The sequence below is a fragment of the Caretta caretta genome, chromosome 1 (assembly GCF_965140235.1).
Source record: "Caretta caretta isolate rCarCar2 chromosome 1, rCarCar1.hap1, whole genome shotgun sequence".
NCBI classification, from domain to species: Eukaryota; Metazoa; Chordata; order Testudines; family Cheloniidae; genus Caretta; species Caretta caretta.
Window position 1 is genome coordinate 205,996,411 of NC_134206.1, and position 144,179 is coordinate 206,140,589.

The following is a 144,179-nucleotide window of genomic DNA, read 5'->3' on the forward strand; positions in this document are numbered from 1 at the left end:
GAAGTCTTTGCATTGGTTTCAATGGCCTTTGGGGTGGGCCCTAAAACATGAGTGTAACGTCTCAAAACTTCTGGAGGCAGGCAAGTATTATTAATCTCATTTTCTGAGGCACAAAGGTACAATGACTTGCCTGGGACTCTGAATTTGCTGCTAAGTACATACATGATTAATAAATGACAGTTCACTTGTTGACTAATATAAACCCTCTCACTAAATTAATGTGAAGTGTGCTACACCTTATAGCTAAACATCAGATAAAGAGCCTGTAGGAGAAACTTTTCAATTTAAAGAACAAAGAAACAAAAACTGATTTGGTTGTACATAAATTAAGGATTGATTTATTTTAACCGAATCCAAAGAGTTCTTCTGACTATTCTCCCTTTCCCTTCCCTCCCTCCATGTTTGTGTAGCTGTTATGCTTTATTCACAGATAATTGGAAATAGAATGTAAACTCACTCAACGACTCCAACTGAAACTCAGAAGAAATCAGTGACTAATGAGTGTTTATTTAAAGAAGTCTTGCTTTTCTGTCATGACGATGGGTGGCAGGTGCACACTGCCCGAAGTCAGCAAAAGAGGATGGAAATCTCTTCTGGATTCAATCAAAAACACCTTTGAACTTGGAGAAGGTTTGAAATCCAGAAACTTAATTCCCCAGCTGCTCCCTATGTCTGTATTGGGCTGAACCAAACACCCAGATGTGAATACCATAGATTTCAAGGGAGTTCAAAATCTGGATGTTGATCTGAATTTTGCCGCTTGGGTCCACCTCTAAATAATAGGAATATACTTTCCTTTATCTATCTGTCTGTGTAGACTTTTATACCATATTAATCACCGATTAGCTATCTCTGTCCTTCTGCTAGGATTTATGATTTAACTTTGTAAGGGAGTTGGCATACTGTTAATAAAATATGCTGTCCAAAATAAAGTTGCATTGTACAGTATTGTGTTTTTTGTCTCATCACTTCCAGGCTGTTTTCCATGCACAAGGAACAAACATTAAAAGCCATGGCTACACTTGCGTTTCCCACAAAATCTCCCACTATTTTACTTTCCATGATGCAGCAAGCACTAGTGTAGACTGCTGATAGTTTTACCACTGTGTTCTCTAATCCTGCTCAGAGCAGGTCTAGATGACTTGTTGGCAAAAAAAAAAATCCATCCCTTATCTATACTAGTGCTCCCACCACCCACCATTGCTTGTACTGATAGAACAATGAAACAATGGCAGAATTCCTCTCAAAGTATACTATGTCTAATGTCAACAAGGCTTAAAAGTCTGAATGCGCTTTTATTTTTGATCGGGAAAAAAATAACAAAACAGAAAAGAACAGGAGAAAAGTCTCCTACAGAGAGCACGGTGTGTGTGTCTCTGCTAGAACATTCTGCATGAACTCTGCCTCCCAAAATAGCAGTTGCACTGCAGGCAGCAGATGCCTTGAAATCTAATAGGGCAGTACATATAAATAAATAACACAACTCAGTCAGTTTCCTGTGATCTTTGTATTCAGTAGGGCAAACATGTAAAATAAATCTGAGACCATCTTAAATGGGAAAGTCCTTGTCTAGGCAATCAATCTATCACTAAAGGGACACTGTCAAATCCTGTTCGGATTTACTAATGACATCATGGATTATTAAAACCAACATTTTTTAGGGAGCTAGGTGCTGGTTCTCTTCTCACTTACTCACTTTGCACCAGTGTAACTTCATGGGTCAGATCCTCAATCCCTGCTTTATGCTGCTTAGGCTGTATACCTCCAACTACTGGTGCCCTTCCTGTAGGAAGAGTTCTGCCTGTTGGAGGGGACCTGACCAGAGTATGTTGTGCTCTGGCAATTCCTGACCAGTGAAATGGGATTATTTTTGCTGTTCTTCTCTAAACACCCTCCAATTTGTCAATATCTTTCTGACAATGCGGTGCCCAGTACTGACTGCAGTATTTCAGCTATGTTCACACCAGAGCCATACACAGAAGGACTATTATTTCCACACTCTGCTGAGGCTGTATATGTATATTGTTTTGCTACTCTGATGAAATCAGTTAACTCATGGTCGCTGGCTCCAAGTTTCCCTACTATTTTTACATTCTCACCCAGTTCTTCCCCATGGGAAAGCAGGGGATCCAGGATGAATCTCTGATTAAAATCGCTACTCTCCAGATCATAAAATGGTCTGTGAGGAAACAAGCAGGTTAACCTCTGCCAATAAACTGAGCTCCTCTTCTACAATCACTACTAGGTCAGGGGAGTAACCCAGCCACAGTGAACTCTGTGGCATCTCTTCACCTTCTGCTTTCCTGGGTATGCCTTCATCCCTACAATCCTTTGTACTCTCAACACAATTCACTCCAATAACTGCAGTCATTAAAGGCGTCTGAGATACACTCTCAGACTTATGCAGACTCCTCTTTTCTCTATGCCTCCGGTGTCAAGGCCAATGAACCAGTCATAAATGCCAAATCCTCTTAGAATATCATGCACTGAAGTCAGACCCAGTGGCAAATCTATGACATAGTCAGTAGCAAGGCATATTAATATTGTTGAAGCCTGGAGGTGCACTCATACCATCAAAACTCAATGGAACTGTTGTCATCCTATGGCTGTTCAGTGGCCTATATGAAATTAGTTAGCAGTCTTACTCTAGCTCCTAATAGATATTTAGTATTTCCACATCACAAAAAAGCCACCATCCACTAGTGCTACTTGACACCTGGGTTGGCGTCTCCATTAGTGGCTGGATGGGTGATGAAGAATGAATGATCTTGTGACTTGGTCAGGGGGACCCTGCAGAGCCAGGGTCAGGGACACTGGTGGTGGTGGGAGCAGGAGAAGGAAGCTCATGTTGCTGCTGCTTGAGTTGTATATTTTGGGGGAATAAAGAGAGAACTTTATTCTCTGGGGCTGTCAATCTGATCCCTTTCACTAAAATCACTCAAGGTGCAAACAGAGGCTCCCTCCAGTGGTTCAGATAGGTGGATGTATGCCTGTCGATATTACTGTCTAAAGGGATGGTAACCCAGCACTTGCTTACAATCCTAGAGGTTGCAGGTTTGATTCTCACTTGTTCTTACATGGGAAGGCTGCAAAACTGGTACCTGATCCGTAGGATTAGGGAAGTCAAAGGCAGTCAGACGTGATACTAGCAACACCCCTCCCTTGTGTTGGCTATGTAAGCCTCATGAGTCATCTATGATTCCACAGACTTTGATGTTCCTATCTATTTTGTATTTATGTTATGTATGTCCACTACTGAATTAAGGCCCAGGCCATCACCCCTTTCTCTTTAATTCCTTCCCCACCCTCAGCTGCGTAGTTAGTTGTTTTAGACAACTGTGCTGTGCTGAAAGGACTAGACAAATTTTATATAGGACCTCTGCTCCCCCTTGTGGATAAGAACAGAACTTCTGGAATTCTTTGTTCCAAAATATCCCAGATTTATACATCTGGAGAAAAAACAAATACAGTTCTTCCCCCTTCACAAAAGTGATTTACACATCTCATTCTATTCAGTTGTGTAATTCTTTTTTTGGCAACCAAACTTACACTTCATGGGTCTGTGTTATTCAGAGGACACATGCCTCAGGGAAACATTCAAAAACTGATTCTTTCATCTAAACCACATCATACTGGCACATGCTGTTTTTTCCCCTTTTATTTCCTTTTCCATCAATGCAAATGCCAACATCTATGACCGTGAATATCTCTTTTATAATCATACTTATCCTCCTGGCCAATACACTCAGTTATGCTGATTTCTGCAACATCACTATTGTTAACCTGGGAATGATTTTAATAGTCACGAACACTTGACAGTGACTATTAAATGAATTGTATCGGACACGCTTGTAAACAAAGATGAGCCTGAGCTTCAAAGCTCAGATTTGGTTTTGTATTTGACTTTCCCAAAGTTCAGTGATGTTCAGACCTGGGGTTTTGGTTTGGTCCAATATAGAGGTGCAGGCCTAAATCCAGATCTTAACTTCTCCAAAATTCTGGAGAGACCAATTGTAGAAATGGGGCCAGGTAGAAATTCTGACCCAGACTGAATTGCCACTACTTTAGAGTGGTTTGCAAATTGTCCGCAATCCCAATTGAATGTGAAGGTCTCTTGAAGTTGTGTTTTGTACAGAAGGTCATTTCTCCAGCCCATTGCGCTAAACATGTCATCCCTATACCCATCCACATTTTGAATCTCTCTGTTGGCTCCCACTTCTTCACTACATCAAATACAAGCTTTCTGCCCTTACCTTTAAGGCCCTTCACAACCCACTTTATCCTCTCTTGCCCTTTGCTCCATTGATGATGTCAGCAATGGGTGTTTGTTCTCCTGCACATTTCCTTCTGTGTTTCCTCTTGTGCTCTCCCTGAACTAGTTATAAAACCACTACCCTGTTCTTATTCAAATTCTTTCCAACCCACTGCTGCCCTGATGCTTATGGAAAACTACCAGGTGATATCAACTAGGCAGAGGGCCAGTAGGGACTTCTTATATTCATCTCATTTACTTATTTATGTTGTAACATTGATCATAAATAATAAAATCAATTGAGTCAAAACAATCTAACAGTGCATACAAGTAGTCTATGTACCCATGTGTTTCATGTCACTGTTTTCCTTGTCCTCTGGTGTCCCTAGCCTCTGTTTACCAGAAGCTGGGCATGGGTGACAGGGGATGGATCACCTGATGATTTACCTGTTCAGTTCATTCCCTCTGGGGCACCTGGCATTGGCCACTGTCGGAAGACAGGATACTGGGTTAGATGGACCTTTGGTCTGACCCAGTATGGCTGTTCTTATGTTCTCTCTCCCACATTCCTCTTGTTGATTCATGTCTTAAATTTGCTTGTAAACTCTTCAGGGCAAGAGTTCTGTTTGTAGAACATTCTACACTTTTGGACCTTGATCCTCCGAACACTCCAGTAATAATAATGATAATTACTGTAATCATAAATAATACCTTGGGTGGTTGAAACATACCCTTGAGGACATAGGAGTGTCCATGATTTCCAGAGCACAGCCAGTTGCTTTCTATGAGGTGCATGAGAAAAGTTTTTGAACTTTTCTTTCATTACATAAAAACTGAGATTGCTGAGATCCAAAAAGGAGTGAAGCTTCCTGTTTTCTTGGGTATCAGGAATCACCTGAAAATCTCTTCCCTCTTTTTCCAGTGGTGCAGGATCAATTGGCTTTCTTTGCCAGGAGGGATTGGATTTTGTGTAGTCTCTTCCTGATACTGTAAAATGAGAGCCTTCTCCTGAAGATGATTTTGTAGTCCCTCTATATAATGCTGTTAGCCCTTTTTATCTGAGATAACCATGGGTCCTTGGGGATTACAGGCTCATAGACTTCCTCCGACAGGGAGATCCTCCAAGATGTACATGGATTAGATAGAGAAATGCTCTACTGCAAGCTGTGTACAGCTTCTGAACCCTGCTTCTGAAGAAGTCCCTGTGTCTCTGTTCCTCAGCTGGGGGCACCATATGATAAGAGTGTCCAATGGAGTAGAATCTTCCACCACTAGGCTGTTGTGGGGAGGTTGAGAGGATTAGCCATTGGTAGCCTTAGGATATGTCCGCAGACCACAGTCAGAGTATCATCTGGGTATGTCTCAATCAGTTCCTCAGGCACTGGTGCATCTCAGTCCCTCCTGTTCTCTGCCTATGACACACAATAGTTAAGACCCCTGAGGGCTGCACTATTTTGGTTTAATTCCAGTTGTTGGGTTTAGTGTGCAGATGGCTGAGTGGAGTAATGGCCTGTGATAGACAGGAGGGGTGTCTGAAGAAGCTAGTCCTGCTTAGGTTAGCATCAGGGGATGGTAAGCCTTTAGGTGAGACCAACATGCATTTTAGGACTGTCTGCTGATCTTCAAAGATATGGAACTCTTTAATGTATTTTATTATGAGAAAAAGTATCTGTGGGTAAGAACTTGCTTTGCTAAGCCTGTATTCCTTGCTTACCTGCCACGCTGTCACTGAAAGTGTTAATTGAGGAACTAGAGCTCCCACAGCCAACTGGACTCTGGGGAAATGTATCTAAGCCACTGGGGGGGAGGGGGGCCACAGGAAGGCTGGGACACTGGTTCCATGGTCTAATGGTGAGTCTACACAGCAGCAAGACACCCATGGCTGGCCCTTGCCAGTCAACTCAGGCTTGCGGGGGCTCGGGCTGCGGGGCTGTTTCATTGCTGTGTAAACTTCCGTGTCATCCACAGGTATCTAGTTGTTGTGTAGACGTATCCTAAATTGGATTGACTACGTAGTTACACTGCCCAAGAGGGGTGTCAGACATGAGTCTGCACCTGGGTGTGTGCCCAAGAGACCCAGAGCTAGGAACAGTGACTTCCCAGTCACTATCCAGATCTGGAAGGCTGGCTTAGAAACATGTGAGTCCAGGATTTGGGTCCATTTACAAGACTGGTGTTAGTCCAGAAACGAGGGCTGGGCCAGGCTGTAACATCATTCAAATTCCAGCCAGAAATTTATCTTCTTAGATCCTCATTTAAAATTGAAAAGCACCTCCAAAGGAATGGTTTGTTTCACTGTCTGCAAAAAATGCAAATGGTACATTAGAGAAACAAAAAGGCCTTAGTGGATTGTTTGGAAAACAGTAATTAGCCATATGCTAGGCTTCCTTAGCATTGTGGGGTAAGCCTGCTGCAATGCAGATGATTAGTCTGGTTAGAAAACTTTCATGTACAGTAAGAGAAAGCCAGCAAAGGAAAGTACCATGACAGGTATCTTTACCACCTCACTGATGACATTCCAGACTGCTGATGTCATGCTGCTGCGGAACATGTACTACAAGGAAGCCAAAAGAACTCCAGCACTGTTTTTCTCCTAAGAGAGGGACCTCAGAGCTATTTAGAATAGATATTGTAAACTGGGAACCAAAATTCTGATGGGTTGGAATGGTCTCCCAGCTTTAATAAGGTGGTTTAACCTATTTTCTTAGAGAGGTGAACTTGGAAAATGCATCTGGCAAGTTAGATCCATATGTGCATATCTAGTAATTTATGGGACTGAGGTCTGAGCTTACAGCCTTTCCTCATGGGAGTTATGCTAGTGAGTTCAATGGATTGCTCACATGAATAAGGGCTACAGTTGGGTGTTCATATGGGAATTTATGGTTAGCTGCCAGCACTGTACATTTTTCTTCTGGGACAATTTTCCTAATAAGCCAGAAATGAGGGTCTATTGGTCTTTCTGTTGGTAAAGGGTTTTGTGTGCAGGCTAATTAATTTTTGCCAGTTTGTGGTAGCATGGCGAGCTGGTATTATTCCTCAGTGGCTGCCTCCTTACAGTCCTGAGGCGAAGCTTTCAGTTAAAAAAAAAAAAGTCTCTAGCCATTATGGTTGTGAAGATAAGTTTCAAAATATGAACCAGATGTAATCGTAAGTGTAAACTGTTGCCAGTTAACTCAGTGGGGGGTTCACTAAGAAATGTAATAGTGGCATTTTAAAAGTTAATATTTTAACTATTCCATTGCTGATCAAAGCATGCAAGAAACAAGAGGGGGGCAATCATATTATGGTCTGCCCAACCTCTCTATTTCTTTTTGCTCATAGTGGAAATGTCATGAGCAGTAGGAATTGGAAGTAGCAGTAGATATCCATACTTCTGCATGCTGCTGAAGTGCTCTCCACAACCACTCCTTTAGACTGGAGTGCAAGACCTCACACAGGTCTATTGGAAGGGACCGGAGTCACTCCAGATTTAGGGGTGAGGCAGTGAGTTTAGGATTTGGGTAACGGTGAGAGCATGGGTTAGTGGGTCCCTCACCCTATTCTGACTAGCCTACTCTAAGAAGGCTCCTTACCCCCACTTCTCACTATACAAATGCACTCTGGTCAGAACCCCCTGATTATTGTAACAGCCAAAAAAAAAAAACAGGAAAAGCCTGATTTTAGTGGAAGTAAGGTTTTTCTGCTTTTCCAGTCTTCACCTAAATTAATAGGGTTTTTTTCTCTCAAAAATTCATTAGGTTTTGACCAGAGTGCACAGGGGGAGAGAGGGAGGCAAAAGGCCTGGCCATAACGGGGTGAGGGCCTGGTTACATGTCCACCTTGGCTACATAAGCTGCCAAGTGGAAGCTGCTGTTGCTACCACAGGAAAAAAGTCTCATGGAATAACAAACGCTAAAACTTTGGTATCCTCATGTTCTTGGGAGTTTTCTTGTGAAGATCAAGGGAAAATATACTGTAATAAATTCACGGTCTCTGACCATTTGTGGTTTCCTTGATGCAGCACACTAGGCAGAGAACGTCCTCAACTTTGGGGCAACGCTGAGGATACAACTCAGGTCCTCCTGCTACAAAAGTTGGATCTGTCTCACTGTTTGAGCTAAGTAAATACTTAAACCCAGTGCCTGCAGCGCAGGCCCTGAGACGGGCTCGTAATTCTGTTGCCAGAGCAGTGGGATAGGCAAACACGAGCCCGGTCGTTACGGTATCCCAACACGCTGCTTTGGGGCTGATAGTTCTCTGTGGTCTTCAGACAAAGCTGATGTTTTTTCCTGGAAGCCTAGGTGCAGAACTAGTCCAGCACGTTCAGAGTAACTCCTTCATGGACGACCCCTCCCCCGGAAGGCAGCCTCTGAAGCTGGGTGCTAGGCTGCACTTTGCATGCACAGCACGGCACCCCCAGTAGCCAGCCCGCTCGCCGCGACGCCCAAGAGGCCAGGGGACCTGGCCCTCACTCCCCTCCTGAGCGCTCGCGCCGGCTCGAACTCTGCCACTCACCCTGCCCCGCCCACTTCTACTCTCGCCCCGCCCTTGTACCCCTCGAGCCCCGCCCCTTCCTTATCAACGGCCGCAAAGGTGCCCGCCCACTTCCTGGAGCCCAATAAGGGTCCGAGAAGGGCCGCACTGCGCATGCGCCGTCTCGTCGAGTTCCTCTATTGCAGCGGCACTGCTATGGGTACCCGCATGGCCCCACAGTATGCCAACATTTTTATGGCTGATTTAGAACAACGCTTCCTCAGCTCTCGTCCCCTAAAGCCCCTACTCTACTTGCGCTATATTGATGACATCTTCATCATCTGGACCCATGGAAAAGAAGCCCTTGAGGAATTCCACCACGATTTCAACAATTTCCATCCCACCACCAACCTCAGCCTGGTCCAGTCCACACAAGAGATCCACTTCCTGGACACTACAGTGCTAATTAACAATGGCCACATAAACACCACCCTATACCGGAAACCTACTGACCGCTATTCCTACCTGCATGCCTCCAGCTTTCACCCTGACCACACCACACGATCCATCGTCTACAGCCAAGCTCTGCGATACAACCGCATTTGCTCCAACCCCTCAGACAGAGACAAACACCTACAAGATCTCTGTCAAGCTTTCTTACAACTACAATACCCACCTGCAGAAGTAAAGAAACAGATTGATAGAGCCAGAAGAGTTCCCAGAAGTTACCTACTACAGGACAGGCCTAACAAAGAAAATAACAGAACGCCACTAGCGGTCACCTTCAGCCCCCAACTAAAACCCCTCCAACGCATTATTAAGGATCTACAACCTATCCTAAAGGATGACCCAACACTCTCACAAGTCTTGGGAGACAGGCCAGTCCTTGCCTACAGACAGCCCCGCAACCTGAAGCAAATACTCACCAACAACCACATACCACACAACAGAACCACTAACCCAGGAACTTATCCTTGCAACAAAGCCCGTTGCCAACTGTGCCCACATATCTATTCAGGGGACACCATCACAGGGCCTAATAACATCAGCCACACTATCAGAGGCTCGTTCACCTGCACATCCACCAATGTGATATATGCCATCATGTGCCAGCAATGCCCCTCTGCCATGTCCATTGGTCAAACTGGACAGTCTCTACGTAAAAGAATAAATGGACACAAATCAGATGTCAAGAATTATAACATTCATAAACCAGTCGGAGAACACTTCAATCTCTCTGGTCACGCAATCACAGACATGAAGGTCGCTATCTTAAAACAAAAAAACTTCAAATCCAGACTCCAGCGAGAAACTGCTGAATTGGAATTCATTTGCAAATTGGATACTATTAATTTAGGCTTAAATAGAGACTGGGAGTGGCTAAGTCATTATGCAAGGTAGCCTGTTTCTTCTTGTTTTTTCCTACCCCCCCCCCTCTCCAGATGTTCTGGTTTAACTTGGATTTAAACTTGGAGAGTGGTCAGTTTAGATGAGCTATTACCAGCAGGAGAGTGAGTTTGTGTGTGTATGGGGGTGGGGGGGATGTGAGAAAACCTTGATCTATGCAGGAAATAGCCCGACTTGATTATGCAAAGAGTTGTCACTTTGGATGGGCTAGCACCAGCAGGAGAGTGAATTTGTGTGGGGGGTGGAGGGTGAGAAAACCTGGATTTGTGCTGGAAATGGCCCACCTGTTGATCACTTTAGATAAGCTATTACCAGCAGGACAGTGGGGTGGGAGGAGGTATTGTTTCATATTCTCTGTGTGTATATAAAGTCTGCTGCAGTTTCCACGGTAAACATCTGATGAAGTGAGCTGTAGCTCACGAAAGCTCATGCTCAAATAAATTGGTTAGTCTCTAAGGTGCCACAAGTACTCCTTTTCTTTTTGCGAATACAGACTAACAGGCTGTTCCTCTGAAATCTATTGCATGTTGCCCGTGTTCCTTTCCCGCTAAGTTGCGCATGCGTCCACGGTTTCTCTCGCTCTCTTCTCCCACCCCGGGAGGACGCGCATGCGCATCGTGTCTCCCGGCAGCGAGCCGTCGTGTCAGTTGCTTTAACAGAGCCGCTGGCTGCTTCCCGCCCGGCCGGGGATGCGCTGCCTGCGGCCTTGGCGCAGGGGCTGGCCGGGCCCCCGGTGCTACTGCTGGGCGTGCGAGGGGGCGGGCCCGGCCCGGCATGGAGGTGGAGGAGGCCTTCGCGCTGGTGGGGCAGATGGGGCCCTACCAGGTGTATCTGTGCGCGCTGCTGGCCGTGCTGCTGCAGGTGGGGCCCGGCCCGGCGCCTCGTGCGGGGGTCTGGGGGGGGGGGCCTGTGGGGAGGGGCGGGTGTGGGGCCCTGGGGGGGTGTGAGGAGGTGTTTGGGGGCGCTGTGCCCGGGGGCGCGGGTAAGGAGGTCTGTGGGGGGGGTGTCCTGTCCTGGGGGGGCGAGTGAGGGGGCCTGTCCTGGTGGTGCCCTGTGCCTGGGAGGGGCGGGGGAGGGACCCGTGCATTGAGGTGCGTGTTTTTATGCTTGCACATTTCTTGTAATTCAGTGGAATTTGAAGACTCAACTCTTCCATCTTTTTTTCCCTCCCCTTAAAACGGACAAGAATTGTATAGCAAAACTCACTTCACTATGATGGTTAGAATTTTGCATACTCCAAATTGATGATTTCTTCCTTCGCTGTAGCCTGGCTGCATTGCACAGATGGAATATTCTGCATTACTAGTCATGCTTTTGAGTCTAACTTCAATACACAATGATTTCACCTTTGTCTCTGTGTGGGTGTGGACAACTCAGGTAGAGTTATGTGGGAATTGCACAGCTCTGTGTGTGTGTGTGTGTATATAGTGTGGCCCAGTGACAGTGGTTATAGAAATTATAATCTGACTTTTGAATGTTTAAAATTCTTTGCCACATAAATGTATGTCTTTATATCTATATTTTATGTCTTTTACAGTATTTCTTTAAAAAAATCTTTAAAATAGTTATCTTTAAATTCAGACCTTAAAGCATGATGTACCTGTAGATAGGAAAAGCTGGACTCCAGTTTCTTGAAGCACCTGCTTCTTTCTCTACTGATTTAAAAGATATTGAACCTTTAAGCTATCTTTGGTTGCAGGACTGACTGGATGTGGGTCAGTAATCCCCCCAGGTAGAGCAGGAGTCTGGATCAAATTTGCATTGGGATGGAGGGATAGTAGGGGAATTATAATTTCTGTGATATTTTAATTTTTTTAAGGCAGTTAGTGGAAAGGTACTAGTCCTGACTCAGAGGGAATAATGAGCGAAGTGCAAGGGAGTGGGTGAAAGGTACTTGATATATGCAGTTTATTTTATGGTTGAAGAGAGTTTGTTAAAATATATCTAATATACATACACACACACATACACACTATGGGGGTTATGACTGTTTTCATTAACCCTCTTCTCTCTCTCACACCTGCACATTTTCAGAATATAAATTCCTTCAAGTCACAAGCTACTGCATGAGATAATTTTGGTATAAAGCTTCATCTTTTCCCTTCTTCACAGCCATTCCAAATCTTTTATACAACCAAATGAATCAAGCTTCTATTTTGTTAAAATCAGCTCATAAGGTCAGCCTTAAATGCTAGAAGTTATTGATGCTTTTCAGGGCAAGGAAGGTGGAGCATGCTTTGCTGCTGTTCAACACCTTCATTTTCCAAATCTCAAATACCTTTAGTCTTAAATCTACAATGTTACCTTGTCTCCTGCCTCTGGGTGATCTATTCTGTGAAAGATGGTTCAGCACCATAATGCTCACATTGCCAAGAGGAATAATTGGGTACCTTTCACAATCCCCTGCCATTGAGTCCTACTGCAGCAATGCCATTTTTTTTCATTTTGCTAAATTCATCTCTTTCTCCAAGGTGCAGATTTAATCTTTTTGTACTAGAAAGGTCAAAGTTTCGTTACTTATTGTGTTTGACAGTACGTGTTTCACCTATTATTTGCTGACAACAATGAGGCTGCTTGTGAATTGTTGATAAGGCAATTCAAGTGGCAGCAAAGCAGTGTTGAAAGTGTTCTTGTTTTCTTTCTTTTTAAAGACAGTTGGACTGGATCTCTTGGCAACAATAATAGTCAAATGTATGAGACTATATCATTCAAATCTAATGTAAATTCATCAATACTTCATTATAAGGGCTGATTACTGTGTTTTTAATTAATGAAATGCAGCTACAGTAAAAAGCGGTAATGGCTGGAATGGTAGGGGTCATGGATGTAAAAGCATCCAGGATGAAACACTTCATAGAAATAATTTTAGGTTTTGGGGGTATTGTATGGGTCATTTGTTGCATCATTACAACTTTCTGAGCTTCCTTTGCATTGCAGAGGAGCTGCACAAATGGGGGGCTAATGGGTAGGGCACCTCTCAAGGCTGTGGTTCAAGGCTTTCCTATGACTAGGACCAGGGGTTTATCATATGTAAAGGGCAGGGGCTGAGGGAGGAAAAGGGGCACAGAGAATGTTTATCAGTTTGATTTGTTTGGGTGGCAGGTACTGCCTGGAAATAGATTGATGCCCAAGACACATGCTTTTTGAGATTAACTAGGAGTGGACCTGAGGCTTCTGTGAGAAGGAGTTCCATGTGTTGCAGTTTGTCTGGCTGTATTAGCTATATCGGCAAGTCTCCTAGCATAGATGCAGCTTATAACAGCAAAAGAGTTCTTTTGCCAATATAGTATACACCAAACAAAAAAAAAAAGTCAGCAAAAGGACTTTTTTTTGCTGATATAACTCAAGGTACAACTACACTACAAAGTTAAGTCGACATCCAGCTGCCACAGTAATTAAGTCGGTCGTGAATGTCCTCACCATGCTCTTGTTGGTGGAGTGTCCTCACTAGCAACGCTTGCATTGATGCACAGAGCAGTTGTACCATGGCTATCTATCCCATGGTGCAAGTAGCTGCAGGGGGCTTGGGCAAGGGTTTGCAATGCCTCATGGGACAAAAACATTGTCGCAGTGGGGAATGGGAACATGGCTTTGGCCTCCCATGATGCAGTGTCCTCCCTCCCTCCCCTGATATCAACAGCAAACAACTTTCTTGCACCTTCTTTCGAAAGCCTGGCTTAACTGTGCATATGCCATAGCTCGAGAAGCATGGACCCTGCTCAGCTGTGCACTCTTGTTGTGAGCATTACAAACGCCTCGCTCCTTATCCTGCGTTATTTCCAGAGCCAAGACAGGAGCCGCTGTGTGTAACATTGTGATGTCATTCAAGCAGCACTGCTGCAAGCCATAGAACGAAACAGTTCCCAGTTGCTGCTGGAGTGTCACGCAGCAGCTGAACATGGTGGAGTGCCGTTTCTGGTATGGAGAAATAAGCATTGACAGGTGGGATAGGACAAGAAATAATGGGCTTAAATTGCAGCAAGGGAGGTTTAGGTTGGACATTAGGAAAAACTTCCTAACTGTCAGGATGGTTAAGCATTGGAATAAATTGCTTAGGGAGATTGTGGAATCTCTGTCATTGGAGATTTTTAAGAGAAGGTTAGACAAACACCTGTCAAGGATGGTCTGGATAATGCTTAGTCCTGCCATGAGTGCAGGGGACTGGACTAGATGACCTCTCAAGGTCTCTTCTAGTCCTATTCTATGATTCCTGTGTAGTTCAGGCTGGAGTGCATTTGGGGCATTGAGTTGCCATGATCAGCTGGTCTGGCGAGCTCTCCAGGCTGATCACACAGGAAATGGGAATTCAAAACTTCCCGGGGCTTTAACAGGGGAGGAACTGTTTCCTGTGTACCTGGCTGCTCTACAGCAGAGTAGAAAATGATCTCCAGAGTGGTCACAGTGGAGTATTGAGGGTCACCTCCTGGAAGCCAATTCAATCAACTTACACAATGCTGCTTCTACACTGCCTCTCTGTTGACCCATCAACATCTAATTAAGTGCTATGCCTCTCATGGAGGTGGAGTAATTAAATTGACATTACAGGCAAGTTAGGTCATCAGAAATGACCTGGTAGTATAGATGCATACATTATTAGGTGGCTTCTGTCGACCTAAGTTTGTACTGTAGACCTGGCCTAAGTCTACACTAGGGCTTATGAGTGGGGAGGAAGAGGGGGGAAATGAAACTCTACCCAACATAGCTATGTGAGCAAAAGTTTAAATGTAGACCAGGCCTAAGAAAATACCTGACTTCATGTAGGTGGTTTTTGCTCCAAACTGGAAACTGACCAATAAGACCATGAAATCTGCTTCCACCCAGGAAAGGGACCACACAGTGCTTGAAAAATTTACCAGGTGCCATGCCAGCATGGAAGTTAGAGGCTTCCTGGGCCATCTAGGAGCAATACTCTGAGAAACTTTCTCCTTCATCCCCCAGGTACCAAGAATGAGGATGAGTAGACAGAGGGTGCTGCTGCTGCACCCTGTGGTGAGCACCCCAATTCTAATAATTGGTTTAAAAAAACAAACCAAAAACCACAACTTTAAAGGTGACCAAGAGAGGACTTGTTAAAACAACCCAAAAATATTGTGCTTGCTTCTTTTTGACTACTATATGATAAAGAATGTGTAATTTTTTTTCTAGAATGTGTTTTGTGTGTGAGTGTTCACTTTTACATCAGTAGTATTAGAAATGCCAACTCTGGTCTTTCTTTGTTTTATTGGAGGATATCCAGGTTGTCTTGGAGTTTTTTTTATGATGAGAACAGACACCTTGGTATCGGGAGCAGAGGTGATGAGATATTTTTGTTAGATATTGACTTAACACATTAATATTTTGGAAATTAACTTCAAAACTTTAACAGATTAGTTTTAAACAGTCTGACTAAAAATCTATTCCCCTCTGTAACGCTGCCTGAAGTGGCTCAAGAGCGACAATATCAACCTCAGGACTGACTGTTAGGAACCAGGGCACAAACCCAACATTGGTTGTGAATTCTATAGTTAGATTTTACCAACCAGTTATCAAGTGTAAATTCCTCAGATTCTATAACAGTCTTAGCATGGAGTCAGAGAGGCCCCTTGCATATTCTAATCTATGTTGCCACCCAGGTGAGCTTACCTTTTGGATTGGTCCCTTATACCAAAAATCACAGCAATATTGAGGTTACTCCCAGTCTTAAAGGACCTGTCACTCTACCTCGGGTCAGTTGCACTTAGTTCTCACACCAAAGACAATGCTTGTAGTCAGTCCTATAATAAATTATATAAAGATTTATTATGAAGGAAATGCACCTGGGAGTTATTTACAAGGTTTAAGCAGGTACATGTAGATAAGATTGTAATTTATTTGTGTAGGTTTCAAAAGGTAATAAAAGCTTCTATAATCAGCAAACTCTGTATCTCTTTTAGGGCTATCCCTAAGCAGCTGGGTATCTCTTGCTTATGCCTAGAAACACTCCCTCTCTCCTCCCCCCCGTGCCCCCCCCCCACTGGTTCAAATAGAATAGAGATACCTAATCCCTTTTATACAGGGTTTTAATCACCCTGCTGCCATGTGCTCTGAGCTGCAAACTCAGCTGATAGGAGGAATCCACTTGCATGACTCATCTTCACAGGCAGGGAAGGTGGATGGAGACAGCAGAACAACAAATGTCTTTTGTCCTCTTTAAGATCCCACAATAGTCCATCTGATGTCAATGGACCTTTCCTGTTGGGAAGGACATAATGTCTTCTATTGAAGATCAGCCTTTCACACTAATTAATGTCTTTCCTGTCTGGTGACTTACAGTCACAGAGGCCCACAATGCAATGGCTCAAATATTACCTTACAATATGGGATTCAGGTGTTATAAATGAAACTATTGCATACAGCAACGCCCAAGCAGTCAATAAAGCCTAAATACTGAACATTCTTTTAATTCTAATGCCTATTTTAACAATTCTAACACACAAGTGAGCCAGACTGATTCCAACTGTGCATTTGTCAGGGTTCAGTTGAGACATGGGTACTTGGGCATGAGCTGGCACCTGGTCTCCCAGGGTCACACCCTCTCAGTTGGTCAGCTTGCACTTTCTTCACTCTTATGGTGATGTAATTTCACAGGTTTGCTAGTCATCAGAGTTTTCTGGGCAAGACAGGATCTGAATTTTGATTGTTTTTTGTGTTAAGCACATTAGAAAAACTACATCTTTGAAGCCTACCGCATCCATCATAAAGAAGAAAAAAGGGCATATGGCTATTTTTCCCTTTTGATGGTCACCTATTAATATAAATCAGTGCTTTGTCTGTGTGGAAACAATACCATCATTGTGTGGAGCAAATTCAAATGTTATAGGACTATAAGGCAGAGTGTAAACTAAATGGCATGATTTTGACTTATTTTATTGAATAGAATGAATACCAAATTGAAAATAAAAGGCCTGGTTCTCTACTACCTTGCAGAATTATTTACCCATTGCAAAATTAATGTAAAACATTAGTGTTCTGATTGTGTAACATCACATCCCCCCAAATTGTGATAAAATATAAATTTGGCTTTTATTTGCCTTCTGGATTTTTTACCTGTGATGTTGATCTAGGTCATATTTTCAAGCTTTTCTCTACAACTATGAGGGCCAGGATCTGTTTTTAAATGAAAGGTGAGATTCTCACTTAATTTCAGAAGCTAAGGCTTTGAGAAAACACTAAATGTCTCCAGGCTTATGACAAAATTGAGTTGGCAACATTGCTGTTGGCAAAAAAGCTCTGAGGAGCTTTGGGTTAAAACAGTCTTATAACAGTGAGTCCAATAAGCTGTAATGCAGAAATATGTTCTATATTTAATAGCAGCAAGATATGTCCCGAATATTTCATGTACTTTTTTAATTTAAAGGACCAAGTGACCATTTTTAAAAATAGGCTTTTAAAAATTGTTCTTCTCTGTGTATGCTGTTATCTGTAGAAAACTTGCAGCTGAAATCTTTCCATACCAAAATATCTATCTCTTCCCATTGGACACTTGTATCTGTCTATTTTTGGATTGAGTGCTCTGTGGAGTAGATTTCTTTTAAAGGAAAAATGAGTATTGTGCTTCCATTCCCCAAACCAAATGTGTCAAAATATTTTACTAATTTAAGGGTGCTGCCTGTTAACTTGGTAATAAATGTATTTTGGGCTTATAAGAACCCTTGAATCCTCAAGTGTTGTTTAGACCAGGATAGCATTATTTGATGTTTTGTTTAAATAAGATCACACAATCCAGCAGACCTAGGAGATATATCTGGTAATGCCACAAACAACTTTATAAAATCTTCCCTTATTTTTTCTGATTTCCAGTTGGGGGATTTCCATTTTTACAGAAAGTCTTAGAACAGTAGTTTTCAACCTGGAGTCTGGACACCTTGAATTTGTAGACTGGTGTTCTGTGGATCTTCTTTGTTAATGGGGAAACAACTCGCTATTGTACACACTACAGCTTACGTCGGTATAAGTTATGTCGTTCAGGGGTGTGAATAGCCACCCCCCTGTGCGACGTAAGTTACACCAACCTAAGCACCGGTGTGGACAGTGCTGTGTCAGCAGGAGAGCTTCTCTCACTGACATAGCTACCACCACTCGGGGGCTGGATTAATTAAGTTGATGGGAGATCTCTGTCCTGTTGGCTTGGAGCATCTGCACTAGCAGCACTACACTGGTGCAGCTGCCCCACTGTAAGCTCTGTAGTGTAGCCATAGCCTCAGTCTTCAAGCAGCAATGTTCCCTGCTGTAGGCCAGACTAGGGTGCTTTGGATTTTCAGTGGGCTTTTTGACTAAATAAAAAGCGTCTGTCTGATCCCTGACTCGTCTTTGTCAGGTTGTATGACGGATTTTTGTTACCAATCTGCCTGAGGCATCAGGTGATCAGGCTGAGGCCGCAGGATCTTTAGGGGAGGAGATGAAGGAGCAAACCAAGCATCTAAGTTTTAAAGCTTTATTGATAAAATAATAGTGGAGAGTGCTGGGAGGAGGGGGGTTCCCCACATCACCGAGGAAGGAAGAAAGCGTTAGTGCCCCAAGCCCTAACCCACTTTCATACTCACACCTGCACTACCCGAGGCTGGCCAAGCCTAGGTGTAATGTAAGAAGAAGGGGGGGGTGGGGTGGACGGGAGTTCTTGTCCCGTGCTTGGGTCATCAAGGGTCCACTGTTGATCTCCAGGTCGCTTCGGCTCTTAAAAGGGTTTTTAAGTTCTGGGTTCTTTTGGGGGCGTTTCGTTCAACGACCTCTGTTTCTGGTGCTTTTTGTACCAGTCCAAACCAACTTTCTGTGGCTGCCTCAGCTTTCCCAAAACACTCCGGCTCCAGGGACATGAAACTCCGCTTCGCCCCCACCCGTCGTCTCACCTGTTTGCAATCTCTGCAGCCCTGATTCAGTTTACTTTTTCTTTTCTCGTGGCTGGCTGGGGCTGAGTGAGATCTTGTCGAGTGCCTGACCTTGGGTTGGGGCCAGTGTCGTATTGTCGAATTGAGCTAGCTAGCTGTAGTGTCGACTTAACCCGTGCTCTGCTCTCTTCTTCCTTCCCCCTCTGGCCTCTCGCAACCTGCAAAGAAATCTTCCACCCCACACTCACACCTTTGACCCTTCCCAAAATGTTTGCAAAGCTTGCAACAGCATTAGCAATATACAATGCTAATCTGCCTCTCCCAGGGGACCCCTTGAAAGAGGGGGCCATTGGGGTGTGACAGTTGCGTGTGTGTGTATTAATATAAATAAATCAATTGATCAGGTTTGTAGAAGACACCAGTGTTGGGAATGTAGCAAACAGGAGGACACAATCAAACTGCAATGAGATCTGGAGAGATTTGATTGGTGATGGGGGTGTCTGCTGTAGGCAATAGGGGGATATGTGGTTCAAATAGTAAAATGTCCCCCCAAAGGGGACAAAGTGAACAGTACAGACATAAAATCACGAGATGGAAAAGAATGTAATCTAGTTCCATTAAAATGCATTTTCATCTTGTTTTCTTGATACTCTTCTAAATACTCTTTTATGTATCCAAGCCCTGTATTTCCTGTAGTTGTCACTGGGTTCTTAAGGTTGGTGGGAAAGGAGGTATCCACAAAGAGGGTTTCTCAATAAGTGATCCACGCTCTAAAAGCATGTGAACCACTCGTCTGGAATCATGATACTGGAATATATGATGTTAGATATTGGGGACCAGTCAAAGCATCTTGAAGTCATAAGAGAATCTAAAAAGACAGGAAGGGCATTTTAAAACTGACTTGAAATCTCTGTGGATGAAATGCTAACCCAACACCAAAAAAGCAACATCTTTGATTGTTGTCTGTTTTGTTTCAGCTCTATGCAGCTACTGAAGCAATCCTCATTGCGCTAGTAGGGGCGACACCTCCCTACCACTGGGACTTTGAAGAGCTCTCAGCTAATCAAAGCCATAGCAACCAGTCAACTAATGAAGAGAGAGCCTTTGGGGAATGGCTTCTGACAGCCAATGGGAGTGAAGTTCATAAGCATGTACACTTCAGCAGCAGCTTCACATCAATAGCTTCCGAGGTATTAAATAATGAAATGGGTTTCTCAGCCCAGTGTGAGATTAATACATCTCATGGGGGCAAAGTGGGAGGAGTAGAGGAGCTGGTTGTACAATTTTCTTGTCTTGGTTTCCAAACCAATGAGTGTTTTGATTATCAAAGAAGTAGGTGCTTTAGTCCAACTGGAGAACAAGTTGTCTGTTCAAATGTATGCGTGGAAACAACAAACCAGCCTTGTTCTGCTGTATAGACCGTGCTCATTTGGGTCTCCTCCAAAACTTTAATAAGTTTCCCGTATGGGAGTTGTACATTACACTGTTGCATGTTTCTAGAAGTGGATTGGAACTGAGAAAAAGGATCAGTGGCATTAGTGTTCAAAGTTCTGCATGGTGGCTGTGTTCTTCCTCTGTAATTTTTGTCATTCTCATGGTGGGGCTTAATTCATAAATAGTGCTATGCTTAAATATATCCCAGGCTGCTCTGTAGCTCCTCCATAGCAGAAGCTGTTTAAGGTATTCCAGGGTGAGGTTTAGGGTTTATAGGTATGGACTGGTTTCAGAGTAACAGCCGTGTTAGTCTGTATTCGCAAAAAGAAAAGGAGTACTTGTGGCACCTTAGAGACTAACCAATTTATTTGAGCATGAGCTTTCATGAGCTACAGCTCACTTCATCAGATGCATACCAGAAACGGTATGCATCTGATGAAGTGAGCTGTAGCTCACGAAAGCTCATGCTCAAATAAATTGGTTAGTCTCTAAGGTGCCACAAGTACTCCTTTTCTTTTTAGGTATGGACTATAAGTTTTTGCAAGTATCCCTCACATGGTGCCTACGTAATTCCCCATATAAACTACTCCGGTCTGTACTGAGGTGGGGATTTGGACAGTGCATGAGATGCTGTGGAGCTAGGCCTTAGATCAGGGGTTGGCAACCTTTTGAGAAGTGGTATGCCAAGTCTTCATTAATTTAAGGTTTGGCTTGCCAGTAATACATTTTACGTTTACGGGGGCCAGTGGACGGATTCTGTCTGCCAGCCCCTGCCAGGCGGGGTCCCGGCCGCTGGCCCCGCTGCCTGCCTGGGGTTCCGATCATCCAGGCAGGCAGCGGGCTGAGTGGGGCTGGCGGCCGGGATCCCGAATGGCAGCAGAGTGCCCCCAAAAATCAGCTCGCATGCCGCAGGTTGCCGACCCCTGCCTTAGATACACATTAACACTAAATTAGCATATGTAGTTGCCCATTTTGAGCACATTTACTTGTAAATGTAAGACCTGAATTTAGACCTGTGCAGTTTAGCCAACTGTTAGTGGTTATAAATGTATGGTCAATGTCCAGAGGTATTAATTTAGCTTGGACATGAGTTTTAAAAAAACTCAAACTTCAGTGGTTGAGTAAGGCTATGTTTTAGTCATGGGTATTTTCAGTAAAAGTCATGGACAGGTCACGAGCCATGAATTTTTGTTTACTGCCCGTGACCTGTCCATGACTTTTACTGAAAATACCCATGACTAAATCTTGAGTGCTCTGTGGGAGGTGCCATGCGTACTTTGGGAGGTGGTGGCCTGGGACCCCTGTTGGTGCTGGATAGGGAGTTTGGCAGGACTGGCAGACTCCCTACATGGCTCTGCCTGGGACCCTGGAAGCAGCAATATGTCCCTTGGCTCCTAGACAGAGGTGCAACCAGGGGTCTCCATGCACTGCCTTCGCCCCAAGCACCAGCTCCACAGTTCCCATTGGCCAGGAACTATGGCTAATGGGAGCTGCGGGAACGGCACCTGCATGTAGAGGCAGTCCACAGCGCCGCCTTGCCACCCCTCAGCCTAGAAGCCGAAGGAGGGACATGTTGCCGCTTCTGGGGAGCCCTCCAAGGTAAGCACTGCCCTGAACCCTCACCCCCCTCTCGCACCCCAGCCCTGAGCCCCCTCCTGCACCCAAATTCCTGCTGCCGCTGGGGGGGGGGGGGGGCGGGGGGCGGCGCAGTGGCCCGAGACTGCCCCAGCGGCGGCTGGTGCAGCTGGCTCAGGGGCTGCCCGAGCTGCTCAGGTGACCCCCAAGCCAGCTGCATCGGCTGCTGCAAAATCACGGAATCTGTGACTTTCCGCGACAGTCTCTCAGCCTTAGTTACGAGCATGTTAATAAAAACTGCCAGTTTTAATACACTCCCGACTAACTGTGTTCAGAGATACTTTCTGTGCTGCTCCATCCTGTATTATAGAGCAAAAAGAATGAAGAGTAAAACAGAATATAATGTTCTTAACTCTAAATTTAAAATGTGATTGTGTATAATAACTTTAGTGCATAACTTAAGACAATTTAAATTGGCTATAACATTTTAAAATCTTCTGTAGACACTTCTGTATTCATCCTCTTGAACTCTTCCCCCTTGTTTTTAACCTTAAGTACGTTTGTGTATGTGTCATCAACCAATGTCTTAGGACTTAAATTCTCCATAGAGTTTTTCACATGGCTTCATTCTGTAGATAGGAGATGTAAGCAAAGAACAATTAAAAAATAATTAAGGAAGTACTTACACAAAAAGTTTGTATCTGAACCCTCATATTTTGGAAAAGTTCAGAATTGGATCTGCAGCACGGATTCATCTTTTTAAAAATTCTGCATCCTACTAAGATAAATGTAAACTACAGCATGTTTCGGATCTGCTAGGGGTATAGTGCATATTTGGAGGAAGATCACCTCACACTAAACTGGGAGGAGAGGTAGATACGCTGGAGGGTAGGGTAGATACAGAGGGCCCTAGACAAATTGGAGGATTGGGCCAAAAGAAGTCTGATGAGGTTCATCAAGGACAAGTGCAGAGTCCTGCACTTAAGACGGAAGAATTCCATGCACCGCTACAGACTAGGGACCGAGTGGCTAGGCAGCAGTTCTGCAGAAAAGGACCTTGGGGTTACAGTGGACGAGAAGCTGGATATGAGTCAACAGTGTTCCCTTGTTGCCAAGAAGGCCAGTGGCATTTTGGGATGTATATGTAGGGGCATTTCCTGCAGATCGAGGGATGTGATCGTTCCCCTCTATTCGACATTGGTGAGGCGTCATCTGGAGTAGTGTGTCCAGTTTTGGGCCCCACACTACAAGAAGGATGTGGAAAAATTGGAAAGAGTCCAGCGGAGGGCAACAAAAATGATTAGGGGACTGGAACACATGACTTATGAGGAGAGGCTGAGGGAACTGGGATTGTTTAGTCTGTGGAAGAGAAGAATGAGGGGGGATTTGATAGCTGCTTTCAACTACCTGAAAGGGGGTTCCAAAGAGGATGGATCTAGACTGTTCTCAATGGTAGCTGATGACAGAACAAGGAGTAATGGTCTCAAGTTGCAGTGGGGGAGGTTTAGGTTGGATATTAGGAAAAGCTTTTTCACTAGGAGGGTGGTGAAACACTGGAATGCATTACCTAGGGAGGTGGTGGAATCTCCTTCCTTAGAAGTTTTTAAGGTCAGGCTTGACAAAGCCCTGGCTGGGATGATTTAATTGGGGATTGGTCCTGCTTTGAGCAGGGGGTTGGACTAGATGACCTCCTGAGGTTCCTTCCAACCCTGATATTCTATGGTTCTATGTGGTATTCTAAAGGTTTTAGCCTAGATTTTTCAAAAGTGATGCAATTTTTGGGTGCCCAACTTGCAACATCTTAAAGGAGCCTGATTTATAGAGATGCTGAACAACCACACTGTAAAAAGCCTCCTTCTTTAGGCATGTCATAATGAGCACTGAAAAATCACCTCTTCTCAAAATCTAGACCCTTGTAGACAAGTTCTGAATGATCATGTTTCTCATGAGATATTGGACACCATGCCATACTAGAAATTGGAGCTTTAAACTACTGGAATGGGGAGATTCTCAGACTTCAGTGTGGGATGCAGTACTTGTCCTGTTGCATGGAAGGTTCTGCTGTAGTAGGCTTTAAAGTTATGAGGTTTTAAAGGTATTAGTTATAACTTTCCTTTTTAAGTTCTGTTCAGTTGCACTTCTAATAACTGTGGTACCTGGCTTTACAGGTGGAAAGTATAGTTCTATTAAAATACTGTCAAATGTACAAAAACTGCCTAAAAAAATTTCTGTAAAATATGTTTTAATTCATGATGGAGTGGTCTAAAGACATGATCTGCATTTATTTGGGATGATCTGCACACTGTTGTAAACGTTAATGTGGCCGTCACAAATTCATGCTAGAAAAAAATCGACTAACTCACAGACCAAGTATTTCATGAATTGATGTGATGTAATGGGCCTTATACAGGGGAAAGAAGTACTATGTCTTGACTACATTAAAATGAAGTTCTTCTAACCGTTTGGGTGAATTTAGAGAGCAAATTTGTTGTAACTGAATTATTCCCTGAGCTGTGACTGATTCAGAAAGCATCTAGTTTTACTCAGACACATGATTATTGGGCTTAATTAACATTTATATCAAGAATTACAATATGATTCTTGTGATATTAGAGGAAAAAAACTGCTTAGATAATTGAAATGAGTGTGTATATGTTATCAGAGTCCTGTTCTCTAGATGTTTCCACATACAGTGGGAAAAAACATTTGAAAAATGCATGGCAATAATTAACTTTAGAAGCTAATTTTCTCAAGCATCTGGATTCCTTATGGCCATGTTACTAACTATAACAGCATGCACATATCGCCCATTAAGCGATAATTCAGAATGACACATACAGTAAGACTAATCAAGTTATTTTCATGGTGTTCCTGAAATATTCTGTAGGCTTTGATTACATGCTTTTGCTGCTTCTGATGAGGCTGTTCATTACTGGGCTTCAAACCAGTTTTTTGAGCTCTGCTAGAAAAACTATATGTAACAGTGTTTGGAACATCTGGGTAGTAGAGGACAGAAGGGAATTCAGAAGGTCAGTGCACAGATGTTTCAAGAGTGGGGAAAATGACACAACCATACAGCCAACACGTCAGGGAAAGGATCTGTATGTTGTTTTTGGGAAGTGAACACAGCAGCAATAAACAGGGAAAGATAAACAAGATGGTTGTAGTGGAGAGAACACAAGAGAAGATAGTATCATTGAACAGTATGGAACACTTATTAGGTTCATTCTGGAATTCCTTTGTGTCGGATGTTATTGCCTTGTAGAGGCTGCAGTATATAGACCTGCTACAAAAAAGAAACTGGATCTGATTTCAATTCCAAGAACAAACCCAGCCCTATAAGAGACTTGGATGTTATCAAGTAGAAATGTTCATAATAACAAAATGGATTGTAAAGTTGACCGAGGTAACTTTTTTTTATTTTCATGAAGGGTTCAGGAATTAGGGGACATATGAGGTGAATATGTGCAGAACAATTTCTTGCTAAAGATAGGTTTCAGAGGAACAGCCGTGTTAGTCTGTATTCGCAAAAAGAAAAGGAGTACTTGTGGCACCTTAGAGACTAACCAATTTATTTGAGCATGAGCTTTCGTAGGTGAGCTGTAGCTCACGAAAGCTCATGCTCAAATAAATTGGTTAGTCTCTAAGGTGCCACAAGTACTCCTTTTCTTTTTGCTAAAGATAATAAAACTTCTCATCTTCACTTTCAAGGCTTTGTACAACTCTCCCCCAGTGTTTCCCTTCTTAGCCATCAGTGTCAGCCTTGAGGCCACATGTGTTTCCTTCTCCCAGTCCTTCATTAATGCCTCTTTCCATGCTGCATCCTGTTCTTGGAATAAACACCTAATGTCACCTAATGCTCTGGGTCTCCACCTTCTCATTCAAATCCTTTCTAGAGTCTCACTTCTTGTATTGCTAACCCCAAGAACTCAATCGTGAGTTAGCCTACCCCAAAATCATGAGATTTTTGTTTGTTACATGGTTTGAGTGTTTAGGGTGCACTTGGGTCATGTTTGGCAGGGGAAGTGGGGAGGCGTATGGACCTTGACTATACCTTGATCAAGAAATTTGAACCTTCACAAAAAATAATTGACTATGCCTGCCTAGATTAACAGCTCTGGAGACTCATGTTATCCACAGTACAGGTACAATAGAGACAGTGCTTGGGAAAGGTTCTGTGCCCCCCCTGTCCACCCTCCACTACCTGCTCTTCTAAAAAAAAAAAAAAATTAAAATGCCAGTGCTTACAAAGGCAGAAAACTAGAAGCCAACCAAATGGATCTCACTTACAAGGTAGGTCATGATGAGGAGAGCTAGGGTCATCTTTGGACCCAAATTGTGACTCTTAACTCTGTGTATGTTGCCTAGATATAATGGTCATGTACATACAGGTACGTAAATGAAAGGTACATAGACAAAAAACAACAAAGCCAACAAAAAATAATGTTCCCTTGGGGAACCTAACCTTCTTTTCAGATGTGGAAGGCATTACAGTTTTGGAGGAGGGGAGGAATTGTACAATGGGCCAAAGTCTTTAGGGGGTTTGGGGTGGGGGGTGATATTTTGGTGACTGAAGTGGAGGTTGAGCTGGAGTTTTCTTTTTAAAAGATTTTTCCTGCCCAAGCTGTTCACTTCTTGGACTTTGACTAAAACTTTTTTTCTTCTCCCTAGTGGTTTTTAATTGGGAACACATCGTACAAAGTCAGTGCTGCCAGTTCGTTTTTCTTCAGTGGTGTCTTTGTTGGAGTGATCTCTTTTGGCCAGCTCTCAGATCGCTTTGGGAGGAAAAAAGTCTATCTCACAGGTAACCCACTGCAGCCCTAACAAAATGACTGGAGAGAAATGTCATTGTCTTGTTAGTGGCTTCATGTCTGTCTCAGAAGACACAGTAGCAGTTATCCAAGTTTTGTGGAAAGCCAAGGCGTAGAGATGAATTTTGCATCTTCCACTACACACAAGGAGCCCAAGTTAGGGACAAATAATCCATATTTGTGTGCTCAGTTCAGCACTTAAAAGCCTGAAGTGTTTAAGCAACCAGTTGTGAAGTTTGGACCCCCAACACATGTGCTTAAACTTAAAAGTTGGGCCCACATTGTTTGCCATGATGCTCATGATCCCTGAATGTTCCACAAAATGAAACTAAAATTTCAGAGTATCCGAGATTAATTATTCATTAACCTCTCACTTAATTGTCAAGACTCCTAAAAGTTCCAGATGAGTTTGTCATCACTTCTCAAATCATGCATGCATTGCTAGATATTTGTGAACTTAGCAGAATTTTAAAACCCATGGACATCATGTACCATTTTCATACCATAAATTTGTTCGGGGGATTTCATGTACAGGACATATTAAAGTTTAACACTTTAAAAAAAAAAATGACATATTTTTAAGTCTTATATTAACTCCGTGCTGGTAAAAGGTGTCTGACCCCGAACACTGAAACCCTCTAGTCACAGAACAGATACAGGGACGATTACAGCAATGCAAACTTCCTCCAAACTGTTTTCTGACAACAAGGAGGAGTTATGACCTGGAGAGAGAACTTCTAGGGTTGAGAAGAAAAATCTGTTTATGGCCTGTTCAGTCCTGGGCTTCTCTATTGAAACTACTAACAAGATATCTTGGTTACTGTCAAATGTGATGGTGGCTTTTCTGAAGAGGAAAAACAGCTCTCTATGAACTGGTGTTGGGTACTAGTGCAGTAAATCCTGTAAAAAGAAAAGGAGTACTTGTGGCAACTTAGAGACTAACAAATTTATGCATGCATCCGATGAAGTGAGCTGTAGCTCAAAAAAGCTTATGCTCTAATAAATTTGTTAGTCTCTAAGGTGCCACAAGTACTCCTTTTCTCTTTATGGATACAGACTAACAGGGCTGCTACTCTGAAACCAGTAAATCCTGTGAAGATCACCACCTTTCTAAGGCAATCTCATTTAAGAGATTGCCCCAGGGTGCTTACTACAATTCTGCCCCATTATCTACATTAAGCAACAGACTTTTGTAGCTCTTGAATATGATTTGATTAGAACAGGTTTCACTGAATGTCAAGTAATGCTCATGCTAAATGCTGTCTTTCTCATTCAGGTATTTTTCTGAAATTAAATCTTACGCTTTGTCTTCCAGGTTTTGCCCTTGACATCCTGTTTGCCATTGCAAATGGATTCTCCCCCTCATATGAGTTCTTTGCAGTCTCTCGCTTCTTGGTGGGGGTGATGAATGGAGGGATGTCTCTGGTGGCCTTTGTTCTACTGAATGAATGTGTGGGCACTGCCTATTGGGCATTGGCAGGTACAGCTTTAGCTGCAACACTTTTATAGAAAACTATTCAGCTCTAGAGATCTCAGTTTAAGTACTTGTGCCAAGAAATGCCAAATTTAATGTTGCAGACTCTGTTCCCTTGTGCATATGCATGATCATACAGTCTCTGAGCCTTGCCACATTTAATGTACACCTTAGATGAACACAGTAAATGACTTCGGGCCACTTCAGATTTCTGCACCACTAAGACTGGACACTGGCAAATGCACATTAGTTGAGTTACTCTCCTCTGCATGCTACACAGCTGAACAAGCCACGCATGTATGCATGATATTGCATTCCTTCACTTAGAACTTTGGACACAGGAAGGCACTTCTCAAGGGGAGCTGTTTGGCTGCCAAATTTCAATTCCTTCCTCCCTCATGCAGTTTTGATGTAGCAGGACTCAAAAAAAGCCCACAATTTTTTTATCAAACAAACCATTTTTCTCCCCCCCCCCCCTTTTTTTTCTGTATTCTCCTTATACTCAAAAGTGGCTGGACCACTTTTGTTTAAACTGCCCCCCCCCCCCAAAATCACCCTGTGATAAATCAACCTAAAAACTTAAAATAGAAGAGAGACAAGGTGGATGAGGCAATATCTTTTCTTTGACCAACATCTGTTGGTGGACGAGACAAGTTTTTGAGCTTTTCAGAGGTCTTCAGGTCTGGAAAAGGTAACAGAAGTTGGTCCTACAAAAGATATTAACTCACCCATTCACCTTGTCTCTCTCAGATCCGGGGTCCAACGTGGCTGCAACAACACTGCAAAGAACATATAATGGAAATATTTAGACACCTTTAACTGTAGTCATTGCTAGCATGCAAGCTGTCATGCAGTACAGTGCCTGCAAATTACACTTCTCCAGAGTCTGGAACTTGACACATTTACTCTTTGCCTAATTCCAGGCAAGTGCTTGGCTAAGGGATCAATGACAGTTTTAAAGCTTAATATCTCATGAACCATGAAGGTTATAAACTAACATTTTATGTTGGAAATGTCATCTTTCCAATAATTAGTAGTATTTATTTTCAAGTGTGGGAGGTTGCAACAAGCCATGTGGGGATTATAAGATCTAATTATTTATGTTTTGAAATTGATGGGTGAAAAGTTCTGTAGGAAGGCCAAATGATTATTTATGTAGCATTTTTCTTTTGTCCTGTTCTTTTCCTGCTTGTTGTTGTTTTTAACAGTTCTTCCCTGTTAAGGATCTCTTTTCCGTGATTTTGAGTCAAGTAGCCTTTTTGTCCATACTTCCTGCCTTCCTGGTAAAGTGCTAGTCTCTCTGATCGCACATAATGGGGATGAGCAATGTAGTGAAATGGTTTGTAACATTTCTTTTTTTTCCTATATGTTTCCAATGTGTTAGGATCGATTGGTGGCCTGTTCTTTGCAGTGGGAATTGCCCAGTATGCTATGTTAGGGTACTTCATTCGCTCCTGGAGGACTCTGGCAGTTGTGGTTAACCTGGAGGGAACAGTAGTCTTTCTCCTCTCTCTGTAAGTTATTGTTTTTAAAACTGTTTCATTGGCCTTCATCAAAAGAGTAGGAATTGAGAAAGTAGGTCAAAGAGTTCTCCAAGGATCAAATGGAGCACTAAGGTGAAGATAGTGGTACTTCTATGTGATGTATGAGAGAAATCCCGTGCCTACATATCTGCAGATTTAAGTGGCCTAGATATGCCATATTTTTATTACTCTCTAGTATGATGTTTAAGAGCCACTTACTCTGCACTTGTCATATACCTGAATGTGCTGGATTTACACATTTACTACAAGATGCTGCATATATGTAACTATATGGTCACATGCTATTTCTCAGTTTCAAGGGTAGTATTATAATGTATGCACACAAGGGACAGCATTGAGGTTGTGCATACACTCTTAAAGGTATGCAAAAGGGAAAAATTTAGTTTGGTGCCATCTTCTTTTATAACATAATGGGTAAAGAGACCTAAAAGGTTTTTATCAAAAGCACTGTTTTTTCCTGTTGGTTTGTCTTTCATGTTTTGGATCTTGTGACTAGCTGTTCATTTGTCATAGCCTTCCAGCCAAGACATCACGAGCAAAAATTTAGCATTTGTAAGAGTGGGATTTCTAGTTGCTGTTTAACTTCAGTGACATTTTAAATAAAAGAAACCTTTATTAGAGATGCAACACATTCACACCTTCAGTTGAGGTGTTTAAAATATAAATCCCAATGAGAACTTTGCTCTTCCCTTAGTGAAGAGTCTGACTTGACATTCCTGATATTTTTAGGTTAAAAATCTTTAGTTAAAAACACCCTAACCTTTCAGCTTGTCTTTCTGAAGCAAAATAAATAAAAATAAAAAAATATAAATGCTTTCCTCTCAGGACTTCAAAGCTCTGCTCAAAAGTACCTCTCTACAGTAAGTGCAATTTCTGTACCAAATCTCAGTCCTCCAGCTGTTTGACCCTAGAGCTGTTCAAAAAAGGTTGCAAGGATGTTCTGTGTTAGATAGGAGAAAATGTTCCTTTCCTAACTTTTTATGCAAAGGTGGCTGGATCACTTTAAATATGTGTTTAAAAAAATCAACTTTGGGTAGAGACTACAACCTGGAAAGGTGAAAGCTTCAGGAAGTTATAAGCTACTGAAAACAAGAGGCACAGGAGGATTTTTGTAGGCAGCAATCTCAGCTGTACGAATCAGATTCTGCCAATAGGGAGTGATAGAGCTGTTTTGCAGTGACTGTTCTGATGCCTGCAGGAGAGAATTTTCAACTGTGTTGGGGAGAAGATGTGAGACAGCTAAACTAGTTTAGTTTTTCATAACCAGCAGCTGCCTGTGTACTGTAACTGCTTAATCCACACATCCTTAATTCTGTATTTCTCTAATGCAGACTCCTAACATTTGAGTCAAATTTTAAAATACAGAGCAAAGTTGTTGCATGTTAGATACTCAGAAAATTGGTAAATAAAGATGCTCTTATTCGCCCCACTTTTTATTAAAGTGTAGTTTACCTGCAACTACAGATGAATTCTAAAACTGAGGTGAAATGTTGTTTGAAAAAACATGCTGTGACATTGAAATGTCCTTCAGCTTTATTCCAAACAGGCAAATCCAATCCTCTATAAGAGTAGGGCCCTAAAGCCTCAATGAAATCTCTGTTTCAGATTCATTCCTGAATCCCCCCGCTGGTTATACTCACAAGGTCGGCTGAGAGAAGCAGAAAATGCCCTCTATCTCATTGCAAAGAGGAACTGCAAGCAGAAATGTACTTTTTCACTAAAGCTCCCAGCTGACAGGAGTCACAGAGAGACCAGCAGTTTCTTGGACCTGTTCCGATACAAGATCCTTTTGGGGCGCACTTTGATCATGATGTTCATCTGGTATTTGCAATTCTTTTTAAGTTCAGCTCTTTTTAAAGTATTTGAAAAACGTGTTGAGAGACAGCTCGTCATGCTTTTTGCCTCTTTATTACTATGGGCATTGTGCATGGAACAGAATCTTTGTTTGAGTTCCTTAACTCTTGGTGCTTATTCTTCACCTGATGTCATTTTAATAATCTAGGCCTGAGGTACTTCATCTTGACACTTTTATGATGCTTTTCATCCAAGAATCTCAAAAGTAGTTGAGAACCCTCTTTCCCTACAGCCCTCCAAAATTGCTGAGATTGGTCATGTCCTAGTTCTTTGGCCCAGGGTTGTGGGGTTTTTAGTCTGATTCTTTTTTAGTGCCCAAATTATTTGGTCCCTTTGGATAGTAAGCCAGTTTTATTCTAGTATTCAAGATACTGCCCTGTTCGGAGAGCTGCTTTAAAAAATAAATATCTAGCACTTCATAAAAGGATCGTAAAACTCTTTACAAAAGCCCTGGTCCTGCAAAGATGTACACACTTAAGGTTAAACATATGTGTACATTCTTTGCAGGATCTGCTCAAAGTTGGGTTAAGATCACATTTTCAAATGGAAAAGCTGAGGGGTTACATGACGTAATGGCATTTTCAGGAATAAAATCCAGGTCTCCAATTCTCAGTCCCCTGTACAAACCACTAGCTAATACTTTGTTTATTTTAAAAATAGAAAATCTTCCTTTTGTAATACTGCCATGACAGCAACCAGTTGTTGTCTGTCTGTCTCTCTGTCTTAGTGGTTTATACCGCTGCCCATCACCAGGGTATCAGAGTACCTTCCATGTAAAAGTGGACTTCATGGAGTCTTTGGCACTACCCCCTTTTCAGGGTAGTAATTCTGATTGGAGTAGGGTTTTGTTTTTGACTTCTTAAATTTCATTAACCTTTTTTAGGTTGACTTTTCTTAGAGTAGATTTTTATTGGTTGGGGTTTCTTGGGGTTGGGGTTTCTAACTTCAGGTGAGGAATAATCAGCAAAAGGAGACATTATCTTTATATTTAAGATGTTTTAATGCAAATATCCTGGGATAAACAGGGTAAGAAAAGTAAAGTAAGTTATTAAACAGGTTTTTGAAACTTTCCATATAATAATAGTGTCATCTGCTCTCTTAAAGATCTGGGCAGCCACTAACAAATGTATTTTGTAAGGCCAATTTGTTTTGTAAGCAGAAAAGAAACTGATTTATGAATGTGATGATGTCTAGACAGACAGGTGATTGGTACTTTAGAAATTCAGGTAGAACGGTTTCAAATATTATCAAATAGTATGTGCTTAAACATGCATAGTCTGATACAATAGATTCCTAGAATAAATTATTTCCCTTGCTTGTGTGGATTCCACCCCAGTAATGATAGGTGCACTTGCTGGTAGCTTTTAATGTTCCTGCAATCCAGTAGTGTCTTGAGTTCACTGTTGGCGAAATGATTCTCCTTTCGCTTGGCAAACACACTGCAGTGCACAGCTGGCCACAGTGAGGATGGCATTGGCATCCAGAGAGTTCTGAAGCAGCCCCATCATGACTTCTACCAGCCAAATGAACAGTCCACTGTTATCCTACAGCTACTGAGTGGCGGGGGTACCCCGGAGCACACTAGAGTTCCTGCCCACTGCAGGCGGTGGGGGGTTCCGGAGCTCCGAGCGGGCCCCCACAGCTGCCTAACCGCTGCGGGCGGTGTGGGGACTCCACAGCTGAGCTCCCCATTTTGTCATGGATATTTTTAGTAAAAGTCACAGACGGCTCCTGTGAATTTTTGCCCGTGACCTGTCCGTGACTTTTACTAAAAATATCCGTGACAAAATCTTGGCCTTAACTATAAGTGATGCAGCCTTGGGCAAACTATTGTAAACTTTAATGACCAGGTTTACCTCTGGATTGTCCCTGGTAGGCAAAGAAGGTGGTTACATTCATATTTACTTTCACTTTAGTGATAAAGTGAAGAGGTTTGTAATCAAGCATGCTTATGCTATCAGGTTAGTAATATTATCTAACCTGTGCTGAAAAAAGTTAATGAGAGGAGTTGAAACCAAATAGCATGTTATAAGGACACTTGATCGTAGAGTGGAATAATGAGAAATGCAACTGTTTGATCAAAAATGCAATCGGTAATACAGCTCAGCTATACGTACCATGGAAGATTTATACAGTGGTTCCAGCTTGCTGGAGAACAGCTCTTGAAGTGACTTTGTTGTATAATGGACTGCTAGAACTATTTTAAAGATTATCAAAGAATATGGAGGGACTTTGTGTACACTATAGGAACTTTAAAGTGGATGTTTCAGGAGCTAGCAGAGTGTTGATGGTGAAACCGCAACTTGAGCAAGCATAACTGCAAAGTTGGCCAAGGGATGCACCGCAGAGGGGCCCAGGGAAAACTACTTGTGGAAGTAAGTTGCTGACTGGAGCAAACAAGCTGGTGTTCAGCGTATGTCCCAAGATGGCTGTACCAACATCTATATCCTAACTTATCTTACACAAGCTGAGCTGATGAAATGTGTTGCATAAAGAGAGGAAAATTCCAGCCCCAGTTGCAAGAGCTGAAAGGTGATGCCTTGTTCCCTGACTGGATGGTGGAGCAAAAACAACTTTTTGTGGTTGGACATTTTGAATCTTCAACAAACATACGGGTCAGCATCTGATTGGTCCATGCCAACATCTCCAAAAAGAGCAACCAAGTTGGACCACCCAGCAGAAATGGGACAAAACAGCCTGTCACCTTCCAGAAAACTGAAGACACCTGGAGGGGAAAAGACAGAGGTCCTGGACTGGTCACCTGGGAGTCCTCTTGATGACATCAAGTTCCTATGTGGGATAGACATTTTTAACTGTCTTTCTGTTTTCCAGCAATTCAGGTTGCCTGCTAATGCATCTGGAAAAGACTGTTCATGTCATCGTTCACTTCACTTGTTTGCAGCGTCAACTCCTACTGTGAACAGTAACTGAGCTGATGTTCTGAGCAAGTTCTAGTGATAAGTAACACACAGACTTTCTCTTGAGTGGTGACCAAAGTGAGTTAATTGACTACTTCCTGAAACTGAGAACCGAAGTAGTAGAAATTGTACATGCTTGTGCACGTACTTGAAAAATTCAGTGTGTCCTCCTTTTGTGAAAGGTTCCAATAAAGATTGTTCAGTTTCAAAGTCTTATACTTGGTTTTTCTTTCTCTTCTTCTCTCCCTCCCTCTCCCCCCCCCCCCCCCCGCGCAGGTTTGTGTGCAGCTTGGTATACTATGGTCTGACTCTCAATGCAGGTGACTTAGGTGGAAGTATTTATGCCAACTTGGCTCTCTCTGGGCTGATAGAGATACCTGCCTACCCAATCTGTATCTACTTGATTAACCAAAAATGGTAAGTATTAAATAGAATGAAGCTCAATATCTAATTTTTTTTCAGAGGTAATTTTCCTGGACACCAGTTTGCTCTTAGCTTATTCTCAGTTTAGTCATGTTATAGGAAGTATTAACAGTCCCAACCTACTCTGGCCTCCTGGGGGAATGAATTATGTAAAAAAATTAATAAATTTTCATGAAAGAGAGCAATCTTTCCTAACCACTCCAAAGCAGTAAATAATACTCTAGTTCTGGCACACAGATTAAACTGAAGCTCTCAAGGAGAATTCTGTAGTGTCTAGCTGCTCTGACTCTCTACTAATACACAAGATGGCATTCTTCAGACTTCTGATCTTGTGACACCACAGTGAAGAATCCCATAATGCTTTCTATGCTATTCCAAGATTAATTCTTTTGGAACTAGAGTGCTGTCTTGGGGGCAGCTCCCATCTTGGTGTATGTGCATTGTGCCTCATAGGGCTGACCAATAGGGTTGCCAGTTTTGGTTGGCTATATTCCTGGAGGTTAGATCACATGACATAATCTTTTTAATTAAAGATTAATCTTTAATTTCTGGAGACTCCAGGACAGTCCTGGAGGATTGGCAACCTTACTGAACACTGGGCCATCTAGCCTATGTTTGATGTGCAATACTCCATTCTTTCTCTCTTTCAGTAGAGCTCATCTCAGAACTTTATTAATAGGTGGCTTTTCTCCCTTTTCCTTCTGTGTTTGAGGAATAGCTCCTCCTGCATGCGCCCATTCTCTGCCCCCTCTTCTCTTTCAACCCCCCTCACGCATGCGCGTACACACACACACACAATGGGAGACAAATTAAAGAGATAGGAATAGTCAGCCAGTCTGTCTGGAGATTTCTTAGTGATTTACAATCTGCACTACGTAGTGCATCCTTGACAGGCTCATGCACTGACCATACTATGAGAGGACCAGAGATTTCTCTTTGAAAATTTAAAGAGTGAGAAAGTAAAGACTCTGCAGGAGATTTTCAGTAATTTATGCCATGTGAGTAGAGTGGTGTTGGGTGACTTTAGATTGCTCAGTGCATTGAAGTCCTTGGATGAAAAATGGAATAGAAAAGTTAAGTATTATCCTTTTTGGGGACCCTGTTAGGTTCGGCCGAAAACGGACATTGGCAGCGTTCCTGTTCCTGGGAGGACTGGCCTGTCTTATTGTCATGTTTCTTCCAGAAAAGAAAGGTAAATGCCTTTTTAGGATTTTATAGTAGTATTGTGCATGTATATAACCCCCTCCAACTCAGGATCTAAGGATTTCACAAACATTAGGTTCATAACATTGACATGATGTAGGTAATTATCTCCATTGTACATCTGGGGAAACTGAGGCATAGTAAAGGGGAAATTGGTTTTCTGAAGGCTTTGTGATGTGTTGGGGAAAGAGTTTGGACTGGAACCCATTTCCAGGCCACCAGTCCTATGCTGTTAATCACCATACCAACATATTGCTGCCTCTGCTTTATACTAGGAATTGGGGAAATGTACCTTACGCCAGGGGTGGGCAAACTTTTTGGCCCGAGGGCCACATCTGGGTATAGAAATTGTATGGCGGGCCATGAATGCTCACGAAATTGGGGTTGGGGTGCAGGAGGGGGTGAGAACTCCAGCTGGGGTTGCGGGCTCTGGGGTGGGGCCAGAAATGAGGAGTTCAGGGTGCAGGAAGGGGCTCCAGGCTGGGGCGGGGGGGGGTAGGGTGCAGGAGGGGTGAGGGCTCCAGCTGGAGGTGTGGGCTCTAGGCTAGGGATGAGGGGTTTGGGGTGCAGGAGGGCCCTCTGGGCTCAGACCGAGGGGTTCAGAGTGCAGGAGGGGGCTCGTATGCAGACTTGGGGTGAGGTTTACCTCAAGTGGCTCCCGGAAGCAATTGCATGTCCCCCTTCCAGCTCCTACGCAGAGGTGCGGCCCTGCTGCTCTGCTGCATGCTTCCCTGTCCACAGGCGCCGCCCCTGCAGCTCCCATTGGCCGTGGTTCCCAGCCAACGGGAGCTGCGGGGGCGGCGCTTGGGACGGGGGTAGTGTGTGGAGTGGAGCCCCTTGGCTGCCCCAAACATAGGAGCCAGAGGGGGGACATGCTGCTGCTTCAAGGAGCTGCATGAGGTAAGCGCTACCCCAAGCCTGTTCCCCGGCTGGAGTGCAGTTATTTTTTGTACATAATTCTACATTTGTAAGTTACACTTTCACAATAAAGAGATTGCAATACAGTACTTGTATGAAGTGAATTGAAAAATGCTGTTTCTTTTGTTTATCCTTTTTATAGTGCAAATATTTGTAATAAAACTAATATAAAGTGAGCACTGTACATTTTGTGTTGTGTTGTAATATAAATCAATATATTTGAAAATGTAGAAAAACATCCAAAAATATTTAATAGATTTCAATTGGTATTCTATTGTTTAACAGTGGGATTAATCGTGATTAATTTTTGCAATCACGATTAATTTTTTTGAGTTAATCGCATGAGTTAACTGCAATTAATTGACAGCCCTAATTTTTAATTTATTTCAGGAAGCCATATAAAGGTCCAATGCTAGATTGTTTTTCAACTATTGTACACAGATATAGAAACAGAAAATATTAGCAAGAGAAAAGACTTCTCCTTCCTTTCAAAGCTAGGCACATAAAATTAATGATACTTCATACTTGTATTACATAGCATTAGTCAAAGGCTTTAGACTGTTGAACCTAGCAGGATTTTTAAAAGGATTAAACATTTATATGGATGAATATCTATTGTTACACTAGACAGTGGTGAATGTAATTTGTTTTAAAGGGATAGAACTCAAATTTCAGAGAATATGTCAATCACTGACTGCCTGGGTTGAAATAGAAACTGGGTCTTTTGTCATTATCCTTTATATAGGATTTTAACACTTTCCTCTAAAGCATCTGGTACTGGCCAATGTCAAACAGGATACTGGGCTAGGTGGGCCACTGATCTGATCCTATATGGCAGTTCTTATCTTTTTTTCTAATGAGGCAATTTTAGATCACCCATCACATAGGAACCAAAGCCCCACTGAAAGTCACCTAGATACTAAGTCACTTAAGAACTTTTGAAAAAATTTTCTGTTGTCCTTTCCACCAGCTTACTAATAGTACAAATTTTACTCAACATTTATTGCTTTTGCCAACGGTACTCTCAGAAAATGTTTAGAAATTGTCATAAAAATGTTCAAACCAGTCGTCTTCTTCTTTTACTTCTAATGCCTATTATAACAATTTAAAAACAGAATTTAAGTACGAAAGTGAACTTCACTGTTTTTATAATTTGGTCAATGAGAAAAAATGACTTTGCTTTTTCTGGCTCTCATGCTTTGGTGCTGGGAGCTGTAGTAATTTAAACAAACTATATCTACTGGATTTCTTAATTTAATAGAAACACCTGGACTGACATTAGATGTTAAATTATTCTCCCTCCTCCTCCTCCCCCCTCCCCACCAAAAAATTGTAGGCCAGATTTGAAAGTCTCTTTTTTTCAATGTAAAACTTAATTCTAAAATACATTTCACAGGGTGTTCAAAGGAAGATGTTCTTTCTCTTTGTACAATCTGACAGTATAGCTAAAGAAAATGGGTGCATTTTCCCTCCTCATCTTACAAAATCAGATAGGTGACTTTTTTGCCACTGTTGTCTGAAGGATGGATCTTTTGAATTCTTCTGAGCTTTGAGAGCCCTATTGAAGCCACATATAATTGTATGCACCTCCAACAGATATTGTCAGCATAACAAACTCTTCAGCAGATTCCCTTTCATTTCGTTTGTTACTGAAGTGATTACTAAAGGACATTTCTGTATGCTATGGATCCTTACAAGGGTCACACTTTCTTTATCAGCCACAGGAGTGTTTGCAGTTGTGAACAGCCGTTCTTTGTCTTTACTGGGGAAACTGACAATCAGTGCAGCATTTAACATTGTTTATATCTACACGTCAGAGCTTTATCCTACAGTGATCAGGTAATCTGAATTCACTTTGTGGTGGTGGTTTCTTTTGCCCATCTCCCTAATCCTTATTACTTCCACTTTTATTTTTGTCCTGTTAACGGCACCTTCTCATAGAGACTTTCCCTTAATTAAAGGAAAACTTGTGTGATTAGTCATAGGGCCTTATAGCAGTATCACCCGAAATCTGCCAGGTGCTGGGTAAATATAAGACAACTCCATTAAGTATTTATGCTAGTGTAGCCAGTGATGTTGGGGCTTATACCTTCAGGAGGCTGCAATTGTTTAGTGCAACTTGATCATTCACAAACACTTGAGCAGCTCTGACATTTGATCCAGTAGGGAGTAGTGGAGCCACATACTCATTGTAGGAGAGTGGACAGATGAATGTAGCGTATAGATGCACTTTGTACTGGCGGTTCCCCCAGGTACAGCCATTAGTAGCCAGCCAGCCACTGTAGCTCATACAGTGCACCTGTAGTGTAGACACACAAATCTGATATGTGGTGTGATTTTTGGATTAGTGCCATTTATCCCCAATTTCAAGAAAGGTTAATGTGCGCTAGTCCAAATCACAGTTCACAGTGGTTTTGTCTCTGCTGTGGCAGCTACACTAATGCCTGAAATTCTGTTTGTGAACAGGGTCTCTGTTCTTCAGCACTGTGTACAATTCCATTACTGAAATGCTTTGAGCAGCATTCCAATACCTCCCTTGCCAACAAACTTTGTCATAGGCATAGTACCATGACCAAGAATTTTCTTATTGCAGACATCTTTTAAAAAATTCCTTAATTCCTCTCCTGCAAATACCATTGATTAATGTCTGTATTTTTCTTTAGGAACGTTGGAATGGGTTCCTGCTCCATGTTTTCCCGGGTTGGTGGGATTATTGCTCCCTTCATCCCTTCATTGGTTTGTCTGCACTTACATTTTTATTTCTTTATATCTTGCTTAGCTCTGATGTATCAGATGTTTGCAGGGATGGGGGAAATAGGATAAACTGTGTATGATTCAAGATCTGTAAAATATAATCAACATGGAGGACATGTCAATATAGTATCATGATTCTCCATACATGGTGAAGGACAGCAGGATGTAGCCCGTATGTAGGCAAAACTCCCACCACTTGTTTCAGTCTGTGTTTTATCCATGTAATGATTTCATGAACTGGCCTATACGCTGCAACAGCCTGACCACTTTCAAATGCTCAGATACTATGGTGGTGAGCCTCTCCTAAAACCCTGAATAGGCAAAGTTAAAACCCAAGCTGGCTTGTAGGATTTGCCATATCAGATGAGATTGTTGTACTCTCTTTAGTAGTTCTTATCCCCACTCTGTCTGTGGCTAATGCTAGAGATGAATCCCTTCATATAAATTGCCTCAGCAAACATGTAGTTCTGGAAATGGATAGGGGAAAGGGAAGGAATGATGTGATCAGTTTATTCCTTGAAATGTGAGGTTTGCGGTTTAACCTTAATATCGTAATGGAGAAGAGAGAGGCAGCCTCAACTGGCTTCACTCTCACAAGATGCATGCAAATTAAAATTCGTAGCTAAGTGTCATATTTCTAGATGTGGATATTTGTGTAGAGACCTGAGATACTTAAAATCCCTGAGCCTGAATCTTGCAGTAGGCCCTGAACAGAATGAGAAATCAGGGTGATGGGGAATTACATATATTATGTATGGTATAGTGACCTGAGGTATTTGTATAAAAATAAATGGTCAGATTTTCTTCTGGCAGAAAGGAACTGGAAACTGCCAACTCTGACCAGGTGACAATTCCCTCTGTGGGGTGGAGCTTTCTTGCTTCTGCATCCCCTCCCACCTGACTCGGGCAAAGGGGTCTGTCCGGAAGGCAGGGTTGAGGGTATTCTGACTATCTGGCCTTTGGGAGTTCATTGCTAGATGGTGTAGACTATACAGCCCCCAGTGTACTCCAGGATAGGCTCAGGCCAGTGTAGATCTGCCTGAGGAAGTGTCCTAAGCTCCCTGACATGGGTGGTGGTGGTGATCGGGTGAGTATATGGGGAGCACTCCATTCTCCTGTGTCCGGAAAGAACTTGGCATTGTGGAGAATCTGAGCAAACGATCTTAAACAAATCATCAATTTGAGACTTCATCAAACTTAACATATGTCAGCTTTGCGTAAATATGGGAACAAATAAATGTTGAATTGGGGAGAAAAACTGTTTGTTTTGGGAGTTCCCCCGAGCACATTTGTAAATAAGGTTTGTCTTTTTGGTGGGGGAGAAAGTTGAGATTGTATATATTGGTGATAAAACATTGTGCCTTTATGCCTGGTCATAGTCTAATATTGTGTTAACTTCTCCTATCTTGATTTAGAATTTTTTCACAAATGAAAGTGAGACTTAAAACTTAACTGATTTTTTTTTTTTTTAACAGTTGCATCTAAAGGTTCAAATTTTCAAAATGAACTTGCCTGGCTTCTCAATTTGCCTGAAACTGTACATTCAAGTTTCTGGAGTTCCATTTTAGGCAACTCACACTTTTTCTCCCCCAAATTTGATTTGGCATTTGACATCTACTCAATTTGTGTGCACAAATCAGCGTTTGTGGAAAAATTTCATAGCCAAGAACTTGAATGCATGAATTTAGCAAGGTAACCTATTTCCCTTTGTTCTCCCCCCACCCCACCCCCCGACATTCTTGTTAAACCCTGGATTTGTGCTAGAAGTGGCCCACCTTGATTATCATACACATTGTAAGGAGAGTGATCACTTTAGATAAGCTATTACCAGCAGGAGAGTGGGATGGGGGGAGAGAGAACCTTTTGTGGTGGTAAACACCAATTTTTTCATGGTTTGTGTGTATAAAAAGATCTTCTGTACTTTCCACAGTATGCATCCGATGAAGTGAGCTGTAGCTCACGAAAGCTTATGCTCAAATAAATTGGTTAGTCTCTAAGGTGTCACAAGTACTCCTTTTCTTTTTGCGAATACAGACTAACACGACTGTTACTCTGAAACATGAATTTAGCAGGCACTTATTTAAAATTCGTTCCAAAACCTGTGGATCCAGAGGTTCCAAGCATTTTTGAAATCCTCTGTTCCGATCTTTATGTATCATGAAGGCTACATTTTAGTCACAGGTATTTTTAGTGAAAGTCATGGACAGGTCCCAGGCAGTAAACAAACATTCATAGCCCGTGACCTGTCCATGACTTTACTATATACCCCTAACTAAAACTTGGGGGTGGGGGGATGCTTGGGACCCTGCTGGTGCTGGGGGGAGCGTTGCTGGTGCTCGGGGGGAGTGGGGGAGGATTGGCAGGAGTCGCAGGCTCCCTGCCGGGCTCCACATGTCCTCACAGTTGTGGCCGGGGGGGCTCCAATTGCTGCTCCCACCCCAGGTGCTGGCTCTGCAGGCGCAGCTCCCACTGGCCAGGAACCGCAGCCAATGGGAGCTGTGGGGGTGGGGCCTGCGGGCATGGCCAACGCGTGGCGCCTCCTATCCCCTCTTCTGCCTATGCCAGTGAGAGCCAGGGAGCCTCCCTCTCGTGCGCCCCCGCCCCCAGTAAGCGCACCCTCCTGCCCTGAGCCCCCTCCTACACACCCAAACTGCTGCTGCTGGCCTAGGGGCTGAATCCGTGACTTCCATGACCTCCGTGACAGACATGCAGCCTTACGTATCATACCTGTGATGGGTTCCCCACGGGGTGCCACCTGGAACTGGGGTGTCACTGAGCCCACTTGACCCACCAGCCTGGGTTCCCTTTACACAGTACTACTGTAACCAGCCTGTCAAGCCCTCTTCCAGGCTTCAGTCTGCACCTTCACCAGCACACATACAGGTAGGGACACAGCCATCTTCAGAAACATACAGATGCTGTGATCAGTTCTGCAGGGGAAGGTTTCAGTTAGGGAATTTCCCAATTACTCAACTGCACACACCCCCCTCTGGAGGGTAAAGCCAAAATTATACTGTCTTGCGCTGCGCTGAGAACTGTACAGCCTAAGCTCATGAAATTCGCCCCCTCCCTCAATGTGGAGAGGAATATACACAACTTTCTGCCCCCAGTTATGACTCCCACACACTGGTTTTAGACCAAGCAAATATAAGTTTATTAACTACAAAAGAGATTTTTTTTAAGTGATTATAAGCCCTCGGATCGCTACCCCTTCCTACTTCTCCACGTGGGCACCAATGATACTGCCAAGAATAACCTTGAGCAGCTCACTGCAGACTATGTGGCTCTGGGAAGAAGGATAAAGGCGTTTGAGGTGCAAGTGGTGTTCTCGTCCATCCTCCCTGTGGAAGGAAAAGGCCCAGGTAGAGACCATTTGAATCATGGAAGTCAATGAATGGCTGTGCAGGTGGTGTCGCAGAGAAGGCTCTGGATTCTTTGACCATGGGATGGTGCTCCAAGAAGGAGGAGTGCTAGGCAGGGATGGGCTCCACCTAACGAAGAGAGGGAAGAGCATCTTTGCAAGCAGGCTGGCTAACCTAGTGAGGAGGGCTTTAATCTAGGCTCACCGGGGGAAGGAGACCTGAGGTAAGTGGGATACTGGGAGGAAGCACGAGCAGGAGAGCGCAAGAGGGGAGGGCTTCTGCCTCATACTGAGAAAGCGGGATGATCAGCGAGTTATCTTAAGTGCCTATACACAAATGCAAGAAGCCTGGGAAACAAGCAGGGAGAACTGGAAGTCCTAGCACAGTCAAGGAATTATGATGCAATTGAATAACAGAGACTTGGTGGGATAACTCACATGACTGGAGTACTGTCATGGATGGGTATAAACTGTTCAGGAAGGACAGGCAGGGCAGAAACGGTCGGGGAGTTGAATTGTATGTAAGAGAACAGTATGACTGCTCAGAGCTCCAGTATGAAACTGCAGAAAAACCTGAGAGTCTCTGGATTAAGTTTAGAAGCCTGAGCAACAAGGGTGACGTCGTGGTGGGAGTCTGCTATAGACCACCGGACCAGGCGGATGAGGTGGATGAGGCTTTCTTCCGGCAACTAACAGAAGTTACTAGATCGCAGGCCCTGGTTCTCATGGGAGACTTCAATCACCCTGATATCTCCTGGGAGAGCAATACAGTGGTGCACAGACAATCCAAGAAGTTTTTGGAAAGTGTAGGTGACAATTTCCTGGTGCAAGTGCTGGAGGAACCAACTGGGGCAGAGCTCTTCTTGACCTGCTGCTCACAAACAGGGAAGAATTAGTAGGGGAAGCAAAAGTGAATGGGAACCTGGGAGGCAGTGACCATGAGATGATCGAGTTCAGGATCCTGACACAAGAAAGAAAGGAGAGCAGCAGAATACGGACCCTGGACTTCAGAAAAACAGACTTTGATTCCCTCAGGGAACTGATCGGCAGGATCCCCTGGGAGAATAACATGAGGGGGAAAGGAGTTCAGGAGAGCTGGTGGTATTTTAAAGAATCCTTATAGAGGTTACAGGGACAAACCGTCCCGATGTGTAGAAAGAATAGTAAATATGGCAGGTGACCAGCTTGGCTTAACAGTGAAATCCTTGCTGATCTTAAACACAGAAAAGAAGCTTACAAGATTGGACAAATGACCAGGAAAAAGTATAAAAATATTGCTCAGGCATGTAGGAGTGAAATCAGGAAGGCCAAATCACACCTGTAGTTGCAGCTAGCAAGAGATGTTAAGAGTAACAAGAAGGGTTTCTTCAGGTATGTTAGCAACAAGAAGAAAGTCAAGGAAAGTGTGGGCCCCTTACTAAATGAGGGAGGTAACCTAGTGACAGAGAATGTGGAAAAAGCTAATGTACTCAATGCTTTTTTTGCCTCTGTCTTCACGAACAAGGTCAGCTCCCAGACTACTGCACTGGGCAGCACAGCATGGGGAGGAGGTGACCAGCCCTCTGTGGAGAAAGAAGTGGTTCAAGCCTATTTAGAAAAGCTGGATGAGCACAATCATTTTCCTGGAATTTAACTAACCAATCCTAACATATTGTAACATGATTATTTAACTAATTATATCCCACCACCTTAATTAGTTTACACCCAGCAAAATTAATTATACAGCAGACAGAAACAATCGCAGAACCAGACAGAGATTATACAGACAAACAGTGGGGAAATGGGGACTACAGTGATAGAACAAACACAGAAATGAGGATTTCACATCCCAGCTATTGATAAGTGAGTTCTTGCCAGACAGGAAGCTATCAAACTAAGTTTCCTTTTACATTTTCTAGGCACTTCCCTTTCGCTGGAGGCATAGGCATTATCAGGACAGGATTGTATTCCTAACAGCCCAATAGCACCTTATTTCAATGTGACTAGTTTGGAATGTGAGGAGGTGACCGGTCGCTTCCCAGCTTATGGCTGCGTCTGTGCTTAGCCAAAGGCCTTAGCCTAAGAACAGGGCCTCAGACTGTCGCAGTAAGAGAAGGACCTTACACTGGCAGACAGTGATTTTGATTCTTTTATACCTCTATAACTAGCCAAGGGATAAGATTACACCTAAATTCTTAGAGTATAGGCCTTTACAGACAGGCCTGAATATCTATATCCTAACAAAGGCTAATGGCATTTTGGGCTACGTAAGTTGGGGCATTGCCAGCAGATCGAGGGACGTGATCATTCCCCTCTATTCGACATTGGTGAGGCCTCATCTGGAGTACTGTGTCCAGTTTTGGGCCCCACATTACAAGAAGGATGTGGAAAAATTGGAAAGCGTCCAGCGGAGGGCAACAAAAATGATTAGGGGACTAGAACACATGACTTATGAGGAGAGGCTGGGGGAACTGGGATTGTTTCTTCTGCAGAAGAGAAGAATGAGGGGGGATTTGACAGCTGCTTTTAACTACGTGAAAGGGGGTTCCAAAGAGGATGGATCTAGACTGTTCTCAAAGGTAGCTGATAACAGAACAAGGAGTAATGGTCTCAAGTTGCAGTGTGGAGGTTTAGGTTGGATATTAAGAAAAACTTTTTCACAAGGAGAATGGTGAAGCACTGGAATACGTTACCTAGGGAGGTGGTGGAATCTCCTTCCTTAGAAGTTTTTAAGGTCAGGCTTGACAAAGCCCTGGCTGGGATGATTTAGTTGGGGATTGGCCCTGCTTTGAGCAGGGGGTTGGACTAAATGACCTCCTGAGGTCCCTTCCAACCCTGATATTCTATGATTTGAGATAGCAAACAGATCAAAACAGATTACCTAGCAAATAAACAAAAACGCAATCTAAGCATAATATACTAAAGAGATTGGATATGAGTAGCAAATTCTCACCCTAATTGTTGATTCAGGCAGTTTGTAGAGATTAAGGGGCCAGCTGCCCTTGCTTGCAGCTTAAAACCCCCAGATATTGCTTTCACAGGCTAGAAATCCCTCTAGCCTGGGTCCAACCCTTCTCCCCCAGTCCAGTCCTTGTTTCTCAGGTGTTTCCAAGCGTCTCCTTTGGGTGGGGAGTCAGCGAAGAACCCTGATGTCACTCTTCTGCCTTAAATAGCTTTGTCTCCAAGCTTGGTTCCCGTGCCTGTTCAGTGGAAATACACTGGTATTCCAAGATGGAGTCCAGTACAGGTGACTTGGTCACATGTCTGTAGGGTCACAGCAGCAATGACTCAGTCTGTTTGTAGCATCCTCAGGAAGGCTCCCTGGTGGGAGATTAACTTTTTCTAAGACCTGTTCTCCGTAATGGCCCTTTCCAGCCAGCCATCTAGACTGTGTGCATTCTGCCTAATGGGCGTTCCCCAGGTGTAAACACATTTGTAATAGATGCATAAACAATATTCCTAACTTCAGATACCAAAATGATACATGCATATAAGTAGTATAATTATATTCAGTAAATCATAGCCTTTTCAATATCTCACATGATCAATCTTGCATAAAATACGTTATAGTTATGCCATAATTATCTCATAATATCTCTATGAAGAACGTGGTGTAATGTGACAATACCTACCTCACAGGGTGGCTGAAAATTAAGTGCTTGAATATGTAAAATGCGATATGTTTGCCCCCCTTTCCTTAACTATCTCTGCTCTTAATTTCCAGAAATCCGTGCAGTGGTCTCTGCCATACATCGTGTTTGGAGTGACTGGCGTGTTGTCGGGGCTCCTGAGTTTGTTGTTGCCAGAAACACTGAACAGCCCTTTGCTAGAGACAATATCAGACCTGCAGGTGTGCTCATACTGGAGACTGGGGGACGAAGCTATGTCATTGCAAGCACTAGGCGGCTCACGGGTACATCACTTTTCTTAATACTTCTCCACCATTGTAGTGCATCGATTACAGCTGTCAACTTTAGGAGTGCCGAACTAGATGGTGCTTAGTCTGTGGATGACAGGCTCCAAGGGGACACTGGGGATAGTTTAGTGATCTTACCATCATATCTGCAATATTCTCTGCAAGTGCAGGCTCAGATCCTAGCTAGGTCAACTCATCCCTCTCATGCTTGGTGAAAAAGTTACAACTTTCCATTTAGGATAAAGGACCCTAACACAGAGATCTCTGCCTCTGTCACCTCTAGTCTGCTGGGTCCTATAAGGCTGGTCCGTAAGACCTTTCAAAAACCTTATCTGGCACAAGATGCAGCAGCTGGTTTATGAGGGAGGGCTGTGCCTGTATTCTATAATCTGTGCAGGCTTCCACTTTTTGTTTTTGGGTGCAATTTAAGATGTTGGTTCTAACATACAAAGCCTTAAATTGGTTAGAACCTGGTTAACTCTGATGTCTACCTCACACCTGACCGTAGTAGCTGAGATTAGTTGAGATGCATGATCTAACAGCTCCCAGGCTTAATAATGAGGAGACTTGGAGGCAAGGTATTTTCAGTGAGGTTTACTTGACTGCTGAGTTTGCTTCCCTTTGTTCATTCATCAGGTTTTGTTGACCTTCCAGTCATGTCTTGGTGTGAGAGTTCTTTCATCTATTTTTTTCTCCTGGGGAGGGAGAAATAAATGAGTGGAAAGAGTGATTAAGTTTGGGGAGGGATCTTAGGTTTCTTAACACTGGTCCAAAACGTATAAGTATTGTAGGGTTTATAAAGATTATAGATTGACTTGGAGCACTAGAAGGTACATCTTGTCACATTAAACGAAATGAAAAAATACTCAGTCTTTAGGAACACGCTTCCCCAGATATACATCTGATTTGAATCCAGATAAAACAAAAGGAGTCAGATTCATGTCTGCAGAGACACTGTCTACTTCAGTGAAGTTACACCCAAGATGGCCTCTGACACATTATACATTTTTTAAGACAATCACAGGTAAAACATATGGAAAATGAAAAGCTGTTAAACATTAACCCTGTCTGATAAAGGTGATAGAAAAGTCTGGTGGAGCTGCCATTAGGATTACTTAATACATTGTTCTGCTGGATACCCACTGATGCCTAGTGTACATTTAAGTTTTGCCAACATACTATGTCATAGACTCGATTAGCGGAGTGATTTTTTTTCCTGACATAGCTGTGTTAGCAAATGCCCTAGCGTTATACCATCAGTGTAGTGTTATACCCCAGTTATACCATCAAAGCCATTTTGCTGGAATAGCTTTTTTTTCGCCCTCCTGGTATAGATGCAGTTTAAACCAACTCTTTTGCTGGTAAAAACTGCATCTATACAAGGAGGATTTGCTGGTACAACTGCACTGGCAAACCCCTTAATTATCGACAAGGACTGGGTATAGCCACTTTACATGATTCATAAGAGCTGAAATATTTGGATAATCTCCCACTGTGCTCAAAGATTTGCAGAGAAAATCTGACCGTGTCCAATGTTGTTAGTCTGGGTTGGGCAAAGTAAGAAGACTTGTCTGATTCTATGCCAGGGGTTGGCAACCTTTCAGAAGTGGTGTGCCAAGTCTTCATTTATTCACTGTAATTTAAGGTTTCGTGTGCCAGTAATACATTTTAACGTTTTTAGAAGGGGTCTCTCTCTCTGTCTATATTATATAACTAAACTACAGTTGTACGTAAATTAAATCAGGTTTTTAAAATGTTTAAGCTTCATTTAAAATTAAATTTAAAATGCAGATCTTATCAGTTTAGTGTGATCCTTGCCCTTGCTTTTCCTTGCTGAGTTTTCCAATGTCCCCAGGCAGGCAGTGGGCTGAGCGGGCCGGTGGCTGAGATCCCGGCTGGCAAGGGGCTGGCAGCCGGAACCCCGGGCTGGCAGCCGAGTGCCACTGAAAATCAGCTCGCGTGCTGCCTTCGGTATGCATGCCATAGGTTGCTGGCCCCTGTTCTATGACAATACATGTGTTAATGTTTTCCCCTCTTCTCTGGGAGCAGTTGCTTTGTGGGCTTTTAGGTCTGTAAGTTACATACACTGAGTGCGATAATTCTCCATGTCAAGGAAGACCCATAAATCACTGATACACTGCTACCTCGATATAACACGTTCCTCGGGAGTTAAAAAATCGTACCGCGGTATAGGTGAAACCGCGTTATATCGAAGCCACACACGTGACGTGCTGATCCACCAGAGCGAGCAGCCACACCCCCTGGAGCACTCGTTTACCGCGTTATATCAGAATTCGCTTTATATCGGACCATGTTATATCAAGGTAGCAGTGTATTATAAAACTGTAATGCACAGGTTGGTTGCTGCCTTCCATCCCAGAGGGCTGTGTTTCAGGGGTGCTTCGTTTATAGGGGGGAGGGATAGCTCAGTGGTTTGAGCATTGGCCTGCTAAACCCAGGGTTGTGAGTTCAATCCTTGAGGGGGCCATTTAGAGATCTGGGGCAAAAACTGGGGATTGGTCCTGCTTTGAGCAGGGGGTTGGACTAGATGACCTCCTGAGGTCCCTTCCAACCCTGATATTCTATGATTGGGTTCTAAAGCACTTCAGAATCTGTGAAAGACAGATATTGCAAGCTGAACAGGATTGGGCTGGGTCAATACTTGGATGAGACATTCAGGGAAATCAAAAGGATATTTTAGGAAATGGTATTTGTGATTTTTGTCATAAACAAGGGAAATGCAGCCTAGATGGAGTTATTATAAGATGGTTGCATAACTGGTTGAAAAACCGTTCCCAGGGAATAGTTATCAGTGGTTCACAGTCAAACTTGAAGGGCATAATGAGTGGGGTCCCACAGGTATCAGTTCTGGTTCCAGTTCTGTTCAATATCTTTATCAATTATTTAGATAATGGCATAGAGAGTACACTTATAAAGTTTGCGGACAATACCAAGATGGGAGGGCTTGCAAGGTTTTTGGAGGATAGGATTATAATTCAAAATGATCTGGACAAACTGGAGAAATGGTCTGAAGTAAATAGGATGAAATTCAATAAGGACAAATGCAAAATCCTCCACTTAGGAAGGAACAATCAGTTGCACACATACAAAATGGGAAATGACGGTCTAGGAAGGAGTACTGCAGAAAGGGATCTGGGGGTCATAGTGGACCACAAGCTAAATATGAGTCAACAATGTACTACTGTTGGGGGGGGGGGGGTGAACATCATTCTGGGATGTATTAGCAGGACTGTGGTAAGCAAGACACGAGAAGAACAATTTTTCTCCCTCCTCGTTGTAACAACCTTTTATGTACTTGAAAACTTATGTCCCCTCTCAGTCTAAACAAACCCAATTTTTTCAATCTTCCCTCACAGGTCATGTTTTCTAGACCTTTAATCATTTTTGTTGCTCTTCTCTGGACTTTCTCCAATTTGTCCACATCTTTCCTGAAACGTGGCACCCAGAACTGGACACAGTACTCCAGCTGAGGCCTAATCAGCGCAGAGTAGAACGAAAGAATTACTTTTTAACCTCTGAGGATAGGACAAGAAGCAGCGGGCTTAAATTGCAGCAAGGAAGGTTTAGGTTGGACATTAGGAAAAAATTCCTAACTGCCAGGGTGGCTAAGTACTGGAATAAATTGCCCAGGGAGGTTGTGGAATTTCCATCGTTAGAGGTTTTTAAGAGCAGGTTAGACAAAGACCTGTTGGGGATCGTCTAGATATTGCTTAGTCCTGCTATGAGTGCAGGGGACTGGACTAGATGACCTCTCAAGGTCCCTTCCAGTCCTGTGATTCTATTATTGTTCACAATTTATCACCCATTCCTTTAGTCAGTGCAGAGCACAGTTCCCTACCAAGGTATTAGGGGGTGCTTACTGCTGGAAATGCTCTGTCTGAAAGAATGTTGTTCATCCAAACAAAATTTCAAATGTGTGTATTTTCGCACTTGCACCACTCTAACCTTTTGGGGGGGGGCGGGAAACAATTCCCCTCTTATATGTAATTAGTGCAAGTCGGGCAACTTCCTTTGCTTGGAGGATAAGAATGATCTCGTGGCCAAAGTACAGCCCTGGGAGTAGGGAGATCTAGTTTCAGCTCTCATTTAGCAAATTGTCTCTGCAGTTCCCTTCTCTACCCCAGATAGTCACCTGACTTGGATCGCAAGCCACAAACTTTTCAAGTAGTGAAAATAGCTTGCAGGTATGTATGTTGCACACCCTTGCATTGTAGATTGCAAGAGTACAGAATAGCCTTTTGTCCCACAGTTTCTCCCTTTCCAACAGTTTCAGTGCCTGCAGAACCTCTTTCCCTTTGTGTCAGGCATAGTTAGTTTTTTGCTGTTTTGTTTTTTCTCGTAGTTAGCTTGTTTTGTAAAAGCTTTCTGGTCCCATGAGTCTCTTTTCACCTGTGTTTAGGCTTTTTATATTGCTGGCTAGTTGGAGCTTTGTTTATCTCCATGGCAGGTAATCCTGGCAAATGCCCTTTTTTTTTTTTTTTTTAAATGTGAAGCTTGTGTAGGAAGATGTCCACTCATGATAAATAGGGATGAAGAGGCATTTCCCCCAAACTCTGCTTCCTGAGCCTTTGCTTCTAGTAGATCAGAGGGACAGGAACATTGCTACTGCTTTCGTAACTCAGAAAGCTTTGTAGAATGCCAGATCAAGCCATCCTAGTCAGTTCACTTGTCTTGCATCCGACCTCCTTAGTCAGCTAAAGGGAGTACAGGAGTTCATGCTGGATAAAAGTCCATCATTTGCTAAGAGGGTTCGAAGAAGTATGAATCTAAAATCCTCAGATCCAAGTGGAACTGACCTTGGGCAGGTCATTTAACTTCTCTGTACTTCAGTTTCCCCTGTGTAAAATGGGCAAAATCCTCCCCACCTCTCAGTAGGGTTGTAATGCTTCCTATTTGTAAAGAGCACTTTGAGATGCTCTGAAGGTGCTGCAAAAGTACATTTTTTCAATGTTAACTGTTGAATGTGTTAACAATTTCATTTTTTTTCCTAGTCTGCAGATAAAGATCGCTCTGCGGGGAGTGAAAGTGAAGATGAAGAATTCTATGATGCTGATGAAGAGACCCAAATGATCAAGTAACAAGAGGAAGCTTTCCTTTTTATGCCTTTTTTTTTTTTTTAAACTTGTCCAGCCAGGTCCACCTGTAAAAATAAAACTGGAACTGTCTGCGGGTGAATTATAACAGGGCAAGTGCCTCTGCCTTTCCAGCACTGGGGGAGGAATTAGAGTACTACTCAGATGCATTACAGTGGTTTGACTGGTGACCACTGCTGATTTTTTTTTTTCTTACTCATGAAAACCATTCAAATGTTTGTGGCTCAAACTTATGATTGCAGGCTAGGTTTGAGGCCAAAGATGATGGGGAGGGATTTGAGGTATTTCTGAAACTTGAACTTGAGAACTGATTCAACTTGCAGACTTCCGCTGCATGTGTTTGCATTTTTCCTTCAAGGTGGGCTCATGTTGATTTTGAAGCAGCTGAAATCCATAAACTGGAAAGGTTTCAACTAGGCTTCTTCAGATGGATGAAACCTAAAGAGTTAAACTGGACACAGAAGATACTATAGGCCAGTATGATGGGAACAAATTCTTGAAATCCTCTCAAGTAACCTGCAGCACACTGGAAAGAATGAACTATGGAATCTCCACCAGTTCTGCATCCGCTCACTGGAATGGAATTTCATACCTCAAGTGCTTAGGGAACACCAACAAAAGATAGCTGTACTCATTGATGTTGTAGGGTGGATGTCTAGAGGGGCCATCAAAGGTTAGAGGGACCAGCTAATAGGAAAGGGCAGAGGGACTTAAGTAAAACAAAATCTCCATTATTGCTGATCTCTTCTCCCCCTATCTGTCTCCTCCACCCAGCCCTTGCACCTCTCAAAACAACTTCCTTTTTTTCCCTTTTATTTTGGTTCTTTCTCACACAGGTTTGTCATGACAGTCTGTAAATCTCAGGATGGCTCTGAATTTCTGTTGCATATTCTGATTGATTTTGTGTTTGTCACTTTGCCATGTAAGCTGAGGGACTTGTTTTTCCATGGCATAGAGTGAATGTCTTACGGGAAGTAATTTTACTTAGCTATGTTTTGCATTATTGTGGGCTTTCCATGATTATGGCTATGGAGGAAAAATGAGATCTGCATGCAGTGGTGCAGAGTACTGAAATTGCCTGTGCAGGCTGCTACTAGTGTCTTGGGGATCATTGCAAGAGGATGCTAGTATTTACTTTAAAATTCTGTATGTAGATAAAGTTCTTTGGAAGTTTCTTGAGCCCACATTCAATTAATTACTTGACCTTGCTGAGGGAGAACTGTATTCTTTTGTTTACACTAAACTTTTTTTTTAAGTATACTGAAAGAGAAAGATGTTGAGTGTTTTTCCAACTAATAGATGCGGCCTTTTGGTACGGATTCAATATTCCTAGCTGTTACAGTTGACTTCTATATAATTCTTTGCAGTTTATGGGATCAAATTTCATATTAAAAGTGTAAAGGTAGCTGGTTATTCTATTGGAAAATAATACATGATCAAATAATTGGGGAGAAGGGTGTTTACTGAACATATTCCAGAGTCAGAGCGAAAAACTCAGTTATTCCGGAAGGAAGCAGAAGATCGGATCTGAAACTTACAGCAGGCTATCTAAACTTTGTCCAGTCAAGAGCTGCATAGGCAACTTTCTAGGAGCCCAAGAGTTGTATCTCTGTTACCTGAGTGGAATGTAGTGCTGCTATCCTCATCTTCAGTGCAGAGGGGAAGCCCACAAGACTACATGTTCTAGCATGCAGTACTCCATCTTGATCTGCACAGATTGATACAGTGCTATGAGCACAACGGTGAGCTGTAGTGGGGTTCAGTGGTCGCTGCAGGTAGCACATCAGTAGGGAAGATGAAGAGGACTGCTGGCTGCATTGTAGACAACAGTGGGACATTTGACCAGCAGCCCACGCTTTGATCTCTCCTGACTCTTGCACAGCTCTTGTGGATGAGATAGCAAAATTAATAGAACTTTTTAAAACTAATCTGGATGTTTTCAGCCTTATTTATACATAGGAAAATGACTGAGTGGAGTTCTTGGAGTTATAATTAAGTTTGTGTGTTGTGCTTTTTTTTTCTAGTTTGACATTTGACACTTTAAAATATGGGGATTATAAGAAACATGGGACGGAAAGGGTTTTTTTTCTTTTCATTAGGTTCTTGGTGATTTTTTTCCTCAAAGGTTCTACATGTGCAATAGCTCTTACTGAAATTAATGCTGCAGTACCTAGGAACTGTACTGATGTTGTCACAAACCCTATATTTCTTAGGGGATCAATCTCCACAATGGAATCACTGCCTCTTTCTGGCTTTAAGCAGTGGAAATAGGGACTCCTTTGTGAGACTGACTAGCGCTCTTGGCCTTGTTGGTTTTGTTTTTGCTAAAAGTCCCAAACCTGCAAAGAGATCCATCCATGCAACTTTCCATTGTTACTCCGTGTGGTTGCAGTGGTTCAGGTGGGTGGATTTCTTTGTAGGATCATGGTCAAAATTTGTGACAGCCCCTAGTTTAAGGTTAAATGTACCTCCATTTCATACAAGCACTCTTATACATATGATTGCAAAACCAAGGATGAAGAAACTTTTATGTGAAATAAATTAATTGCAGTTTTTTTGGAGACCCTTATACTGAGTCTGTCCCGGGTTTGCACATTCAAAGGTTGAGGACCTCCTACTGTGTCTGCCATAGAGGCTGTTGAGTGGCTATTTATTTATTTTTGGGCCAGTGAATTGCTAGAACAGGATCTTCCTAGGCGGAAGCTCAGTGTTCGTTGGGGGTTTTTTTGTTTTGTGTTTGTTTGTTTTTTTGTTTTGTTTTTTTTTTACAGAAGGATTCTGACAAATGACTTATTACTCTTGCACTCCATGTGCTTCAGTCTGGCACCTCTGGTGTTTGGGTTTGTGCTTAGAAGTTGCGGGTGGTACAAGCTGACCACCTGCTACAGAACAGAAGAAGATTCCTGTTTCATACAGAGAAGTCCTAAGCCATTGTGGCATCAGATACTTTGCCCTAGTTAGCATTTGTTGTGCACATATGATGCACAGCATTTCATGGCAAGTATGGACAGCATACACTGTATCTAGGCAGACCAATAGTGCTAAGCAGAACTCTTCAGATTGACAATGCATGCTGTTCTGAACTCTGCAGCTAGTGCCTGTTTTAATTAGACCCCCAAGTCACAACATTTGTATGGCTACCCTACCTCCAGGTATAATCTAATGGTTCAGAGCTGGCCTTATTCTGATTCTTCCCATGTATGGGCAGCACGTATTGGACATCTGCCCAGGGAAACTTGAATATACACCAGATCAAAAAGAAAAGTATCACTGTTAGTGACACTAAAATAGCACTGATGATCTGACAGATTTAATCCTTGCAATTCTTGATTGAAGTTTGACAAATGCTCTCCCCATGCTTATTTTATTCCATTGTTGCTAGGCTAACTTTACATAAGTGATCTGCACTATTCAGGGTTCTTGGTCCTGTGTAGACATAAGAATAAATCCAAGTTGGTAGCTGTCAGTCTCTTACCTATATATCCTTGTTTTGTAGAAGTTGTTTTTCAGCTGGGTCTCTTTATGGGGCTCTACTGTAGAGAACTGAGACTTTCCCACAGCAGAGATCAGGTCAGCACTGCTTCCAGCGAGACCCATCTTCTTACCATTTCCCAACTCTGTTATCAGGGTATGGCAGGGGATGTGCTCTAAGTTCTAGACCATGTTGACTTGGTCAAGCAAATTCAAGAAAGAAAAATGTTATGGAAGCTATGGCGTTAGCGTCTCAGTTTCGTTTATTTTAAAACTGTAATACATTCATGTCAGTATATCAGTATTATGGGCCCAATTCTGGCTGGCAGCACATACACCAAAAAATCTGTGTGCAACACAAGGATTGTATGGTGGAAGTTAGCATGTACATGCATGCCTCTGGGTGGACTAGCTAAGTCTTTATGCACAGCTCTTCTTACATTAATTATTTCTAGTGCAGGACTATGCATGTAACTGTTTTGAGTTTCAGTACTCTATGAATTCATTGTAGGGTATAAAGAGTGAAAGAAAGGTTCTTAGATGGAGAAATCGCTATTATTATAGAAATCATATGGAAAGGGCTTATTTGATATTGTAGCTCTTTCACCTCTAGCATCCAGTGCAGCATTCTTCATTACCATATAGTTGCCAGTGCCTACTCCAATCTACTGTAACCTTCAGATGATCCATGTGATAGGACTATTCCAGTCTAATAGATGTTTTAAAAAGTTACCTTGAAAGTCAGCCTAAATTTATTTACTTTTTTTCATCCCCTCTCTCCTACTGATAGCTTCTTGAATCATCCTAAAATAGCTTTGATTGCAAACCTAGTGAAAAATACTAAGAAAATATAAATAGGGAATCGATTTTTGTTTTACTTTGATTCATTTGAACTGTCCCTAGTGCTAAAGTGCTTTTAAGTGTCCTCAAATCAGTTTGGACTGGTGCTATCCGTAGGTAATTCTACGGAATTGGTATAAGCAGTTGCCAGATTTCTAAGCTGGAATGAAATAATGTCTAAAACTAATTCTGTGTGTTCATTTGGAATTCTTCCATGTGACCGGATAAAACTAGATTTACAAGCATCTCTCCATGGATCTTTAGGACAGGAAAAGGGAGAACTACCTTTGTTCATGCCTTAATGCTCTTTGCACTTTAATGACCATTGTTTCTGAAACCCTTCTCACTGCTTGCAGAGACAGTAATTAGCCAAAGAGATTAATATTAAAAAACAAAGTATAGAATTTGCATAACATGAAACCGTTGCCTGTCTCATATATCATACACAAGTCTGCAGGGTCTTATTTTATTGTAAATATCAAAGCTCACTCTTCAAGATCAGGATAAACAAGATAAGACCACTTGCTAGAATTTGTTAGTTCACTCATCAGACTTTTAAGAAATGTTAATTGAAGGCCACATGGAGTTTATAGAATGAAGTAGATGGTTGAACTGGTATATTTTAATTAAGGGCAGTGTTAAGTTTTAAAATGTCTACAAGAGAGTTCAGTTTCCTTTTGGAACTGTTTTAAAAAAAAACTTAAATTCTGGTGGCAGCATGTATGCCAGCAAAAATGCAGACAACTGCTGGAATGCACAGCAGGAGCTGGCTGCTTCCTGTCTCCAAAAGATTGTAAAGAGATTCTGTACCTCCAGGTGGTAAATGGAATGGGACAAAGCCATGAGGTGGCATAATTCACACCTTTATGTGGATACATATAACATGGCTGCCTGGACCAATCACTGTTCCCTTTTGTATATCTGCCCCTCAATTACAAATAGTGCATGAGTCTCTAAAACAAAATATTACTGCTTCCCAGCCAACTTTGATATACTGCTCAGATTCATAGTCAATCAGGAGCCAGATAAAGTGTGACAACAATAGTAATCAGAATTTCTGATTACTAAATGGATAGATTATATTTACAGAAATACTAAACAGCTGTATTTGAATGGTGCAGTATCCATGAAGCCTTCTAAATTCATGAAGTGTTGCTCAGATTTTGGCCTTAAATGGTTTTAAATGATCAATAAAAGTTGAAAGGCTGCTAAGGATTTAGTTGGGATCTGTGTATAATCTGAAAAGAGCAGAACTTTATGGAAAGATTTGGTATTGTCAACACATTAAAAATACAATTTACAGTATATCGAAGAATAGAATACTTTAGGGAAATGCTAATAACCTATTTTCTTCCCTTAGAATTTCAGGTGAGTCTCTAAATGGTCAGTCTTTAATTCCAAGGAAAAGTGAAATCAAAACCTTTTTTTATATGTTATTGATGAAGACTGAATGAGATGCAGTCATTGTGCAGGTATAATTTTTGCTTTAAGAAGAAAATTTTTATTGCACAGCGTACTTAATGGTAGCAGCTTTTCCTTCCTTGAGTTAATAACATTGGATTTTTTTAAGCTACCTCTTTCCATTAATCTTTATTTGGTACTGAATATTACATTAAAGAGATTTTAGGAAACTATGGGAAAAAATAGTTTCCATTGTTTTGTTTGTATGCTGCTGGTGATCCACTGATTAACTTGAAACGGGGAAGGACTTATGGCTTTAATGCTTTTTACAGTGAGTTTTGAATAGTGAATGTAAGTACAAGGGTTGTTTTGGGGTGGAGTGGGGGGTAGTTTTAGAAGGGTGGAACAACCATGGCTGTCATTGGTGATGCTCTGCTCTTCTGCAAACCAGGCCTTTACTGTGCTGAAACCCATCTGTTGGGCAAAAGACTGTACGCTCGCACTGTCTTGTTTCTCCTTGCTCTTAGCCTTTCATAAGCAGTTAATTATTCGCATAGGACAAGCAAATGAAATTCCTGAACAGAGGATCAAATTCTGCCCTGAGTTACCTTTACACAACCCCACTGATTTCAACTTCAGTCAGAATTTGGACATTACCCTGACAGAGGAGCAGCTAAGTGGATGAACTTTGTTTTTTCAACATAAGACCAAGTTCATTGCCAGTATAACTCCCATTGACTTTAGTGAAGTTGTACCTGCTTATACCAGGATGGAATTTGATCCTACATTCAGAAGTGCTTGTCAGCCTGTTGGTTAAGCAAAAAGATGTCTGGTGGTTAGAGGGGTTGGGTTTTTGCTTGGGCCATGTACCCAGGCAGAAAGTTTTAGATGTTTGTTTTATGCAATGTGTGGGTATATATTTTTTTAATCCTTGATTTGGACTTCTTGAGCACTGTGTGTACAAGGCCTTTCAGCATAAATATGTGGATTTATTGAATTTGGAAGTTGTCCTTCTGTCATCATCCTCTGAGTGCCATTTCTAGTTCTCAGTTGTACGGTTAAAGCCTGTGGGATTGTTTGGGTTTTTTTTTTTTAGAACACCAAGAAGTCACCATTTGTTCAAGCCTCAAAACATTTGTTTCCCTAACATATGTCTTTTGTAATGGTGGCATTCACTTACACAGTGTGACTAAGTGCTGGGTCCGTCTCCTTTTAAGATGTTTGCCACAGAAGACTAAACTGTTATAACAAATGTAAAAATATTCAGAACAACTAAGACTCTCGTCTTCTGTCTGGGTTGTTTCTGTATTTGATGCACATTGTTTGATCTATAGCTGCTGTAATTCACTGGAGCTCTGCAAGGTAAAACCAGCAAGTTGGTTCAAGTTTGGAACCTTTTGCAATGTGAGATTTTAAAAAAAGGACTCCATTAAAATTTTACACATTTTAAAGCTACTTTTCTCCCAAAATGTAATAACACTATTTAGCCAGAAATCAATATGGGATATGCTTTACATTCTGGGAGATGTTAATTTATTTCTGGGTGACCTTTTGAGCATTTTTAAGATCTTAATCTTTAAGATTTCGTAGATATTTGTCTGCCATGGCATGGTAACTTTTAAGTAATTTGTAAAAACTCTGAAACGGCCTCTGACTCATACAGTTCATATAAATGTCTTTGTCGCTTACTTTGTGCCTTTTCTTTCACTAATGCAAGCTCTCTCAATAAACATCAGCTGTTCTGGACCATTGCAAGCCTATTTTATTGTACTGATTTTACTTGCCTGACCCCCTTTTTGTTTTCCGAAGGGTGAGAAGTGATCTCTAATAGAACAGATATTTATAACTGATTGTTCAAGAGGAAATTGACAAGGTGGAAAGCAGGTCATTGTGGAATGGCAATGCCACAAAACCCCTGGGAAGCTGTGACTGTCAGTACTAATCAATATATTCCACTATATCCATCACAGATCATTTCTAACAAAAACAAACTGGAGCAAGTGGGGGAGGTTTAGATTGGATATTAGGAAAAACTTTTTCACTAAGAGGGTGGTGAAACACTAGAATGCGTTACCTAGGGAGGTGGTAGAATCTCCTTCCTTAGAGGTTTTTAAGGTCAGGCTTGACAAAGCCCTGGCTGGGATGATTTAACTGGGAATTGGTCCTGCTTCGAGCAGGGGGTTGGACTAGATGACCTTCAGGGGTCCCTTCCAACCCTGATATTCTATGATTCTAAGTGGAATGTGAGAATCAATTTACTACCAGCCTCAATTGTTGCTTGATGTTGAAAGACTGGAAACACTCTTGGGGATTTAGCACAGTAAAATGTCAATGCTGCAGTTGTTTTTAATATTGATATTATGGTAGTATGCACAGACACTGATTGGGACTTGGGGTCCTGTTGTGTTGGGTGCTGCACAAACACATGAAAATATGGTCCCTGCCCTAAAGTGTTCAGTCTAAAATTATACCACTTTATGAAATACCGTGACAGCTACTGGCAATATTTTAACACTTGTTTTCATTAACTGAGAAAAAAGTAATGAATAGCTGAAGTGCACTTCCTGTATCATGTCAAGAGAGAGTCTCTTTATATACCTGAAAAAATATGGCTTAGGGATACTGGAGATAATGTCTCCCCTCTAAATATTGGGCAACAGGTTTTTCACTGTGATATATCCACTTCTGCATAGTAATTGAAGGTTTTTTAAAATGTAAGGTTTTTTGGACATGTCTGTAAGTAAAGCATCTTTTGATTTAATTTTTTAACTTCCCCTTAAATAGCTCCTTTTTTTACACTTCAGAGGTTAATATTTTTGATTTATACAAACTAAATAGAAAAGAGCATGTATCCAATACTAAGTTATGTACATAACAGTCTATGAGGTATGTTGCCATTTTCCTTTCTGCAAAGTGAGGCTCATAAGTGAAAGGACAAATTCCCACTGTGAACAAGTGCCATTTAACTACTGACCCTCATACCTTTCAGTCACCCAGGCCCAAATGAGAAATGCAATTTATTAAAGACCTGAAATGAGGGGGACAAACTATTCATGTGGAAAACTTGAAAGTATTGAGGTATTAGTTATTCACAATAAGGAACGATCTGTCTCAGCTGCTTCATTCTCCATTTCTGATGTAAATAGTCAATAATAAAGGTGAGGTTCCCCCACCCCTGTTTGGACTAACATCAGTGTCATTCCTTGAAATCATGGACACTTTGAGAGGTATACTGGACCCTCTGTGAAAACTTCCAGCAGTGGTGCTAATTGTGGTAGCAGTAACACCTTTCCCCATGGACTGCCAAACAGCCCTCAAACAGTAACAACTTTTAGTTATGTCTAACCTGGACCAGATTCAAGCTAGTAAGGTAAAAGTAAAAACAACTCTCCCATTGCAGCCTCCTATATTGGTTTAAAAAAAGTTGATTTCTGAAATACACTCAACTATGCTTTTCCCAGAATTATCAGTTTGCATCTTTTTTTGATGGTTGGAGATGAGACAGTGGTGGCCAAATTGTCTTTGAATTTCTGAAGGAAACAACTACCGTCTTGACCAGCTGCTGTGAGAGCATCTTCGCTGAGTAACTCCTAAACTCTTTTGGGGGGGAAAACACAACCTGGTACAGAAGTGACAGCAGCTCTCTCCTAGGTCATGTACATAATTCACCAAATTAAAAGAGCAGCCTGTTGGTCTGTATCCATATTTCTCTTGACAGCTGACAAGCTGAGGTGCCTGAGCTTCGTCCTCACCATGAAGTGGAGAGGATAGATGTGGAGAGGTCTTGGGTTTCACTGCGGGCACCCTTCTCCCACTCTGTCCTGGTGTAGTGACATTGTAAGGGTAGTGTGATTATGTTCGGGGGGGGGGGGCAGGGTTGTGCAGTTTCCTCTTGTCCTAATGCACAGTGCCACTCTCCCATTGCACACAAAATTCCTTTGCCAACTGCTCATGTGTGGTATGTTGTTTGGATACCATTCTGATGGATTCAGGGGAAGGCTGAGTGACTGCTCCATGCAGAATGTGTGGCACAATGGGATTGCTTGAGACTGGGCAAGTTTAAGAGACTGGATAAACATTAAAAATACTGCTTACCTTTATCCAGACTGACCTTTTTTGTTGAGATGGTAGCTAGCCATGGACCAGATCCCTGAGAATGTAGGGCTGGATTGCTTTCATCTGCTTTATTTCAGGATGTCCTTTGAATCACTCACAGATTGTATTTGTTCAGTGTAAGCAGCACCACAGATTCATAGATATTAAGGTCAGAAGGGACCATTATGATCATCTAGTCTGACCTGCACAATGAAGGCCACAGAATCTCACCCACCCACTCCTGCAATAAACCTCTCACCTATGTCTGAGCTATTGAAGTCCTCAAATCATGGTTTAAAGACTTCAAGGTGCAGAGAATCCTCCAGCAAGTGACCCGTGCCCCATGCTGCAGAGGAAGGCAAAAACCCCCCAGGCCTCTTCCAAGCTGCCCTGGAGGAAAATTCCTTCCTGACCCCAAATATGGCGATCAGCTGAACCCCAAGCATGTGGGCAAAACTCACCAGCCAGGTACCCAGGAAAGAATTCTCTGTAGTAACTCAGATCCCACCCCATCTAACATCCCATCACAGGCCATTGGGCCTATTTACCATGAATAGTTTAAAGATCAATTAATTGCCAAAATCATGTTATCCCATCATACCATCTCTTCCATAAACTTATCGAGTTTAATCTTGAAGCCAGACAGTTCTTTTGCCCCCACTGCTTCCCTTGGAAGGCTGTTCCAGAACTTCACTCCTCTGGTTGTTAGAAACCTTCGTCTAATTTCAAGTGTAAACTTCCACCACAGTTCAAGGCCCTTAAAGTTTCCTCTGGCAGGATTAACAGAAGTTCCATTCATCTGCTCAGCCAGCATGAGGTGGGGAGCAGCACTAGCATCCCTACCAAGCTGCTCCCGTAGTGGGTCTGGTATAGAAATGAGCAGCATGTTGATGCTTCAAGAAAGGAGCATGTGGATAAAACCTGCTGCAGCCTTGGCAGCAGATTAAGCCATTCAGTACAGGGCACTTCAGTTGCTGCTGAACTGTCACTTGCTCTCTGGCCCCACATCTCTGCTCAGGCTCATCCCACCCCTGCAGCTCTGGGGTTTGTGGGGATTTCCCCCAATCTGCTCTTCCTCCAAAATGGGCTCCTGGGTGGTGGGAGTATCTTTGTCACCTCCCATGTAAGCAAGAGTCCCAGCCTAATAGCAGTGACTTTCTCTGTGTTTTCCCTTGGCTTTTACCCTAGACCTTAGCAGAGCAGACCCCCAAAGTTAAGTGAAGGCAGTATTTAAACACTAGGGAAGAAGCAGTCCAATTCTGCTTCCAATTGCACTGATGTAAGTGGGAGCAGAATTTGGGTCAATGTCTCTAAAATGTAAGACTTCTAACTTAATGTGCTCAGTGTGGCAGCTGTCCATATAATCGTATCCCTTTACCATCCTTTATCATTAGTAGTATCCCTTTATCATTTTGATGGCCACTTTGAGCTGCAGCTTGCCCCCCTAACACTTAAGTTCTAATGTATTCTTCTTGAGGCACCATCCTTCCCCAGCTGTGCGGATAGTTTCAATTTCTGGTTTTCATTACTATAAACTTCTGTTGATGTAGCAAATGCTTGAGGTTTTTTCTTCTATTTGTAAACCTGCGAGGCATATCACAGGGTGTGTAGCTGGGCTAAGAATATACCTGCAGTGTTCACCAAAATAGTCATGTAATGCACTCCCTGGATGAGAGCTATTGTTTAAACAGTATCAGGTGGTGATTGTTTACCAGAGCCCTTTTTCCCCTTGGGTACAGCTTTCATTCTATTTCATTGGCATTCACTTGGGAGTGTCTGATTAATACTTACTTACATTTTTACAGTTCTTAGATCGTGTAGTGCAGTAGATAGGGCTGAATCTCAGATTTCTATTCCTGAGGCTTACCCTTTCTGAAACTTTAATTCCCTAATCTATACAATGGAACCAATACAGTTTATCTACATCACAGGGTATGACACTTATTGTTTGTAAAGTTGTCTTGACCTAAAATATTTGTCATCCCCCGCTACCATCATACCTGAGTGTCTTCTGGTCTTCAATGTACTAAACCTCACAACAGGCCCATGAGGTAGGCAAGTATTAATATTCTCATTTTACAGCTAGTAATTGGAGGCACAGAGACTGTGACTTGCCCAAGGTCATACAGGAAGTCTGTGGAAGAGCAAAGAATTAAACCTTAAGTCTCCCAAGTCCCTACCCACTAGCCTATCCTTCTCTGTTGGATGAGAAGTATTGCAGAAAGGCAGAGTATTATAGAGAAGAAACTGTTATGCTTTTGTCCTAGTATCTTAAAAAACTTGGTGGCGTGAACTCTTGGGGTGACTTGGCCTTTCCCTTGTGCAGTGTGAATGTGGGGGCTAAGTTTGATCAGCTCTCAGAGGCTGGGTAGTTTGAAATTGGCATTTGCCCTTGCCCTCTCCTGTCATTTGAAATGTGTCTGAATTTCCACTCCTTATCCCATCCAGATTCTCTGCATGGATGGTAGGAGCCCTGCCTTTTTTTGTCATTAAATTGGCAGGCATGTTCATGTTGTGTTCTTAATTTGTTTGGGGGGGGATACAGGTAGATGAAGGCTCTTGTTCCTCCTACCAGTCAAATGACACAAGCCTATTTCTGCAAAATTGTAATGTTTTTTAATTTTAAAAGCTTGTGCTCCACTTTCTCCTGCTCCTTCTATTTCTCAAGAGCTCTGCAGTGAATTCTCCATTTGACCAGCTCTGGCCCTACATATCTACCCTTGCTCCACTGCAACCTTGAGCCAGTGTAATGCAAATGATTGAACTGTTCCCTGAGGTTGTTTGGCTGTGACAGCACAAAGCAGCCAATAAAAAGGGAAGAGCCAAGCATCTTGTTAGTGGGGAGCAGCTTGAACTTGAATTGTCTATTGACAGAGATTGAGAATATGTTTGCTTGCAAAACAAATGTACGTTTCGGAGTAGCAGCCGTGTTAGTCTGTATCCGCAAAAGGAAAAGGAGGACTTGTGGCACCTTAGAGACTAACAAATATTTGTTAGTCTCTAAGGTGCCACAAGTCCTCCTTTTCTTAAAACAAATGTAATCATCCACTGATGCCAGCAGGTTATTCTAGGAGGCTACTTAACTAGAATTTTTACTAAATACATGCCAACCACAGTGACCAGGAGCCTGTTAGTGCACCTCAACTATTGCAGTGGTATCTATATACGACCGGGAATTGGTAGCCATCCTGAGCATAGGAATTCTTTCAAAAGTTTGTAGAAACTTCTGACGAGGTCCTCATCCAGCCAAGCTAGGCTGCTGGGTTGATCTAGCTTTATACACCATGCCTGTCAGTATAGTACATAAGTGCTGAACTCTTGCTCCACTTTGTTCCATTTGTAACCTATTTCTAGTAAAGTGTCTCATTAACTTTAATCCTCTGCTGTAGTGTATTGGTGGGCATTTGTCCCATTTGCTCGCCCACCCGTGCAGGGGGGAGGCTGGGCTGGAGGGGGAGGGAGGAAGGGTTCTTGCGGGGGGGGGGGGGGGAGAGGGGGCAGCAGGGTTTGAGTGACCAGTGACAGCTAGGGCCACCTTGGGTGAGCAGCTGGGGCCAGGGGGGCCTTGAGCCAACCCCATGTGGTGTCCTGTTTTCCCTTTGGGAAATATGGTCACCCTAATTGTTCCTCTATGTCCACCTTTTTCCACTGTGACCCTAACTGCTGTCTGATCTTCAAGCCCCTGCATAACATAGCCCTTGCCTGCTTCATTTTTCCTTCCTCTCTGTTCAAAATGTGCAGCTACCTAGCCCCTGCTGTGTCCTTACTGCTGTTTGAGTCTGGGCCCTCTTCCAAGTGACTTCTAATGTATGCCTGGACCACACTCCTGAATCCGTCTGATGCCTCCAATTTCAAGGCTAAGTCTATCCTATAGACCTATATCGGTATAACTATGTCACTCGGGGGTGAAAAATCCATACCCCTGAGCGCTGCAATTATACAGTAGACCTGCCCCAAGTCCTCACCTCAAAGCAATGTTAACAAATCGTGGGGTGGAATCTGTTTGAAATCATGAATTCTAAGCCCCTTCAGTCACTGGGTTGGGTTTGCATTCCCATGCCCTGTCCAAGGCTGTTACGTGCTAAGCATCTCCATGCCACTCACAAATGTAGCATCCCTGTCACACCTACCCCCAGCTCTACTGAATTCTCATCCATCATGCTGGGCTCCAGCCAGGGGTAGCAGTTGCTCTTTCTCCCTCTAGGGAGCTGCTGTGGTGCTTAGTGTTCTCACTATTTCCCCCAGCTCACTCAGAGCAGGAAAGGAGCACTTAGAAGGAACAAGTGCCATCAGTAGGAACAGGTGGTCAGCATGCAGGGACAGAAGGTCAGAGGCCTCGGTATTACCCAGTGAGTCCCCAGGCACCAGCCCCCGCAATAAGACCCCAGATTCTCAGCTGGCCTCCAGTATCCCTACCCAGCATCCCAGACAAATCCCAGTTATCTGCTTACTTGTGACTCAAGAACTCTCCAGACACCCCAGCATCTACACTCCTAGCCTAGTGGCAGGTATGTCTATTTGTATCTATACATTGTTGAGCTTGCAAGCTATTCAGGGAAAGATTTATCGGTAAATTGCCTATGCACTAGATGAGTAATAATGCATTATAACAAACTTTACCATAAAAAGCCTTGCTTAGTTACAGAAAATCCATTGGTTTTCTAATGTTGGATCATTACAAAACCTAAAAACCTACTTTCCCCCATACTAATTTCCCCCTATTGTTACTCACACTTTCTTGTCAACTGTTTGAAATGGGCCACTCTCATTACCACTACAAAAGTTATTTTTTCTCCCCTGGTATCCTGCTGTTAATTGAATTGTTTCGTTAGACTGACCTCACACTTGGTAAGGCAACTCCCAACTTTTCATGTATTTATACCTGCTCCTGTATTTTCCACTCCATGCATCTGATGAAGTGGGTTCTAGCCCACAAAAGCTTATGTCCAAATAAATTTGTTAGTCTTTAAGGTGCCTCGTTTTTGGTTTGTTTTTTGTTTTTTTAGAAAACCCAATGCCTCTCAATGCATGTTGTGCCTGCCTCCCAAGTCCTATGATCCAATTACTCTGCAAAGCTGAATATTAACTAGCACTCATCAAGCCCCAGTTAACATCTGCCACACATCTCTGCTCTTGCTATTATTCCTTTGAGGCAATAGCCCTTGACATCTCCTACAGAAGGAAATCATGACAAAATCCTGCTTGAAGCAATTGCACATGTGGTTTTCCATTACACTGAAATGTATGGGGTGCAAACATGCCACATCACACACCCAGTTAGAGACCATCAGTTGGGCTTCTTGCTGGTGTCTGCTTAACCCTCTTGCTTGTCCTTGAATGTTTGCAATAGCCAGGAGGAGAGATGAGCTGCCAATTGTAATTCCCTGATGATTAAGAAGAAAACACTCCATTTAACTCTGTTCTGCTGAGGCTTGGTGTATTCTGTTGCAGTCATTTAAGAGATCACCTAGTTTTTCTTAAACACAGGGCAGAAACATTAATAGCCAGCAGAAATGGTTACAAGCAGATTGGCTATAAAACTACTATCCTGGGCTACCTGAGATTGTGTTTCAGTAAGAGCTCATAAATTTGGTCTGGACAACATTTTGTTAGGATACTGTGTATTTCCAACTGCAAGTGTTCAAAAATCATGAGATTGTGAAAAATAAATTCGGGGGTCAATTTGCTTTCGAGTTTTTTGAGCTTTTAGCATTCATGTTTTCAAGCTTGTCTCTGCAACTAAGGGTATCATGTCTACACAGTAATGTAAACCTAAAGTTGGTGGGACTCAAGTCATCTGATCGAGGAACCCTGGGCTTGAGCGTCTACATTGCATTTTAACCCTAGATTAAGAATTTTCTGACTTGTGCTTGAAGGCGTCTACACTGCAGTGCACAGATCCGAGTCAAAGTAAACATATCCCAAAGTGCCTACCATCTTCTACATGTTGACACTCTAGCCCTAGGAATGTGGTGCACTGTGGGAAAACTCTACTGCCCACCCTGTTTCCGAACTGTGGCGGGGCTATTGATAGGCCTCAGGTGCCTGTAAAGAACACACAAGTACATAATCCGCTCCCTTGGCGACTATCTCAGTCAAATGACGGCAGTTTGAGAAGGCTTTATACTGACCTACCATCCAATCTGATAATTGGGCTCCCCAGGCTGAGTCCCATGGCAGGACAATGCCCATGTGCACCTGCTCTGAGGATAATTAGCACATCAGTCTCTAGGGCTGTCAAATTATAATGAAACTTTGCAATTCTTAATTTTTAAACTGGGCTGTTCAATGAAGGTGTTTTTGGTTGGTTGGTTTTTATTTGTTTTTGTCTGTTTTGAAGTTTGACATAAAATGAAGGTATCAGAGAAAAGACACCCACCCAGTCTGGCTGGTGTCGGCTGCAGAGGGTGAAATGTATCACTCAGGCCTGGGGTGTAGTGTGCTCCAGCACCCTCGGGATCCCTTAGCCCTGCCCTTGCTGCAGCTCAGGAAGCAGGGATATGGGATCCCTGGGAGGTTGTGGAGAAGTTTTGGGGCTGGCTGTCACTCACTGCCCTCACAATGCAGGATGCCCCCACAGCCCCAGGGAGGGCAGGGCGGGCCTGAGAGCAAGGGGCAGCAAGCAGAGAGGGACCAATGCAGCTGCCCTGCAGGGAAGGGAAGCAGCAGAGCTCCCAGCTCAGCATGGCTGGGGAAGGGGATGCTGCTCCTGCCTGTCAGCTTTTGCTCCCTGCTCCAGACAAGCTCCGCCCACAGGGTTACCATACATCCAGGTTTTCCTGGACATGAGCTCTTTTTTTGGTCCTCCAATTTCTGTCCGGGCAGATTTTTGAAATATGAACAAATGTCCGTCACTTTTCCTTGCTCGTCTTTTTTCCAACATCAGTTTTGGTAGAACTGCAATTCCCGGCAAGCCTTAAAAGCAGTGTGCGTGTTCACTGATTTGTTACCCTTACTTCTGTACTGCTGCTGCTGGGGGTGTTGCCTTCAGAGCAGCTGGAGCGTGGCAACTGCTGGCCGGCCGCCAGCTCTGAAGGCAACACCCCAGCCGGGAGCAGCGCAGAAGGAAGGGTGGCATGGTACTGACTGTTGAATCGCTGAATGGGATCCTGCTTGTACAGTACAACTTCAGGCACGCATCTTCCAAAGACTTTCATGGCTACTTGATGAGCAGTCAACCACTGCTAAGCAAGATACGCTCTTCAAAGAAATGTGCATGGGCCCAAGAAGTGCAGTAGGAAAGGGCTGACTATATGTAAAAAGGTACATTTAAATTTGATTTACATTTATTTTTGAGGCCATTATACTTGTTGTTTATAAATGTTAGATAGTCAAAGTGGAAAGAAACTGTACAGTAGAAACTGTGTCCCTCCCCGCCCCCCCCCCCCCCCAGTCCCATCCCCCACAGCTACCTCTCCTCCTGGCAAGAAGAAAAGGAGGACTTGTGGCACCTTAGAGACTAACCAATTTATTTGAGCATAAGCTTTCGTGAGCTACAGCTCACTTCATCGGATGCATTCAGTATTATCTGAAACCAGTTCTTTGGGGTTACCTTCCCTGCTAAAAACTGAAGAGAGGAACTTAATTACTGTAGCAGAAGAGATTTGCGATGTAAACACTACCTCAGGCCATTTACTGAAATAGTCTATTAAAGTGATGGCATAACGGCAGTCAATTGGAGCAGTATCAAGGGGTCCAACAATGTCAATCGCCACTTTTTCCCATGCAGATTCAGGAAGAGGAACAGGCTGTAATGGAGGGGTACATGTCACTGCTGTCTTCACATGCATTTGGCAAGTGACACAGGATTTTATGAGTGCTTCAGTTTGAGAGTCCATCCCTGGCCACCAATACAGATCCCATAGTCATTTGGTTCTGACAGTTCCTTGATGAGTATTGTGTGCTAGGTGTATGAGTTTTGACTGTAATTCTTCTGGCACAAGGAGCCGGTGTGTACCTCATGGCACACAGCCATCAAACAAAGTTCATCCCAAACCCTAAAATAAGGCAGCAAAACTGGGTCAAGGTTTTTAGGGTGACTGGACCATCTCTTTGTCAGAAATTCCCGTAGTTTTTGTCGAATTGGACACGCTGAACAAGCAGCTTGAAATTGTTCTCTTGTAACTGCAGTGAGAGTGCCTGTAATAAGCGCAACCACTACATCCTCATCCTCCAGCGGACCATCTGGTGAAGGCGAAGGCAGGCAGAAAGGCAATCAGCGACCACATTTTGGTTTCCAGGCTTATATTCCAGCTCATAATTGAAAGAGGGTAGTCTTGCAGACCATCGAGCAATACGGTATCCTGCTCTTCCCACTCCTTTTGTGGTGAGCAACGTTGTCAAAGGGCTGTGGTCTGTGCGCAACTTGAACGTGTGGCCCCACAGGTAAGTTCTCCATTTTTCAGTAGCCCAGACACAAGCAAGTGCTTCTTTTTCGACTGTCGAATATTTTCTCTCAGCATTACTTAATGTCCTTGAAGCAAATGCAACAGTCCTCTCTGTGTTGTCCTCGTGCAGTTGTGTGAGAACTGCCCCAAGTCCATAATCAGAAGCATCAGTAGTTACAATTGTGGGCAATGCAGGACTGAATAGTGCAAGTTCTGGACTATGGACAATCAAGTCTTTCACTGTTTTGAAACTAGCTTGTGCATCCGTTGTCCACACTAAGATTGAACTTCCCTGTAGTAATTCTTGTAACGATTGAATGACAGAAGCATAATTGGGAATGAATTTTGCATACCAGGAGGTAAGACCCAAGAAGGAATGTAAGGTTTGCAAATCTGTTGGAGGAGGAGCATTTGAAATTGCCAGGATATGATCTGGATAGGCTTTAGTCCAGGCTGTGAAATTGTATGCCCCAGAAAGAGTTCAGTTTGTCTAAATTTGCATTTGGATCTATTTAAACTGGAGGCCTGCTGAGCTGATGCAGTTTAGTACAGACTGCAGGCTATTGTCATGCTCCTCAGAAGTATTTCCAAACACGATAATATCATCCAGATAGCACTGAACTCCATGTTGATTCTTCAGTATCAATGACATGATTTTTTGAAAGGCACTTGGGGCAGATGCGAGACGGTATGGAACACGTTTTAAAATGAAATAGTCCCTCATGTGTAATAAATGCTGTGAGGTCTCTGCTATCTTCATGCAACATAACCTGGTGGTATGCGCTCTGCAAATCAAGAGTAGAAAACATCTTTGCTCCATGGAGTTCTGCAAATACTTCTATGTGAGGAAGAGGATGGCTGTCAATCACAATAGCTTTATTCGGCTCCCTTAAGTCCACACAAAGGTGAATGCCTCCACCCTTCTGCATCACGACTATAGGTGAAACCCATTCTGAGGAGTCGATCTCTTCAATAATGTCCTTTTGAACAAGTTTTCTAAGTTCCTCTGAAACAGACTGAATATGGTAAGCGCCATAACTTCTGTCGTACAGGTACCACATTATTCCGCATTTTAACTTTATGCAGAAACCCATAAGCACAGCCGAGTTTCTCCTCAACCTGGTGTTGGGTCCCAGCTGGAACTGGTGTGTGTACCACAAGAGTGCTTTGCTGAGGAAGATCAAGTCATCCATTAACTACCCTGAGATGTAAAGCAGCCAATAAATCTCTGCCAAGGATAGGCGTGACCTTCTGGACAATGTAGAACTCTGCAGTTACACAGCAATCACCAAAAGTAACTATTACTGGCAGGCAGCCACGTACTGGAATATGGTTTTTCAAGTAGCACACCAAGTGAAGTTTGGGTTCAGTAAGAGGCACGTCTTTAAAGTAATGCAGATAGATGGAATCAGGTAGTATAGATACGGCTGAGCCAGTGTCCAACATTAGCTGAATAGTGTGGTTTGCCTGAGGGTGTGGCAGAAACGTTTACCGTGCACTTTATCTGTTCTGGAATACGTGCAGTAGTGATTTTGCCCACGCTCAGCACAGTAACATCTGGTATTGTAACTGCATGCACCTGTTGATTGAACTGGCTACTGCGACATACTTTAGCAAAATGCCCAGTCTTTTTGCAATGATTGCACTGAGCTACTTTTGCTGGACATCCTGTGTAGCTTGCAAGGTGGTGTGGGGATCCACTGCGAAAACATGCTTTTACTGTATTTTGATTTTCTGATTCAGTGGTTTTTCATTAGTTTTCCTCTTGCAATTATGTGTCTGCAGTGGTAGTGAACTTTTCTGCGAAGGAGTCACAGCCTGGATTGTGCCTCCTGTATCCATGCTCATTATTTTGGCTTCAGCTGTAGCTGACTCAATCTGAGTAGCAATGGTTATTGCTTTTTCTAGTGTAAGTTGTGGTTCTAGAAGTAAGCGTTCTCTTACATGAAGCATGGTTGTTTTCTCAATGAGCTGGTCTCTAATCATCTTATCTGCCATATTCCAAAAGTCACAAATTACAATCAGACTCGTCAAGGAAGCAATATACTGCATTATAGTTTCCCCTGGTTTCTGCTCATGCTGGCAAAATCTGTAGTGATTCGCTACTACAACTTTTGGTACAAAAAAGTTCTTTAATGCAGGGAGTGCAGTCTCATATTTATCATCTGCAAGGGGAAAAGTGTAAAAAATATGTTGCCCTTCTGTTCCAATGCAGTGGATTAGCAGAGCACGCTTTCTTCAGAAATCTCTGTAGAACGGATTGCAAACAGATAAGTCTCAAACATATGGATCCAGGTAGTAAAAGCAATTGGAGGCTCACCTGGGCTTTGCAGAAAGGGTGCAGGTGGGTTCAGAGGCAGAAGATCCATCCTTGTCGCCAAAATGTTGTATCAACCAGGCAAGGTACTAACAACCTTCAACAGGACTTTATTTTCAAAGTGGAAATCTCTTTACCAAGCTACTGCTGCACCCTCTGTAGCTTTCTCCAGCCTCTCAACTCCTCCCCCTCCTTCCTGTTTCCTGTCCTTTCAGACTCCCAACAGCCAGTGCTCCCAGTTCTAATGATTAAAAGCAACATCTAAACACCCCGTGTGGGAACTTGAAATATGGGAACCCTACCCAGCAGTGGGGAGGAGCTGGAGCAAGAGCTGCCACAGGCACCATGCTCAGCCAGGCAGCAATGGCACTTCCAGCCCCTGCTTGCGGCCTGTAGTGCTGCTCCTCTGCTTCTGGGAACTCTGGGATATGTTTGGAGGACTTCTGGGACCTGAGTCAAGCTGGGTCTTCGTCCACACAGGAAAGCAACAGGGCTCAGACCCTAGGTCCCAGATTAACACAGGCTCAGACCCTCCAGCTCTGCACGGTCCTAGGGGCCTGAGCCCTAAGTTAGCACAATGGGAGTGTGGACGCAAGTGGGGGTTAGGCTTGACCCTGGGCTTACATAGCTGTAGCCATATCCTATGAGGCTTTTATAAAAAGAAAGCTGAGGTTCTCATATAATCACTTGATTTCAACACCTGGCTCTCTAAGACAAACACCAAATATCATGAGCACTGGTAACACTTTGTAACCTGCAAGCAAAAGCCAAGTTGCTGTAGGAAGACGTCTTGATGACTGGTGAGGAGGCTGCCTTCCCTCTGCATGGGGCCTGGCCCGTTGGGGAAGTAATACTGAGCACTACCCAAATGCGCTTCTAGTGTGAAAAGTAACTTTATAAAATCTGCCTTGTGGGCCTGCCGGCTCAGTGCTGGGGCTGGGCTTTTACACAGGTTGAGCCTGGCCATGTGATCTGGGCTGATCCTGTGCAGCTGGAGCTGCTGCCGGTCTTCCCATCCCCCAAATGCTCAAAAGTGATGAGCTATTCCCCTCAAAGCATAACATTTTGAAAGCCTATATAGTATTCTGGCCTGTCTTTCCCCCTGCCCACCATCAACAGAAGATATTACCTCACCCACCTGGTCTCTCAAACACCCCAGGGGTGGCAGTTACGCTGTTGCCAGCTTCCCCCACCTGTACAGCATGAGGCGATTCTGGCCCTGCTACAGAAGCGCTCGGGGCTGCTGATGGAGCAGAGCTGCCACCTTCTCCCCAGGCCCCAACAGTCTAATTAGCTAACTGTGTGTTGCCCCCACAGCCCAGCTATTAATTTCACACCCCCAGCCCCACATCTGCCTGCTCCTCCAGTCCCTCATATTGACTCTTTCTGAAGTTCCAAGGGCTCTTCACCCCTCTCCTAGGCCCCAAGGGGGTGCGGGCAGCTGGAGTGGAGTTCTCTTCCTTCCCAAGCCTGGTGGTGGGAGGAAGCAGAGCATTGACCTGCTGTGGGCAGTCCAGGTTCGGTTCCCGGTTCTGCCACAGCCTTCCCGTGTGTGATGAGCCTGAGTGGGTCACTTAATCTCTTTGTGCTTCAGTTCCCCGTCTGTGACATGGGGATGATGGCTCGGCCTAGCTCAGAGGGATGTGGGGAGGATGAATACATCACACGCAGTGCTCAAATACTAGGGTGATGGGAGCTAGGTAAGTACTGTAGCTAGGGTAAACACTTTTGAAATGCGAAAAACCTGGCAGCCGCCCGGCCCCAAGGCAAGCCCACTGCAACCCCAACCACACAGCAACTCCACAAACCTCCCCCCTTTCAACACACATGGTGCGTTCAGAGGTGGATTAAGCTTTTAGGGGGCCCTGGGCCAAAGCAAGTGGGGGGCCCTCCCCACCCCTTCTTCCTGTAGTCTTTCCTCCCCTCCCCCCTGTCACATACACCCCCCATGCTCCTGCCAGGGAGTGGCACTGGGGGGCTTGCACCGCTCTGCTCGCCCGGTGCTCCTGCCCATTGTTCACAGGAGGGGGCAGCGGAGACACCCTGAGCTCCTGGGATCTTTCGGCTCCTTCTCCCGTCCTGAGAGCATGGTGCCACTGTTCCTTCCCCACCCTGCCCTCCTCTCAGCCAAGTGTTGGCAGTTTTGGTTGGATGTATTCCTGGAGGTTTCATCACACGACCATAATCTTTTAATTCCTGGAGACTCCAGGACAATCCTGGAAGGTTGGCAGCCCTATCTCATCCCCTGAGGGGAGGGGGGAAGAGCTCTGTCAGCCTCCTGCAGCAGCTCTGAGTGGCTGCTCTCCCCCAGGAGACAGGGCCGTGGGGCAGGCAGCCAATCAGAGGAGGGTTCCCCCTTCTGCCCCCGCCCAGCAAGGTTGACACTTGCATGAGGGGCTCCAGCTTCTCCCCTCAGCGGGCAACCAGCTCCAGCGGGGCCAAGCCCCACCCCCATGGGTGGGGTGGCCACTCTGTGCCCTGCAGCCAACAAAGGGTGCTGGTGGGGGGAGCGCTGGTGAAGGCGCCCTCCAATGATGACATCATGCAGTGCCCGATTTGAACGAGGCCCCAAGTGGCCTGTGGGCTCCCTGGTAAGGGGGAGGGTGGGGGGAGAAGGGAGGCCGTGGACAGGAAATAGATGGGGATGGGGGGAGCATATGTCAATGTGGCAGCTGTGTGTGACTTCGATGCTGTCACAATGAATTAGCAGCACTCACAGAAAACCTTCCTCCTCTCGCCTCTAAACGCTCCCAGGGCACTGTTATTTAAACATCGCTTTTGACCAAATCTGGGCTTTTTTTAAAGAAAGAAAAAGTAAAATGCAGAGAACTTTTTGCCCAAAGTAAACCGATCAAGTGCAGGTCTTGTCCCAGAGCAGCCTGCGTGAAAAACGGCTTGAGAAGCAGTTGGTCATTGCTAGAGACAGCTACTCTGCACAGTATTTCTAAGGATCCCTAACTCCACCTGCTAGCCCCACACAAGGGTCTCTCCATTCTCCTTTTTGCTTGATGTTGTGAAGGTCAAAAGCATAACAGGGTGCAGAAAAGAATGAGCTACCTTCTTGGGGGATGGGTCCATAAATGGCTATTAGCCAGGATGGGCAGGGATACAACCCCGTGCTCTGGGTGTCTCTAAACCTCTGACTGCCAGAAGTTGGGTGTGGAGGACAAGGGATGGATCACTCGATAATTGCCCTGTCAGGAGGCAAGATACGGGGCTAGATGGACCATTGCTCTGACCCGATATGGCCTTTCTTATGTGGGACTTGATGCAATCACAAAATGGCAGGAGAGTACCCATGATCAAGACTGCTTGGGTGGCACGCTGGTGAGCTGCGCTACCAGGAAATGTTAATATGGAAGGTTTCATGGGCTAGCAAACTAGCTCACTAAGGCTGAAACGCTGGGGCAGTTGGCATTTTTCTATGGTCTATTTCCAGCTGGATGTCTTGGCCTAACCTACTTAGACTGTGGTGACCCTGATATTGCAAAGCCATCAGTGTCCCCATTGCTGATCACTTAGCTGTGCTAGGGCTTATTTTCATTCCAGAATGTACCTATGTTTAGTGTCTGACTGACTGGATGTGTTACTCCAGTGGGAGGAACTTGTTTGCTTACTCCCAGCCATCCTGAACTAAACTGTTTCAAAACAAAGCTCCAGCTCTCTGTCTGTCTTGCTTTCTTAAGGGATATTGGTATGAAGTTGAGAAAGGAAAAATTTAGGCTGAACACCTGGCAAAACATCATGACAGTGAGATCTTTTCCACTGTGGAATCCCAAAGGGAGGGGTTGAAGCTTCGTTGCTTGGGGTATTTAAAAATTGGCACAGCCCCAGAGAATATTGTAGGGCACAATCTTGCAGTGTCCAAGGGGAAGTGGATTAGATGTGATATAAAAGGTCTTTTCCATCTGAAACATCTCATATGCTTAAGTCTTGCTCCAGTTTGAGGCTGTCAAGGTTCCTTCCCCACTCTGAACTCTAGGGTACAGATGTGAGGACCTGCATGAAAACCTCCTAAGCTTACTTTTACCAGCTTAGGTTAAAACTTCCCCAAGGTACAAATTAATTTTACCCTTTACCCTTGGAATTTCCACTGCCACTACCAAACTTTAACTGGATTTACTGGGAAAAGTAGTTTGGACACGTCTTTCCCCCCCAAATCCTCCCAACCCTTGCACCCCACTTCCTGGGGAAGGTTTGGTAAAAATCCTCACCAATTTGCATAGGTGACCACAGACCCAAACCCTTTGATCTTAGAACAATGAAAAAGCATTCAGTTTTCTTACAAGAAGACTTTTAATAGAAGTAAAGGAATCACCTCTGTAAAATCAGGATGGTAGATAGATTCCAAACATAGAGAGTCCCTCTAGGCAAAACCTTAAGTTACAAAAAAGACACACAGACAAGAATAGTCATTCTATTCAGCACAGTTCTTTTCTCAGCCATTTAAAGAAATCATAATCTAACACATACCTAGCTAGATTACTTACTAAAAATTCTAAGACTCCATTCCTGTTCTGTCCCCGGCAAAAGCAGCATACAGACAGACACAGACCCTTTGTTTTTCTCCCTCCTTCCAGCTTTTGAAAGTATCTTGTCTCCTCATTGGTCATTTTGGTCAGGTGCCAGCGAGGTTACCTTTAGCTTCTTAACCCTTTACAGGTGAGAGGATTTTTCCTCTGGCCAGGAGGGATTTTAAAGGGGTTTACCCTTCCCTTTATATTTATGACAGAGGCCTAGTACTTTGGGAACTCCCTTAGTGAAACTTGGTTTTCCCCATTACTTAAATAAAGTTTTGTTATCATCCTCACTCAGCATTGGTCCATGCCTGCTCAGAATCCATGTGGCCCTGACTGATACTGCTTTCTAACAAGATCTGAGTGGAAGGCCCAGGACGCCGCCCCACTGCAAGAGTGTGATCCATACAGATAATTCACTCAAAGAGCTACAGTTAGTACTGAGCAGACTCTCTATTTTAGAAACAAAGTCTAAGCATTTCCCAGGAAGGGTACTCATGAGGAATCTGCTGCATGGTGCTGCCTCACTCCCTGGTTAGGGGTTTGAGAGAGCCATTTGTTCAAATAGCCAAACAAATGAATCGATTTCCCTGTTCCCTCGCCACTTCTCTCTGATGCCCATGTCTCCTGGGACAGACTTGCTCATAAACTCGGGGGAAGTACTTTTGTGGGAGTTTGTTTTTATCATTCTGGCAGCACATCCCTGTTATGTACCCCGCTGCTTTGATCAGTCCAGGTGCCTTTGTGGTTTGGTTCTCTTTCCCTCCTCCTTAAGTGTTTGCTCCCTCTCCAGTTTTATTTTCAGCTACAAATGGGATGAGGGTTGAAGCAGCCATAGGGAGGCCAGATTGGAGCTCAGGTGCGCTTTTTTAGTTTAGCTGGTCAAAAAAGCCTCTGGAAATCCTGCATTTGGCTTGGAGATCAAGGTTCACGGCTTGAAGATTGATGGAGGCTTCACCGCACCGCTGTAACAAACTGCTGTACAGCCCACCCAGAAGTGCTCATTGCGGGTCCCTAGATTATATTCTCTTCCATTTCTCTGTTCTCTTCCCACTCTCTCTACAGAGCTCTCTCTCTCTCTCCCCTGCTTTCTTTCCCTTCTCTACCCCACTCTCTCTATTTTTCTCTACCCTCCCACAACCCTCTTATTCTCTCCCCCTTTAGAGTGCTCTCCCTCCCTCGCATATTTTGTAACAACAAGTTGGTGTATTTGCCTCTGACTTGTTGATCCTGACACAAGGCCAGGGACAAGTAAGCACCTGCTGCCCATGCTGCTTTGCTGCTTCTGGCCAAACCCGACACTTTCACTTTCCAGCAGGAGCTGCTGACACTCCTTGTGCTTACCTGACTTTTACTGCCTGTGTCAGAGGCTTTCCCTTTGTTGTACACAGTATTTCCTGGCTGTCCTTCAGCAACACTGTGATTCCAAAATAGGCATGTCAAAATCCACTGGAATCCCCCATGGGCCGGTACACCACAGTCTGCCATTAGCTGCTGGGGTCAGCTCTTGCACCGCCCCCTGGCTTTTTTGTTTTCCAGTGGAATTAACTAAAGTTAAGCAAATAAAGCAGCAAAACCTACTGGTTAGAGCAGGGGTCTGGGAGTCAGGAATTCCTGCGTTCTCATCCTAGCTTTGACACTTGCTCAGGCAAGTCGCTTCTCCTTTCTTAGTCTTCGTTCCCTATCTGTAAAAGGAGGGTAATAATCCTAATGATGATTTATTATTTGCACTGCAGTAGCACCTAGAGGCTGCCAAAGAAAGGTCAGGCCCCCACTGTGCTAGGTGCTGTGCATGCATGTGACAAAAAGAGGGTCCTTGGCCCAAACTGCTTATACTCGCCTTCCTCATGGGGTGAGGGAGGTGAGAATTAAATTCCTCTTTGTGAAGTGCTTTCGAACCATCAAGTGCTGTGTGTTATTGTTTAATGTGAAATGACTGGGACCAGATCCCTTGATGCCTGTTTGTCCAATAGCTGCTATAGCACCAGACAGCTGGTGGGCATGGGAAAACGGGAATCTGAAATCCACCACACACATACAAGCCTTGTGGGTGTATGAAGTGAAGAAAAATGACTACGGCGTCCTCATACCTTCCTGGATTTAAAATCTCTAACTAGGAACGGAGAGGGTGGAGAGGGGAAATAAGGACACACTTTTTTAAATTGAGTCTGAATATTTAAAATGTTCCTTACCCTCCCTCATTCCCTGTGCTCTGCCAGTGTGTCCTGTCCCGCCTCTCCTTACATCTTCTTCCATTCTATCCCTGGTTCCTGCAGTGCCCTCCTTAGCCCACTGTTCCACATTCCCTTCTCTCTGCACCTTAAATCTGACTTCTCCTGCAAAGCTCACAACGTTGCTAATCCTTTGGGCCATCACCTTAAAGAAGGGCCCCAAAAGGAGTAGGAGAATGAGTGGCGGGAAGGTTGGGAGACTAATGCTTTAAATAAACGGACAATAGAAAATACCCTGGGAGATCCAGAAGCAGGTTTGCTTTTTAGACTATCAGCTCCTCGAGGCAGGAACCATATTTTCTGTTGGGTCTTGTACAGCACCAAGCACATTATCATCATTTGGCTAATAATGAACAATAATAAGTGTATTGTGGTAGTGTCAGGACAGGAGCCCCATTGCGTTTGGCACTGTACAAGTAATAACACACAAAAGAGGGCTGGGAGAACACAGAGTGGAAAAGGCCCAGACCTTCAAAGGTGTTTAAGCTCCTAACTTCCGCTGAAATCAGTGGAAGTTTAGGAGCCTAAATACCTTTGTGGATCTGGGCCAAAATAACTATTTTGCTAAACAGTGAGCCCATTCTTCCTAACCAGGGACAGTTTGCAGCACGTCTCTACAGGGCTCTGCCACTCTCCCCCAGGATGACATACCCTTTTTTTAAAAGCCACCAACTCTTATCAGATCAATAAGGCCCAATCAATGGTTTTCCCTTCTAACGATGTGTTGGGTTTGTTATCTGGGCAGCTGGCAGCTAATAAGAGGAAGCTTTATATCTGTTTATTGTAAAGAAGGCGAAGCAAACTGCAGGCTGGGGACAGGCGGTGCGACGTTTACTGTCAATACAGCAGGAAAGAGAGAGGAAATATAAGGAGCAGAGGCCGTGGACTGCAACCCAAATGAGTGATCTGAACGTAAACCTAGCAGTACAGCTACAGAAGGAAAGTGGGTGGATTGACCTCGACAAGGGAGTGTTTCTCTGTGTTTTGAAAGGGTTTATACACAATCTAGTTATAAGAGTTAGAAAACAGGGAAGTGTTTGTGGCAATCAGCAAATAATGCTGGGCAAGAGAGCTCTGAATCCCCAACAAAGTCTGAAAGGTGCTTTGAATTCAGACCAAAGGCAAAGCAGTGTCTGGGATATTTTTTATATATGTTAAGAATCACCATTTGAAAATAATAATAATAATTAATAAAACCAGAGCTTGAAAAAGATAATTGGACATGTTTTTTCCTAGTAAGTTGAAACAAACTGTAACACAAAATGGAAAAAACAAGCAAACCTCCCAGCTTGTCTCCCCTCTTCTCCATCCACAGAGGAATTAGGTGTCTTGGGTTTGCAAGGCAAGGAAGGCTGCAGACCAAAAGCTGGAAGTGGTTCTCAAACACCCAGAACCAAGCAAGAGAATAACATTAAATTTTGGAGCACAAGGAAGAACTCCTACCATGAAACCATTCACTGAAGAAGATGTGGAATTTTACATCCAGAATAAGGTAAGTCTTTGTGTGTATGTCTCTTCTCTGTCTCCACAAGTAGGGATGGTCTTGAAAAGTTCAGAAATCAAGGGTTGGATGCTTGTCTGAGTCTTGAGTCTTGGGACAAAATGGGTCTTAAGTATCATGATAAGATTTCTAGTGACATTTCCAATGCTTCCCTTTCAGAACCTTAGCAAAGGATTTGGTTTGGTGGCCTCTTAGCTTTTCCCTACATGGTCATCCTGTCCCTCTTCAGAACCAGTTTGTGTTTTGGGCTCTGTCCTCCAAACTTGGAATTTCAAATGTGGTTACAGCTGGAGTTGTTTGTGTTTAGAACTAGGAGAGATTCTAGGGTTCATCTTTATCGAGCCAAAGACCCAGATTTGGTAGAAGCATGACCAAAAATATGGCAGCAAGTTTGTCTCTAGGAAAGATAATGCATGTGTTTAATAATTAGGAAGAGGTGGATAATACTAGAATACTAATCCTTTTCCTAAACTTTGGATGCTTATCTAAACAAGCCATCTAACCTTTTTAAGAGAGCTAGGCAGGAACCAGGTTTCAATTTCATGGGAACTGCTCCGATTTTGAATTTTTTCTTTTCTGTTCTGAAATGGACCAAAACCAAAAAAAAATTGAAATTGTCTGCACAAAGAGAAATCATGTCAGGTCGACTAAAATGTTTTGTTCCAATTTCAACTTATGTTTTATATTTATTAAATACCAAAATTGAACAAAAAGTAATATTAAACAGAAAATCAAGGCTTCTGTTTCAAAAAGGTGGAAATGTTTTGCCCTTATCAGAACTTTGTTCATTTTTTCTAAACTCAAGATCACTGACATCAACACGTCTTTGCAAAATGTTTCACTTTTGACAAATTGGTATTTTCCAATGGAAAAATGTTCCATCCGAAAATTTCCAGCCAACTCTGCCCATTAGTACTTCTCGCTGTAAAGATTTCTGTTGCAGGGTGACACAGGAACCGGAGGGCATGGTTGTGCATAGAGAGATTTGTGGTAGTGTGCTGCCTCATTTGCAGTGGTACCGAGCACCAGAAGTAGCGTTTAAATGGGGCCCGGAGCCACCAGAATTTTAGGTTCCACCAGAAGCTTCCCATCCCTCAGAGAGCGACTCTCTTCCAGCATCCGCCTAAGTGAGAAAGACAAGGTTCCAGTTATTAATCATTATTATTTTGTATTAAAGCATGTCACTTTACAGCCTGTTTGTTAAAACTTATAATCATATAATGAACCAGCACAGATACCATGTAATAATTTATGCATGTTAACTTAAACGGTTTTTTACAACTGTGTCTATTAAGTGTATGGATTCTTCTATCCACTCCTCCGTCATTGATCTTCCTCCCAAGGGAGGCAGGGCAGCAGCCAGCCACCAGCCTGCCTGTAAGCTACTGCCTGCTTTTTTTTCTGAATCAGTGTTGTTAGCCCACTCCTGTAGCAATGAAAAAATCCAAATATGTACTGGATGGAGATGGAGTGACGAATTAGACCTGACCTACATTTGGCTCCAGATCCCAAACCAAACCCATTTTTGATATTCAAAATATTAATACTTTGGTGTTCAGTTTTTAACATTTGCTTTGACACTTCCAAAGCTGGGATCTGGAAAGGGAAACACCAGTATATGGCAAAAGAGGCTGTTCAGCACAGTGTTTATAACTGTGATGGGAAGTGGCAAACATCAGAGATCTCATGGGAAAGCCACTTCTCCCAAGACCTCCATCCTGTTTCTGCAGACCTAAGATATTCTGGGGCCTGAGGTTCATCTATTACTAGATGTAGTGGTAACCACCATGGCAATGGTGAGTTTTCAGAGACACAGTACTCTAATGAAGAGTGAATCAGTGGCAACTAAGGTGCAGAGGTCAGAGGAAGTGACTGGGAGTAGACCTGGCTTTTATTCTTGTTTCTGCCAGTGACTTACTGTGTGGCCTAAGGGCAAATCACTTCCCCTCGCTGAGCCTCAGTGCTGTTATTTCAAAATGTTGCGATTTCAAATCTGCAAATAGTTTGGTTGGGATTTTGGCTGCAGGTCCTGGTGGGTTTCATTTTCTCCCAATTAGTTTTGCTAACGCTGGCTGTTGAGTTTCTGCTGGGTTTCTTCCTCACTGCCTCTATCCTCATCATATAAGATCAGGCACTGGGATGAACGGAAGTGCATTGAACAGTCCTCACTCATCATCCTGCATAGCGATCCCTGGATGGAGGAGTAATTAGGCATATGTTAATTAACTTACTTAGTAGTAGCAATGAACTAGCCTCAGAATGGTTTGGTGTGGATAAGCCTGCATCCCATATTGACAAATGTGTGAGGAGCATGTGTGGAACATGCCAGTGTCCTTCACTAGGCATGGTCTTGTATATTCCTTCGATTAAACCCTAAATAATTGACTCATGCCTGTATCTTGTATCATCCCTGTATGAGCCTTGCACTTGTGCTGGTGTGGGACAGTTCATGCTGGTTCTTATTTATCTGGTTTGCCCATCCTGCACCTCAGTTCATCCTCCACCTCCTCCGTTCCACTGAAACTCGTGATAATCAATATTTTGCTGATACTGCTTGACTGGAGGGAGGGTACAGCAAGGCATGAACTTCTCGTGAGAGCTTGTGGTTACCGCTGAGATCAGCACAGAGGAGGAACTTCAGCACCCTTTAGGAATGGAATTGCTCCTATGCTTCACACATATAGGGCCACTGAACCAAATTCAGACCAGTCAGTTGAGTTGCGTCAGCCTATGCCAGGAATGAATTTGAGTCAGTGTTTTCTGTCACAATGGGCTTGACCCAGCAGAGAATACCTGAGCCACACAAGCTCCTAGGAGGCTACAGTTCCTGGATCAGTGACTGGCTAGCCTACACAAAGGAAAAGCTGCATAGTCTTGGGCCAAAATCGGCCAAAGAATGAGAGTGTACCCAGGTGTCGGAGATTCCAAAATAATGAATTCTCTACCTACCCTTCCATGCTGTAGTACACTCCTGAATGGCCTCATCTGCTTTAGAGCCTCCAGCCAGAGCTCCATTATTACCAGATGGAGTAAGCTGGCAATTATCAAGAGGAGAACTCTAAACCTTTATTGCCCAGAGTTCTGTACACACACGCATGTGTTCACACATGTTTCAAGATGCCCCAGGTTTAGGTGATCTCTTGGCTGGAGACAGAGATTGTTTGCAGTCCACCATGATGTAAAGTGACTTGCTTGATGTCTACAGGTGGAACGGCGACACCACCTGGTGTCTAAGACAGTGGATGAGGTGCAGAAGATCATCCAACAGCTGACCGCAGAAATCAGCTACAGGGACACGCGATTTCAGGCCATCTCCAACTCTGGTGTTCACAACGAGAATTTTAGGGTAAGGGCGAAGGGTTTAGTGTACCGTCTGGTGAGCTGCATGCAATGAGTTGGTGGTTCACCCCTGTTCATAGTGGGCAGGTGTCCATATCACAAACAAACACCCATAGTTGGCACATTTCAGAGTAACAGCCGTGTTAGTCTGTATTCGCAAAAAGAAAAAGAGTACTTGTGGCACCTTAGAGACTAACCAATTTATTTGAGCATGAGCTTTCGTGAGCTACAGCTCACTTCATCGGATGCATACTGTGGAAAACACAGAAGATGTTCTTATACATACAAACCATGAAAAAATGGGTGTTTACCACTACAAAAGGTTTTCTCTTCCCCCCACCCCACTCTCCTGCTGGTAATAGCTTATCTAAAGTGATCACTCTCCTTACAATGTGTATGATAATCAAGTTGGGCCATTTCCAGCACAAATCCAGGTTTTCTCCCCACCCCCCTCCACTCCCCCACAAACCCACTCTCCTGTTGGTGATAGCTTAGTTGGTGATAGCTATCACCAACAGGAGAATGGGTTTGTGGGGTGGGTGGGGAGAAAACCTGGATTTGTGCTGGAAATGGCCCAACTTGATTATCACACACATTGTAAGGAGAGTGATCACTTTAGATAAGCTATTACCAGCAGGAGAGTGGGGTGGGGGGAGAGAAAACCTTTTGTAGTGGTAAACACCCATTTTTCATGGTTTGTGTGTATAAGAACATCTTCTGTATTTTCCACAGTATGCATCCGATGAAGTGAGCTATAGCTCACGAAAGCTTATGCTCAAATAAATTGGTTAGTCTCTAAGGTGCCACAAGTACTCCTTTTCTAGTTGGCACATTGTCATCTTTACTGGCAGTCTCGGCAGAGAAGCCAAGGTCTGAAGGGACCGTGGTGACTGAATTCCCTTGTTACTGCTACAGGAGGATCTGGCAAGGCAAGATTAGAGAGTTGGTTAGTTTGCCTTGCTACTGCTGCCGTGTGTAACATGGATAACTAAGGGACTTCTGTCACCAGGGGAGGTTTCAGAGATTTTACTCATAAGCTGGAATTTCTCCATTTTCATCATGAGGGTGTAAGTTTGCTGGAGGGAAAAGTGAAACTTCCCCCTGGATTAGACTGTCAGATACCCACCAGAATAAGAATGTTCACTCTCAACTCTGCCAGTGTGAAGATTGGTTATTTCATGTGGCTCTTTAAGTCCAAAATAAATTAGTTTAATAATGAAAGAATAATAAATTTAAACAGACCCTTTCACCTGAAGGGCATTGTGTTATTATAGTTATGCATTATAGACCCCATTACTGAAATGCAGTCACTTCTAGGGTGGAACAAAGCAACTGAATAAAACCACAGAGCAATCTTTGCAAGAGTTTGGGGCAGAAAGTTGAAAAAAATAAGTATATGTGATTGAAGCTTCAGTGGGTATTTGGGGAGGCAGAACATTATTACCCGAGTTGGCATTTGGCTATGCTCTGGGGCACGCAGTCTTAGTCATTCTTAGGCCATTTTTGAAATATGGCATCTCCAGCAGCACAGTACTACTGTACTGATCCACAAAGAGTGCCACACTCCAAACCACAAACACCACTTGGTGCATCATTCAACTGGTCCCCATACTGACCTAGATGAATTCCGCTTAACATGCAAGATTGAGCAAGATCCCAGTCCAAGACAGAATGGCTGCTGAGGCCTGCAAAAAAAGCAAGATAATCTTTTTTGAGGGAATAATCAGGAATAGTCTCTGCCCAAGTGAGACTCTGAAAACTTAACTATCTGTAAAGTGGCTAGTGTATTATCCATATTTAACTAAATCCAGTGCTAAAAATATGTATGTTATATTCAAGTTGGGGGACGGAAGGACTGTATCTGTTTGTTAACTATATTGTGTAGGAATGGAGTTGTAAAAGATGTATTTATAGGTAATGACAGTTAGCTCAGGGCACTAGCTACTCCTGCTTCCAAAACAAAGCCCATAAAGTTATTGCTGTGACTGCCTCTGGGAGAGTAATGTGGTGGAAAAGACATCAGAGCACATGCCAGTCTGTTTGATGCTGGGAGTGGACAATGGGATGGATCACTCAGTGATTGCCTGTTTTGTTCATTCTCTTTGAAGCACCTTCTACTGTTGGAAGACAGGATTTTGGACTAGATCAGATGGCCCATTGGTCTGACCTAGTATGGCCGTTCTTATGGTCCTTGCAGTAGAACTTTTGAGGTGTTGCTTTTGGGAACAGGAATCATTTTAATATATTAAAATATTTAATAAGGTGCCACAAGTACTCCTTTTCTTTTTAATATTGTGGGATCCCAATTGTTGGGAAGATCCAGACATCCATGTTGTATTTTAGGCATTCCTAACTGTTTTCTTCCAGAAATAGAGCTGGGCAAGAAATTGTTTCCTTGTCTTGGGAAGATTTTTTCTGATTTCTCATCCTGAATCAGGACAAAAAGTCAACGTTTTGAAAATGTTCACAAACTAAATACCTGGGAGGGGGAAATCAATTTAGGTCAACTGAAACATTTTGTTTTGATAAAATATAAGATTTCTTTTGATTTTGACCTTTTTTATTTTAAAAACTATTTTTAGTATACGTTAACTTAAACTCGGAAACGAAAAGTCCATGTTGAACCAAAAAAATGGAACTTTTTTCATTTCAACAATTTCAAAACTTTTTCAATTTGTCAAGAGGAGGAATTTGTCGAAACTGACCCTTTCCCTTTCACAAAAAGTTTTAGTTTTGACAAATTGGCATTTTTTGACAGAAAATCATTTTGTTGAAGAATTTCTGATCAGCTCTACCCAGAAACTGTTTAGTGCAAGTATGTCAAAGGCTCTTGCCAAAGCCAATCTACCTGCTCCTGGTAGCCAGATGCTCCAGTGTGGACATGGTTTATTCTTCAGAAAAGGGCTTTATTTTCATCTCCCTGCCCAGTATTTGCACTGTTTATTTCCTATGCCTGCCAGTGGGAGTTCTTCAGAGATAGCAGCTATAACAGGCCCAAGAATGTGAATTTATATACAGGTCAGAATTTCAGAAAACAACAATTACAGGTAAGTAATACCTCTTACACCCAATGAAAAGGGAACATACCCCATGGTTGTCATCAGGAAATAGTACTCTAGTGGCAATATCTGTCCAGTTGGTAGATTACACAGGGAGAGATTTAATCAGGTCTCAAGCCTTTCACATATAGGTCACTGATTCAAATATTATTGCCTGTACAAAAGGAGTTTAGGGGGTCTCAATTCAGTTCCTGGCGGAGAGATTCCAGATTGCAAAACCACCATCACACAGTTGACACCATGTTGGTGGCCTCAACACAGATCCTACAGATTAAACAAGCTGTAGAGATGGGACTCCCCTCCTGCAGTAGGGGTGGTCAATCCGGGGCAGGTGGGACAGCTTGAGGGGTGTTGGTGAGGCAGAGCTGGGCAGCTTAGCACCCCCTCCAGAGCTGTAGCACTTCCCACCAGCACTGATAAGGCCTATAGTGTATTTTCTCTGTGGACAATAGCTGTGCAACCTTTTCTTTATTAGTAGGCTCAGCGGAAACTCCAAAATGCCGCAAGAACTAACTGTATGGCACGTGCTTTCTCTCCATGTACTTCTTATTTTCCTCTCTGCTTCTCTCAGGATCAGCTAGCTTTACTGGCCAAGTGGTCCGCTCTGCTTCGGGGGAAACGCCCATTTCACCCATCTGTCCAGGTACAAATACCTCACACAGACTCCTCCAAACAGTTGCCCCCATGCCTGCTTCATCCTCATCCATTCCTCTTCTCCAAACACTAGATCCCTCACCCGCATAGCTAATCTCCCCTCTGACCTTCCCAGCCTCCTTGCAAGGGAGCTCTGAGCACAGGACTCTTGTTTCTAACTTACTGCTTCCTTCTTGCTATACTGAGGTACCCATCTAAGGAATGCTTTGTATTTTGCCAGGAGCCCAAGGGCTGGGCTGCACCTAATTTGCATAACTGTACCAACTGTTTTTAATACAGGAGAATGGGCAGCAGACTACAGGTGCCAGCATAGATTGTTCTAGTTTGCTCCCAGTGGCTTTGCTCAGATAAAAGTGGTACATGGCATGCTGGGGCTTGTAGTAAATTCAGCAGGCACAGAATGTCCATATGAAAGACAAAGGTGGCTGTGAGTCCTATTTAGCCAATGGGCTGCAATGTGAATGCACCTCTTCCGTTATTGCTAACTCTCGTGATTCTGTCTGGAGTCTTTTGATATTTGGTGTTTTCTGCTAAAGCCCCATCTGCAGGAGTCTTGTGATTCCATGAGAATCTCAGGTTTCATTTGAAAAACAAAAAAGTACATTTCTAGTGCTCCCGGTTGCAGAGAAAAGTTTGAAAGCACGACTTGAGTGCAGCCCCCGGGGCTCAGAAACCAGAAGGTGAATATAAAGAACCCCCCAGAATATTACTATTTTGTTTAAATCTCATGATCTCTTATGGCTCGACTCATGATTTTTGAAAGTTGGGGAATGGCAATGTGGTTGTTCAATACACTGGGGCTTGCTCACCGCATCTCCAGCCTTCTGAAAAGTGAGATTCATGTATGACGTTACCCAGCACAGATTCAATGATATTTCATTCACTGAGGCCCTGCTGTTGTTTTAAGCCCAATGTTTGAGGCAGGAGTGATCATGTGGCACAAAGCAGCCCTGCCCCGAGGCCACACAGAGATTCTCTCGCAAGCCAGGACAGCTTGAAGAAGTGAGATTTTAAAATATCTCCTTGAAACACACTGCAGGAGAATCAGTCATCATGAGTGAGAGAGGCCTTACAACACTTTAAGAGTAATTCGAAGTGACAAGTGAATCTCAGTCTGAGCAAGGCTTAAGCAATGGCTGAGTTCGCATTAGGGCCTGGGATCTGGCTCGGATCACTGGACTAGTGTTTCTTAGCCTGTGGATCACCAGTAATTCACTAGGAGGGGAGCATTTGTGGTTCCCAGGTTACATCCGAACAATTACATTACAATCAGGGTGAGCAGGTAAAAGCAGACATCTTAGAACAGGAAAAGGCTGGGGGAAAAATGGATTCTGTCCTGCATGATTTTTTCTGTGCAGATGTGATTTTAAGGAGAAGCCAGTCATCCCATGAAAACTGCTGTATTCTGTTCTTAATGAGTGTAGCATGTAGATCCTAGATTGGCTTTGCTTATTTCTCAACATCCAGAGACAAAAAAAAAAATTTCTTGTGGGGTCCATTTTGTTCTGAAATTTCCTGTGGTGACTGTCCTCTTTCCTCCTCCTGCCCTTATATAAACGGTGAACTGGATTTGACTAAGCAAAGGTTTCCGCTGTTGCATTTGCCATTTCTATGCTTCCTGCTGGTAGTCTCGGTTTAAAAAAAATCCTACCGTGTTCAGTAGCAATACCCTAAGTGAGTGGAGCTACCAAAAGTGTTACTACAGTGCTTTGGACCATTACTGGAGAATGGCATAGTGTTTTGTTTACCTTGGGGTAACCACCTTCCAGCAATTGCTGTCAGTTTAGATTCTGTTTCTCTCATAGGTTTTCCTCTAATAATGTCAGGGTGAGTTATGATTAGTGATAAGCAAAGCTGAAAAGCTTCAGAGTTCAGAGTGGTAAACATCTGGATGTTTTAGCCACGTTGTTTGGACCGAGAGAGCTGAGATGGTTTAAAATCTCCAAAAACAGTGTTAGGAAACATTTGTTCAAATTCTGAGTAGCTAATAGGTTTGACTATGTTCATTCCCCTGCTAATTCACTATTCACAAAGAGTTTTTTATTGGAGAATGGCTGTTCTTCATATGAAGACCGTATTGATATGCAAACAAGACTAGTGGCTATTTGTTATTTATCACCTTGTTTATTACATTCATGTTTTAAAATAAACATTTGTTTGTCACCCAATCAAAGAGCAGAAACAATTCCATGTGACATAGGTGACCAGACTACTGGATTCTCTTCCTGGCTCTGCCACTGACTGACTCTGTGGCCTTGGGAAAGTCACTTCACTTTTCTCTGTTTCAGCTTCCCCATCTTACAGATGGGGACAATATTTCCCCACCACAAAGCAGGCTGTAAAAGGCTTATTTTACTAATGTCTTTAAGGGACTTTTGGATTCTTGGGTGAAAGGGGCTAGAGAAGTGAGCATTGACATTACTACTACTACTACTAGCAATCTCTTGGCCCATCTCTAGAAAGAATACTCAGGCAATAATTTACACATATCTTGCCTTCCATCCTAACATCTCTCTCTGTAACTGCATCTTTTGCAATTGCAGAGCTAACCATGGAAGATTATGGATCCAACGAAGGGTAAGGAGGGGAAGGTGGAGGGAGAGGTAACAAATCAGCCAATGGTGTTCCAATTTGACGTTGGTAGCATTGCCTGTGATGGTCACTTCAGCTTCCTTCTAATGACAGTTTTCTTGTTTTGTGAACCTAAATAGCACATGGCTGCCACATTCTAGCCTCTAGCCTTATTCTAAGACCGCGTCCTAGCCAGATAGGCCTGGAGTAGGACCTATCTGCACGGAGCTGCTTCCATTCCAGCGTGACTTTCCCTTTTGCTTAGACGCCCCAGTGATTCTACCTGTTGTGACCATGTTTCCCGCATGCAGGTTGTAAATCTGCCCTCATTTCCTCTCTCAATCTCTCTGAACTCTTCTAGGTCTTAGCGCCCAGCCACTTTCTCATCACAGTCCCACTGCGCGGCCTGACAGGGTACCGGGAGCGCCAGGTACGGCACTGGCGGTATTACACCGTGCATGGAGCAAAGCTCCTTTCCCCAGTACGGGACCCAGAGGAGCTGCAGCAGTGGCTGGAGGTGGAGCAGTTCTCAAAGAGTCTGCAGCAGTGGCATGAGACAGAGGTGAACATCGAAGGTGATCTCGTTCCAGCCAAGGTCCTTGCCATCTTCAGGGAGCTGATGGAGAAGTCAATTACCTCCTGTCACCTCTCCAGTGAGTTGAGCAGGAAAGATGTGAAGGGAGTCTGCCTCTCAAATGCAGTCCTCTGACGGGACTGTGATCACTACCCCTAGCGGGTGTTAGGCCACTTGCCTCACTCCTTGTGAGCAGAGATTGGCTCACACACGCCAGAGTTGAGGAGACACTGGCCCTTGATGAAGATGAGGTCCATTTGCACAAGTAAGACCTCCCGACCCAGGTTCAGATTACAAGCTCTCAGTGCTCAGGGATGTTTGGATTCTGTTATGAATTCGGACCCCGTCCTCCCTCAGCACCACCCCAAAAAAATCAACATTTTCTTTTGCCTAAATTTTCAGAAAATAACCTCTTTCTGCTGGGCCAGAAATTATGTGGGTCCGATAGGCCTTCTAGGCTTCTCCAGCCCAAGCTGCAGAGCTTCCATGGGGTGTCCTTGTGCCCTCTGCAGAGGGCAAGAACTGGTACCTCTTGCCTACAAATGTCTTTAAATGAAGGCAGCTGAGGTTGAAACCTGTGTCCATGACCAGCTGGTGTTTAAGTCCATTCCTTTGTGGGCCTAGACCAACCAGAAAGACACTCTCTGGTGTGGATGAAGGTTAGGACAGTGAACGGAGAGAGGACTGGGAATGGTACTGGGAGCCAGGGGCACCCTCAGGTATTTTTTGACATGGTACGCCCCAAGACTCCCTGCTGCCCACTCCCAGCCAGCTCTCAAGGCTGTCACTCAGTGTATCCTGTGGGCAGAGCAGAGGGGACATGGGCTGCTGTGGGGTGAGGCTGGGTAGGGAGCCTGGTGCAGGAGCCAGCCCCATGGCAGTGGTGAGCAGGAGCAGTGCTGGCTGCCGCGCTGCCCCTTCAGGTTTGGCCCCACGACTGCTCAATTATGGCAGGGACGAGAGAGCGGCAGGGCCGAAACTGAGTGAGTATCATTGCGACCTGGTGCATGGGGGTTGCCGTGCCGCTCGGGTTTGGATGCCGGGGTTGTGGTGCCAAACCTGAATAGTGCTACAACCCCCGTACACCATGTTGCAATGCCGCTCACTCTGTTTTGGCACTGCTGCCCTCCCATCATGATGCAGGGCCGGCGGGGTCAAACCTGAGTGGGCGGTGGGGCAGCCAGCACTGTTCCTGCCCTGGGAAGGGCCCAACGCTGACTACTTGCCACCCCTGCCAGTGGCCTGCACCGTGTGTAATGTACGTTCAGCTGCAGGCACCACTGCTTGGAGGTGAGTATTCCCCTAGAGAAGCCCCAGGCTTTCATAGCTTGGCGGCTTGTAGAGTTGAGTGGCTGGGTGGCAGATCTTCTCCTTGTGCAAAACCCTTTATCTTTATTCAGACTTTAGACCAATATTGGCTATGCCCAGGCTGCTCCCACCCCATCCTGCTTCGAAGTAATGTCACCCAGGGTCACTTTCAGCAACATTGCTGCTACCTCTCATAGGCAGCTCCAAAATATGTGTTTACATCCCAGCCTTCCATACAAAAGAAATTGAAGAATTGATTGCAGATTTGATGTGCTTTGTGCTGTGTTTTAAACACTCCTTTAGAGCTGTGGCTGCAGACACCTCTAACTGCTAGCTTATGGGAGGCCACCTTAATAATAATCATACTTACCAATTGTCATCTTTGAAGCACTTTATTGGCTTCAACTTATTAAACCCACACCCTCTGATGTGAGTAAGTATGATTATCTCCATTTTTTTGCTGGGGAAACTGAGGCACATCGATTATATCTTGTCCAAGGCCGACCTCAGACCATGATGCCTCTCTTCTAAGGACAACTTTTCCTTTCAGTGTGATGACACTGCATCCCGGCATTGCAAACACACAGATTCCACTTTCCCTACCCAAATGTAACTCTGGATTTTGGTCTTGCAAGATCCTGGAGAGACCTGTTAACATCAAACTCAGTGTTCAACCAATTCATTTAGCAACTCACTCCTATAGCAAATATTTATTACTATTGAGGGAGATGGAGTGGTAAGAAAAAAAAAATCCCACCACCAAGCAGATGCTATGGCTTGGCAGAAAGTCAAATGTTTTGGTTTCTTGCCTCAGATATTTTACTTATGTGGAAGGCAAGGGGTCAGGGTGAAAACCTAGCATTCTATAAAGCAACAGCTCCAAAACTGTTTGGTTCATCAAAGATGTCTGGGCATATGGTGCTGACTCCTCTGGAACACAACAGATGGGAGAAGAAAGGGAATGAAGTAGGACAGTGTGATTAACTGGTTTCAAATAGGACAAACTCTGTCAAAGACAGCTTAAGTTACCTGAACACTTCCCTGACTTCACTGTTGCCTCTTTGCCACGCAGTAGCAGATTTGGAGGCTTTGCAGTGCCTCAGTTTGCCATCGTCACTTCAGACTGGTCAGACTGTCCACAGGAGTTGGCTTCCCTGTGAGTTCCCAGCCAGACCAGAGTATGCCTAACTCTCCCAATAGCCTTAATAACCACTAGGGGCAGAGATACGCCTCACAACAGAGTTTCATGGATCTAGACTTCCACTAAAGAGGAGGGGATCTTTGAAGCCGAGGGCTCAATCGAGACTCTTCTCCACTCAGACTCACTGAGCTCCCTTGCTGCCTCTTATGCCAGTGGGTTGCTGAAGACATTTAGGTTGCAGCAATTCTGCTCCTCTTTATCTTGGGCTGGTCTTGTGATGTGCTTGGCCCCACACAGACAAAGGGTCGAGGCTGAGGGGGAAACAAGATGTTGAGTTGCTGCCCCCTCCTCCTCTTGTCCTGGTGCCCCGGGGGGGATCCAGGTGGTGAGTTGTTTTCTTTGGTCCCACTGTTGGAAAGTGAGAGTGGAAGCAGGTCCATGAGGGGCAGGGTTTGCAAGGGATACATAGCCCCAAACGGCCTCTTGCTTGGCCTATGCATAAGGTCAGCCCTGTCTTTATCATCTCCTCTCGTCTTTCCTTCCCAGGTAAAGTCAGCATTCTGGAGAGTTTCAGCTCAGTGGTCCGAGTTGCTGTGGAGACACCAGACTCTCAGGTAGAGGTGGAGCTGGTCCCTACTGTGGAAATCCCAACCTGCTGGCCTGAGAGAGCCCGGTGGCCCCGCTGCTTCAAGCGCTGGCCTTCCCAGGAGAAAGTACAGTGCATCAAGGTACAAAGCAGGTTGGCACGGGAGGGGGACTTAAAGGGCCAGTAACGCTGTGAAAGGTCTTACCATATTGTCGAAAACCTCTCCCAACTGAGAGCTGGGAAACCTGCTGGAACTCTCAGACGATATCGGTGTCAAATGCTTCTGAGAAGCACAAAAGTTGAGGCACACTGTTGTCAGGGTGGCTTGACCCAAATCAGAACAGCAGCATTTTCTACCCACTTGTCACTCATTTGGCACAGATGTAAATAATAACACAAGGTGCAAGATGGGAGAACCAGGCCCTTTATGGGGAGGAAGAGACCATTTTCCATCAGGCACTGAGAGCTCTGTTGACTTCCATAGTCTGCAGATATTGCTCCCCAGAGGAGGAGGCGTGCCAAGCAGCCAGTACTGGATTTCCAATTAGTGGCATCATTCTCTTTCTAGGGGGGTCAGTCTTAAGGTTTCAGGTCTCCCTGTTCTGTATCCATCTAAAATGATCTTCCTGACCTGAAATCAGACCTAGAAAGAGCTTGAGAAAGAGTCATGCTTCTTAAATGCCCAGAAGGGCTACTTTCTTTAGTATAAGCATTTCTAAGTATTCAGATGTTTTTAAGTGTACTAGGTTTCTTAATATTAGTGTTTGTGAATCCTGTGCAGGTTTGATAATGTATGGAAACTGTATAGACAGATGTTGAGCAAGACTCCCCACGCCTCTCCCTCAGCTCTGCGAATGCCACTCAATCCTGACCAGCACCATCCTTGTTGTTCTGGTCTTCTCACTCTGCCTCTTACTGTCCCACACACACCCCTCTCTGCACATGCCCCTCCATCTTGTCCTGCCCTGTCCATGGTAAGTCCGGTCTTACACCCCTGGCAGAGCTCTGGCCACCTTGATCCTGACATAGTGAACAATGTTGCTTGATTCTTGCTGTTCTAGTACAGGGATTTCCCATGTAACTCAATTGCCTCTTCATCCTGATGTGCAGTGGGCCCTGCTGTTCCATTACCACATCCCCAGACAGTTCTGCCAGTGCAGCACTGCTTGCAGCTCCCCCTTCTGCTTTGGAGCTGGGTCTCTCTGGAGTGAGTAATATCCATGTGTGAGGAACTGGCCTGGTTTGATGTGGACAGACGTCCACTGGGAATTAGGAAACCCAAACTTGCTGTCCCTTGTAACTCAGTCCATAATGCACAACCTGATCTCAAGCGGTAAAAGGCAGGTGCAGTGGATCCTTCCCTTATCCTCCCTTCATGCTGCTCTGACGATAAGTTTGTATCTCCCCTTCTGTAGCTTCTCCCCCTTTCTTCTGCAGTCATTTGGCTTTAATCTCCTGGCCCGCTCCAATTACCACTGGCAGCTGGGCTTCTCCCGAGCTGAGCGCATGCTGATAGAGGGCCTTGACGAGGATGGTGGCTGCCGCATGAAGTGCTTCCGGGTCATGAGACAAATGAAGGAGGATGTCTGGTGTACAGGAAATAAGCCAGTCCTGACGACCTATCACCTACAGGTGTGTATAGCAGGCAAGAGTGGTGAGGTCTGAGGGGGGCAGGGGAATATACTGTCATCAGGAGAGAGCAGCAGCCACAGTGTCTTTCCTGCAGGAGGCCTGTAGCAACAATTACAATACAATAATTGGCCTAAGTGGCTATAGTGCCCCCTAGCGAACACCCAAGGTAACGACCCTCATCCCATTAATCTATTTTCCTTACATGGTGTGAGAATTGTTGTTTGTCTACATTCCATACAAAAAGATTTGTTACAAGAACATTATGGTTGCACAGTTACAGGTAAACACACACAAGTCAGGCAGCCTCAGAGATAAGGCTGCCCGTGCTACCTTAAGTCCCCATATGCATCACAGTACAGCTTTCAACCGCATGATCACACACTATTTCTTGACCAATATCCTATATTATACTCTACTTTGCCTGCTACAACCTAACCCACTTTACATTTCTACTGAGACTGCTGTCTGAGGAGCTCAAAGTTTTTACCGGGTCATGCTCGGAACCATCTCTGAGATAGCAAGGTAAGTACAGAGGTAGGAAACAAGCACAGAAAGGGGAAGTGACTTGTCCAGGGTCACACAGTGAATGCTGGTGGTGGTCACTGGTTCCAAGCCCGCCGAGGTCAGTAGTGACTGAAAATTGTTCCCAATGGATGGCTGTTTGGTGGCCTCTCTGAAATGAATTTGGTGGGTCTCACTCCCCAGCCCCTGGTGAACCACTGGTATCCTTGTTGGTATGGTAACTGGAGAGGAGGGCTAGGATTGGCTTAGCATGATCCCTCTGTGTCGGGGGGAGGTAAAGTGGCAGGAGACACTTGCGTTGCCATTGCCTTCAGTCGTCAGGGCAGTCACTACAGCACTTTGCATCAGCAGAAAAATTACCTTCGCTAATTGTGTGAATCTTTGGCAGCATCCCTGTAACATCTCTCCTTCCTCCTTCCCTCCCATCTGCCTCTTGCAGATGGTGCTGTTCTGGACATGCGAGAAGTACCCGCGCACCAAGGACTGGCTCTGCTTCCGGGAAGGCTTCTTGCGCATGGTGCAGAAGCTGCACAAGTGCGTGAGCCAGCACTTCCTGAAGCATTACTTCGTCAGGGGCACCAACCTGCTCAAGTATGCCAACACCAGCGACCTGGACCTAGTGGCAGGCAAGCTCGCCGTCTTCCTGGAGAACCCCGTGCTCTGCCTGGACTGAGGCAGGGAGAACCTGCTATCCCAATCTTGTTTTACTACCTAGCCCTTCTTGTTGTCTGTAGTTGTTCTTCCTGACCTTTCAGTAGATGCTGTGACCTTGAACGTGAGACGTGTGGCACGTGCAGTATGGAAGAGAAGAGTCAAACTGAGAGCAGTAAGAGGACAAAACTAGAGGGTTTCTTGATGCCCAGCCATTGCAATTTGCTTTCTACAGCTTGAGCTGCCTGTCTTGGAGCCACTGCCATCCAGATCCCCAAAACAAACCAGACTAGATACTGCCCCACTGTTTGTCACTAGTCCTATGGCTCATAGGCCAAAATGCAGAGTGGTCTAGTGGTAAGAGCAGGGGACTAGCAATCAGGAGACCTTACTCTGCCACCTACTCGCTGAGAGGCCTTCTGTTCATCACTTGACTCCTCTATGCTGCCTCCTCGCCCATCTGTAAAATGGAATTAATCCCTACCTACCTGACAGCATTGTTGTGAGACTGAATGAATGTTTGTACAGTGCAATGAGATACTCAGATGGAGACCTCGGTACAATCACAAGGTGTTATTGTTAGAGCCAGTCTCTCTCACCTCCCTCCACAATTAAATGTGGGTCCCGCCCTCATGGTAAAGAGAGTTTAATTGATAAGTGTTGAATAGTTCAGATACTGTTTTTTGCCTTTCCCTCGTGGTCTTTTTGTCTCACATTTTGCTTGGGGCAGGCTTCCCAGGTTTGCCTTTGCCACCTGTGTAGTGCCATGCTGTCAGCCCCCGGCGGTGTTTGCTGTGACAGAGCTCTCTAGCACATCTGTCTCTGCCCAGCTGTCTGGGGGATGAACTGATCTCTCACCTTTTAGCACCTGTATATTTTTGAGTGCTGTTAGAGACAGAAGGAGAATTTGTCAAAGGTTCCTAGTTGCAGAGGATTCCAGAGCTTTATATAAATAACATATAAAAAATAAAGTGCTAGTGTTTTGAGAAAAGAAACAAAAAAAGTTCTAAAGTGAATGTTGTGTTTAATGTTCTTAAATGACTCAAATTTAAAATCAAGTGTTTTATTTTCTAGAACCGTAAATTGCTGGCTGGATTATAACATGCTCACATAATTTAAAAAGACACCTTCTCTTAGCTATCATGGCCAGGGGATCATCATGAGCTCTGCTCTAGCCCCTTACACCCTTTCATGTGATTATAAGCTCTTTGGGGCAGGGTCTGTCTTTTCATGATGAGTGCATACAGCACCCAACACAATGATCCTTGACTGGGGCAGCGAGGCCTCCCACAATATAGATAATAATTAGGGCTGTTGACTAATCGCTGTTAACTCACGCAATTAAATAAAGAAAAATTAAACGTGATTAAAAAAGTAATCATGATTAATCGCAGTTTTAATCATACTGTTACACAATAGAATACCCATTGAAATTTATTAATCATTTTTGGATGTTTTTCTACATTTTTCAATATATTGATTTAAATTACAACACAGAGTACAAAGTGTACAGTGATCACTTTATATTATTATTTTAAAAAACTGTCACAAAGTTCCTCCTCTACCTTGGTGGGTCTTGCGCTTATTGGAGGATTTGCTTGCCTCGGAGATTCACGGCAGCCCTCAGTTTGGCCGTTTTCGTGAACCCACAGTCCAGGTCAACTCGTGTCTGACCAGGAGTTGGGAGGTTTGGGGGAAACCCGGGCCCGCCCTCTACTCTGGGTTCTAGCCCAGGGCCCTGTGGAATGCAGCTGTCTAGAGTGCCTCCTGGAACAGCTGTGTGACAGCTACTACTCCCTGGGCTACTTCCCCATGGCCTCCTCCCAACACCTTCTTTATCCTCACCCTAGGACCTTTCTCTTGGTGTCTGAAAATGCTTGTACTCCTCAGTCCTCCAGCAGTACGCATTCTCACTCTCTGCTCCTAGTGCCTATTGCTCCCAGCTCCTCACGCGCATGCCACAAACTGAAGTGAGGTCCTTTTTAAACTCAGGTGCACTGATTAGCCAGCCTTAATTGATTCTAGCAGCTTCTTGATTGGCTGCAGGTATTCTAATCAACCTGTCTGTCTTAATTGTTTCCAGAAAGTTCCTGATTGTTCTGGAACCTTCCCTGTTGCCTTACCCAGGGAAAGGTGACCTACTCAACCTGGGGCTAATATATGTCTTCTATCACTCTCCTGTAGCCATCTGGCCTGACCCTGTCACATTACAAATATTTGCACTGTAAAAAGGATAAACAAAAGAAATAGTATTTTTCAATTCACCTCATACTGTAGCGCAATCTCTTTATCATGAAAGCGCAACTTACAAATGTAGATTTTTTTTTGTTACAGAACTGCATTCAAAAACAAAACAATGTAAAACTTTAGAGCCTACAAGTCCACTCAATCCTACTTCTTGTTCAGCCAATCGCTAAGACAAACAAATTTATTTGCATTTGCGGGAGATACTGCTGCCGGCTTCTTATTTACAATGTCACCTGAAAGTGAAAACAGGTGTTCACAGGGCACTTTTGTAGCAGGCATTACAAGGTATTTACATGCCAGATATGCTAAACATTCCTATGCCCTTCATTCTTTGGCAGCCATTCCAGGGGACATGCTTCCATGCTGATGACTCTCGTTAAAAAAATAATGTGTAAATTAAATTTGTGACTGAACTCCTTGGGGGAGAATTGCATGTTTCCTACTCTGTTTTACTCACATTCTGCCATGTATTTCATATTATAGCAATCTGGGATGATGACTCAACACATGTTGTTCATTTTAAGAACATTTTCACTGCAGATTTTACAAAATGCAAAGAAGGTACCAATGTGAGATTTCTAAAGATAGCTACAACAATTGACCCAAGGTTTCAGAATCTGAAGTGCCGTCCAAAATCTGAGAGGGGTGAGAGGTGTGGCGCCTGCTTTCAGAAGTCTTAAAAAAGCAACACTCTGATGCGGAAACTACAGAATCCGAACCATCAAAAAAGAAAATCAACCTTCTGCCGGTGGCATCTGATTCAGATGATGAAAGTGAACATGCATCGGTCCACTCCAGTTTGGATCATTATCGAGCAGAAGCCGTCATCAGCATGGACGCATGTCCTCCGGAATGGTGGTTGAAGCATGAAGGGACATATGAATCTTTAGTGCCTCTGGCACATAAATATCTTGAAACGCCAGCTACAACAGTGCCATGTGAACGTCTGTTCTCACTTTCAGGTGACAATGTAAACAAGAAGCGGGCAGCATTATCTCCTGTAAATGTAAATAAACTTGTTTTTCTGAGTGACTGGCTGAACAAGAAGTAGGACTGAGTGGACTTGTAGACTCTCTAAAGTTTTACATTGTTTTATTTTTGAATAGTTATTTTTTGTACATAATTCTACATTTGTAAGTTCAACTTTCATGATAGAGATTTCATTACAGTACTTGTATTAGGTGAATTGAAAAATATTATTTATTTTGTTTTTTTTCCAGCACAAATATTTGTAATAAAAATAAATACAAAGTGAGCACTGTACACTTTATATTCTGTGTTGTAACTGAAATCAATATATTTGAAAATGTAGAAAACATCCAAAAATATTTAAATAAGTGGTATTCTATTATTGTTTAACAGTGCAATTAATCATGCAATTAATCACAACTAATTTTTTTAATTGCTTGGCAGCCCTAATAATAATAATCTGTTTCCAGCTCCCTCCCCGTGTCTCTTTCCAGCCCCTCCTTCTCAAAGGCCATCTCTGTCCCAGTTCTCTCTCATATCCAAGGATGCTTTTTGCCCATGTCTGGCCCTCTCATACTCTCTCTCCCAAGCTCTAACTTCAATAACATTATTGACATGACAAGGAATACAAGTGTCATCCAAGCTAACAGCCTGAGTGTCTGTCTCGAAGGAGCTCTCGTGGACTTGATAGGCTCATTTTTGTATCCCTGTCCATTTCTGAGTTGGTAGCAGGATACCATCATTCTCTGTCCCCCAGTTCCATCCTCCTGTCCCAGACTACTCTTTTTCACCTCCAGCCCCTTTCCCCTCTCTCCTCCTTTCCCCAGAACTTACTGTCTTGTTTAAGGCAGTTCCCCTACAGCACTTGCCTGTCTTTCACCTCCTCTCAGCACTCATGCTGGGAAGGGAATTCAATATGAATTCGATAAGAGGTCTCCATTAGCAGCACCAACAAAGATGACTCTGCCTGATGTGATCACTGCACTCAGGGAAAATTTGTTTCATCTCCATGATAGGTCCTTCCCTGTGGGTCTTTTCAAACCTTCCCCCTTCAGCATGCATGGTATGCAAATCTCATGCAAGCTTGCAGGTTCTGCTTGTACAGCAGTCACTACTGCTCCTTCACTGTTTCTCTTGTCATCTCCACCACCCTTTATAATTCTGTAAAGGTGGGAGAGGGGTTGCATTCAGTTACAACCCCTTCTCTGCCCAGTCCCCAGATGGAGAGAAAAAAGGAAATGGGGAGCTTCCAAAATGGCTATAAAGAGACCCGTCCATTCTCCAGGTTGGCCTCTTCCCCCATCCTATGGTCACCCACACAGTGAAGATGAAGAGAAGATGACAGTAGGGCTGCAAAGAACTTGAAAAGTGATGGAAGGGGCTGGGGAATGCCAAGTTTCCACCTATACTGGTAATTGTGGACTTGCAGCACCCTCTAGCATCAAGTTGTGGTATGGCCACGAATACTTTTTCTATAGTCTGCCTTTTCTCTCTCCTTGATTTTATAAATGGAAGCAACACATCTCTAAGTTTATTCAGGTCTCATGGTCCAGAGCACAGGGATGGGAGTTTGGCTATTTATCAAATCCAGACCCCTAGCCTTTGAGGTTTGCCCCATGCTTCTTTCTCAGAGCTGGGTAGGAACTGCTTTTCCTATCCATTGAACTCTCAAAAAGGTTCACAACTCTTTTTCCATTCAACCCTGGGATGAAATCAAGAAGTTTCAAAAAAAGAAAAGACACCCAGCACCACCCCATCAGAGTGTGATTCAGCACAGGGATGTGAACATGAGTCTCATACAGTCCAGGTGAGTACCTTAGCCATTGGACTACAGAGTCTGTCTATTGCTTTTTGTGGCCCAATGAATATTTAATTTATACAAAATGGAACAACTCCAACAGGAGTGATTGATTAGGCCCCACTCCAGAATAGCCTTTTGGTTAGGGCACTCCCCTGACATAAGAGTAGTGGTGTAGTCCTGAATAGTGCATGAGAGGTCATGCTAAGTGGAGGATGCCATTTGGAGAATGCCATTTTGTTCTCCGTGCAGCAAAAATGCAGGTATGCCATTGCAGTGCAATCTGGCCCCACTACAGCCCAGTCTAGGAGAGAGCCAGGTTCAAGTCCCTCTTCTGTCTGACTGACAGGAAGAACTTGAAGGTCTCCCAGGTGAGGCTTATAATTACAGGGTATTGTCTAATCTCTGAGGTGAACTCTGGTTTTGACCAGAAATTCCACCCTGGACCCAAGGCGCCTTCCCTATGGAAGCTGCATTGACACGGATAGGTTTCAGCAAAAAGTGCCAGTTTTGATGCATCAGCATTTTCTGACAAAATTTTTTTCAAAAGTTCCCGACCAGCCCCCACTCATTAGCCTTTAGAAGACTGCCTGGGTGCCACATGGCTGAAACCTGTGTTTGGAAGGCTTGTTGTGCAGGGAGCACTGGTCCCAGGTCAAGGAAGGTTTATATTAGTGTCCCTTGAGGCAGCTCAGAGCAGGGGTTTGTGTGGAGGGAATCAGGGCCTGTCCCACATCTCTGGTGCTAGGAATGACTTCTGAGAGCCACGGAGCTGGGACAGGTGCCTCGTACCTACCGTACCACCAACCACAGAAGATGGACGTGACATCTTGTGGATGAAGGGCTTAGTGGTGCTCCTCTCTCTTCCCCCACCACTCATATGGAGCCTCTGCTGCTACGGTACGCAGCAGCGGTTTACCAATATGCACCTCCACCATATGGTAATTTATGACAGGAAGTAAAGCAGACTGAATCCACCTGAAACTGCAGAGGGGATTTGAGGTATGCAGAATGTCATCCTGAACAATGGACTCTGACCAGGACACGAGATTTGATTGTACTACTCTTATGAAAAGTAACTGTGGGATAACCTGTGATGCTGTATGGAATATGGGAGACACTTCAGGATATTGTTGATGCCAATAATATAAAATTGCAAGGAATCGGACCAGATATGCTGTGTAAGATATCTGTGAAAATGTTACAATTTGCCAAGTATGATAATCTTGTTTATATATTTTTATCACCTTTGTATTCTGAGACATAGATACATAGGGTATTGCTGTATTTCCAAACTTGTGCTTGTTTCTGGGTGACACCCCCAGACAGATTAGCATCAGCTCTGCCTAGCCGGTTTGATGGCCCATAAAGGGTCATCAGCTGTACAATGAACCCATTGAAAAAGCCAAGGACTATACCTTATGAGTCATCAAGACAAGCAGGGGCATGCCTCTGGGCAGAACTCTAAGGCTTTTCCATGCCACGTGCTGTGAGGCTTGTGTTTGGGACAAAGGCCACATGGCAATAGTGTGACCAAAGTCCCGATTTTTGGGTCTTTTTCTTATCTAGGCTCCTATTACCCCCCAGCCTCATCCCGATTTTTCACATTTGCTGTCTGGTCACCCTACATGGCAAAGGATATTAAAAGGCCATTTTGTCTTCATTCCTGCTTCTCACCTCTGGAGGAACTTTTCAGCAGACTGAAGCTCTGAACAGAGGACCAGCAGTGCAAGTAGGGCGGTCCGGTCTGGCACGCCATGCCAGCAGGGTATTTATAGCCGGTACGGTGTACTGGAAAGACACAGGAGGAGCCGAGCTCCTCTGGCGTGGCTGTACCGCCCCCTGTCCTTCCACAGAGCTGCGTCTCCTCCGTCTGTACAGCAGCAGCCCTGCTGGAGGACGGGGCTGGCAGGGGGAGGCTGGGGGCAGTACTGCTGCTGGAGTTGTGCTCCTTTCCCTGCTGCCCCTCCCAGCGGGGAAAGGGGCAGAACCCCCAGCCCTGTCCTCCAGCAGGGCTGCTGCTGTACAGATGGCGCCAGAGGAGATGCAGCTCCGTGGCAGGGCAGGGCTGGGGGTTCTGCAGAACGCCGGCAGCTCCTCCGGCAGCAGGAGAAGGACAGAGCCCCCGCCCCAGTGATGTGGGATGAATCATGGGGAGGGGATGGGGAGAGCATGGGGGCCCCGGGCTGAGAGAAGTCACATGGAGGGTCACGTGGGAAGGTCACATCCCCCCTTTAGCTGGTGCCCCCCACCCCCGTACTGGTAAGAAATGGGTCCTACTTGCACCACTGCAAAGGACTGAATTACCCTTTCAAACTGTGGGTGTGTTCCAGAGGGACTTTCAAGCCAGCAAACTCACCAATGCTGCTAAGAATCTGATGTATGGACTTTTGAAGTCTCTATGTATGTGATTGCTTTACCATTTAACAACTCTTCTTGTTCTTTCTTTCTTTTATAATAAACCTTGAGTTTTAGACACTAAAGGATTGGCTGGCAGCGTGGTATGTTGGGTAAGATCCAAACTAATATTGACCTGGTTACGTAGCTGGCCTTTTGGGGTCAGAAGAACATTTTGTATAGTGAGCAGAGTTTCAAATAACTTCTGCCTGTACTGGACCTGTGTGCTTCTTGATAACCAATGTGGGGGATCAGGAGCACAGTTTGTGACTGGTTGGTGAATTTAACTTCAGTGTTAACCACACATCTTTGGGAGAATCTGTTCTCCTTTTTGCAGTCTGCCCTGCCCTTGGCATTTTCAGTGAGGGCTGCCCAGGCACCCTGGGTCACATAACCCATGAACACAATTGGTCATGACCCTAATTTTACCTCACATCTGAAAGAGGCCAATTATGCTTGTCCACGAGCTCCATTCTGGGGTAGTGGTTCTGTACTCACGCAGCAGGAGGAGTAAGGAATTCCTAGCACTATTGCAGGCAGCTGCTGGGCTTTTCTTGAAAGTGAATCAAAATCTTACCAAGCCCAGCTTGGCTTAGTATATGACTTTTGATTAGATTACAACCTGTGCTGTTATGGCTTCAGGGGTGGATTAGCTCCATGTCTGGTGTTAATCAACACAGCTATGCTAAGTGACATGAGCTGAGGTGGTGGCCCAGGCCTGTGTATCTCAGGGCACAGTTTGGCCCTCACAGTAGTACCTGTTAGTGGTGAAGGAGGCAGAGTAATAGCCCATTAATGAGGGCATCTTTGAGCTGGCCAGGATCTGTGTCAGACCCTGGCCTTTATCGCAGCCACTTCTAAAAGAACAAATCACAATTATCAAGTCCCTCCAAAAGGGTCTTTATATCCACCCTGTCCCTGGATCTCTACTAGTGGCTGCAGTACACAAGAAAACAAAATAGTACCAGCCTTCTAAATTGATGCCTGATGATAAATAGCCAAAGAAACTTTCCTTATTTGGAAGGAAGATCAGTTCTGCTAGCCTCCAGGTTCACATAGCAAATTATCAAGCTTTGCTAGTGAAATATGATCACCTCGGATTGGACAAAATCTCCCAGTTTGTGGATAGACTTACACAGGACTCAAAAAGATGAACTGAAGTTCATTTATACTGAAGGTCAGCTGATTGCCAAGACAGTATTGTCTGTAGCACTAGATGCTTTTGACCTAGCCACAAGGACAAGGGCTACTTCTGTCACCACGCACAAGGCATCCTGCCTGCAATCATTAGGCAAACTAAATGAGATTCACAGCACAATTGAGACCCTACCGTTGGGAGGTCATGATCTTTTTAACTCCAGTATTGACAAAGCACTCCACTCCTCTTGAAACCAATGGAAGTTGAACACGACCTTTGAGTATCTGGGTTTAGGCCTCTACATTCCAGCCCAGAAGAGGTGGGTTAGGCCTCAAACCTTTCACAGCAAAGACCAGCCTCCTTATATCATTACCCAAAAAGGTCCTTAAAACCTCCCAAGAAAAGACCTCGGAACCAGAGAAGGAGAAGTTCGGCCTCACCTACCGTTGCTGATCACATGACACCTGGCCTCAGGAGCAAGTTTGAGTCCACAGTCAAGAGTCCTAGACTGATACATAAATCCCTTCCTCCCCCGCCCCCATTTGGCAGCCATCTTTCTTTCTGTTTTGTATCTACAACACAGCACCTTCACAGAATGAGATGAACAGCAAGAACAAGAGGACACCCGATGAAAATCTTGTCTGCCTCATCCATTAGATGCTTAAAAGTCAGTACATTACCCAGTGAAGTGCTTGTCTACTTAGCTCAGAGCATTACAGTTTGGCCTTTCCATGGCACCAAGAGTTTTTATTTGAATGCCTATCAATCTTAGCAGTTTATTTGTGAAGACAAGGACTGCACATTTACCTATATCTCAAAGATTGGCTGATTTGGGGCAAAACATAGAATATCAGAGTTGGAAGGGAATTTAGGAGGTCATCTAGTCTAACTCCCTGCTCAAAGCAGGACCAATCCCCAACTAAATCATCCCAGCCAGGGCTTTGTCAAGCCTGACCTTAAAAACCTCAAAGGAAGGAGATTCCACCAACTCCCTAGGTAACGCATTCCAGTGCTTCAGCACCCTCCTAGTGAAAAGGTTTTTCCTAATCCTCTCTTTGGGTTCTTAGTTGTTGATAAATTGTATAGTCAGTTGCTCGACCTTACTTTGCTTCATTATGAAATACATTCAAGAGACCAAATAAGCAACATCAGTCAGGTTTATTGCTCTAAGCCAATAATAATATTGTACAGAAAAAAAGTTCTATTTGATACCAGTCTCTGGGAAGCCATCTTGTACAGCAATGTTACATTCACCTTACACAGAAAGTGAGCTCCCAAAGTTACACAGTGCAGCAAGGACTAGTTATAAGATATTTTAAAAGTTATAAAACTCTTGACCCATCACTAAAATCCAACCCAGCAGTCCATCCCAGTTCCTTGACTTATGTTCCTTTCCTTGTTTGTTTTGGATACTAGCATTCCAGGTACTAGTCTGTGAATGCATCTCCTTGATTTGTACCAGGGTAGAAAACACATATATCTTGTCCATTTCCTTTGGGACATTCCAGTACTGGCCTGTGGGAATAACTCTCTAGCTGTTGCTATGGTAAAACACTCATATATACTGATTCTGACAATTTTCCTATCTACTTAAGCCAAAACTTACTTCAGCTAATGCCAGTTATTATGGGACACTTAGCACAATTGTACACAATTATAAAAGGTATAGGCCACTTTGGGCTATATAACTATTATTAACTGTGGGGGGGGGGATGTAAAAGGTTAAATGGTTAAGCATTAGGCTTACCGTTAACCGGACCTTAACCGTTAACCCTGGCGGCTGGCCGAAAGCTCCCCAGCCTTAGCAGCCCCAGCCGAGTCGGGCTGGCCGGCTGGTGGGACCCCAGCCCCAGCTGCACCAGGCCAGACTGGCAGGACCTTAGCCTCGGCCTGGCCGGAGTGGCCCTAGCCCTTGCTGAGCCATGCTGAGCGGGCTGGAGCTGCCCCAGCCCCGGCCATGCCGGGCCAGGGGGACTGCAGCCCCTGCTGTCCTGCATCAGCCCACCAGAGTGACCTCGGTTAACCGGTTAAATTATATAATTTTAGTAGTTTAACCAATTAACTTTTTTAACCAGTGTTCACATCCCTTATATGAACAAATAATATATATTATTAATACGATATATATACATGCTAGCTAGCATATATTGGTTAACACAATGCAGTATGAATGGTTCTCCACCTCTTTGCCATTTCAGGCCTCCAGATCAATCAGGACAAGTCAACTCTCACTCCCACTCAAACTGTTCATAGGTGCAGTTCAAGGCCCGTGAGAGCTTATTTCCCACAGGACAGATTTTGCAGTGTAATGCACTCATTTCAAATCTACATAAACACCCAAGGACTTCAGTGAAAGTCTGTCTTGGGTTTTTGGGCCACGTGGCCCCTTGTACTTTTGCTACATCCAGACTTTATCTTTGGCCTCTTCTGGGTCAGTTGAAATTAGTTTGTCAACCAGGCAGCCACAGCATGAACTTTGCAGGTCCTAATGCCAGTGACAGTGGACGCAGCTCAGTGAATGGCAGGACTTTCCATTCCCCCCTTGGCTGGACAAAGATACTCCCTCTGAGATGCATCTTTATATCCTGTGTGACGGGGCAAGGCCAGATGGCTATAGTAAAGTAGTGAGGAATAAGTATGTTAGCCCCAGGCTAAACAAATCCCTGGTACCATGGTAACCAAATGGCAGTTGCTCCAGGTTAATCAAGACACCTGGGGCCAATTAAGATCCTTCTAGAAAGCAGTGGAGATAGCTAGGTTGATTGGGACACCTGAAGCCAATCAAGGGCTGGCTGGAACTAGTTAAAAGCCTCCCAGTTAGTCAGTGAGGTGCATGCGTCAATAGCTGTAGGAGGAAGCCGTGCTGTTGGAGGAACTAAGCAGTACAAATCCATATCCGGCACAAGGAAGGAGGCCCTGAGGTAACAGTGAAGAAGATATTGAGTGGCGGCTGCCGTGGGGAAGTGGCCCAGAGAATTGTACACATCCTATTTCCAAAAAGTCAGCTACCATAGCTGCTACTATTAGGGTCCCTGGGCTGGAGCCCGGAGTAGAGGGTGGGCCCGGGCTCCCCCCTCCCTTCCCTGATTAATCACCGAGGCTGGGAGACAACAAAGACTGTGTGAGGGAGGGTTGCTTCTCCTCATCTCCCTTGCTGGCTTATGATGAAAATGGCTCAGTAAGCTGTGACCCTTGTCTCGAGAACAGTGGTTCCCAAACTGGGGTTCGTGAAATGTTACAGGGGTTCTCGGGAAAAAATTCCCTAATGGCAGACAGAGCTGTCTCTAGGGACTGCAGGCAGCATGGGGCCAGCAGCCCAGAGGCCCTGAATTTCCAAGAGCTAAGCAGCTCAAAGCAAGCATATTTATCACACTGTGGAGATTTAAACTTCAAGAGTCCTTATACAAAATAAAAAGGGAGGTGGATATTTTTCTGTTTTTAAAATTAAATAGGCAGCTAGTATTGTTTTTAAAATTATTATGAAGAACAAGTTTAAGCTTTGTTGTAACGTGTGTTGTTTGCCTGGACTGCTCAAGACCTGAATGCGTGTGTAGGAGGAACTCTTTGAGTTGGCTTCTTAAATACCATCCTGCTGTTTCACATCTGATACTCCTTGATGAAACATAGGAGCCTTGTCTTCTAACAGGCTTATTCAAAATGATACACGCTACGAAAGTGAGATCTTGGAAGAGTGTTGCCATTTTCATAATGTAATAAAAATACTGTAATTATACATAATTAATAAATAGTGTGTAATAAGCATGTCATAAAAACAAATTTTATATTTCCAAGATCACTGCTTTTATAATTTATACTCAGGTAAAGGAGAAAATCTCTGGAAATATTCATTTTTAGGAGAGGGTTCGTGAAACTTGACATTTTAATGAAAGGGGTTCACAGGTTGTTAAAATTTGGGAACCACTGCTCTAGAGAGAGAAGGGCTACCTGGAGGGTCACAGTGAGCCTCTGAGGCTAGTGAAATCCACCAGGAAACGCGGGACGCACGGAGACAAGGACAGAGCTTTGTTCCACCTGATACAAACAAGTTAGTATTGCCTGTTTGACATAGTTAGTTACTGCTTCCCGACAATGCTAGTTATCACCCATCACCTTGTACATGTTGGTTCGATCAAAACATCTTTATTACATACTGTCATCCTGATCTTGCCATTTAGGAGAGATCAGTGTGATCCTGTTATCCTTGGGGAATGTTTTTGTACCATCCTTGATATCGGGATGTTCTGATACCACTTGATATCGGGACGCGTTTGCACAAGCACCTGTGCCTAGCACGTCTTAGGAATGTGTATTTCTGCAATTTCAGCCCTGTTCTTGCCAGATTGTGTGAGCAGGTCCTGCCTCATACCAGGCCTCTGATACAAAAGCTTATGTCTCAGGCTCTCTTCCTACTACAGTGTGACTGGGTAGACTGGCCCCGCACTGGAGCAAAAGGGGTTAAAGCAGTGCTCTCAGCAGCCAAAGCCACACCCCCTTAACCCTGCTGGGCATGCTCCAACTGCTGCTGCAGCATAAAAGGGAGCAGCATAGCTCAGTCTGGGCACTCTGCTGAGGAGGAAGGATGCTTGGTAGGGGCTCCAGCCCAGGAGCCGTTAGAGCCCTTACCAATGGGAGCCGAAGACCCTGAGACCCAAACCAGAGGCCTGCCACCAGTAGAACCCCAGGGAGCGTCCAGCACTGAGGAGCCTGGAGGCCCTGATACCTCTGCTGTAGGAAAGCCGGTAGGAAGTGTCCCAGGGAGGGTAAGGGAGTGGTACCTCCCACCCTCAGGAGGTCAGCATGTTTTGGTGGGATTCCCTGCCTACCCAGTGGTGGGCTGCTCAACTGCTGTTAGGGCCCTGAGTCAGGGCCCGGTAGAGTCGGGTGGCCCCGGGCCGCTCTACCGGGGCCATCCCACCCCCCACCCCCGGTGACAGCTCCCAGGCACCAGCCACTAGGTCACCCTGCCCTGCCTCCAAGGGTAGCTGTATTGACTTGGGCTGCTACGCCATCCTACCCTGCCTCCAAGGATGATTATATTGATTCCAGCCACTAGGTCACACCTCCCTACAGTCGAGGGTGGTTGTATTGGCTCCAGCCATTGGGCCACACACCCCTGCAGTTAAGGGAAGTCCTGTTGACTCTGGCCATTGGACTATGCAGTCCAGTGGCTGAGCACAACCATATTGACTTAACCGTGGGGCTACCACACACGTATCCCACCCCAGGGTGATGGGGGGTACTGGTCCCCGACATACAGCCACCAATTTGCACAAGAGCCACACATTTTTGTTCTGAAGCAGCATGAGCCCAGGCTCCCTTACAGATGCATTCTTGAGCTAGTGGAATACAGACCTGATGTATGTCTTCCTGCCAATCCCATTAATCCCCAGAGGGCCTCAGAAAAGTCAGATGGAACAAAGCCCTACTAATGCTGATAGCATCAGCGTGGGTGTGTCCGTTCCGGTATTCAGAACAGATGCATCTATCGATTCAGTTGCCCATTGCTCTTCCGGATCTCCTGAACATGATATCACAGAATCCGAGCCTGATCCTACACCTGTACCCCCTTGTCTCTGTATCTCACCGCCTGGATGCTAGCTGGTTAAGTGCTTTAGACAGGAGCTGTTCTGATACTTTGATTCAAAGCAGAAAGGCTTCTACAAGAGTCACAAGTAGATCCAAAGGGAAAGGTTTTTTGCTTTGGCAGCTCAGTGTGACCTTCAATCCTTAAAGACATCCATTCCTGACTATTTATTATCCTTGAAGTATTCAGGACTTTCAGTCTTCTCAGAGTTTATTCAGCAGGAATATCGTATCAAAACATCTCTCTGATGTTTTATTTTTGCATGGAGCCCAATACTCCTCAAATTTCTGTACTATAATTTCATCGTTAGCCTCCTCTGCCTGAGTTAACTGAAAACTATTAAACACATCTAGTGCTACAGAACCTACTGCTGCCAGAAATAAGGGTCCCCGGAAGACCTATCATAATGCCCCAGAAGTCCTATCCTCGGATGGAAAGATCTTCAAAACATCTGCCCAGGGCATCCCATTCACCTAGTAATCCCCTACCAAGGCTCTGGTAATGGATTCTTCCAAGCACAGAGCTGCCCACCTGAAAAAAGAGGGTGCTGCTCAGAGGATGCCACCTTCTGGGTCCTTGTCAAGGTTCCTCCCCCACTCTGAACTCTAGGGTACAGATGTGGGGACCTGCATGAAAAACCTCCTAAGCTTATCTTTACCAGCTTAGGTCAAAACTTCCCCAAGGTACAAAATATTCCACCCTTTGTCCTTGGATTGGCCGCTACCACCACCAAACTAATACTGGTTACTGGGGAAGAGCTGTTTGAACACGTCTTTCCCCCCAAAATACTTCCCAAAACCTTGTACCCCACTTCCTGGACAAGGTTTGGTAAAAAGCCTCACCAATTTGCCTAGGTGACTATGGACCCAGACCCTTGGATCTTAAGAACAATGAACAATCCTCCCAACACTTGCACCCCCCCTTTCCTGGGAAATGTTGGATAAAAAGCCTCACCAATTTGCATAGGTGACCACAGACCCAAACCCTTGGATCTGAGAACAATGAAAAAGCATTCAGTTTTCTTACAAAAGACTTTTAATAAAAATAGAAATAAAGAAATCCCCCCTGTAAAATCAGGATGGTAGATATCTTACAGGGTAATTAGATTCAAAAACATAGAGAACCCCTCTAGGCAAAACCTTAAGTTACAGAAAAGATACACAGACAGAAATAGTTATTCTATTCAGCACAATTCTTTTCTCAGCCATTTAAAGAAATCATAATCTAACACATACCTAGCTAGATTACTTACTAAAAGTTCTAAGACTCCATTCCTGGTCTATCCCCAGCAGAAACCAGCATATAGACAGACACACAGACCCTTTGTTTCTCTCCCTCCTCCCAGCTTTTGAAAGTATCTTGTCTCCTCATTGGTCATTTTGGTCAGGTGCCAGCGAGGTTACCTTTAGCTTCTTAACCCTTTACAGGTGAGAGGAGCTTTCCCCTGGCCAGGAGGGATTTCAAAGGGGTTTACCCTTCCCTTTATATTTATGACAGTCCTAGTGCTGGTTGAGCTCCCTTTCTGCCTGCTGGGAGCCATCTTGTTTTCTGTACAACAGAGAGTGCCTATGGTGGGGAAGGGAAGGGCAGGGACAGGCTGGGGCTAGGAGGAAAGAGGCAGTGGGGAAGGAAGGGGGTGGGGTGGGGTGGGGAAGAGAAGGGGATGGGGGAAGCGGGGGCAGGGGGGAAGCTGGAGCCCAGCATGTGGCATCCCCTTGGCAGAAGCTGGGGCTCCCGTTAAGCAGGCCCATCGAACCCTCACCCTGACAAGCCCCATCTGTACCATCCCGGTGAGCCCCCCCAGACACCCTCCCCACTGAGCCCCAACTACCTGCACCTGGACCCCCACTCACATGAACCCCACCTCCCCTGCACTTAGCCCCGTGCGCTGAGCCCCACACGCCTTCACCTGGATCCCCTGCAGAGTCCCATTGCCCCTGCACCGGGAACCCTCCATGAGCTTCTGTGCATCCAGGTCCCCCACTGAGCCGCCTGCACCCAGACTGCCCCACAGAGAACTCTCTTACCCCCACCTGGATCCCCCCACACTAAGTCCCTCTGCTCTTGGATCCTGCTGCCGGGCTGAGCCTGCTCACCCACACATGGTGCGCCTGGCACAGGGGGCAGGGCCCCAAGATATTTTTGGAGCAGGCCTGGCCCTTGCACTGTGTCAGAGTCAGGTGCAGCCTCACTGCCGAGTCCCTGTCCCGGGGTGGGGTGGGGGAGGCTGCAGGGTAATCTCCCACCTGCATGCAACCAGTGGCCTGTGCTCCCCACTGCCATGTTGGAGCCTCCACATTTATTTATTGACAAATAAAATTTGCAGAATTTTAAAATATTGTGTGTGCAGAATTTTTAATTTTTTGGTGCAGAATCCCCTCAGGAATATGGGGTGCTGTGCAGCTGTCATGGTGGGACTGTGAGGAAGGTGGTGGGCAGTGGGAAGGTCTATGGCTGGGAGCACTGGGCGAGCGGTGTGGTGTGCAGAGTGCTGTGCAGTTGTGGTGGGAGGCCAGCAGGGGAGGTCTCTGGGAGGGGTGGGGGCTGGGCATAGAGATCTGTAGTGAAGGTCTCTGGGCGAGGGGGTGCTGGGGAAAGGACATGCTGGCAGCACAGGGCTGAGCAGGCCTGCGTGCGTCTGGCAGCTGCAGGTTCGTAAACAGTGCCCTCCTGCTGGGCTGCGCAGAGCAGGGCTGCTCCCGCTGTGCTGTGCCTCATTATTGATCCCAGCCCCACCCTTCACTCCCGAGACTGAGCATCCCACCCCCCTGCACCTTGCCCCATGGGAGCCCACAAATATATTCCCACAAAAAGTTAATCCGGCCCTGTCGCTGTGTGCTCTGGTGCCCCGCACATCCCTCCCCAACATCTGCTGGGTGCCTTAGTCTCTTGGGACACCCCAACATTGTGTGCTTGCTGAAGGGCTCTCCACTAGCTGCCTAGATCGCCCTTGTGGACAGGCAATGATCCCAAGCATAGGCCTCGCACGATGGACAATGGCCTTAGACAGGGCTGTCCCTAGCTATTCTGGGGCCCTACGCAGGCCCCCCGCCCACGCAGGGAGGGGGCCAGGCCTCTGCGGGGGGGAGGGCTGGCCCCAGGCCTCTGCGGGGGAGGGGCTGGCTTGAGGGGCAGGGGGGATCCGCCACCCAGCACTCACCAGCGGCACATCTGGGGCCAGGTTGTTGCACTTCCCGCCGCTGGTGAGTGCAGGCCCGACCCTGCTGTAGTCCTCAGGGGCGGGAAGAGGCAGGGCTGGAGTGGGAAGGGAAGGGGCTTTGGGGAAGAGGCAGGAGCGGGGCTGGGACGGAGGCCATGGGGAAGAGCAGGGCAGGGGCTGGAGCAGCATGCAGTTGCACAGGGCACCAGGAAATTTGGTGCCCCAAATTTCCTGGTGTCCTACGGAGCCGCATACTTTGTGTATGGGTAAGGACGGCCCTGGCCTTAGAGAAGCATAGAACAATGGCAGCAAGGTCCCTGCAGCACGAAAGAGCCAAGAGCCACAGATGTGGAACGGGAAGGGAAAGAGCCCCGCTTGGGGCTCAGCAAATACAAACAGCAGCAGCTGGAGTGCAATGGGGATCGCTGAGTGGGTGTGGGTGTTTCACACAAAAGCGGGAGATGCAGCATGACAGGGACACAAAGAAATGTGGGGAGGGGAAGGTGACGCCCATTAAAACTGCAGAAGAAATTTTTAAAAGGGGGAGGGGGCTGAAAAACATAATGACATATGCAAACGAGGAAGTTAAATTATTTGCATACAATCTCCAGTTGTTTGGACTTTCACCTTAAGGGGTGCGTCCTCCACATCCTGTTCCTTGCCAATGCTGCCGTCTGTTGTTAAAATAAAAAAAGTGTTTTCTTGATTTTCAGTGGAGCAGCAGGGGGCCAGAATAACATGGCTGCCTGAAGTCTGAGCTCCAAAGGGATAGCAAAGCAATCTGCCTCCACTGACCCCCTAAACCCAGGGGTGGCCAACCTGTGGCTCCGGAGCCACTTGCGGCTCTTCAGAAGTTAATATGCGGCTCCTTGTATGGGCACCGACTCCAGAGCTAGAGGTACAGGTACCAACTTTCCAATGTGCCAGGGGGTGCTCACTGCTCAGCCCCTGGCTCTGCCACAGGCCCTGCCCCCACTCCACCCCTTCCCGCCCCCTCCTCTCAGCCTGCTGTGCCCTCTCTCCCCCCCAGAGCGTCCTGCATGACACAAAACAGCTGATCGGGAGGTGTGGGGATGGAGAGGGAGGCGCTGATCAGTGGGGCTGCTGGTGGGTGGGAGGCGCTGATGAGGGGGCTGCTGACGTATTACTGTGGCTCTTTGGCAATGTACACTGGTAAATTCTGGCTCCTTCCTCAGGCTCAGGTTGGCCACCCCTCCTCTAAACCTATTAAACTCTCCCAAAAAATAGAATGCAGAGTTGCAGAGGATGGATTCTCCAAGAAAACCCAGAAATTTAAAGATACCTCACTAAGAAGAGTGTTTCTGGCTCACAGCATGGAGAGACCTCTCGGACCCCACATGAACACAAGGCAGCCAAATCAGGCAGAAACGTTTGGCAAATCAAATGGCTACAAGCAGACATTCTGGAGATGACCTCTGAGTTGAAGGCCATGCGAGATGAGCTGACGACCAAACTTCTCACAGTAAAGAAGGAAAGTGCTGATTTGGAAGAGCAAGTCACTGATAGAGACCAGCCTAAGAGAAGCAAGTGAGAGAGAAACAGCTGCGTGGCGCTGATGGAGCAAGGAGAGAGAGATGTAGCTTAAACTGGATAATCAAGAAAACAATCCGAGAAGGAACAACATCAGAATCAGGGGACGGCCTGAAAACGCTTAAGGAGGATTCCCAAACTGATGTGTAAACACTTTAATTGTGGAGTTGTTACATCTGAGCTCCCTGGAAGAGGTAAAAGTGCAGAAAGCACACAGGGCACTGCTTCCCCTACCTGGGCCTCGTCGTCGTCATCATCGTTATAAACCCAACTGTGAAATTTCACAAATACACGCCGAAAAATCAAATTATGAAAAAAGCCAGAGAGCATTCAGAGCTCATACGCAAAGGCCACAAGCGGTACATTTTCCCTGACCTCTTTGCCTAACTTTAAAAAAGAGAAGAGAGCTAGAGTAAATTATAGCAACACACGGGAGGGCAGATATCTACTACAGATGGGGATTCCCACTGAAACTCTCATTCGGCTTCCAAAATCAGTATTCTACAGTAAGAGACTTTAAACATGGAAAAAGTCCAGTCCACTCACTTGGGAGAGAAATTCAAACCTTGGCTGTACAAAAAGACCCTCCAGAAGTCGTGACTTCAAATAGGCTTCTGAAAAACGTTTGTGTGGCAAACAGTGAAACCCAGGAAAAAGAAGATAAGAAAGAAAAGACAAAAGACTAGAAACTGTACTGGCAATGGCAGAAGTGAAGCTGAACAAGAGACCTTGGATACAGTGGCCCTGGGGATTACAGTGGACGAGAAGCAGGATATGAGTCAACAGTGTGCCCTTGTTGCTAAGAAGGCTAACGGCATATTGGGCTGTATTAGTAGGAGCGTTGCCAGCAGATTGAGGGAAGTGATTATTCCCCTCTATTCAACACTGGTGAGGCCACACCTGGAATATTGCATCCAGCTTTGGGACCCCCACTACAGAAGGGATGTGGACAAATTGGAGAGAGTCCAGCAGAGGGCAACGAAAATGATTAGGGGGCTGGGGCACGTGACTTATGAGGAGAGGCTGAGGGAACTGGGGTTATTTAGTCTACAGGAGAGAAGAGTGAGGGGGGATTTGATAGCAGCCTTCAACTACCTGAAGGGGGGTTCCAAAGAGGATGGATCTAGGCTGTTCTCCGTGGTGGCAGATGACAGAACAAGGAGCAGTGGTCTCAAGTTGCAGAGGGGGAGGTTTAGGTTGGATATTAGGAAACACTATTTCACTAGGAGGGTGGTGAAGGACTGGAATGGGTTACCTAGGGAGGTGGTGGAATCTCCATCCTTAGAGGTTTTTAAGGCCCAGCTTGACAAAGCCCTGGCTGGGATGATTTAGTTGGTGTTGGTCCTGCTTTGAGCAGGGGGTTGGACTAGATGACCTCCTGAGGTCTCTTTCAACCCTAATATTGTATGATTCTATGATACCTGAGGAGAACCTAAAGACTAGCCAGAAAGGAGTCACTAGGAATGAAGAGTTGACCAGTAGCTATATTAACGTCATAAAGAAAACCGTATGAAATTTGCTTTAACTGGGGTGATCTGTAATAGCTGTGTTCTGTATCTCAAAATGTAGAGGGAATAAAGGACAATAAAGGGGGAACATAGAGGGGAATTCCAAGGATGAAGGATACTGGAGAAAGGAGAGAAGGGATGTGAAAGAGCCTTTATGGGTACAGTGTATTTTGATAGCTGGGATGGGTCCCTGTGACGTTATCAGATTACAGTATAACCATACAGATCAGGGGTGGGCAAACTTTTTGGCCTGAGGGCCACATCAGGGTTCCGAAACTGTATGAAGGGTCGGGTAGGGAAGGCTGTGCCTCCCCAAACAGCCTGGCTCCCGCCCCCATCCACCCCCGTCAGAACTCCCGACCCATCCAACCACCCCTGCTCCTTGTCCCCTGACCACCCCCTCCTGGGACCCCCTGCCCCTAACCACCACCCCCAGACCCCACCCCCTATCCAACCCCACCTGCTCCTTATCCCCTGACTGCCCTGACCCCTATCCACACCCCCACCCCCTGACAGGCCCCCTGGGATTCCCACGCCTATCCAACCGTCCTCTGCTCTCTGTCCCCTGACTGCCCCCCAGGACCCCCTACCCCTTATCCAACCCCCCAGCTTCCCGCCCCCTTACCATGCCTCTCAGAGCACCAGAACTGGCAGCTGTGCTGCCCGGCCAGAGCCAGCCATGCCTCCACACAGTCTAGAGCCCTGGTGGCTCTCACAGCCGCGCTGCCTGGCAGGAGCTCACAGAACCCGCCGCCCACAGCGCTGGCTGCATGGCGAGCTGAGGCTGCAGGGGAGAGGGGCTAGCCTCCCTGGCCGGGAGCTCAAGGACCGGGCAGGATGGACCCGCGGGCCGGATGTGGTCCACGGGCCATAGTTTGCCCACCTCTAATATAGATCATTGTTGCAACCACTGTTATATATTTGCAGCAAATATTGTACAAAGGTTGTCGAGTGAGGTGTCCATGAAAAGGTTACACTTTTCTGGTTATGATTCTGCTATCTGTATGCATGCATCATTTTTGTATGTGAAGTTATAAGTATTGGCTCTAAACTTGGATTTCAAATGTTTGCTCCTGGGGTAACGCCCAGTAATTAGCCAGCGCATCTTGGAGGGACTATTCAAATTGAGTGGCCCGCGGAAAGAACATTTAACTGACAATGGACAATGGGAGACGCCTATCTACAATTAATGAAATTTCCTGCTGTGACTAGGTGAAATGCATGGACATGTGACTCCAAACTCCATCTTGTTGCTAGAATTTTCCACACTAAGAACATTGAGATGCCCTCCACATGGCAAAAGCTATAAAAGGCCCTGGAAACACCTCCATTTTGTCTTCAATCCTGCTTCTTACCTCTGGAGGAATCTTGCTACAAACTGAAGCTCTGAACAAAGGATTGAATGACCCATCCCAGCTGTAGATGTACTTCAGAGACTTGACTTAAGCCAGCAATATATTCCATCACTGCTACAAGCCTGAACCAAGAACTTTGCCATTACTGTATGTAATTGATTCCATTTAACCAATTTTAACTCTCACCTTTTTCTTTCTTCTTATAAATAAATCTTTAGATTTTAGATATTAAAGGATTGGCATCTGCATGATTCTTTGGGTAAGATCTCAGTTATATATTGACCTGGGTGTGTGGCTGGTCCTTTGGGATCAGAAGAACCTATTATTTGATGAGTCTGGTCGTAAAGAACCACTCAGCTCTGAATCCAGTGTTTTTTGTGGTGATCTAAGAACTAGAATGCCTGAGGAAACTGCCTTTATGTTTTCTTGTTAGCCAGTGTGGTGAAACAGGAGTATACTTTTGTGGCTGGTTTGGTATATCTTATGGAGAAATAACCACCAGTTTTGGGTTGTGTTTGCCCTATTTCTGAGCAGTTCATCCTGAATTTGGCATTCTCAGTTGTGACCCGCAAAGTCACAGTTACAGTCCCAAAGATCACTTTTTTAGTAAATGAACTGTTTGCTTCTCCAAGACAAAGCTCAGGTTGCAGCAGTTAAATAGGACATTGCTCAATACTTAACAATAAATGGTACAGACAGTATAAAAAGAGCCCTGCTCTGGGAGGCAGGTAAAGCAGGATATAGGGGTCAGTTAATAAGCAGAGCCCTTCAATGGAAACAGAATAAATAGGACTAGAACAGGAGATAAAAAGGATACCAGACAATAATAAAAACACAGGTTAAAAAAACATGTCAACAGTTAATTAATATTAGGGGGAAACTGAATATGTTGACCACAGATGCCACTTGAAAAAGCCCTTTGATATACAAAACAGTTGTATGAAAAAGGAAATAGAAGTGATAGGCTATTGGCTCGAAAGCACAAAGGGAATCAAGAGCAATCACCAGTCAAGAATAATCAGCAAACAATTATTTCACACCTTAATGAAATATGTGCCATTTTTGCTGCTTATTATAAAAACCTCTACACTGCAGGTAGTCCAAGCTCTGAAGTTATTCAAAACTATCTGGAAGTAGCAGGCTTGCCAAAGACAAGCAAAATTGATAAAGAAACTTCAGATAAATAACTGAAGATGAAAGCCGAGAGGCAACAGCAAGTGTGAAAAGTGGTAAAACTCCAGGACCTGATGGCTTTCCAGCTGAATTTGCAAGGTATTTAAGGAGGTATTAGTGGGTCCCTTGAGAGGAACCTTCAACACTATTCTGTTAGGGAAAGCACTTCCACAACTACTGTGGTTGTTCTTTCTAAAGATGGAGAAGACTCACAACATAAAAGATTTTAGCTAAAATTCTAGCTAGCCAACTGCAGTCTGTGCTCTCAGTTTATATAAATCCAGATCAAACTGGATTAATTAAGGATAGAAAAATGTTAGACAATATTCAGAGAGTACTTGGAATCCTCTGTAATGCCAGATGGAAAAAAAATAATCAATTTCTTTGGTTATCACTGGATGCAGAGGAAACCTTTGATGGAATAGAATGGAACATTCTGTTTCAGGTTCTGTCCCATATGGATTTTGATCCCCTCCCCACAGTTCCTTCTGTGGATAACTGCTCTTCACACCGCTCAAAAGCAGCTGTGCCAGTTAATAGGGTTAAACCTCTCCTATTTGACCTACAAAGAGGGATTCGATTTCAGAGTAGCAGCCATGTTAGTCTGTATCCGTAAAAAGAACAGGAGGACTTGTGGCACCTTAGAGACTAACCAATTTATTTGAGCATAAGCTTTTGTGGGCTACAGCTCACTTCATCGGATGCATGCAGTGGAAAATACAGTAGGATGATTTTATATACACAGAGAACCTGAAACAATGGGTGTTACCATACACACTATAAAGAGAGTTAGCAGTTAAGGTGAGCTATTACCAGCAGGAGAGGAAAAAAAAAACTCTTTTGTAGTGATAGTCAAGATGGGCCATTTCCAGCAGTTGACAAGAACGTGTGAAGAACAGTGCGGGGGGAAATAGTTTTACTTTGTGTAATGACACATCCACTCCCAGTCTTTATTCAAGCCTAAGTTAATGGTGTCCAGTTTGCAAATTAATTCCAATTCAATAGTCTCTCGTTGGAGCCTGTTTTTGAAGATTTTTTGTTGTAATATTGCGACTGACCACTATACTTACCTACATGCCTCCAGCTTTCATCCAGACCACACCACACGATCCATTGTCTACAGCCAAGATCTACGATACAACCGCTTTTGCTCCAACCCCTCAGACAGAGACAAACACCTACAAGATCTCTATCAAGCATTCTTACAACTACAATACCCACCTGCTGAAGTGAAGAAACAGATTGACAGAACCAGAAGAGTACCCAGAAGTCACCTACTACAGGACAGGCCCAACAAAGAAAGTAACAGAACACCACTAGCCGTCACCTTCAGCCCCCAACTAAAACCTCTCCAGCGCATCATCAAGGATCTCCAACCTATCCTGAAGGACGACTCATCACAGATCTTGGGAGACAGGCCAGTCCTTGCTTACAGACAGCCCCCCAACCTGAAGCAAATACTCACCAGCAACCACACAACAAAAACACTAACCCAGGAACCTATCCTTGCAACAAAGCCCGTTGCCAACTGTGTCCACATATCTATTCAGGGGACACCATCATAGGGCCTAATCACATCAGCCACACTATCAGAGACTCGTTCACCTGCACATCCACCAATGTGATATATGCCATCATGTGCCAGCAATGCCCCTCTGCCATGTACATTGGTCAAACTGGACAGTCTCTACGTAAAAGAATAAATGGACACAAATCAGACGTCAAGAATTATAACATTCAAAAAACCAGTCGGAGAACACTTCAATCTCTCTGGTCACTCGATTACAGACCTAAAAGTTGCAATTCTTCAACAAAAAAACTTCAAAAACAGACTCCAACGAGAGACTTCTGAACTGGAATTAATTTGCAAACTGGACACCATTAACTTAGGCTTGAATAAAGACTGGGAGTGGATGTGTCATTACACAAAGTAAAACTATTTCCCCCCTACTGTTCCTCACACGTTCTTGTCAACTGCTGGAAATGGCCCATCTTGATTATCACTACAAAAGGGGTTGTTGTTTTTTCTCTCCTGCTGGTAATAGCTCACCTTACCTGATCACTCTCGTTATACTGTGTATGGTAACACCCATTGTTTCATGTTCTCTGCGTATATAAAATCGTCTCACTGCATGCATCCGATGAAGTGAGCTGTAGCCCACAAAAGCTTATGCTCAAATAAATTTGTTAGTCTCCAAGGTGCCACAAGTACTCCTTTTCTTTTTAAAGAGGGATTAGGCAGGGATGTCCAATATCTTCTCTACTTTTTGCACTGGCAATGGCCTCAGAGGATAAGGAGCCATGGATCCATCACAGGAATAAAACTTGCAGGAACACATCAGAAAAGAGCATTATATGCAGATGATGTAATATTTTTATCTAAACCAAATATTTCCTTAGAGTTAGTTGCTAAGAAAATCCAGGACTTCGGGAATGTGCCTGGATGTACAATAAATTTTGCAAAATCTAAAATGCCAGCTATACATTTGCTGGCCTCTGAGAAGGCATTCATCCAGAAAACATTTGGATACAAATGGGCAACACATTCTATAAGATATCTGGGAATTCAATTCTCAAACATCCTAGAAGAGTTCTATGATTTAAATGGCAATCCGCTGTTTCAGCAAATGAAAAAAGACTAGGAGTGCGAGGGGAAATATGTAATGTCTCGATTAGGAGGAAAAGCCACATTCAAAATGACCATTCTGCCAAGGATCTTGTTCTTGTTTCAAAATCTTTCTGTGATTATCCCATATAAAACCATAGCAGGAATACAGAGGATGTTAGAATTTGTATGGAATAAGACGAGACCAAGAGTGTATGCAGATACTTTTTACAGATCCATTAAACAGGGTGGACTAGCTGTTCTATGGTACTATCAAGCCAGCTCAAAGCAGTAGTGGACTGGGAGCGCCCTAACCCAGACAAACACTGGGTCTTGATTGAACAAGAAAATTGCGGCACTGTAAATATCACAAGGCTACCATAGATAAATAAAAAATCTCACCTCCAGAAATTTACCCAGATCCTTTAACAAAGGCTGCTCTGTGAGTTTGGGATAGAACTACAGATAGATCAATGCTTTTCCCTCCCCAGTGACACAGATTGCAAATAATCCCGATCTTAACTCAAAGTGCGAAGCAGAGAGCCTCGAAGATTGGCAGAGCCATGGAATACACATCGTTGGCCAACTACCCAGTAAAGAAATTTTTCTAACTTAGAAATCAAAATGAACTTTGACTCTCCCCTAGTACCAGTACATTCAAGTAAGGCATTACGTTTCTATTTATTACTATAAAATCTGTTCTCTACAGAAAGCTCATTCTACTAAAAAAATGGCACCTAGTCAACTGAGAAACCAAAAAAATTATAGCTAATTTATATCAATGTTTGCAGATCGCTTTCCTAACAAAAAATGTCCATATATGACATGTTGGGGGAAAGGATGTGGATAGACAAATTGTACGAAAGGACTGGGGTATGATCTGGAAAAGATGATCAACAACCTGAGTCTGTAGCACAATAAAAAAAGTGTTGGTTTTTTTAAGATACTGTTTCAGTGTTACCTTACACCTATCAGATTAAATAATATAGAGAGACTGAATGGGGATATACGGTGAAAGAGGCTATTTTGTGCATATTTGGTGGACATGTCCAGTCAGAGAGTATCGGGATGCAATCTGTAACCAAATATCACACATCAGTGGACATTTATTACCAAATGATCCCATAGTAATCCTCCTGAGGTTTGCCATTGGAAATGAGCACACAAAAGGAAATGAAGAATTTCCTGGGTAACTGCTTGGCTAGTGATAGCCTCTCACTGGGAAAAGAAAAATAGTCCATAGCGAGACAAATGGTTCAAAAAAAAAAAAAAAAGGGAGATACCCAGGAAAATAAAGAGAGGACAGATAGATACTTAGATATCTGGTTGCCTTTTATTCAATACTCAGGAAAAGTACATTCACCTGCAAAAAAAAAAAAAAAACAACAACCCAGCACACCTATCCAATTTTATCTTTAATATTAACATTCGCTAGATATGCCTGGTCTGTTAAACCTGTGTATATTGAGATTTCACTCAACATAATAAAATCACTAGAAATGACACTCACTATGTAATATAACACCCTGTCTAATAGAAAGATCTTCTGATGCCTATATTCCTGTGTAATGCCTCTTTAAGCAAAAGCTAACTGCTGTAATGATCGTTTTGTTTCTGATATTTACAAGGCAAGGATTTGTAAACTTGTTAAAACTTTTGAAATAAATTGTTTTTTAAAAAGTGTTTTTCAAGCCATCATCTAAATATGTCATGTCTGATTTCCAAATGCCTTCAAGCAGTATCCACTGCCTCATAAACACAAGCCAAGGTTGTCTATCTGGTATACGTATGGGTCTCGTTACTGCCTTTCCACAAGGGCTCCTCTGGATTGATAACACACCCATGTCTTTCAAAGGGTGACGCAATACATCACGTGTTTATCACAAACATTTTTCTTTGCCAAAGATAAAGCAATGTGATCGCTGGGCTACAGACGTATATCTGGCTTTAGGGTGCACAAGCCAGGAAAAACCCCATGCTTTGGCTGTGATATTTGGATTGACATTCCACTTTGAATGTCTAATTGGCAAAGGCTTCCCGTGAGTAAAACAGTGTCACAGGGAAGCTGGTCCCTGTGAGTAAAAGCCACAGTGCAGGGCAGTCGAGTCAACTCAAGTGGTGGGTCCCTGGAGCAAGGGGCCAGGTGTGGTGTACAGGGAAGCAGCCCTGGGTCTGCTCCTCCAGGAAGACAGCGGCGTTGACTAACACTTGGAAGCTGCCAGGAGCAGGAGCAGCAGAGACATGGATGGGGGAAAGGAGTGATCCTGAAGCCTGAGAGAAAAAGGACTGAATTACAAGTTTCTCTTTGTTTACTTGCCTGGTTTAAGAAAATAAATCTCCCTAAAGAAGACCATGTAGGTGTGGCAGCGAGTGCTGGGAAGCCAGGGAGAAGCCCTGCTCTGTGACATATGGGTGGAGAGACTGGCCCTGACATAAGGGAAGTGTGGAGAAGAAAGCTGAGCTGACGTCATCTAGTCTGGGAGGTAAAGGACAGAATGAGGAGGTAATGCACCTGTTAGTGACTGGGCAGCAGCAGCAACAGCAGACTTGGGGCCCTGCTCGTGCTGTTAATGGAAAAGCAGCAGGAGGCCCAATTTGCAGCACAACAGAGGTGGCAAGAAGTCCACTTCCAACCCTACGAGTGGCTGCAGAAATGATTGGGCCAACAGGCACCAGGACACGCAGTCAGTGAGGTGACTGGCTCCGGGCCTAGCAAAGCTCAGACCAGAACCTCGAGGCCTTCCTGTGAATATTTGAGAGGGGATGAAGGCAGCAGGCTGAGAGGACCTAGATTGGACGTCCCATTAAGCAAACTAGCATGGGGATTCAAACAGCCCACACCAACAAATAGATGCCCAGATGAAGGGCCAGCAGTGAAACTAGGGCTCTGGTATGGGGAAGGAGATAGCAGGTACCTGTTTTATGTCTCCTGTCCGGAGGGCTAGGGAACTTAAAGAGTGATTAGAAGCAGCAGACCATGAATTACAATACCTCAAGTTCAAGAAAGAACAACTTGCCACAGATCCTCTGTACACCCAGGAGGAAAAAGGACGTTTACTCTTCATGGTTCATGAACTTGAGGCTGAGGTAGAAACTCTGTGCGCAGAGACAGAAAGGCCTAAGCATGCAGGGACCTTGAATCCAGGCAGCAAAGATAAGACTGCATGTTGCATGTGCCCGGTGAGTCTGCGACAAGGGAGTGAGTATCAACCCAGCGACACTTTGCAAAGTGGCGTGCTGTTTTCTCCCGGACTTCAGTTGCCAGAGCAACTCTCTGGACCACTCTGGCACTACTAGCCCCTGCTTGACATGTGGGATAAAAGACATCTGCACTGATTTAATAAGGGACAGGCAATTTTTTATACAAATAAGGGACATCCCTTATAATACAGAACTGCTGGGAGCCCTAACCATGCATGTCTCTAATACGAGTGCCCTTCATTTGGTTTTTGGCAAGCAGCTCTTAAACTGGTTGCAAACACAATGCTCTCATGAGGGGAGCATAATCTGCATTGCTGTTATGTCTCTAACCTAAAACTGGGAGGGGGAGGATGGTGTACTTGCCTCATTCTTATGTCTCTATCCAACAACACAGGAGGAGTATTTGCACTACTGTGATTTCTCTAAGCCCCCCACTGTTGTCATGGATCTAGCCAGACAGGAAGGGTGGTGACAGAAGGACAGTGTATGAATAGCTGTTATCTTGCTAACTCACCACAGGGTGGCAATGTCTCTTCATTGCAGTGACACATCTAATCCAGCATTTTGTTGGCAGTTTCTGTGTTACTGTAATGGTCATTGTCTCACCAAGGGGTGGCCCTATCTCTGCATTACTGCTTTGTGCCTAACTTTCTAAGCAGGTGCATCTTCTGCATGGCAGTAACGTCTCTAATCCGCCATGGGGAGGCCATCCTCCCTGTGTTTGTGGTTGTCTCAGGAAGGCAGTTTCTGCCTTGCTGTTTACTCTAATCCACCCAGATGGGGAGAGTGACTCTGCACTGCTGTTCTGTAACTAATCCAGGGGTTCTTGGGACAAATTATTTGGTGGCTTCAGAGTGTAGCCACCAACTCTTGCTGGTGGCCGCTCTCACACTTTTTCCTAAAATACTTAATTAGCTGTAGGGAAAAACAAATACATATGCACATCTACACGTCCAAATCATTGTAATTTATTTATTGCTAGCTGGCAAGTCTGTTCTGAAAAGTGATACTAACAAACATACAAGCAGTTGTGAGCTGGAGCCGGTTTGCACAAACCGGTTGTTAAATTTTGAAGCCGGTTTAGAACCAGTTGTTAAAGGGGTGGGCAAACTCCGGCCCGCAGGACCGTCCTGTCCAGCCCACCTGAGCTCCGGGCTGGGGAGGCTCCCCTTTTCAATTTTCACTCATCCGGCAGCGCTCTGGGTCTTCGGCGGCACTTCGGCGACAGGTACTTCGGTGCTGCCAAAGACCCGGACCGAGTGAAGGACGTGCCACCGAAGTGCCGCCGAAGACCCGGAGTGACTGGTTAATAGGCCCAATGGTAAATAGGCCCAATGGCCTGTGATGGGATGTTAGATGGGGTGGGATCTGAGTTACTACAGATAATTCTTTCCTGGGTATCTGGCTGGTGAATCTCGCCCATATGCTCAGGGTTCAGCTGATCGCCATATTTGGGGTCGGGAAGGAATTTTCCTCCAGGGCAGATTGGAAGAGGCCCTGGAAGTTTTTTGCCTTCCTCTGTGGCACGGGTCACTTGCTGGAGGATTCTCTGCTCCTTGAAGTCTTTAAACCATGATATGAGGACTTCAGTAGCTCAGACATAGGTGAGAGGTTTATCTCAGGAATGGGTGGGTGAGATTCTGTGGCCTGCGTTGTGCAGGGGCTCAGACTGGATGATCATAATGGTCCCTTCTGATCTTAATATCTATGAACTGGTTCTTCAGATTTTGGCAGCTCATCACTGCATACAGGTATCACTTTTCACAGCAGACTTACTCACCCCTAGCAAGTTTGGGGACAAATTAAGCCCTGGATGGGGGGTTGGGGGGGCAGCTGGGGCTGGGCAGTAGGGGGCCAGAGCCTGAAGCCCTGTGGCCGAAGGACAGAGCCTGGGACCTGCCACCATGCAGCTACAGGCCACTGCTGGAGTCTGAAGCCCCACAGCCAGAGCCCGCCACCCCAGGACTGAAGCCCAAAGCCTGAGTACCACTGCTCCTTGGAAGGTGGGGAACTCACCAGCTGCTCCTTGAGTGTTGTGCCCGAGGTGTCTCCAGAGTGGGGCAGGGTCCAAGCCCTGCTGGTGGACCCAGCAACCAACACCAAGGCGGTGTATCCAGGAGCACCAGGGAGGGGGAGGGGCACTGCTTCCCCCTGCCCACCGCCATCACAGCTCAGGAGGCTGTGGCTGCATTTGAGAAATGCTGAAAGTGTCTAATCCCGCATGGGATGGTAGTTTGGGTGGCAGTGTCTCCCAATAGTGATTATGTCTTCATCCCACCCTCAGATGGTGGCAGTCTCTCTGCATTACAATAACGCACCAAGCAGAGTCTTCCCTTCCCATAGCGGGTGAGTGCAGAGCTATCTCCACTGCCAAGAGCTGAACTCGGACCAGAATCTTCCCCTGCCAGGAGGATGAGTGCTCTGTGACACCACTTGTGGATTGCAGAGTCCTCCCATGCTGGAGGGTGTGACCCCACTGACCCTAGAGCCCTTCCCTCCAAGAGGGGCCGAGTGCTCACACCCCAGAACCTTGCTCCAGTGTTTGAGAGCTTGATTCCCAGGGCACTGCTCCAGCAGGAGAAGATGCTTAAGATAGGGCCCTGTGCTCTGTGCTCTCCCAGGAACCAAGCACATGATCTTTGCTGCCCTCCCGACTCCAAGGGGCATGCTGTGCAGTCCAGCCACTTGATGGCCCAAGGAGTAAATTGTGTGCATGAGTGAAGCAATACCTGCCTTGCTATGCAGCTGTTGCTGCAACTAAACCTTTGGGCAGGGAAGTGAGAAAGGAGCGCTCTTGCCTGGTGGGGACCGTGTAGCTGCCCTTGCTGGTTTCTTAGGTCTCTGTGTGGGCCCTAAAACCACCTCTTTCCTTGTCTCTAGCACCTTGTATGTCCCCAACTGTTGTGTGGGAGGATGAGGTTTGGTCCCCCAGGAGGGAGACAAGTACGCTCTTGAAGGGAAAACCCATTCTGTTCCATCTCACATTCCCGTCAATCAGATGTTTGGGTTCGCCTGTTGGGGTATCTGCTTCTTCCTCCTCCACCCTCCTAATCCTCCCTCCCACACAAGCACCTTTAGAACTCAGGGTTTGCTAAAAGCTTCCCCTTAACTTGGTGCAAAGCATTCTCCTGAGCTAGTCATAACCTTAAATGATGTGTCTTATAAGTGCCCTGCCAAATCATCTCTTTGGTGCAAATGGCTAGCAAATTTGGTGGTTGTTTGGTGCCTAGTGGGAGGCAGAAATGAAAGGTTCTGGGCGGGGTCACATGCCTCCTCCCCAGATTTGTTGGGAGGCCTCTGGTGGGGACGTCCAGCCACAAGGGGGCAGCACTCCCTCCGGCAACAGCACTCTGTGTCCATGCAGTGTGAGGGAGGAGGAAGCAGCAGGGCGCGGCTGCTGGCTGAGCTCCTCTTGAGAATTATGGCCATAGTCTCCTCACCAGGTTTGTAGTACTCATCCTCTTGCAACAATGCATCCACCTTCCTGTTTCTTGTCCCCAGCTGGTAGGTAACCACAAACTTGAATCATGTGACACATACCTACTGCCGGTTAAGGTGTCTGGTCTTTTTTAGGTATTGCAAATGTTTGTGATCCATCAGAATGTGGACTGGGAACCTAGTCGCACTCCTTCCCTGGAAGATGGTGCCATTCTTCAAAGGCTGCTTTGATGGCCAGCAGTTCCTTGTCCAAGATGTCATAATTCCTCTCTGTGGGAGTGAGTGTTCACACATAAAAAGCACACAGGTGAAGCTGATCATTGGGAGCAGTGGGTTGGGAAAGGATTGGTGCTGATCTCTCTCCCCCCCACACCCGCCCCCCGGGTGAAGTTTGAAGCATCTGCCTCCACCGTAAATGGTCTGGCAGACTCTCGGCGGGTTGAGATGGGAACGGCAATGAATCTGTTTCAAATGATCAAAGGCAGCCTGTGCTTTTGGGGACCATGGAAACTGGACTCCCATTCACAGCAAAGCAGTGAGAGGAGTGGCCAAAGCAGAGAATCCTGGGATAAGTCATTTACTAAAATTAGCAAAACCCAAGAGGCATTGGATTCTGCAGACATTCTTCAGTGCCACCCTATTGGTGATGGTCATCACCTTGCAGGGGACCATTCCCAGTCCCTTGGATGAGATAATATATCCAAGAAATTCCAGGGTGTCCCTGTCAAACTTGCATTTTTTCTGGCTTGGCATATAGATGATTCTGGCATAGTCTTTCAAAAACACTAAACATGTGCTTGTCATAAAGAGCCAGGTCTTTGGAGAAAATCAGAATGTCTTCAAGGTAGGTAATAAAGTGATCCAGCATATCTCAGAATATATCGTTCATAAAGCGTTGAAAGGTTGCTGGAGTGTTGCGTAGGCTGAATGGCATGACTAAGTAGCCGTAGTGGCCGTATCAGGTATGACAGGCAGTCTTCCACTCATGTCCCTTACACATACACACCAGGTTATAGGTCTGGCGTAGATCTAACTTTGAACATATGCGCTGCATATAGCAGGTCTAAGAGCCTGTTGATAAGGGGGAGCAGGTAGCAGTTTCAGGCCCACTGGTCAGAGCAGGCGTCGGGGGAGCCAGAGTCAGTAGTTGGAAGCTAGAGCCAACTAAACCTTCGGGCAGGGAAGTGAGAAAGGAGCATATCTCAGAATATATCATTCATAAACTGTTGAAAGGTTGCTGGAGTGTTGCCAAGGATCAAGCTGGGGGCCAGGTCACTTACCTTTTTATTTTGTTTCTTTGGGGAAATTAATTTTTAAAAGGACAAATGTGACATTTCTTATGTGTTGTCTTACACAGAAAGCTAAAGGAGGAAAATGAACATCACATTTAGACCATGGGGAATTCCCTTGTCCTCTTGTGTCATTGTTGACTCGTTAGCAAAGCTGAGTGCTCCTCTGTACCCGTGAACTATTACAGCCATGGAGTCACTGTCGTAAGATTGCCGCTGAATTTCCGTTATAAGCTTGCCTTTCTGCAGCCATCATTCAGTATCCTCTAGCTGTGGGAGCCTTTACCATCCTCAGCCTGACAAGCCACCTCTGGTTTGGTAAAACAGAACTCCCGGCGAGCAGGTTCCAAGTGACTTAGGGAAGGGGCTGCAGGAGCAAAGCTGGGGTGTGGTGTCTTGTAGCTCAGACCTAACCAGACCTAACCTAACCAAGTCTCCTCTTCTGTCTGCCTCTTCCTTCTGCCCTCCCGCTATAACATGGGAGCAAGAGAAGATTGAGGGTTTGGGTAGGAATATTAAGCTAATATCAACTAAGGCCTCTTTACTTCTGCATGAACATGCAGGAACTCCTGTAGAACATGCAACCGTTGATTTCATTGTCAGAAGCCAAGATGGCCAGCAGGCTCACCTTGAGGTAGATCAAAGGAAAAGTTTGTCAAACGAGTGCCACTTTGTGGCGGGGAGGAGGATGTCCCCTTTGAAACTAGAGAGTGGGGGGAGCAGGCAGGGATGGGTCCCCTGATCTTCTTCATGCTGTAGAATGAGAACGGCAAGTGGAAGTGTAGGGGGGATATGTGGAGTTCATTCCTAGCCAAACTCCTGCAGCTGTGGAAATCCTCAGCACTGTTTGGAGACATTTCCCTTTGTTAAAGCCTGAGTTACTTTGCTCTTCCATAATCCACTTAGCCAGAAACTCCGTTGCCAGCGGTTTCAAGTACTGACGTCAGAACAAACTGCCTGAGAATAAGATAAGCAGAACTAGACACTAGGGAATGGAAATGAAGCTATTTATTGTGTGAGGAAACAAGTTAAGCAGGAAGTAAAGAAAGCTGAGGGGAGAAGCTGGATTATGGTTTTGCATTACTGCAGCTGTAAATTGGTGCTTGAAATGGCCGCACGAGGGCAGTAGAAGTTTAGCCCAGTTACATTAGATCCTAGTCTTGCAACAATCACTTTTTTTCTATCTCTCTCTTATTCTCTCAACTAATTTATTTAGGGTCCCTGTAAACTAATATATATATACCTACTGTATTTTCCACTCCATGCATCTGATTAAGTGGGCTTTAGCCCACGAAAGTTTATGCTCACATAAATTGGTTAGTCTCTAAGGTGCCACAAGGACTCCTCCTTCTTTCTGCTGATACAGACTAACAGGGCTATCACTCTGAAACCTATATTTGTAAACCATGCTCAAGGGCCTCCAGCTCCGAGGTGCTAATGGGGTCAGAGTTAGCATGGCTGCTTTGCAAGAAAATGACCAGAGGTAAATTACAAGCCAATGCAAATACATCGCCTTAATCGCCTCTCCCTCTGGTCCCTCCCACCATGGCCTGCCTGTTACTATCAGTACTGCCCCTCCCACCCTTCTGAAGTGCTCAGAAGTCATGAGCCAAGCCCCAAAACTCACAAGATTGGCTTAAAAAACCATGAGATTTAGGTGGCTTTTTTTCTTCTTTGCTTTCTGGTTCTGGAGCCTTTGGGGTACATCTGGGTCCTGTTTTCAAGCGTTTCTCTGAAACCATTTGCACTTGAAACTTTTTTAAAACCCTAAAAGCTGAGATTTTCATCTAATCACATGACACCAGGAGCTTGAGCTTGGGAAAAAAACACCAAATATCACAAGATTTCCAATAAATGCATGAGACTCAGCAACACTGGGCCATGTCTTTGGCTGTCTGGGATTTATATTTAGGATATACTGTACATAAATCCATACATTATGCACCATCTGAGGAAGCCACGTTGTTTTAATTAATTGCCTCCCTAATTACAAACATCCTCTCAGGCAGAAGCTGATGGAATTTCTTGATTCCAAGGGATAAGAACATAAGATCGGCCATACTGGGTCAGACCAAAGGTCCACCTAGCCCAGTGTCCTGTCTTCTGACAGGGGCCAGTGCCAGGTGCTCCAGAGGGAATGAACAGAACAGGCAATCATCAAGTGATTCATCCCCTGTCACCCATTCCCAGCTTCTGGCAAACAGAGTCTAGGGACACCATCCCTGCCCATCCTGGCTAATAGCCATTGATGGACCTATCCTCCATGAATTTATCTAGTTCTTTTTTGAACCCTGGTATAGTCTTGGCCTTCACAACATCCTCTGGCAAGAAGTTCCACAGGTTGACTGTGTGTTGTGTGAAAAAAATACTTCCTTTTGTTTGTTTTTAAACCTTCTGCCTATTAATTTCATTTGGTGACATTTGATAAACTTTAAGAGTTTCAACTCTCCCTTCTTTAAAAACCACAAAACCAAGCTCCAGGTAGAAAGCGGCGTTCTTGTGCTACTCATGCCTGAATTGGCACTCACAATCAGATAGCTTAAATGTATGCCAGAAATTTGCAGGTGCAAAAAATGCCCGCACACAGTCTTGCAGGCACAAGTGGTGCCTGCAGAAAGAAAGCCACCCTTTGGGAAATGTAATCCCAGACATCATCTTCAAAGCTGCTTTTTCTACCTGAGCACCAGCTGGATGGAAGCGGTAGGGGAGCCCCATGGTTTTCCTGAACAGTTTGTTTGTTTTTTTTGTCTCGTGAAAAGTTCACAATGTTCCAACCAGTTCTAACCTGAGGCATGGCTTTTCTCTCCTTTAGTCTAGCTCTCTTAATAGGAGTGACTGGCCTTTTGTATATGACCTGACCGCACCTGCACCTGCAGGGTGCCTCCCTTGTCAAGGCAGATCTAACTTCTGCGGAGAACATACTGTACCAGCTCATTTGGGATGGACATCTGTGCCTTCTTGGTCTGTTACATTCTTCAGCCCAACCCCAAAGACTCTCCTTTTTTTTTTTTTTAATTAAACTAGTGTGTCACTGGGTTTATTATTCTAGATAATGTATGTAACAACTTTCCATAACAAATAACCAGAGCTAACAAATGGCTGGTGATGTTTGTGAGCCCAGTTCCTTTGCACACTGCTTTTTCTCTCTCTCTCTCTGGAAGAAGCTTGGAGCCATTCTGTGGCATGCACACGCCCCAAGTGAGTCACTGGGGAAGGCACTCTTCCTCCCTTTTCTCTTATAAACCAGATCCTTTCCAGCCATTTGAACAGGCTCCAGGTTTCTCAAAGTTGCAGCCTCACTCCAGGCCAACTTCTGACTCCATTCTCAGAGGGCATGGAGCCCTGCTGCAGCTCTGCAGCCTGGTCCGGCTCCACGCCCAGGGAGGCAGAGTCTCTCCAAATGTGTGACAGCTGGAGAGGCAGGGAGAAGGCTGAGTAATCCCGCTTTTCCGTACCACCATTGTCAGCTGGTAGGGCGGGGTGGGGTCCAATAACTCCCTGCCGAGAGCTATTGGACCATAAGGCAGAAGCACTGTCCCAACCCTACAGTTCCTAAACTTACACCTCTTTTCACCCTCCTCGCAGTTGTTTCTCCTGCTACACTCCTCTCTTCTGGCCCTTGCGCCCCCTGTCCAGGAGGCAGTGCTACACCAGTGCTGAGCTGACTTTCGGTGAGTCTGCATCTACACTGCACCCAGGGGTGTAATTTGCAGCTTGCATTAGCTATAATCTAGCTAGCTCACTAAAAACATCAGTGAGGACATGGTGGCACTGGCTCGCAATGCATGTATGTTGTTGGGAAGCCAAGCAAGCTTGGACAGCCCCCTCTGAAGCTCATGTCACTGCAACCTAGCTGCTACTTTTAGCGCGCTAGCTAGACCACAGCTAGCAGCGGTACATGTACGCAAGCTGTTAATGACACCCCTGATTGTGGTGTAGCTGGAGCCTCAGTCAGTCAAATTCAGGGGTGATGTTGCAAAGGGCTTGCAAGTTGCATCTTCGAACAAGGGTGTGAGCCTACATCTCTCTAAGGGCTTGCCTACACATGGAGTTATTCTGGAATGGCCTCTGCACTTTAACTTCACACTAGACCTTAATCCATGTTACATGTCAAGTGTAGATGAGCCCTAAATCAGTATATCAACAAGGTCCTAGAATGTGCATGTTGAGGGTGCTGGAAGCATAGGACCGGATTCTCCATTGTGTCTCTCGGGTGGTTCAACCTGGACAGTGGAAGGGCAAAGATGGCTTAATGCTACTTCTGTGTACCCTGAACTCTGGGCCCAGCACCCAGTGCAATTTTGAACAGCCCTTGGAATTGCTGTACATTACGACAGTTATCCTGGCCACCTCTGAGTCCCTGTCGCCCAAAATAACCAGAGGACTGTGCCCTCCAGTAGTCCTCCCATCCTCAACACACTAGCCAATTTGTACCCATGGAACTCAGTGCACTTTAGGGCATTTTTTACAGTGCTTCTCTTTTCCCGGGGGGATGTTTACATTGCTATGTCTTGCACTAGGCTTTCACTACTTTCTTGCTGAGTGACGGCATTTCAGTAGCTCAGACTGTCGTCTCAGATGCACTGTCTGGAATAGAGGGAGCTCAAACGTTAACTGTAATTTTTCTGTAATGTCCTTAGTTAAAATCACTAGACAGTCTCTTATGTATTACCACTTACTGATACCAGAATCACAGTGCTGTGCTTGTTTAGATAGGGCCTTATGTTGGCTTCCAGGCACTAGCATCCACATTTTCTCTATCCCTTTTGGGAAGGAAACACTCCTCTCTCCTTCTAAGTACATGTCAGAGTTACTCCTCTCTCTTTCCTCAGCAAAGGCAACTATCAACAGCTTCACTCCCTGTGGATTAAATGCATAGGCTGACTGTAGTTTCCTGCTATCTGCACTAAACTACATGGTGGGTCATAAGATCGTGAAGATGCTCTTCTTCCACTTAGGCCAGAAAAGCTTGAAAATATGAACCTGAAGGCTCAAACACTAAGAGGCAAATAAAAAGAACCCCCCAAAATGATTACTTTTTAAAATCTCATTATTTTAAAATCAGTCTCATTATATTTTGGGGCCTGACTCCTGAATGCTTGAGGTTGGTGACACTCACCACTACTTCAGCGACATCAAAGAGTTCAAGTGATACAGTTTGCATCATGGTAACCAGGATAGGGATCCTGTGTGGGTTACGAGGCCATTAGGCCCAGGAGATTTGTGTGTATAACCTTGGGTACAGTTTTCCTGTCCTGGATTTTCTGTGTCTGAAGAGTTTACAGAGGATTTTTAGAAGAAAATAAGATTTATGATTGTGTTAATTAGAGACAAACTAACAGAAAACCCTCAGTGCCTAGAAGCTGAGTGCACAGCTAGTCTAAACCCTCAGCCTTCCTGCCTGCCCATTTGTTTCACCCTCCTATTGTATTTTGTATTAGACCAGGATTGTGAGCTGTTTAGGCCAGGACTTTCTTATTCTAGGTGATCACCAGAAAGCCGGTTGCCACAACATTTCTAACCCAGTCTGGCAAATTAAGGAGGCTTGGAAAGTTTAGACAAGCGACACATAAGCCCCCCCCCCCCCCATTTTGGGGAATGGTTCCAAGCTGAATCTTTGATTTGCTTGGAGATTACCCAGGTTTATAGGGAAAATGCTGTAGAGTCCCATCTAGTGGTGGAGTCATACAGCACACATATCCATTCACAGCCCACTGGGACGTTCAGAAAGGGCGGGGAATTTCCAGGGGGGACACTCAAACAGGATGGGAGGGGTCCGGTGGAGACACTCCAATCTGGGCGTTCAAAGGAGTTCAGGAGAGCAACGGCTTCAAAACACAGTCCAACTCCGACCACGCAGCAGTCTAGTAAATGCCTGTCATACCAGACTTCTGTAACCTGGTGTTCCTTACAGGGAACACTGATGCACCCTTTCCATTGACAAAGCCCAGAGCCGTGCATTCTCTCTGTCTACCATCACATGAGTGGCAGGATGGCTCTGGTCACAAAGAAACCCTGCACCAGCAGCATGCGCTGTTCCAGGTCAGTCCATTCATATGAAGGACGCTGGGAGGACTAGGTTAGTCCTCTGGCTGCCTGCGTGGTTTACATTCCACTGGCTCCCAGCCAAGGGAAAACAAATTGCAACAGTCATGTGGGGATAAGAAAAGGAATGTGTAGATGGGATGAAATCCACCAGAGAAGCTGCCAGTGGCCCACCTAATCCTGGTTCCCTGCCACGCTGGATCAGACCAGTGATCCATCCAGTACTGTGTCCTTGTCCCCTGCCGTACCAGAACAGACCAATAGAATGCTGCTTCCAGCAGGGGTGCCCGTAGACGGCCCGATGCTTTGGAGGAAGGGATGACCTTTCCATAATGCGCCCCCTGTATTCATGCGGTGTTATCCCACAAGCTGATGAAAGCATGAAACAGGAGTCCTCCTTGAACCAGGTGACCAGTTTATGCCTTACAGCAGCTCTGAGATGAGTACCCTTGTCATTTTGCCCTATCCCTTTCTCTGGATGAATGAAAATCCTCACCCAGCCTCTAGTGAGAGAAAGGGAGAAATGTTTTTCCGTCACATGCTTATTACACGCAATACCGACCACCTGTAGAGCTCTCGCTGCTGGCCAACTACTTGGTCATAAATCAGCACCTCTTAATAGGCCGGATAAACATTTGGATCCTTTTTATTTTCCGTTTAGATGCTCTCTCTGTATGGATTTCATGGCACGACTGGGTTGCTCTGTAAGAAAAGAACGTCCACAAGTCAGGAAGCAGCGTCCATGCAGAGTGCAGGCCCTGGCCTAGCTTCAGCTTATTGGGAAGGGGAGAGCATAGGTAGCTTTACACCATCTTTGCATTCTCCTGATCCTGGAGCCAGTCAGGGGCCGGGCTAGTCCCCAACATAATAAGCAGCTTTGGGGCTTCTCTAAATTACACCTGGCTGCCCACAGGCCCTAAAGGGCCATTCTGGCAGCCAGAGATCACCTGGACATTGGTATGCCCCCCCAAAGGACCACTGCTTCTAGTGAGGTAATTATGGGCCTGACCCTGCAGGGTGGTTAAGGCCCTCCATTCCCAGGGCTTCCATGGAGGGTGAGAGAATGCAGCACTTTACAGAATAAAGTTAGTTTGTCATGAGGGTAACAGGTACAGCAGGTGTGGAGGCCAGAGGCTTCCCCTTGTCCTGGGGGAATTCCCAGATGGCCTCAGGCAGGGCCAGAGTATTGCTCTACTCTATTGATCTCCAGCTGCTGAAATGGACCGTTGGGGGGCCATGGGCAGCCAGCACAATTTACAGCATCCCTGCAGCTGCTGTAAATTTGCCTTGGGACCAGACTGGCCCCAGGACTAGATGAGAGGCCAGGGACATAGAATTAGCTTAAAGCCACCTTTGCACTCCCCCTCTTGAGCCGCCCTGGGCACAGAAAGGGTGGGCGCAAAGATCAGGCCTGCAAAGGGCTTTTAAGGTATCTCCTCCAGTGGTTTTTATTTTGCAAGAGTCTTTTAAATAAGGGAATGAAGGAGGTGGAGTTGGCAAAAAGAGGCACGGAGCTGCTGAGAAGCAGCATCACCCCATAACACAAAACCAGACCTGCAGTGCTATGGGATTGTCACACCTCTGGAGAATGAGGGAGGAATGCCTGAGCTTAGTCACAGAGCAGGGGACCTATAATCCTTCTTTTCAGAACGCAAATCCCTCCCTGACTTTGAAAATCCCACCAGAGGCCGTGTCCACCCTGTGTTCTAGTGGGATACTGCTAACCTCCTGCAGCCTTCGGTCACAGCCTCGCTCCCTACGCTACCTCTGCAGTGTAGAAGTCATCCAGGTTTTGTGTCCCGGGAGCAATGCTCAGGCTTTACAAATGTTTCCACCCCATGGTTTATTCCGACTTTGCATCTGCATGCCACATGCCCCCACACAACGTACATACACGAGGCAGCTTGAGTTAGTGCGCTGAGCTAGGGACACCCAAATTGCAATCCCAGCTCTGCAGCTGACTTGCTGTGTGACTTTGAGCAAGTCACTTTTGGTTGTGCCTCAGGTTCCTTATCTGTGAATGTAGAGAATGGCCCAAGCCAACCCCCCTGGAACTTTGAGAAAAGCATGCATGAGCATCATGTATTCCCACACATGTCCACCCGCACAGATATACAAGCTATCATGGGATGTGCACCTGCTGCAGCATTCATTTTGCCCTGAAACTTAGGCGTTGGGGAAATTTTATTCGACGTCAGTTTTGTTTTCCAAGGACAGCAAGAAGTCACTGATGGGTGGGTGGATAGGCAGAGAGGAGACCAGCGGAGAAGAAAACATCAGGCTTTTCAATCTTCTGTTGTAGGCAGAAATGATTGAATGGCTTTTGCAGGTGTCTCTGCTGCAGTAGCTCCTGGAGGAGGGCTCTCCTTCTGCTCTGCAGGGATGCCAGATCCCGCTCTCTTTCTTTCTTCTGGTTTGCTGTTAACTTCTCTGGCCTAATAAACCATTAGGCACATGCAGGGGACGAGTCAGACTAAATCAAGGCTGGATCAAATTGCCAGGCACACTCCCTGCCTTGCACAGGAGCTAATTCAAAAGGGTTCTGATTTCAGGCTCCCACGTATAGGCACCAGTAAGAATTGTTCTTATGGGGAAGCCTAGAGGACACTGCCACAGATGGTAATGTTTAGGCTTAGTGTAGGAAGAAAAAGTGAAGATTCAGGTTTTAGACCAAATAGAATTGCCAGCATTTTCCTGAGGAACACAAGCAAGAGAGAGAAAATGGCAAATTTTCTAAGTTTATATCTCAGCAAAAGCTGAACATAAGTTTGTGGGATACAGAAAAGGCACTTCCATAGTCCCAGGGCTTTCTCCTAGCTACATTTCAAAGGCAAACAATGGAGGGGTTAGACTGCCTCAGAAAGAGGCTGCAAAAATAAAAATAGTGCATGATCTTATCATTTAAAGACTCTAGCAGAATGCATAGGCACCAGGGGACCATTATAAGATTGCACAGGCCCTTGTAATAAGACCCAGCACAAATGCTGGTGCTTTTCTTTCACGATTCCCAAACGAGGGTCAGTCTCTTTATACAGATGGAGGCAGAGAGCAAAATGAGTTGGCCAAGGTGAGTTGACAACAGAGCTAGGAATAGAGCCCACGTATAGAGTCCCAGTCCAGTGCAGTAGCCACTGGACCATACTGCCTCTCCCATAAGTTTCCTAGATAACACTTAGTCCTGCCTCGAGAGCAGGGGACTGGACTAGATGACCTCTTGAGGTCTCTTCCAGTTCTATGATTCTAGCAGGACCCCACAGGATCACTGTTGGAGGCTGCAGTGTTTGGGACCATTAGTGTAGTAATTCTGCGTGCGGGGGAGGAAGCCAGCCCTTTATGTGAGGGGAGACGGCAGCTTTGCCATATTCTAGCACACCCTGGTCATCTGCTGGTGCAGCTGAATGATTGTATCTCCTGTGAGCATTACACCTGCCTTTGCCCCTCCCTCTTCTACCTTTTCTCACTAACAATGACTTCCCCTTGTTTGTGCTTTACTGAGGGCACCTGGCACTGCTGCCTGTCCCCAGGGCAGCCTTTTAACCATTGATGTTCGGAACTGCACTGAGGAGCTGAGAGCAAGAGCAAAGCTCCACCCCCAACTCTGGAAAGTTCCCCTCTCCCCTACCCTTATATGTGCCTCAATCCTCCCTATTCTTTGTGTTTCCACTCTCACCCCTCAAGTTCCTTGGCTGCCCCAATTCCTGCCCCACTCTCTCCCCCTCGTCTGCCCCTTTTTCTGAGGGGGAGAAGAGATTTGAACAGGGCCCTGCCTTCTCTCAGGGGAGTGCTCTGACCTCTAGATTAGGCTGTGGGGCTCGTCAGTCTTTCCTACTGAAGTTGCCCCACTTTAACTAATTGAAAATTTAAATAGTCCCAAGAGACCAATTAATGGTCAGAGCAGTTAACTGAAAGATGGTAGCTCCCTGTTCAGATCCTTTCTCCTGAGGCAGAGGGGGAACTTGAACTGGGGGCGTCTCCCACATCCTAAGTGAGTGCCCTACCCACTAGATTAAAGGTTATGAGGGGAAGTTGTCTTCTGCTTCCCCCTCCACTCCTTTGTGTAGGCACCTAACAGGTTCTGTGGATTGCAGTGTTGTTCCTGTGATTTTTCTAGGCACCTAAATGGAAGTTAGGAGCCTAAATACCTTTGAGGAGCTGGGCTAAGTGACTTGATTTAGGTCTCATAGAGTCAGTGGCAGAGTCATGAACGTTTCCTCTTGCCTGGTTACCAGTTTTCACCCCTACACTATCCTCCCTCTCACAGTCCGCTACAGAACACAGCAATCCGGGCTCAGAGCTGGCTAGCTTCTACCAGGCGGCAGCCTAGAGCCCCCCATGCACTAACCACTAGGCTGTGCTTCATTTAGATAGTGCCAGTGCAAATCCAAGCTGGGTCCATGTAGGAACAATGCTGTGTTTCTCTGAGATTCTGAGCATGGCCATGGCTGTGATTGCTCCAAGCAGCTGCTTTTACTAAAAAAGAGAAGGCTTTTGTCCTGAGCTTTGGCAGTTCAATGCTACCTGTGAACTCCATTTGCCTTTGAGACAAGTGGGGGCGGGAGCGAGTATCATGCTTTGTTTTCCCTTTCTTTTCCCATTGTCTGAATGAGTGGTTCTGCTGGAACACTCCAGCTCTCTGGCTTATGGTTACATAAATACACAGATCGTTATCTAAATGAGCACGTTTATCTCCAGAATCTTTTCCATGAACGTAAGGAGCAGGAACCTTAACAGTCTCTCCTTAGGGTTTTTTCCAGTCGCTTTACACCCATTCCCCTGGTTATGGCTCCAGCCTACTTAGCTTCTTCCTCACTTGTGGCAGCTTTGGATTTGTATGTTTGTTCTGTTGTTCTTTGAACTGCTTTAAAATGAGTGAATGAAGCTGATCAGGAGAAAGAGAGACACATACAGGCAGAGAGACACACAGTACACACAAGCACAGAGAGAGACGCACACAGACACAAACACACAAGTGCAGAGAGAGATGCACATTCATGCACACACACACACAAGTGCAGGGAGACGTGGTTCGGAGAGTCTTACACACACACACACAGATGGAGATACTCTCTCAGACTCTGACAAACGCATGCAAAGCCAAAAGGTGCTCAATTCACCACCTCTTGCGGGCCAGAGCGGGTGCTGAGCTTAGCTCCTGTGCTCTGGGAGTTCAGCTGCTCTCCCCAGTGGGCTAAGGGCTGATGAAGCCCTTGTTTATGCTGCTGGAGGTGATGTGAAAGCTGCCAGCAGGGTGAGAAAAGAGACTGTATCACATCAGGGAGGAAGCTTCTCTCAGCCCCTTCACTGTGCACCAAGGCCAAGAGCCGGCTCCAAACAGGGAATGGGTGTGGGGATGAATTAGCCTCTGTAAGGCAAATAAGGGAGAGAGTATGGAGTTTTTCATGGCCCCTTTAACCAGGGGAAGGGGAGCGCGGTTAGTGGATTACGTCTGTCCCTGTTGGCTGAACCTAGACAGCCGTTGCATTCAGCCAGTACAGTCACATTCATTTGCAGCCAGTTTCCCACCCTTGTCTGAGCTAAAAAAAAATCTGAGCAGCAGCAGCCTTGTACAAATGCATCTTTGTTAGTGTCCTCATCTTCCTTTTAGCATCTGCCTGGGAGGCCAAACCACTGTCATTTGCTGTGACCCATTAGTGCTGCCGCTGGTGGCTTCCTGCAAACTTTGTCTCTTTCTTTATTAAGCAGGCAGCCAAAGGTTTTTTTAGCACAGAAGCTGGAGAAATAAGTGGCAACACCCTCGCTGCAAACTACAGTAACATCCTCTCATTGTTGGCATCACTCAGCAGGATTATTCAGCTGCCCTGCACTGACTGGCGGCTTCAGGCTTCCATCCGTGAGTCAGTGTCGCCATCATGCACACAGGTTTCCTGCTATAGTGCTCAAGGAAAGACCCTTCCCATGTTTCTTACCAGAACTTTAAAACAATTGATGCAGAGCTCGCTCCTGAGAATCCACCTTGGGGCTTTAATGAGAACGACTAGGGAGATGCATTACTAATAATCACCATATCATGGAACACAGCCATTTTGATTGTATTAATGTCTGGACACCAGTTCTATCCAGGCTACTGGGAGATGAGCCCCTATCAAAACCCTGGAAGTAAAAAATATCCCTCCCAAATTTCAGATCCGTACTTTGTAACTGATTCTTAAATGTCTAGCAGCTCAAAACAAACCCTGAATGCAAACACCCCCGAAGTAGGAACCTGGAATGAAACAGGTCTGTCTAATTAGGGAGCTGAAAGCTGGTTTATTGTCAGTGGTTGGAGAGATTCAGGTTTAATATATTGCCTTAGCATTGTGATCATTTGGGCATTCTGCTCCTCAAACCAGTCCTTCCACAAAGAAGAAGAATTAATAGTAGAATGAGTTAGTATTTATATTCACCACCGTCCCAAATCAGAGCCCTGAATCTGTTCTACTTTGGGTTTAAGGGAGATTTGGATTTGAATCCCAGAATCTAAACCTGCCTCAGTGATACTGGTTTTGGATCTGACTCAAAATCAAGAGGGGCCTGTTGTCCAAGTTGGATGAGACCAAAATCTCAAGAAAGCAGCTGTCCTCATGACACTTTGACCCAAGGTAAGGATAAGGGTGAACCCAGTCTGTGTAAAGAGGGGAAAGTCTGTACAGTTCTGGTTCACCAAACCCTGAAGAAAGTATTCAATGTACTCATGAGCATTGTCACCTTAGAATCCACTCCACTTCAGTAGCTACCCATTATGGCTGAGCAGGATATGGGAGTCCTTGGAAATCTACTCAGATACCCAGTGATGAGGCCGTATCAATAGGAAGAGAGTGTGAAGCCACGGGGGAGGCTGTGTGCGGCTGATCAGTTTATGTTCACAGCATGCATTTCCAGTTCACATCTACCTCCCACAGTGGTGTCTCTGTGGACTGAGCTCTGGGAGCAGGCAAAGAGGTTTGGGTGTTGTTTCCATAGTAACATGTTTCTTTCTGCTGTACATGGTTCACCCTACTGTTCACCTCTAGGTACAGCGTACTGTACAGTCACAGATTCAGCATGGGTCTGTACTATCTCTGGAGACCCCTTATAAGCAAAAAGACAACCATATGCTGCAGGGATGCTAGAATGTGTCATACGCTGTATTTTTTAAAGAGAGGTCCACTGGAAAGGCCCTTTCTCTGCCTGCAGGGTATATGTTGGCAGTTTTCCTCACTCATCTGTCATTCCCTCGCTGGGAGCTGTGATTCTCGATATCAGTCATGTGGCTTTGGCAAGGGAAGAGGGAACTGCCTTCTCCACAGAGGTAGTTATGTCCCCGCCATGACCCAAAGACATGAGGAGGATGGCCCTGCCCCACCATCCTGAGCAGACACCGCAGTAATTACAGTGCTACTGGTCCACAAAACCCACTGGGTAACCCACAGGAGTCACTCAGGCCCAGTGTGTCTCCTCTTTCAGCTGCACTAATGACCCCTTCTACAGCCACAGTATGGTTTGTGTGTGAGAGAGAGGAGGAATAAACAGAGCCTCATTAGCCTTCTTTCCATCCCATTTGCCCAGACATGGTCTCCTCTCACTTAACAGTCACCTCTGTCCATAGCAGAAACTCAAATTCTATTTGTCCCACTCCTCTCTCCCTGCTCTCCTCTCTCCTTTTTCACACTCCTTGTGCAGTTGCAGAGGCTGGGATACCTAAGCGGGGCCGGC

The 144,179-nt window shown here is 44.9% G+C and overlaps 2 protein-coding genes across 12 annotated transcripts; both read left to right on the forward strand.

The window, feature by feature from the left end:
- Positions 1-10,706: 10,706 nt before the first annotated feature.
- Positions 10,707-59,690, forward strand: SLC22A15 (solute carrier family 22 member 15). Of its 4 annotated transcripts, none has more exons than XM_048818493.2 (12): positions 10,708-10,972; positions 19,932-20,144; positions 26,635-26,767; positions 28,090-28,254; positions 29,633-29,762; positions 31,398-31,613; positions 34,841-34,981; positions 36,094-36,179; positions 38,827-38,947; positions 39,772-39,844; positions 46,927-47,115; positions 52,131-59,690. In XM_048818493.2, the coding sequence occupies exons 1-12, from the start codon at positions 10,886-10,888 to the stop codon at positions 52,215-52,217; spliced, it is 1,641 nt and encodes a 546-aa protein (XP_048674450.1). In that variant the 5' UTR covers positions 10,708-10,885; the 3' UTR covers positions 52,218-59,690. The 4 variants fall into 4 exon arrangements, with proteins under 4 accessions (XP_048674478.1, XP_048674450.1, XP_048674458.1 ...); XM_048818501.2 differs by having other exon boundaries at positions 46,927-47,052; XM_048818521.2 differs by lacking the exon at positions 31,398-31,613 and having other exon boundaries at positions 10,707-10,972.
- A 9,111-nt stretch (positions 59,691-68,801) lies between these two features.
- Positions 68,802-104,520, forward strand: MAB21L3 (mab-21 like 3). 8 transcript variants are annotated; one of them, XM_048818563.2, is made up of 9 exons: positions 68,802-69,302; positions 70,170-70,424; positions 80,807-80,983; positions 84,198-84,338; positions 87,962-88,033; positions 90,977-91,268; positions 94,185-94,366; positions 95,662-95,856; positions 96,818-98,407. In XM_048818563.2, exons 3-9 carry the CDS (start codon positions 80,936-80,938, stop codon positions 97,049-97,051), a joined length of 1,164 nt encoding a protein of 387 aa, XP_048674520.1. In that variant the 5' UTR covers positions 68,802-69,302; positions 70,170-70,424; positions 80,807-80,935; the 3' UTR covers positions 97,052-98,407. The 8 variants fall into 8 exon arrangements, with proteins under 8 accessions (XP_048674520.1, XP_048674531.1, XP_048674565.1 ...); XM_048818574.2 differs by lacking the exon at positions 70,170-70,424; XM_048818552.2 differs by lacking the exons at positions 68,802-69,302; positions 70,170-70,424 and adding an exon at positions 80,109-80,434.
- The last annotated feature ends 39,659 nt before the right edge of the window (positions 104,521-144,179 follow it).

What these genes read in the sequence shown, in the direction of transcription:
- SLC22A15 (XM_048818493.2), top strand. Translation starts at nt 10,886, where the DNA reads ATGGAGGTGGAGGAGGCCTTCGCGCTGGTGGGGCAGATGGGGCCCTAC. An exon ending in GTAGTCTTTCTCCTCTCTCT is followed by an intron (nt 29,763 to 31,397) that starts GTAAGTTATTGT and finishes TCTCTGTTTCAG; the next exon opens with ATTCATTCCTGAATCCCCCC. An exon ending in TTGATCATGATGTTCATCTG is followed by an intron (nt 31,614 to 34,840) that starts GTATTTGCAATT and finishes CCCCCCGCGCAG; the next exon opens with GTTTGTGTGCAGCTTGGTAT.
- MAB21L3 (XM_048818563.2), top strand. Translation starts at nt 80,936, where the DNA reads ATGAAACCATTCACTGAAGAAGATGTGGAATTTTACATCCAGAATAAG. An exon ending in CATTTCACCCATCTGTCCAG is followed by an intron (nt 88,034 to 90,976) that starts GTACAAATACCT and finishes GAACTCTTCTAG; the next exon opens with GTCTTAGCGCCCAGCCACTT. An exon ending in TACCTCCTGTCACCTCTCCA is followed by an intron (nt 91,269 to 94,184) that starts GTGAGTTGAGCA and finishes TTTCCTTCCCAG; the next exon opens with GTAAAGTCAGCATTCTGGAG.